The sequence below is a fragment of the Diabrotica virgifera genome, chromosome 7 (assembly GCF_917563875.1).
Source record: "Diabrotica virgifera virgifera chromosome 7, PGI_DIABVI_V3a".
Lineage (NCBI taxonomy): Eukaryota > Metazoa > Arthropoda > Insecta > Coleoptera > Chrysomelidae > Diabrotica > Diabrotica virgifera.
This window is the reverse complement of record NC_065449.1, coordinates 11340791-11484969: the sequence shown is the minus strand read 5'-3', so window position 1 is coordinate 11484969 and position 144179 is coordinate 11340791. Positions and strand designations below refer to the sequence as shown.

Sequence of the window (144179 nt, the reverse complement as noted above, 5' to 3'; positions counted from 1 at the left end):
GGTGAAATATTTGATACATAAAAAACTCAATTTTGATTATGTATCATTGTTACGTATATTGAGTATTTTTGGAGTTATTATCAAATGAAAATAAAAATTTCGATCATTTTAAAAATTCTGATTTTTTTAAATTACACCTCTTTTTCAAAACTTTTTATTCTAAACCGGTCAAAATTGTTGATATCATTACTTATACTAATATAAAGAAATTATTGTAAGGATTACTATAAATTTTAATTTTTGTGGAAATGGCGTATGTTTTATTTTTCACTTTTTCCTAAATAATCCAAAGGGTTCTCTTATTTTCATAATAACTTGCTTAATTTTAATGCTATTAACTTCTTCTGAAGCTCAATTGATAGATAATCCGAAGTACTTTGAAAACTGTTTAACAAGTATATTTTATAAAATGCATCGTTTTCCCGTTATTTAAGCTTGAATACTTAGATTTGAGTACTCGTCGAAAAAAATTTACATTCAATTACCCATAACTTACTTTGACTTAACATTAGCTTAGTTCTTTAAGTGAGCGGTGTATTCAATTTCTTATTGTCTTCAATTTTGGTAATAATAACTTTTTTGAAAAAGCTTATAGTTTTTGAGTTATATGTGAAAAACGGCTTTAAAGCATGAATTTTTTTACGAAAAAATATCTTTGATCTTTAATAACTCAAAAAGCATTGATTTATATTAATAACTTTATTTAAGAAATTTTGCTTAGAATTTGTCGTTATATCGATTTATGGTATTATTTTTAACCCGGGAGTAGTCGCGCTCACTTCTGTAACGTGAATAATCGCGTGTTAGATTCTATCTCACAATACGAATTTAAATACGAATTTACAACAAATTGTTATTTTATAGTATTTTTATCTACTTGTTATATTAAAAATATTATTTCTAACAATTATTAAAGCTAACTGGCTCTCCTCAAAGCCAAAAATTCCACAAAAAGAAGAAGAAGAAAAAAAAAACCAAAAAAAATTCCTACGCATTACTACACCCCTCCTCGAGGCACTTACGAAATTTTTTCAAAATTGCAAATTTTTTCATCAAGTTATCGCGAAAAAGGATAAAATGTGAGATTCTATCTAACGGCGCGACTACTCGCGGGTTAATAAAATAATTTTCACCCCCGAGAAGAAGTGGCTTCCATCCCAAGGTAAAAGCGCAAGTTTGCATCATGTCACCATTGTTGCTTGAGGTAACCTCTCACCACTCACCAATTTTCATGAAAATCGATGGACGTTCAACGAAATCGTAGGTGAAAACCCGTGCAAGTTCGGAAAAGCGACACCTGGTTTCATAGTTCAGCAACATTTTTAACACTTTTAATTATATTGACTAATATAAAAAATTTAAAAAAGAGTTAAAAAAGTGGATCCATGGTAACAGACATAAATTACGTGAATTAGTGAATAGGTAGTAATGAGCTGAAATTAGATAAATAATTTTGTGTTTTATTAGTTTTAATCTGTCAAAAGATTCCATATTTATATTTTAATGTTGTAAAATTGTTAAAATTTAATTGTATGTTGTAAAAAGTAAAAAAGTAAGGAACTGAAATGTTAGATAAGTAATTCTTTTTTTCTACTAATTTTAATTTTAGTTTATCAGAAGTTTCCATATTTCTATTTTAAATTTGTAAAATTGTTGTAAAAATATTAGAATTTGTACTTAGAACAGTGTTAAAAAACTCAAACCTCACGTACAAGTTGTAGTCCATATGGCTCACAACTTCTGTGAGAAACTGGGTTTATTTATATATATATATATCTTTTGTATTGTAAAATTTTTTTGCTATAAATAAACTCTATATCCAGATTTAGCCATACGGCTCACACTCCCTCTAAGGGGAAAATTGACTCATCCCAGATACCTACGGTATCAAAAGGATTGAGCTCTGGTGGGACTCTTTCCGTGTTATCGAGCCCTAGGTGACTTGGAATGCAGGTGTATCTCCCAAAAATTTTCTTACACTTCTGGCCGTCGCAAGTAGTACAGCTTTCTGCATGGTCTTATAAAGATGTTCATTGAGACCCAGCTTTTTTATGCTTTCGAGGAGGGTCTTCGGAATGACTCCAGTAGTAGATATAACAATAAGTATCGTCTGGGTACTTTGCATTCTCCATTGTCTCCGTATTTGAATTTCCAGATCTCTATACTTGGCGATCTTTTCAGTAAATTTACTACGTAGATTATTGTTGTTAGGTATCGCCACATCAATTAGTGTTGTTTGTCTTGTTAATTTATTAACTAGTACGAGATCTGGTCTATTATGTGCCACTGTTTGGTCTGTGAGCACACTGCGGTCCCAGTATAGCTTGTAGTTGCCATCCTCAAGCATACTCTCAGGAACGTATTGATAATATGGGAGATGGTCCGTTTGGAGAAGTCCCAACTTGTTAGCTATCTCTTGATGAAGGATTTTTCCCACTGCGTCATGCCGTTCCTTATATTCAGTTGCAGCAAATGCCTGGCAGCCCCCTGTAATATGTTGGATGGTTTCTTGGGCTTGACATCCATATCGGCATCTATCGTTTTGAACCTGAGGGTCTTTGACGATATATTTCAGGTAATTTCTGGTTGGTATAACCTGATCCTGAATGGCCAGTAATGAACCCTCCGTTTCAGCGAACATCTTTCCTGATGTCAACCAATAGTTCGACGCTGTATTGTCGACATAGTCTTGGCTGACCTCATTGGGATGTCGCCCGTGCAGAGGTTTACCCATCCAGGCGCGCAGTTTTTCGTCCTTAGTAAGGTGGTTTAAGCGCATTTCTGGTTCCCTCAGTTTGATCGGTGTTGTGTCATCTACGGCGCAAATTGCGCGGTGTAGAGTAGATGTCTCAGCCTGCATCTGAAAATAAGTTCTTAAATTAGCAATTTGTTTATCTAATTGCTCACCTATATCCATAAGTCCTCTTCCTCCTAAATACCGGGGTAATGTCGTTCGTTCTACTGCACTTTTAGGGTGGTGTTTTTGTGCCTTTGTGAGGTGTGTTCGTACTTTTCGCTGAAGATTTTCTATATCCGTTTTTGTCCACTTAACAATACCAAATGAATAGCTAAGCGCGGAACAAGCGTAGGTGTTTAGTGCCTTAAACAAATTTTTACTGTTAAGCTGTGAACGAAGCAGCTGTTTTACCCTTCTTATAAACTCAGTAGTTATCTCAGTTTTCATTTGCTTATGGTCAATTTTCCGCGCCTGCTTTACTCCAAGATATTTGTACATATCGTTGTCGCCCATAGCCTCGATGTTCTGGCCATTTTGCATATCGAATCCACCGGGCTGTACCTTTCCTCTGACTATATTCAAAACACGGCACTTGTCTAGACCGAACTGCATACTAATATCATTAGAGAATGTTTCTACAGTTTTTAGCATCTCTTCTAGGTGTTCTCGAGTGGAAGCCATTAATTTCAAATCATCCATATACAACAGATGATTGAGCTTCGCTACCACAGTATTATTGCTTTTAATGCTAAAACCTGAGTCAGTGGAGTTTAATAGCTGGGAAAGGGGGTTCAAAGCTAAACAGAACCACAATGGACTCAACGAGTCTCCTTGAAATAGGCCCCGGTTGATTGCGATATTTTCGGTTTCGATATTGTTTTCACCAGGTATTTGGAGGTGAATTTTAGTCTCTATATTAACTCTATATTATTATTATTATTATTATTATTAATTATATTAGTTCTGGTTGCTGGACAATTGTCAAGGCCGTAGCCCAAAAAAATTATAAGAAGAAAAAGTAATATTAAGGTTATGTTATTAAAAGGTAAACAATTGTATGTAGTAAATAAAATTAATTATTAAAATGCACTACTACAAGCAAAATACAATAATTAATTAAATTTACTATTATACAATAATTGCATATCATATCAATATTGTGGAACAACATACAATTTTCCTTCTTCGTTGACAGTAGATATGAAACATACGTCAATTTGACAATTTCAATTGACAATATTAATTATTTGAGAAAGTTCCAAGATTTCTCCGCTATTCGCGCACGATCGTTTCTCGTATCCCCTCCAAGTACTTGCATACGGCGAATACTCTTAATAAACCTGTTAATTAAAATTTTGATTTTGATTAATTCTGATGTGTCAATTCTTATGTGTTAATTCTCTCGTATGCTTCAGTTATTCTTTAAGAAGTTATATGCATGTTACGCATTTACTATCCTTTTTCTACGTCTGATCTTCTACCACCTTTTTTCTATGATTGATCCCAAATATGTAAAATTTTCTACTTCCTTCATTTGTCTTCCTCACCTTTATTTTAATTCTAGTTCCTTGGCTGTTGTTTTTTATGAGTTTCGTTTTATCTACATTTATTTTAAGACCATTACTATGGAGTGTTTGGCAAGCTCGTCTCTCTTTTTCTTTATATGGTTGCTATGTTTGGTTAGGATTAGGGATGGCGGTTTTTGACGAAACACCGCTTTTCGGTTATACCGGTTTTTTTTGCTTACGGTTTAACCTGGCGGTTAAAACCGGCCAAAAATAACCGGTTTTTCGAAAAACCGGTTTTCGGTTTTTTTAATCCGATAGGTTACAATGTTTTGTTAGTACAATGCACTTTAGTTTGCGATACTCCACTCGACTCGATACTCGATATCAATATGATCAAAATTAGTATTATCGAAAGAACATTAATATCAATATAAATAAAATACAATTTTTAATAAAACCATTTTATTATATTAATTATTATATTTATTTATTATTTTATTATTATAGTATATTTATTAACCCAACCATTTCAACTTATAAAAAATTTCCCAGACTCTTTCAAATGAGATTTAAAAAAAATCAGTTTGCTTCTGTATTTATAAAATAAAATTTGAATTACGGTTTTGTTTGGAATAATAACGTGAGAATAATAATTATGATTGGGATCCAAAATAATACCTAACCTAATCCTAATCACCGTAAAAACCTAATAACCGGTTTTTACTTTAAAAAGAAAAAACCGGTTATAACCGGGACAAAAAACAACCGGTAAAACCGGTTATTGCAAAGTAAAAAACCGGTTTTCGGTTAAAACCGGTAGGTTTTTCCCATCCCTAGTTAGGATACAAATGTTATCTACGAACTCTTAATCATATAATTCTTTGTGTAAATTCCACATAATAGGTACCTGTTTTTTTAACTCTTACTTTCTCTAGGATCCACTCCGTTGTGATTAGGAATGGTGTCGGGCACAGTATAGTAATATCGAGTTATCTGCAACCGTGAGGAGAAAAGACGACAGACGTTCGTTTATGCGGTGCAAGTGACCTTGTAGCCCAGTAAATGAACGGGAAATTCGCCGATACCGTGTAATTTTCAGGGGCAATTCCGAATTGCATGAAAATTTGGATTTAGGTTCTACTTACCCTCCACTTCAAAGTTGAAATGGTGCCGTTGGTTGTTTTTATTTGGGGGGTGACAGTCAGCGCTTCTCGGCGGTGAAAAAACATACGTTCAAGATAAGACCGGAAATGGATAAATTGACTGAATTTAAGCAACCTTTGTTCTACAGATTTTTTTACGTAAGTCAATACTTTTCTAGTTATTTGCCATTGAAAATGTTGATGTTTCAACAAAAAAACTACTTTTTCAGACGGTTTTACGCAAATAACTCAAAAAGTAAATATCTTATCGAAAAAAATATCCTTAGCAAAAGTGTAGCTTATAAAAAACCCAAATAAAATGGTGTATCAGTAAAGTCTATCAATCAAATAATGACAAAGTTGTAGCTCATGAAAAATACGTTCTTATTCGTCTAATTCCAAATCGAATATTTCAAGGTGAAATCACCGAAAAATTAAGCACTTTTCGGGAAAAACCCATTTAAACTTTTTTAAAGTGTTTATAAAAAGCTTACACTCTTACACCTAAAGGTAGAAAGGCTTAGGACTAAGTAAGTAAGTATAAAAAGCTTTGTTTTAATTGTTAACAAAAGTTTTAGCATTAAAAATAAGCCAGTTACGCTCAAAATAAAGTTGGCCCTCTTTTTTTTTGTAAAAAATCATGAAAATCTGGCCGTGTTTAGCTCCCCAAATGAAATTAATCGCTACCGCTTTACAAACAATTTACTTACCTATCTATTTTTTAATGATCTGTCAGTCTCACCGGTTAAAAGTGTTTATTTTTGAAAGCGTTATAATTGAGAAAGCTTGAATGGGTCACTAATCACGAGTGTATGCAAATTTTGAACAGCCATATCTTAACCAATTTTTGTCTTACGGAGAAACAAAATAAAACTAGCATATTTATAATAGCAAAACCTACATTTTTTACTGTTTAAGATTTTTCTTATCACTAATACTTTTTAAGTTATTTTGAAAAAATGAAATTTTTCAAAAAATTTTAGAAATTTTTTTTACTCTAAAACCAAATGTTTTCAAAAATAAGCACTTCAACCAATCAAACTTACAGATCTTATAAACAATACACATACAGTTAAAATAGATGGTAAAGCCAAACGATTAATTTCATTTAGGGTGCTAAATAGAGGGAGGTTTTCACGATTTTTTTACCAAAAAAAAGGTTTTCCCGAAAAACGCTTCTTTCTTCGGTGATTTCGCGTTGAATTATTCGATTTGGAATTAGACGAACGTATTTTTCATGAGCTACAACTTTGCTTCTACTCAATTTGTAGACTTTACTGGTACACCATTTTTTTCGTTTTTTTATAGACTACACTTTTGCTAAAAATATTTTTTTCGATAAAAAATTTACTTTTTGAGTTACATATTTGGGAAAAACGGTCTGAAAACGTAGTTTTTTTGTCGAAAAATCAACATTTTAAATCACGAAAAACTCGAAAAGTATTGACTTACGTAAAAAACTTTATAGAACAAAAGGTGCTTAAAATAAGTCAATTTATCCATTTTCGGCCTTATTTTAAACACGCGTTTTTCACCCCCCGAGAAAGGGTAAATATCACCCGCCAAGTAAAAGCAACCAACGGCACAAATTCAACTTTGAAGTGGAGGGTAAGTAGAACCTAAATGCAAATTTTCATGCAATTCGGAGTTGCCCCTGGAAATTACACTCCGAAACTGTCATTTATTGGGCTATTGAGGGTTTTTGTTAACTTTGTTATACTCTAGGGATCTCTGTTTAACTTTGTTTTGTATACCATATCTACCATTTCTTCCGCATATCCCAGTATGGCTCTGTATTCCTTGTAGAATAATCTATTCTATGTATTTCAACAGTAGTCCATAGAATCTTCCATACTTGCCATCTGGGTATACTATCGAAGACCTGATTGTACTTCGAAGTCATTTAACATTTCTTTACAAATTACTAGCTTGTTCCAAGATAATTCTTAGAGTACAAATGAGGTCGATAATGGAGCATTTAGCGCAAAAACTTGCTTGGTTGCTTTTTAGTCTTTTATCTAGCTCTGGATTCAGTCTCTTCATATGTTCTTGGACATTATTTTATTTCTGGCACTCAACAGTGCTATTGCTCACCAATTCTCGCATCAACTTAGATCGCCCTTTTTGGTATCTTAATGATTTCACTCTCGTTCTATTCCTTTGGTAGCTCCTCGTCAGCCCATATCTTGTTAAAGAGTTTGTGTAAGATTGCTACTGATTCGTTTACGTCGGTCTTCATTCAATAAGTCTATAGGTTGTCACTAAGAGAATGTCTGGTAAAAATTGGGGGCTTAATACCAAAATGACTCTATGCTTATACACAAGGGTTATTAGACCAATGATAACCTATGGCTCGGTGACGTGGTGGACAAATAGAAAGGCAGGAAATACCGTTCTTTTTAATTGCCATTTTTAGAAATAGCCAGGTAGAGAGTGCTCTAAATAAACTAGAAGACCGTAGCAAGGTTGAAATGAAAAAGCAGAAGAAAATGGCCAAGCAAGGCTCATTAATGCCATTCGTTGGACCAGAACCCTTTTGCGGCGTCGCAAAGATAGTAACAAGAATGGCTACAAGAAAATGGGTAGCTCAAAAATATTTGGAATAGTGGAGAAAGGGCCTAGCCGGGTAAGATAATGAAAAGTGCCCCCAACTCGATTCGAATTCAATATAGGTCGCCGTTTAGCATATATAGTGAAACTCACTTTCTGAAAATTTTAGCCTCCTAAGTGGTCATGTGACCCACCTAGAGCCTAGTTAGGGTTTTTATGTTTTTATTTTTTATCTCAGCCGCATTGAGAACTAGCGAAAAACTTTAAATAAAAAAATTGTAAGCTTTAAAAAGGTCTGTTCGATTTTTTTTTTATTTTTGGCGGGAAATTTAAATTTTAAAACAATTTTCAAATTTTAAATGAGTATAAAAAAATAACTAAGATATTCGTTTTTACGAAAAAAATATATAACGTGTATTTTTGCATCAGGTTTCACCCTGAATTTTTTCAAATTCTTAAAATTGGTGAAACGAAGCTTTACAAATAAAAAACCGCATTTTTTCGGTTTTTTTTTTCGTTTTTTGATACTATTTTATACATGTTATTCAAAAAAGGTAAGACCGTCACTAGAATAGGTAAAACACTGAAAAATAATTGGGGTTTGTTTAATAAAAATTTTTTGTAACGCCATCCACTTTCAAGATACAGGGCGTTGAAAAAAACAAAATTTTACACATTTTTTACGATTTTGCCGATACTACTGGCAACATTGTAATAAAACTTGGCGGGTTTTAAGAGGTAGTTATAGTGCATGTTTTGACATACGATTAAGGATTTGATATTCATCATTGGCGCGCATAGGGGTAATGGTCTAATTTTTTTAGAGAAAAAAAGATAGTACGCCACTGACATATTTCAAATTAACAATCATTTTTGAATTCCCCGTTCAATTTGCGATAAAAAACTATCTTCTCATTTTTTCATACGACGCGTCGTTTTGCTGCAAGAAATAAAATATCTTAAGGCTTCCAAAGTATTCGAATTGTTTTTATAATGGATGTACGAGTTTATATTATGTAGATGTAGAAACTACTAGAAGTTCGAATACTTTGTAAGGGTTAAGATATTTTATTTTTTGAATAAAAATGGCAAGTCGTATGGAAAAATAGAAAGATAGATTTTTTGTCACAAATTGAACGAGAAATTAAAAAACGACTGTTAATTTGAAATATGTCAGTGGCGTACTATCTTTTTTCTTTAAAAAGTTCAGACTATTACCCCTATGCGCCCCAATGATAAATATAAAATTCTTAATTGTATGTCAAAAAATGCACAATAATTACCTCTTAAAACTCGCCAAATTTTATTACAATGTTGCCAGTAGTTTCGTAAAAATCGTAAAAAATGTGTAAAATTTTGTTTTCTTCAACGCCCTGTAACTTAAAAATGGATGGCATCACAAAAAATTTTTATTAAGCAAACCCCAATTATTTTTCAGTTTTTCACCTATTGTAGTGACGGTGTTACCTTTTTTGAAAAATATGTTTAAATTGTATCAAAAAAACGAAAAAAAAAAACCGAAAGAATGCGGTTTTTTATTTTAAAACGTGCGTTTCACCAATTTTAAAAATTTGAAAAAATTCAGGGTGAAACATTATGCAAAAATACACGTTATATATTTTTTTCGTGAAAACGAATGTCTTAATCGTTCTAAAATTTAAATTTCCCGCCAAAAATTAAATGTTTCACCCTGAATTTTTTCAAATTTTTAAAATTGGTGAAACGCACCTTTAAAAATAAAAACCGCATTTTTTCGGTTTTTTGTTTTCGTTTTTTGATACAATTTTATACATATTTTTCAAAAAAGGTACAACCGTCACTACAATAGGTAAAAAACTGAAAAATAATTGGGGTTTGCTTAATAAAAATTGTTTGTGATGCCATCCATTTTCAAGATACAAGATAGTTGAAGAAAACAAAATTTTACACATTTTTTACGATTTTTCCGAAACTACTGGCAACATTGTAATAAAATTTGGCGAATTTTAAGAGGTAGTTGTTGTGCATTTTTTGACATACAATTAAGAATTTTATATTTATCATTGGGGCGCATAGGGGTAATAGTCTGAACTTTTTAAAGAAAAAAGATAGTACGCCACTAACATATTTCAAATTAATAATCGTTTTTTAATTTCTCGTTCAATTTGTGACAAAAAATCTATCTTCCTATTTTTTCATACGACGCGCCATTTTTATTCAAAAAATAAAATATCTTAACCTTTACAAAGTATTCGAACTTCTAGTAGTTTCTACATCTACATAAACTCGTACATCCAGTATAAAAACTAATTCGAATACTTTGGAAACCTTAAGATATTTTATTTTTTGCAGCAAAACGCAGAGAGACTTTGCAAAGTCTTATGAAAAAATGAGAAGATAGTTTTTTTATCGCAAATTGAACGGGGAATTCAAAAATGATTGTTAATTTGAAATATGTCAGTGGCGTACTATCTTTTTTTCTTTGAAAAAATCAGACCATTACCCCTATGCGCGCCAATGATGAATATCAAATGCTTAATCGTATGTCAAAACATGCACTATAACCAAGGTCCCTATACCATAGGTTGTATGGTAACTTTGACATTGACAAATGAAATATTGTCATCGTGACGTCACCCAGACGATCAATTTTACGAATTGTTTGTAAACATAATAGGATACGTGGTTTGGAGGCTATATTTTGTTATTAAATATGGTTAGTGTTTTAATTTGTGTTTATATCTTGAGATATAATGTATCTATAGATATCATTAAGTGTTTTTAGTATAATAACTTAAACCCAAAACTCTTTTACAAGTGTTAAGATACATTTTAATGTGGTTGTATTAAGTACCTACTTACTTACTGGATTTTCTTTCTGCTGTATTGTATAGTAAAGGACATTCTTGTATAGAGACATTACAGTTCTGTAATGTCTCTTGCAGTTCTTCACATCAAGTTTACATCTTAGACTTATTGAACAATATATCTAATTAAGTCTATAGATAATAGATCTATTATATGTTTCATATAAAATTATAACCAATATTGCAGCCATCTGAAGATCGTTTGAATAAACAATTATAAACTAAATGAATATATAAAATGGGGAAAATTCCCTTTATTGCACTGAAATTGTATTTTTTTATAATTTACTGTTAATGTAAAACTTCACAGGTACCTATTGAATGGAATCATAATGTTTTAATAGTTTTGGATATTACAATCCAGTACCTAAGGTAATCAGATGCTCTAATGTTAAACTTAAGGGAAAACTACTAATTTTGATACATAAATCTTTAGTTGAATCTCTTTTTCACCATGGTTTACATGTTAGGTGGAATTGATAATAATGTACTACATGCATTATCCCAATTCAAAATTATTATATACCTACTCAAAATCATTTAAAAAAGTAAATTGTATTCAACTCATTATTAATATACCTAGGATATTTGAATGATTTAGTCCCATATATATATACAAGAAAGAATCTCTTTCTGCTTTAATTAAGTAGTAATGCTATTCTACTGCATGTATTTAATTGCAATTATATTGTATGATTTTTGTAACTCTACAAGTATCTACCACATTTTTTAAAGAATATATGAAATAAATAGTCATTAGAAATCCAAACGTATTCTTTTTTAAATATACACATTTTCAATACATTCCTACTTTCCGAGTTCATTTCAATGAGTGAAGTGAATGAATTTGAATGCAGCATTCTGGGTGACGTCACTCCCGCCATTAGATTCTCGACGCTGATTGGTGGAAAGTTACCATGCAACCTGTCTATTTATGAACCTTGCACTATAACTACCTCTTAAAACCCGCCAAGTTTTATTACAATGTTGCCAGTAGTTTCGGCAAAATCGTAAAAAATGTGTAAAATTTTGTTTTCTTCAACGCCCTGTATCTTGAAAGTGGATGGCGTTACAAAAAATTTTTATTAAGAAACCCCAATTATTTTTCAGTGTTTTACCTATTCTAGTGACGGTGTTACCTTTTTTGAAAAACATGTATAAAATTGTATCAAAAACCAAAAAAAAAACCGAAAAATTGCGGTTTTTTATTTGTAAAGGTGCGTTTCACCAATTTTAAAAATTTGAAAAAATTCAGGGTGAAACCTTATGCAAAAATACACGTTATATATTTTTTTCGTAAAAACGAATGTCTTAGTTATTTTTTTATACTCATTTAAAATTTTAAAATCGTTCTAAAATTTTAATTTCCCGCCAAAAATTAAAAAAAAAATTTCTGACAGATCTTTTTAAAGTTTACAATTTTTTTATTTAAAGTTTTTCGCTAGTTTTCAATGCGGCTGAGATAAAAAATAAAAACATAAAAACCCTAATTAGGCTCTAGTTGGGTCACATGACCACTTAGGGGGCTAAAAATTTCAGAAAGTGAGTTTCACTATATATGCTAAACGGCGAGCTATATGGAATTCGAATCGAGTTGGGGGCACTTTTCATCATCTTACCCGGCTAGGCCCTTTACCAGGACAAAAACAGGCAAAACAGATCATTACAGAAAACTCGCCAACACTACACTAGACCTAATAAGCAAAGACAGGAAAACAGTCAAAGCCATAGTAGGTTAAGAGGGCGTTGTAAGCTGAGAGGCACTTGAAGCTAATGTGATTTTCAAATTGCAGATTATGCAATTTCTGTCATCTGAAAGAAAACACAACAGAGTACAATCTATGTCAGTGTGACAGCCTGACAAATGTGCGGTTCTTTGCATTAGGAGATGGATATCTACCGGCAAATAGCTATCGAAGATTCGGTCTCGAAGATTTTAAAAAGGTCTAATAATAAAAAGATGTAAAACGGACTAGAGAACCACAATAGATCTGCAAAGGTCCCAATGGTATAGACTGAAAGGCCACCTCTTCGAATTTCTTTATCTATATCAGGTCGTTTTCTTGCACAGCTCTTTGTTACATTCTCAGCATATCTTTTACATAATTTGTTTTTTCACTATTTTTAGTTTTATCGAGAGAAAGCTTTCCTAACCGCTAAAACTTATCATGAAAGTTGTTTGTTTTGGCACAATACACCTACGACTTCACCGATACCGTTAATCCGATATGTTTCTTAACACTAATATCTCTGATTGTATAACGATAGGGTGGACAATATCAAAAATATTGTTTAAAAAGATGCCTAATCATAACCTTAATCGATAACCAGGAGTTGATCTATATAAGCCCAGAATATGTAATTTTGACCAGTACGAGAGTACATTTCGAATATGAATATCAGACTTTTGGTAAGTGACATTTGTTAATGACATTTATGTCAAAGTAATCTTTGATATTTTTATGCATTTTAATCATATTTTCATCCTATTTGGCACTTTAAAAATCATGTAACTACATGTTGTACTATATTGGTAACAAGATTTGATTCCAAAATTGAAATAAGAAACTCTTTTAAATAATTTCCTGTTTTTATTTATTTTCTTGGACTCTATTTCACCACCACCAAGTCCCCTTATTCCCAAATTTCTTTTCTGGCATTATCCTCAGCGACTATTTGAATCGTATGTCCCTAAAAATACTAGCCATATTTATTTAAATCAATCCTGTTCTGGTACTTTCCTGGAATACTGGTCAAAATAATTTTATTATGCTTGTTCTTTTCGTAAAGCCAAAAATGTTCTCTTTATCTCTCATTTGCTTTCATCTTCAATTTTGCAAACAATTTGTTAAGTGTGTTTTGAGGTATCGTTAAACTGTCGTTGCTAAAGTATTTCTTGAGAGCTAAATGCCAGTTGTACCTCTTTATTTTTTTATCTCTTTTGTGGTCTCTCACGTGCTCCTCATTCTTCTTTGTGTGCCATGCTTGTTTTCAAGCGTTGGCTATCGTCGTATTAACAAGCTGATGAAATGTTTCCCGGTCGGCAGCTATGTGAAACAATTACTCGACCATTCGACCTGTCCATTGTATAATGTTACGCAGTGAGGGCAGTTGTTTTCTTCCAACCCAGCGTTCTCCTTCGTTTTTGCCCTAATTGATCAACTGAAGTAAGCGATATTTAGGTCCTCCTTCATATTTCTTAAATGTTTGTACCACTCTCTCCATTTTCTCGTACACTATTTTACTACATCACGCAGCATTGTTCCCTGATGATATTGTATCATATTCTATCCCTTCTTGTTTTCCCTGATATGGCTCTTAGTATATTCATTTCGGTTGTAGCATGCTTTTGATTTAATTGGTTTCTTCATCATCAAGCCCTCTGCATCCAAAATTCAACATTCTTCTAGTTTTGCCGGACTTAATCTTCCTGAAGCCAATTCTGTCTACTCATGACTGTTCATCGTGTAGATGTTCTATTTCTGCTCCTTCTGTCTATTCGTGGTCTTCACACTGTAATTTTGAGTCCACTGCCCGTCATTACTGCACCATGGTCCGCCCAATTCCACTTCAGCCATGCTATGCGCTCTATGTCTTCTATGACGCCTGTACTTCGTATTTCCGCGTTTCTAATACTCTCTGTGGGAGACAGGGTTGACCGGTTCTTAGATGACTAATCTGAATACCTGAATTTTCTAATTTTTTGTTAGTTGCTCATCATGGTATTGGTGATGATATTTCCATCTTTATTCTTTAATTTATTTTTTGGCATTTGTTAATTTTATCCATAGATCTTTGAGGCTCTTGTTATCTTTAATCGATTTTTTTGATTTGGTCATTTTTATGGTTTCGGCTATCCATTGTCTATCCATTCCAATAAACTTGTGTATTCTTTTACTGATATCTCGTTCATGGTTTCATGGTTTCGATTCTATCTATTACTTTGCATTTTTTACTCCCTTTTGTTATTGCTTTTGTTTCAAAACTCATTCTTTCGTTATATGATTTATTTTGGCAGTCTATCTTTTGGCTCTTTTCTATAGTTTCTCTTATAATACCATTCGGGTTGTTAACACGTGGTCTTCAAATCCATTTATATTATTAGTCTTCGTCCAGGTAGGTGAAGCCTTTTTTTATCATGCGATATTTCTCTTCCCCAAGTCTATTTGTATCGAGGCTTTTACCATTTTACCATTTGGTATGTTTAATTGTCATAATTTTGTCCCACCATAATCTATGGGACTTCTTTTTCTGGTTCCTATCCGTTTCGGATCTTGGAAATCATATTGGTAATCATAACCTTGCTCGCTGCGGCTCGAAACAGTTCCATTGAGGTTTTCTTAAACCATGTTCTCAAATTCCGCAGCCATGATATTCTCCTTCTACCAGGTTCTCGCTTACCTTTGACTATACCTTGCAATATGGACTACAGCAGGAAGTAACGGTGCTGATTTCTCATAACGTATCCCAGATACTGTAATTTTGATGCGTTTGATGGTAAACACAATCTACGGTTCCTGCTTCATTCTTCCTAGGACAGACTAGCAATTTAATCCGAGATACTGAAAATCTTTTCCTACCCGTCTGGGGTAATATCTGATCTCTTAGGTATCTTACTGGGTAACTTGCTGGGTACTTGTATGTTTGCTTCTATACAACTACTTAGAAGATTATTGTAACAACAACAAAATTCCAAGGCTTTCTTTTTCTTCTTAATGCATTTTGCGTAGGCGTCCATCGTACATTGTCTTGTCAGGCGAGATGTTAGATAGTCAGGATTTCATGGCTCTGGTCCCCTGTCCATTGGCAAATATTACGCAGTCATGCCATCTTTTTATGTCCCAGACCCCTCTTACCCTCTATCTTCCCTTCGAGTATGAGTTTCTGAAAAGTGTATCGTTCTCCTCGCAATATATGCCCCAAATAGGCAGTTTTCTTACTTTTAACATAATTAAATAGCTCCCTATCCTGTAAGCCCGCTCTTCTTAGACTCTGTCCGTCCTAGATTTCTGACTCTATCCGTCCATGACATTCTAAACATTCAACGCAGGCACCACATTTCAAACACTTCAAGTTTCTTAATGGAACTGGCCTTTGACGTCCAAGCTTCCATTCCGTACAAGAGCACAGTCAGAAATTTACAAAGCCTTAAAAAGCATTTCTGGCTTGTTCTTCTCTACTCTTTATTTCATTCTCAGGGTCCCAACCCTGAGAGCATGGAACAAGTATCAACCCTGTCTGTTCAGCAGACAACCCAAGTATTTAAATTGTCTGACTCCAAGGCTTTATTATTATATATGTGTGTATTATAGCAAGACTTCTTTTATTTCAGACACTCCTCCTAGTTACCGTAGGTTCCTCCTATGGAGGCCTCCTCTTCGGAAAAAACAGCATCTTTCAGAAAGTAGGCGACGCCGTCGGTATTGGCAATCTCGTAAGCGTTAGCGCTGACGCTGAAGCTAACCTTCTTGGAAACAAAGTAGGTGTTGACGGAGCTGTAGGCGTTGGTTCAGAAGGTATTGGTGCTCACCTCGCAGGAGATGCTGATGTTTTGGGACAGAAGGTTAATGTCCATGGTGATATTCTCGATGGACACGCTATCGACCAACACCAACACGAAGTTTACAGGTAAAATTCATGGAGTAGAGTCTTTTTCTTGTAGTTCCTTCTCCTATCGGAGGTTGGCTATCATCACAGCTATCCATACCTTATTGACGGCTGCTCTGAAATGATATACTAAGCTGCAACTATACCACTCTCTTGAGTGTCTCTGCCAGGAAATTCATCTTCTACCTATGGATCTTATACCCTTAATTTTACCCTGCATTATGAGCCTCAATATCTTACAATATCTTAAATTTCGCACCTTTGATAATGTGGATCAATCCTTTTGTAGCCTTCTTAACATTTCTGCGTTTGTAACTCGTTGGATCCATGGTATTTTCAAAATCCTTCTATAGCACCACATCTCATTCTAAAAATCTTTTTTCTTATGCGCCAGTCATAATAGCTTTCTCGCCTAACTTGCAATATGCACTACACCAACTTATGGCTTTGACCTCTTAAGTCTTCTTTGGCTAGATTTATCCAAAACCTGAATGGCCTCGACGTTTTTGGTGCTGTGAAAGCCTATCTTCGTGTCTGCAGGCGATTTATTGTATTTCTTCATCAACATATTCCACCCATATATCTCTCGCCTAGGTTGCGGACGTACCAAGGTGCGTTAACAATGCACCTCAATACTTTATTTTGGAAAGTCTGGATTATTTTAATATTAGTTTTTTGGTACAACCCTACAGTTGGATGCCGTACGTCCACTAAGTTTTAGAATCTGCTTGTAGAGTAAAAGCTTGTTATAAATTTACAAGGCTGAGTGTCTTTTCAGAAGCCAATACATATTTTTGAATCTGATACCCAATTCTTCCAGTTTATTCTTTATGTGTGCTTTCCCTACTTGTTTCACTTTGCCCTTTTAGTAATTGAAGCTCTTGCATACTCTGCTTTTCCAAGGCTTTTCCTTGGATTCACGCGTTTTTCTCCTTGCTGGACTTGATCCATTATTGTGCAATTGATCAACCTCATTTTAGAGTTTGCGAAATTTGAGCATTCTTCCATATTTTGGCCATTTTCCTACGGCGACTTTTGCCAGATCATATCTAGGTTTTATTTCTTCCTGTAGTGACGTTGCGTTTATCATCAATGGTTTCAGATATAATTATGAACTCATAAACTCAAACCTGTCAATCTTGGTTATCTGTTATATGTGGACGTAGTCTATCTATATTTTGTTACAGAGCAAGTGAATCAGTTTTATTCTTGTTTCTTCAGTGGCTTTAAACATTTTGCTGTTATCATGGTTAAATAACATTTTGAATGCTATTAATTATATTATTAAAAAATATATTTTTATTCATTGTTGTACTAATCATTTTTTATTGCTACAGAGACAGCAGAGGCCGTCAATACACCCTTCAACGTCAATACATCGGCTCCAACTCGGTCTTGGTCAGAAAATACCTAGACGACGGACAGATCTACGTCGAAGGCAAAAACGACGACAACGAGATCCAACACAGACAATCAGACGCCGGTAACTACTGGGATGACAGAACTGGACAAGTTGTACTCATCGATCCCTCTAAACTCGCACAAAACAACAACATCAATGTTGGTGGACAAAATCTTGTCTGGGACCCAGCCAGCAATGGTTACATCGTCATCGGTGGCAACAGTAACGTCGTCTACGATAGAGACAGCAACGGACAGCTCGTAATTAGACAACCAAGCAACAACCAGGTTGTTTACGAAAGAGATGCTAATGGCAATATTGTCGTCAGACAAATTTCTGGCGGAAATCCCGGAAATATTATCATCAGAGATGACGGTAAGACTAATCAAAATTTATTTTATAATATTTTTTACGTTTTTTAACAAACAGCTTTGACATTTAACTACCTTCTAATATAACACTCGCAAAATTGTTGTCCCAACCTGGGGACTCGCAAAATTTATATTATACCTGGCTTCCAAAAACTTATTTATTGGAGGTTATTTGCCTCCACTTTTCCGGTCTTTTTCTCTCCAATTTCTCGCGCCTATTTCAAACAAGTCTTGCTTTACTGATTCCGACAATTTCTCCTTTGAACGTCCTTTTTTTTCATGTTTCTTCCTTCTTCAGTATTGTTTAACATTTCAGTTATTTGGCATTCGTATAATGTGATCAATTCATCTAGTTGTTTGAGCTCGTAGTTTTGCCGTAATTATTGGTCTTCCATATTTTATTTGTTTGTTCGTCTTCTCCAAATATTCTCTATCGTCTATATTCCTCCGAAGATTTTTTTGAGTACTTTTCTTTTCCATATCTCTACTTTATCTCTGTATTTTCTTCTGCCGGTACATAATCCACGTTTGGCTGACATATACCACTGTATGTCTGATTACTGTCTCCTGTCTCGTACACTCGCAATTTAGCTGTTCTTGACACATAATATTTTGCTCCCATTATGGAATTTAGTGACCCAATCGCTCTGCTCTCCTTCATTAATCTTTTGTCTATCTTTTTTCCCTCTTCTCCCTTGTTCGTTATGGTTACCCCTAAATATTCAAATTCTGATACTTTTTCAAAGCTACAGACAGCCTTTTCCCCTTTTATTTTGATATATTCGTTAGCATTTATTATCTTTCCCCCAATTTCCATAATATTGCTTTTTTGTTTGATTTAAGTTAGTCCCTATTTTTCGTCTCTTATTCAAATTTCTGGAAAACTTCTACCAGGTGTTTTTTCGTTCTCGCTAGTATCTCTCCATCATCCCTATACTCTATGCACTGTTCTCCTTGCTATTGAAAATATTCCTGTTTGTGCTCATATTTGATCTTCTTACGCTGTTTTTAATACTAATTTGAATAAATTCTTTGATTAAGGATCTCCTTGTTTTAAACCTCTATTCATTATGAACTGTCTTGAAGAGGTTTCTCCATTATTACCTTATTTCTTGTGTTCCTGAGTGTCATTCTCTCTCTCTCTCTCTTTCTTTCTCTCTTTCTCTCTCTCTCTCTCTCTCCCTCTCTCTCCCTCTCTCTCTATCTCTCTCCTATGGCGCTATAACCCAAGACGGGCCCTGGCCTTCCCCAGCCAAGTATCTCTGTCTCTGGCTGCTCTCCTCCAGTTGTCCACCCTCAATATCTCTTTAGCATCTGTTCTCACTTCGTCTATCGAGTGTCATTCTCATTTACCTCTAATTCTTCCTGTTGGTCTATATTTAAAAATATTCGAAGTATTCAGCCCATCTGTTAATCTTTCTGATATTTCTCCTATAATTAAAACTTATTTTTTCTGCACACTTTTAATATGCTTTTTAGCTTCTCTGCCTGTTTTACTTCTTTGTAGAAATGTTTATATAGGCTTCTTCGGGTTTTTAATTGCTTTTGTAGCTGTTCTCTTTTCTTCATTCTGGAAATCAGTAAAAACTATAATTCTCATTTTATTAAATTTAATATAATTGACATTTTAGGAGCTCCCGCGTCAAGTGCTCAAGACCAACAGTACCTACAGTGGCTGTTACAACAACAACAACAACAACAACAGCAACAACAACAACAACAATATTATCCACAACAACAACAGCAACTACAGCAGCAATGGACCATCCAACGTGTTGCAAAATAATGAAACAATCTAGTCAATTTCTTGTAATATTTTAATTTTTTTCTTTGTTTAAATAAAATATTTTTAAAATTTAACACTTTATTTTAATTAAGTTAACTGTAATAACTAAAAAATCAAAATGTCACGAAATCACAAAACGGATGTCAAAAACAGATGGAGAAAGTACTTTGACAGTTTATTCAATAAAGAATTTTACTATTTTACAGAGAGCCTGTGGAGTTAAGGGAGACAGTAACAGCAATTGTGATCAAAATAACAAACGAGAAAGTAGCTCAAGCGCGTCAAAAAATAAAAAAAAAGGAAAAGCAGGGGGACCAAATGATACTCCTGCGGAAGGATGGAGAGTATTGGGAGAGACAGGAGTAAGTTGGTTAACAGGTTTATTTAATATAAATATGGACGTTGGACAAATGCCAGACGAATGGAGAAGCAGTATATAGTACCTGTTCACAAAAACAAGGGAGATATACAACAATGTACAAACTACAGGGCTATAAAACTACTTAGTCACACAATGAAAATATGGCAGAGAGTAATTGATAGACGGATACGTGAAGAAACCGAAATATCCGATAATCAATTTGGCTTTATGCAGGGCAGATCAACAACAGATGCAATTTTCAGTATAAGGCAGTTGATGGAAAAATGCAGGAATAAAGAAACAAACCTAAAGAGAGATAGGGTTCCTACAGAGATTCTGTGGTGGGCAGTCAATAAGAATGAAGTCCCTGGTAAATATGTAAAGATTGTGAGGGATATGTATGACTGAGTAACGACTAGTGTTAGGACAGGTGTGGGAGAGACTGATAAATTTCATGTGAAAGTAAGATTGCACCAAGGCTCGGTGCTTACCCAGCTAACAGTGTTCGTACATATAACGTCAAACAAACGTCAACATTTTGGGACAAGTTACGACAAAAGTTACATCAAATTTTACCTAGAATATACGTAAAAAAGTCACAGCGATGTTACGTAACAATTTTACGTTATTCCTACGTAATCTTTTTAACGTCACAAAAACGTCACTTTTTAGGAGAATTTTCGGTATAAATGATATTTATAAATAGGACTTAAAATTATTGTGTAAATAAAACCACATAGATGATGATGACACATTTATTAAATATTTGAAATAAACATTTATTATATATTTGACTTTTATGTGAGAGAAAGAGACAAAATTATTAATAGCTACTTTATATTACAATACATAAACATACCCTTGAAGTAATCTTCATTCGTAAACTGCACACTTTCATATAAGGACTAGGCTGCTTCCCCATTTTTAGAAGATATTTCCATACATTTCGTTTTTCAACTAAACTGTCATTGAATAGAATTCTATTTTGTTTATCCTATTTAGGGAAAGAATGAAACGATAAATTACTATTAGGTAAGCTTTATCCAAGAATCACATTGAGGCACACAACAATAATAATTCGATTTTTTTTACATAACTCCATACTCCATAAAAACAAAGACGATTTTAATCACGGAAATGTAAGGTTAGGTATTAATGAAAGGTTCAAAATAAATACGCGATGGCGCTGCAATCTCAAACGAGATCTTATACGTGTGTATACCTACCAAAAATCCACGTGTTAGAGACGAATAAATTCATACGCATTAAAACCTACCAAAGAGCCACGTTTCAGAAACGAATAAATTCATACGTATAATATACGTATTAAAATTTCGTATCAGTAACGTCAGTTTTTGATAGATGTTACGTAACAATACAAAAAAACCTAATTTTAACATTAATGTAACGTTATCTTGCTAGCTGGGTAGTCCTTATTTATTCCCATTAGTTTTGGGGGAGTGAAAAAAATGAGGAACAACGAATGCATGTGGCGGGAATAAGAATGCTTAGATGGATAAGTGGAGTAGCAAAAAAGGATAAAATTAAAAATTAGTATATTAGGGAAAGTCTAGGTGTGGCACCAATTGATGCCAAAATGAGATAGCATAGGTTGAGACGGTTTGGTCATGTTCAACGTCGAGACGCTAATCACCCAATACGAAGAATCGTTGAAGTGCAGTTTCCTGGAAGGCGTTGGAGAGGAAAGCCAAAGAAGATCTGGGGGAAGACGATTAGGCAGGACGTGTTGGTAAAATTGATTAATATTGATATGACCCAAGATAGAATTGTGTGGAGAGATGCAATAAAGGAAGCCGACCCCGCATAGGGATAAGGCAAAGAGAATGATGATGAAGAAATCAAAATGTGTGATTATCTCTAAAAAGGGACAGCAATTTGGACAAATCAGCGTAAACGGTCCACAAATAAAAAGAGTAAAAACGTAAACCTTGGTACGACCGTCAGTTAATATTAAGACCATTTCCTAGAAATTAGATGTTGGGTAGAGAAGGCAAGATCTGGATTTAAAAAAAGGTCAAGTTGACTATAGAAAAGTCATGTTTTATCTTCTTTTTCCTCTTTCTCCCCTTCCTTATACCCTTTCAGGTGTCGGATTTGGGTTTAGTTTAGCCACATATTCACCCATCTCTTCCATTATTTTCTGTCTTGTGCTGTTAGTTTCATTTCTTCTAGCGTTTTCTGTTTAATTTTTCCTGCTTCTAATATTTGCTCTATCTATTCTTTCCTCGGTCTGCCATTTTTTTTTTGTAATATTCCTTTTTTTCGTGAATTTTCCTTGTTAGTCTACTAGTTTTCATTCTCATCAGATGTGCATACCAGTTTCATTGTCTCTTTATTATTTTATTCATTATTGGTTCCTGTTTAGTTATCCCTCTTATTGCCTCATTTCTTATTCTATCCCATTTGGTCTTTCCGGCTATAGCTCGTAGATGTCTAATCTGAATTGCATTTATCCTACTATTATGCTTTTTATGTAAAGTCAAATTTTCGCTCGTATATAGTATCGTCGGTATCACAATCGTATTATATATTTTAATTTTTGTTTCGTGGGACAATTCTTTTTTCCTCAGAACTGGCGCTAGTATGCGTAATACAGTTTGTTTGATTTTTTAGTTCTGTTTGTTATTTCGAGGTCTATTTTCCCATCATGGGTAATTATACTTTCAAGATAAGCATATGCGGTAACTATTTCCAGTTGAGTATTTTTGCATTTTATATTTACTTTATTTTCTTCCTTTTCGCCGATGACCATTATTTTACTTTTCTCGATGTTTATTTCCATTTTTAATTTCTCTATTTCTTCTGTCCATATGTTTATAAGTTTTTGCATTTTTGTCACGGAATCTGCTATAAGGACTATGTCATCCGCATAAAATAAGGATTCTATTTTTATTGGCTGTAATCTTTGGTATCCTATTGTTGTTTGTATTTGGTTCGTTCTTTCTCCAGTATTTCTAGTCAATTCATTCATGACTATTATGAATAGTAGCGGACTAAGACTGTCTCCTTGTTTGACACCTCTTTCCCAAATTAAGTCATGTTTTATCAATACCCATAAATATCAGGTTACTACGATGTTATATCTTTACTATACTGTTATACGGAGTTGAGTCGTGGACTCTTACAGACGCCACATGCATGAAAATTGAGGCTTTCGAAATGAGGCTTTACCGTCGATTCCTGAAGATATCTTATGCAAACCATGTTACTAATCAAGACGTTTTATTAATAATACAAAAAGAAAAAGAGCTGTTAACCACAATAAAACAGCCAAAATCAAATACCTCAGTCACACCATGAAGAAAAGTAGAAGGAAAACAGGGATCAGGAAAGCGAAAGATTTTCTGGCTGAAATATTTACGTACGAGGTTCTGCACGATAACCTCAAATCTTCTCAGAACAGCAGTGTGCAAAATATAGATTGCCATGATGGTCGCCAACATCCGAAATAGATAGCTACTACAAAAGGGCCCTGGGCTAGTGAACATCGACACTAGTTACTTGAAACAGGGTTAAAGATGTAATTGGTGCCGGAACAATCTGAAAGGATCTCCCCGGCAAAAATGCCATACGATATTATTATTTTTATTACATCAAAAAGAAGAAGAAATTATTTGTTGATATGTTGACGAAACAGAAAAGTAACAAACTAATAAAATAAAATATTCCAACGACATACAATGTTATACCCATTACGATTTCAAAACCAAAACTCATTTAACATCAAATCATCATCATTAACTTTTCCCTTATCCTTATTCGGCTTCTCTTATTATATTTTCCCATAACTTTCTATCTACAGTCATATCTGTTCATTTTTTCTAAAGAAAAATTCATTTTTAATCTTAAAGACAAGCCACACATGCCAATTGAAAAGGACAAAGATTCAAAATCTACTGTTTTACCGTTGTTAACTGGTAGGTTAAGGACGGGTCTACCCCAAAATCCCGACAGCCAAAATCCCGACAGTCAAAATCCCGACGGCCAAAATCCCGACACGCCAGAATCCCGACAGGCCTAAACCCGACACGCCAGAATCCTGACAGGTTTGATAAGTTCCTTTTTAACATTATAACTACATTTATTTCTGGTTTTTTGTTTATGACAATCTGTTTTTTATTTTTTATTGCTAAACAAAAGTATTTACCATTTAATATGAACTTATATTCTAAATAAAATTTCTAACATGGGTATATGAATTAAATTATTGTTTTTGCCAATATATAGTCCAATAATATATGTAAGTATAATGAAATCCTGAATTCAAGTTTACTTTCATATAATAGATATTATCATGTCACTTACAACCTTCCATTTCAGTAAGTATAGCTTTTATATTATATAATGAAGTGTTTAATAATTGTTTCTTTTAAAATACATAATAATTAATAGTACCCTTACTTATTAGTAAGTAATTAATTTTTCAATTTCAATACTCTATAATATAATTGATGGATTCGACCGTTACTTGATGGAAGTTCATTTTATCTAACAATAAAACACTGAGAATGTTTGTTTTTTATCCTTCCACAAAATTTATTATAACTAAGTGACTAGGTACAGCTGTTTCGGCAGAGTGCCTGTCTCAAGTGATATAGTTTACAATGTGTTTGCCTTTTTAAGTCTTCAACTGAAGAGGTTGAGGAGTGGGGAGCTGTTTGTCTCAAGTTGGCCATTCAGAATTATATCTGTATTTTTCAGTTTGTTAATTTCCATAGATTCTAAAAAAGATAGCTTAAGGCCTTTATTTTGAATATGCAGAATTTGAAACTATTCATTGAAAGAATGATTATGATCTAGAAGGTGAAGTGCGTATGTAGAAGTGTCTGTTTTTCTATTGTTGAATGCCCTTTTGTGTTCTGCTATCCGTTTGTCAAAAGTTCTGCCAGTTTGACCGATTTACGTTTTCGGACAGTCACCACAAGTTAGTTTGTACACACCACTCTGTAGTTACTTTCTCTTTCGGCTTTTATTGTTCTTAATATATTTGCTTAAGTTGTTGTTAGTTCTGAAAGCTGGTGTTATTCCTTTCTTTTTTATGTATCTGGCTATTTTTGTTGTTATCTTTCCAGTATATGTGAGAGATCAGAAGGTACTGGGTTCTTTCTGTGGTGGTGGATACACTAATTTCAGGGCTTTCTTATGGAGGTTTTGGTTTAAAATTTTGTTAACTGTTTGTTCGTTATAGCCGTTGTTTACTGCTATTTGTTTAATGATGTTTAGTTCTATCTCGAAGTTATTTTTTGTCATGGGAATTTCTGTCAGTCTATGTATCATGCTATGGTAGGCTGCTAATTTGCCAACAGAACAGAAATACCTTAATATTATGAACCCACAACCTCCTAAATTATACTCTTTTAATAAACTACACAAACCTGACCACCCAGTAAAACCTGTAGTTTCTTTTTATACAGCTCCGTCATATAAACTTTCAAAAAAACTGTCAGATATTATTACAGAATACACTAAATTTTCACCCAAATTCACCGTAAAAAATACACTAGAACTAGTTAAAAAAATACAACATTTTCAATTGCCCAACAACTCCAGACTAATTTCATTTGACGTAAAAAATATTTTTCCTAGTGTTCCTCCTACAGAAACTTTTGTTTTATTTAAGAATCTTTTAGACCATAATAGTACAAATCCGATAATTGCATCTGAAATTTTACACCTTCTTGAAATTTGCATAAATCAAGACTATTTTGAATTCAATAATCAAATACACACAAACAACAGTGCAGGACTTATTATGGGTAATCCTCTAAGCCCATTGCTATCAGATATATTTATGAACCAACTTGAAACGACAATTTCTAAACATCCCGTATTTAAACAGTTCTTATATTGGTGGAGATACGTGGATGATATACTAGTATGCTTTACAGGAACTAACAGACAACTTGACCAATTTCTATCATATATTAATTCACTTCATAATAATATTGAGTCTCCAATAGAAACAGAACAGAATAACTCCATAAACTTTCTAGATGTAACGATTTCCAGACTACACAACAAACATGAGTTCTCCGTATATCATAAACCTACCCATACTGACACAACTATACACAATTCATCATCCCGTCATACACAACATAAATTAGCAGCCTACCATAGCATGATACATAGACTGACAGAAATTCCCATGACAAAAAATAACTTCGAGATAGAACTAAACATCATTAAACAAATAGCAGTAAACAACGGCTATAACGAACAAACAGTTAACAAAATTTTAAACCAAAAACTTTATAAGAAAGCCCTGAAATTAGTGTATCCACCACCACAGAAAGAACCCAGTACCTTCTGCTCTCTCACATATACTGGCAAGATTACAACAAAAATAGCCAGATACATAAAAAAGAAAGGAATAACACCAGCTTTCAGAACTAACAACAACTTAAGCAAATATATTAAGAACAATAAAAGCCGAAAGAGAAAGCAACTACAGAGTGGTGTGTACAAACTAACTTGTGGTGACTGTCCGAAAACGTACATCGGTCAAACTGGCAGAACTTTTGACAAACGGATAGCAGAACACAAAAGGGCATTCAACAATAGAAAAACAGACACTTCTACATACGCACTTCACCTTCTAGATCATAATCGTTCTTTCAATGAAGAGTTTCAAATTCTGCATATTCAAAATAAAGGCCTTAAGCTATCTTTTTTAGAATCTATGGAAATTAACAAACTGAAAAATACAGATATAATTCAGAATGACCAACTTGAGACAAACAGCTCCCCACTCCTCAACCTCTTCAGTTGAAGACTTAAAAAGGCAAACACATTGTAAACTATATCACTTGAGAAAGGCACTCTGCCGAAACAGCTGTAGTCACTTAGTTATAATAAATTTTGTGGAAGTATAGAGAACAAACATTTTCAGTGTTTTATTGTTAGACTCTATAATATGATTTGGTATTGCATTTGAAAACGAAACAACAAATATTCAAAATGTAGTGGTTGGGATTTTTGCTTATGCGAGGATTGTGGCATGTCGGGATTTTGGCCTGTCGGGATTCTGGGGTGTCGGGATCTGGCGTGTCGGTGTTTTGGCCGTCGGGATTTTGGCTGTCGGGGTTTTGGGCGCCATCGGTTAATGACACCTCTGAAGACATTCTGATTAAAGAACAGTAAGGCTGTTATGGGAAGAAGTCCCAACTAGAAGAAGTCAAAATAGACGCACTTCATTTCGGTGGCGAGATAATATAGCAGGAGACCTTAAAGCCATGAGCAAACTAGATGGAGATTACTCAAGACAGAAAGGAGTGGACGTATGATGTCGAGTAGGCTAAAACCCACGAATGGTTGTAACGTCACGGAGTGAATAGGTCTATTTATATCTTGTTCCGTCCGTTAATAACCTTTTGGTAGATGCGACTTTTTGTCAAATAAAAAAATAAAATGTATAGCTCTTTCTTTCTCCTTTTACGCTATCAGGGTGTTGGACCAATTTCTAATGGTAGGGGAGCAAAGTATGCTAAATGTGCAGTCACTCAAACGCTTTGGGGACCCATTGGGTTGTGAAGAGTAGGTCCTAAAATAAAAAAAAAGTTGAGTAAAGTTTTTTATTTTAGTGGGCGTTTACCATTTTACTTTATCGTACTACATACGCAGTATGAGTATAATAGATAAAGTTATAGGATCGTGCAAAAAAAATGTTTTTCAGATTTCACTTTTTTTCGACGTTTTGAGTCCCCCTGAGTCTAAAAAGCAAATAAAAAAACATGTCGGAAGTATGTACGTACGTATGTACGTACGTACGTATGTCGCCACCGCCCAGCAAAAACTACTGGGCCGCTTTCGATGTAATTCAGTATGAGTAAGTTCAAGAGAATTTTGTCGAGAAACTAAGCTTTTCAAAAAAACCTCTCAGAGGGGGGCCGAAATAGGTGGGTTATTTGGGGCCCATTTTTGCAAATTTTTACCGAAACGAATGAAATTTAACTTAAAGTTAGCTCATCGATAGATAAATAGAAATACGGAATTTGACATTTCCACATCCAAAATAGCGGCCAGCATGGCCGACCGCCCATCCGATACATTTCCCTACCAATCTAAAAACTTGTTTAAGATAAATTTAATTTGAAAAAACATTTTTATAGTCTAAAGATGGGACTACAACAAAAATATTATCGTTTTTCAGAAAAAGTTATGGGTTGCCTATATTTAAGGGGTCAAAATTTGACATAAATTTGAACTAAATTTTCTCAAAAATGACTCCAAGGAATTTGTTTATTTTTTAATATATATTTGATATTCTATCGGTAAATTGAATAACATTGGTCAGTTTTATTAGCTCCTCATAGGAGGGGAGTTATGAATTTTTTATTAAAAAATATTCGAGTGCCCGTAACTACCTCTGTAATAGAAACTAAAATTTGAAATTTGGCGGACATATATAGTACTTTGTTATCTATTAGCACAATAAATTTTACCCTCAATATGGCTTCCGGTTTAACTGGAAATGAAAAAAAAATCTTAATTTTTTACATATGCCCTGTATATTTTTACATATTTTGAAATAATGTAAAATTATCTTTCCAATGACTTAAAACTCGTTGCTGTAACTCAAAAACTCGAAAAGTTACAGAAAATTGAAATTTTGCTAGAATCTTGTGTGTGTCCCCTCTCACGCGATCATAGCAGAGCATTATTATAGGGCAGTCAGTGAGGGTATTTGGCTCCGAATTCCATCCTACTACATCGATGTACTTGATATTTTCACAGTAAGTAGGGAATAGCTCAAGAAACAAAATCTACCCTATATACTATGGCGCTTTTATCTTGGGGCCATTCCCATCCCTTCAAGGGGGTGGAAAATTTATTGGTCAAAATAAGCATGGAAGTGGCTAGAGAACCTATTTTTAAGCAAAAACTGATCTATACTTTTTTTTTGAGAACTCAATATTTTTGAGTTATGCGTAGTTGAAAATTGGCCATTTTCATTTAAAAATGACACGTTTTCGGACGGTTTTTTGTGAATACCTTGAAAACTATGCATCAAACTAAAAACACTATATAAATTTTTTTTTAATTGTAAATAACAAAGAGATTCGTTCCCTCGTAAATTTTCTATTTATAATACAAAAAGAGATATGGTAGGTAAAAATAGTTTGTTTTTCGGTGCATGCTCAAAGTGCTCATGCTTTTGTAGTGTTTGAAAAGGCCTATAAAGCGAGCACCGTTAAATGTCGGTTACATTCAAACTAAGCGAGATATGGTGCAAAAAAATATATGACTAATGTACTTTAACGAAAAATGAGAAGTACATACATTTAACCCCTCATTCACCAGAATTTAAATGCATTGTTTTTCTTTTGCAATACCTCTTAATATAGTGTTATTTCTACTTTCAAAAAGTTGGACGGGTGAAAAAAATAAGATCAAATTATAGAGTGCATTTTTAAATTTTCTTAAAATTCTTCCTTTTGCTCCATGCAATTCGAAAATAAAAATGTTCTATCCCCGAGAAGTGGTGAAAACCGCCCCCATGATAAAAGCGCCATAGTATATGAGATAGACTTTGAATTAGGAGATTGGGCTTTGGGCTACTCCCAAAATTTCATTACAATCCATGCAGTAAAATGCAAATATTGTAAACTATTAATTTCTCAGAAAAATGGACTAATTTGAAATGAAAATATGACTAATATTCTATTGATTTATGCAATAATCTATAGTGTGTCGCCGAACATTTTCTCAAATGCGGGAATTAATGATGCGTAGAACCATAAAATATTTTCAAGTATACAAGGTGTTTCTAAAATATCAAAATAACGAATAACTTTGTTATTTTTATAGAATGCCAGTATCTAGTACGATAACGATAATAGGTCGGTACGATAAAGTTCTCGGGCGGATCTTCCGTCCAGCGTTTTTTAATTTAATTTTCCATTTTCAACAATCGTTTTTTTCGATTAGAGCGACATCTATCCATAATTCGAAAAAATGTTTCGAATAAAAGTTGCTTATTTTTACGTAAAGAATCCAAATCTGTAGCCCATTTTGGGCCCCTATTTAAGATTTTAAAGTAACCCCCCACCCCACCTCCGTAGGGGGTCGTGTTTGGTACCATTCGATATATTTTTCAAAAACATTGATTAAGTGTATTTTGTAGTTATTAGATTTAATGTTTATTTTGCGAAATATCGCGGGATTTGTATTTCAAATTTTAAATTTACCCCCACCCCTCTCCGTGGGGGTCATGTTTGGTATCATTCGATAGATTTTTGAAAAATATTGAAAATGTATTTATTAGTTTTTCGACCTAATGTTCATATCGCGAATTATTCGCTTTTTTTATGAAAGTTTTTAACTCGCCCATTTCCTTACGCCCCGCTCAAATCGTCAGATTTTTGAAATATACACTCTTTTGCATGTACTTAACTTACCTTATCTTAATCTGACAATGTCGAGTATTTTTAAGGATATATTTTTTTTCGGGCCCCCCTTAACGACCTCCCCTGTGTTAAGAGCCAATATATGGTAGAGATACATCTGCAGGGCACCAGGTTTCTCCCCATATGATAATCTGACGCGCTCGAGTAACTGCAAAAATCCCCGCTTGGGCTCCCTACAATAACCCAAAAATATAATGCCTGATTATTGTTATTTATGTATTTCTAATCTTGTTTTTGCGTATTTTGTTCCTATGCAACGATATCTGTTTTAAATAATAATTTATGTACAGGAAGCGACCACCGATTAGTAGACATAAATTTAAAATTGGCACCAAGATCGAAAAAACAAATTGTGCAATATGGTGTATGTTCAAAAATGCCCAATTGGTTTCTTTAAACCAATCAGAAGGACGACGGGTTAAATTTTCGAGCAAAAATCTTTAAAAACAATTTTTTTAAACAAATCGTTGTTTGGTATTTATCTAATTTGATAAATACCAGACAACTTAGCTAATTCTGTTTTTTTTTTGTCTTGAAGCTCTTAGACCGTTCAGCCGGCTAGAGAATGCAATCTAGGATTTATTAGAGAATCACAATATTGACCATTGAATCTATCTATTCAAGGAATAATTAAAACGATCAAAAACATCAACCAAAACAACACAATAAAACTAAAAGTAGAAGATGAACTTACTGACCCAATTGTTGCTGGCAACGGGATAAGACAGGGATATTGAGTCCCCCAAAACTCCGGGTACCTATATAAAACAATAATCAGGCCCATAGTAAGTTATGGCTGCAAAACATGGGTGTTGACACAGAAATCTGCCAATGCATTAGATGTGTTTGAAAGAAAAGTATTACGTATGATACTGGGCCCAATAAGTGAAAATAACAACTAGCGAATTGGGTATAATAAAGAAATATACGAGCAATATAGCGAACCAACTCTAGCACAACACACTAAACTGCAGAGATTACGGTGGGCAGGGCACGTGGTCCGCATGCATGAGAGTAGAATCCCCAGAAAATTGCTGAATGCAAGAATGCAGGGAAGAAGACCTGTTGGAAGACCTAAAAAGAGATGGGAAGACGAAGTCGATGAGGATGCCAGGAACTTTCTGGGAACGCGTTCATGGAAAAGAACAGCGGTAAATCGAAATGATTGGAGAAGCTTATTGAAGGAGGCCAAGGCTCGATTTGGGCTGTAGTGCCATTGGATGGATGGATGGATTGAGTCCTTTAGTGTTCAACCTGATCATGGATAAAATAATAAAAAATAAGAACTATAAAAGTATACCAAATAGGAGAAGAACAACTTAAAAAAATATGCTATGCAGACGATGCAATAATAATCTCTCAAAGTGAAGATGATTTACAACGTATGCTGCACCAATTTGTTATAACCGCCAGAAAATTTAACATGTTAGTTTCCCCAAAAAAAGACGAAATGCATGGGTATAACAGCAAATCAAATAATATGTAAATTGGAGCTGGAGGGTAGATAATAGAACAATCATCATCATCATTCTCTTTGCCTTATCCCTATGCGGGGTCGGCTTTCCTAATTGCATTTCTCCATACAATTCTATCTTGGGTCATATCAATAATAATCCCCTTTACCAACATGTCCTGCCTAATCGTTTCCCCCCACGTCTTCTTTGGTCTTTCTCTCCTACTCCTTCCAGGAATCTGCACTTCAGCAATTCTTCGTATTAAGTGATTAGCGTCTCGACGTTGAACATGAACAAACCATCTCAACCTATGCTCTCTTATTTTGGCATCAATTGGTGCCGTAATATGACTTTCCCTAATATACTCATTTTTAATTTTATCCTTTTTTGTCACTACACTCATCCATCTAAGCATTATCATTTCCGCCACATGCATTCGTTGTTCCTCTTTCTTTTTCACTGCCCAACATTCAGTTCCGTACATCATAGCCGGTCTTATGGCTGTTTTATAGAATTTTCCCTTCAACTTCATTGAAATTTTCCTGTCACACAGCACACCACTCGCTTCCTTCCACTTCATCCATCCAGCCCTAATTCTACTGCATGCATCTCCATCTATTTCTCCATTACTCTGTAATACCGATCCCAGGTACTTAAAACTATTGCTTTTTACAATCAGTTCACCATCCAAAGACACCATTTTATTTGTAGTAACTCCATCTTTAAATTAACATTGCAAATACTGTGTCTTTGTCCTACTAAGTTTTAAACCTTTTCCTCCAGAGCTTGTCTCCACTGTTCCAGTTTTTGTTCTAAGTCTCTTTCACTATTTCCTATTAACACTACATCATCAGCATACATTAAGCACCATGGAATGTTACCCTGTAGTTTCGCTGTTATCTGGTCCAAAACTAATAAGAATAAATACGGACTAAGCACCGAGCCTTGGTGCAATCCTACTTTTACATAAAATTTATCAGTCTCTCCCACACCTGTCCTAACACTAGTCGTTACTCCCTCATACATATCCCTCACAATCTTTACATATTCACCAGGGACTCCTTTCTTATTGAGTGTTCACCACAGAATCTCTCGATGAACTCTATCATATGCTTTCTCATCTCAAGATCAATGAATACCATATGAGCGTTAGTTTTTTACTCCTGTATTTTTCCATCAACTGCCTTATAATGAAAATTGCATCTGTTGTTAATCTGCCCTGCATAAAGCCAAATTGATTCTCGGATATTTCGGTCTCTTCACGTATCCTTCTATCAATTATTACTCTTTCCCATATTTTCATGGTGTGGCTAAGCAGTTTTATAGCCCTGTTGTTTGTACATTGTTGTATATCTCCCTTGTTTTTGTACACAGGTACTAGTATACTGCTTCTTCATTCTTCTGGCATTTGTCCAACTTCCATAATTCTATTAAATAAACCTGCTAGCCACCTTGTTAGTGTCTCTCCCAATGCTCTCCATACTTCCCCAGGAATATCATCTGGTCCTACCGCTTTTCCTTTCTTTATTTTTTGAAGCGCTTGAGCCACTTCCTCGTTTGTTATTTTGGTGACCATTGCTGCTACTGTCTCCGTTGACTCTACAGGCTGTCTGTCAAATTCTTCATTTAATAATCTGTCAAAGTACTTTCTCCATCTCTGTTTGACATCTTTTCGTGAACTAGTATTTTATTATTTTCATCTCGGATACATCCAATCTGATTAAAATCTTTTGCTTTCTTTGCTCTATGTTTGGCTATTTTATATATCTTCGTTTCGCCTTCCCTGGTATCAGATAATAGAACAAGTGATGTAGTTTAAATATTTAGGCATCACACTATCTAGCTACGGAAAGCTCGAAACAAAAGTGGAAGATCAAGTGAATACAGCAAACAGAGCCGTAGGTTGCCTGAATATCACAATATTGAGAAATAAAAATATAAGAAAAGAAATGAAAGGCAGAATTTACAAAACAGTCATCAGATCAATAATGATGTATGCCGCAGAAACACGACCTGATACAGAGAGGACAAAAAAATTGCTCGAAACAGCAGAGATCAAAACCCTTCGAAAAATCGACGTTAAGACATTATGGGACAGAGCTAGAAGTACAGATATACGACAGATATGCAAGGTGGAGAACATTAAGAACCAGGCAAGAAACAGAAGAGAAGAATGGAATGACCACATAAGCCGAATGACAACAAATATAGTAGGTAGTAAGGACGGCGAGAGATGTTTCCCCAATATGAAGACCATCAGTGGGAAGACCACGAAAACGATGGAATGAAAACTTACTGGAGGCACATTGAAAAAACAGAGTCATGTCTATACAAAATGAAGGAGAAGAATCTATCTACCTATCTAAGAGGTAGATAGACAACAGAAGATAAATAGCAGGTAAACAATGGATACGGGTCGCGTAGGATAGAAATCAGTGAAAGCAAATGGAAGAGGTCTATGTACAGAAATGAATAGACACAAACTGAAGAAAAAGACAGGGAAAAAGATTGCTGCAACTGGGAAAAATTCCTGGACTGAGTAGACGAAAGCTAAAAAACAGATGAGTACAAGAAAAATATAAAATATCGATAAGTATCCATTTTATTTTAATCCTTAAAAATACTATATTCTTTTAGTTCCATAACCATTTTCAATCGTTGAATATCATGTTGGCAACCATATTCGCTATCGTAACTGTATTGACAGCAGCCCTGAATGACAATGTAGTCGATTTTCTATACCATTGCCTTAGATTTTTCAGCCATGACGTTCTTCTTCTACCAGAACCACGTTTACTTAGTAAAAATTTTATATTTTTACATAATTTGTTTACTGCCCCTAGTCCAGTGGTCGGCAAAGTGCGACTCCGGAGCCGCATGTGGCTCTTTGGCTCCTTAGGTGCGGCTCTGGCACAAATATTCACGGAAAGCGCAATAATATTTCCATTAAAAAAACTTGGTAGGAAAAACATTACCTACATCTTATTCTGATACATTAGCTTTTATCAAACTTACAAACTTTAGCATTTGGCAAAATTTCTCTTAATGCTACGATAACCGAGTTGGAATTTTTTCCTTTTAACATTTGCATTAATAGCTTTGAAATTACTCCAGGGAAATAAGGTTTTTGTCGGGACACTTGAGCGGCCAGGTTGAAAATGGGTTTTTTGGGTACTATATACCTAATACATTATACATACAAAAATGCCCGTCACAGTTCGGACGATAATTTTAGTTATTAACAAATAAGGGTCAAAAATGACAGTTTTTTCGTTTAAATCGCTACAGGTAAAAATAAGATAATTAAATATCTTATTTATAGTATTCTTCTTTTAGTAGATGAGCCAATGTTTAAAACGGCAGTTTTTTAATTTTGGTCCGATCATTTGTTGCTTCGAAAATTGCAAAATAAAACTAAAATTTAGAAAATAAAAAATTTGCTATAACTTTCGCCAAAGTGACTTTACGACTTTTATATTTCACAAAAAGTTGAGTCAAAGAGTCCATATAATGCACAAAAAATTTTAAGACGATTCGTCAATTAGTTTAAATTTTATTCAATTTGTTTATCCCAAAGAGCTTTTTTTGTAATGTTATTGTTCAGAAAATAATAATTATATAGAAATTCTGTGAAAACCACATGAAAGAACAATAGTCTTGTTTTCAAATTATTGAAGAAAATCATTAAAAAGTAATTTTTGTCACTACGAAAACATTTTACTAAAGTAGAGTCATTTTTGGCTTGAAAACAATTTGAATAGCTTTGTTAATATTGACTGTAGAGTAAATTTACCTTGAAATTTTAAAAGCTGGTATTTTTACACAAATTTTCAAAAAACACTTTTCGCCTATGTTCATTACGGTCAAAGTTAGCCACTTTTATTATTTAATTCACAGTTACTTCAATATACATCAAATTCTCCTGTAACAGTGTTAGTTACCATACTACTCCGAAACGGCTTGGCCGATTTTTATGAAATTTTACAAGTATATCCTATGTGACCGAGAATAGGTTTTAATCTATTTTTCATACCCATAAGTTATAAGGGGGTTGCCCCCTGACATTTTTTAAAATTTTTTTGGACAAAATTGTCTATCTTAATTTTATACGATGTAGGCTTAAAAATATATACAACCCTTAATTTACACTTTTCCATCACCAACCCCTATTTGTTAATACCCATCTATATATTTCATCTATAAAATTCTCCTGTCACAGTGTTTGTTGTCATACTCCTCCGAGACCGCTTGACCAATTTTTATGAAATTATATATGTATATTCGGTAGGTCTAAGAATCGGTCGAAATCTATTTTTCATATCCCTGAGTGATAAGGGGAACTCCCCCTAACATTTTGAAATGTTAGGTGGGGATTTACATACATAACGTACTCTACAAGACTACGAGTACATACAATTTAAAAAATTATGATCAAAATCCATCAACAAGCTCTGGAGATATTAATCGCAGCATATTTTTGAAGAATCAGTTTCATTTTTTGAGTGCACGGATTTTAATATTCCACCGACCACAAATCGATTTCGTTAGAACGCTATTTTTAAAGCTTTATTAATAACTCTATTGAAGTTTAAAGTTTACTCAAACTTTTACACATAAACTATATACCTTCAACTTCGAAATGGCGCTAGTTGGGTTGCTTAACTGTTATAAACAAAGTAGCTGTCAATTAAATAAAAAAAGAGGCTAACTTTGACTGTAATTAACCTCAGCAAAAAGTGTTTTTTTGAGAATTCGTATGAAAATACCAGCTTTTCAAATCCCAAAGTAGTTTTAATCTACAGTCAATATTAACAATTATGAACTAAAAATAACCCTACTTTAGTAAAATGTTTTCGGAATGATAAAAATGACTTTTTAATGATTTTTTTAAAATACTTTGAAAACATGACTTTTCTTCTTTCATATGATTTTCACAGAATTGCTATTACATTACTATTTTCTGAACAACAATATTGCGAAGAAAAAGCTCATTGGGATAAACAAATTGAATAAAGTTTAAACTAATTAACGAATCGTCTTAAAATTTTTTGTGCATTATACGGACTGTTTGTCTCAACTTTTTGTGCAATATGAAAGTCTTAAGGTCATTTTCACAAAAGTTATAGTAATTTTTTTATTTTTGAAATTTTAGTTTTATTTTTCAATTTATGAAGCAACAAATGATCGAACCGAAATTCAAAAACTGCTATTTTAAACCTTGGCTTATCTACTAAAAGAATAACAGTATAAATAAGATATTTAATTACCCTATTTTTACCCGTAGCGATTTAAACGAAAAAACTGCCATTTTTGACACTTATTTGTTAATAACTAAATTTCTCGTCCGAACTGTGACGGGCATTTTTGTATGTATAATATATTAGGTATATAGTACCCAAAAAAACCCATTTGCAACCTGGCTGCTCCAGTGTCCCAAACATGGTATATTTTTGCCTTATTTCCTTGGAGTAAATATGTATTTAAGAACAAGGAGGTATGGCGCTCTAAATTCGAACGTCTTCGTGTTAATTTCGAAATATTAGAGAAGAAAAAAATGTTCACAACACAAGTGGTCTGCTTTGAATGACCTGGAGAAGGAAGACATGATCATTTTCAACGCTTGGAATAGTATTCCCGATTCTTATGATCAGCTAAAAAATCTCACTTTTGCTCTTCTTTCCCTTTTTGGTTCTACATATCAACATTAAAAAAAAATGGATTTAGCGCCAAAATTTTTGTAAAAAATACAGTGTTGTAGAAAATAAAACCTTACAAAACTAAAGAAAATAGAAGTTTCTAGATGATTAGAAACGTAAATACACAAAAAACGAAAAAAACACGTTTTAATTTTTTGGGGGTTATGGATGGGGCTAGGTAGTAGGGCTTTAATTTTATTTCGTGTAATAAAAGTTTTCTGAACAAGCAGATTTGGCTCCCAATTTTTTTAAATTGCTGTAATGTTCATATTTGGCTCTTTGGCTAAAAAGTTTGCCGGCCACTGCCCTAGTCTATCACATCCTTGAAAAAATATTTGAGGGTCCAGACTTCCGTCGATTCGAAAACAAATTTTTAATTAGCAGTTTTATCAAAGATAACGATTTCTATATCGATGTCGATTTTAAAAATAACCAGTGAAAGTCTCTAATCTCCCCTTCGATAACTTGCCGGTATTATATAAGCAAATTTTGCCCATTTTCTTCTTATAGTCGAGAAGTGCAAGATGAAGCTCAAAATACTTGTAAGTAGCTCCTATGCATTTGCAAAATCTTCTTTAAAATTGTTTAAAAATAATTGTTCTTTTTTTTTAAATATTTTAATTACTTTGGTACCTTTTGAAATTTTTGTATAATATGTGTAGCGTCGACCACGTTTTCAAAAATAATTTGACAATTTTTGGAATACTAACCCAATTTTTTGCTCCATTGGACTTTCTTAATTTGTCTACTATCCCTACGCTTATTTATATACATACTTCTTCTTTTTATGTAGACATGACTGTGAGATTTTCAATGTGCCTACGGTACGTTGTCTTTTCATCGTTTTCGTGGTCTTCCCATTGATCTTCTTCCTCTTGTGTCATTGTCTCTCACTGGCTTTACTACCCTATTATTTTTGTCATTCGGCTTATATGATCATTTTTTTCTACCTTTCTCTTTGTTACTCATCTTACCCAGTTTTTAATTTTCTCCATTTGCACCTTTGTCTTATCTGTACTCCTAGCTCTGTCCCATAGTGTGTTATCATACCATCAATTTCTTTAAGGGTTTCCATCTTTGCTGTTTCTAGCATTACTGTTTTTTTCTTTGTCTTGTTATGTTTCTGCAACATATGTTCAACAAATTTTGTCTTTCATTTCTCCCGATATTTTTATTCCCCATATTGTTTCGTTCCGGCATCTATAGTCGGTTCGCTAAACTCAGACGCAACTGGCTAGATATTTTTGTCGATAATTTTTTTGTTTTTTGCCGATTTTGCAAAAATTGGCAAAATTACTAACTATTTAGTGATTATTAACTATTTAGTAATTATTTTTTGCCAATTTTATTAAAATTGGCAAAATCACCGACTAAAATATCTAGAAAGTTGCGTCTGAGTTTAACGAACAGACTATAACAGGTTTTCTGTATTTCCTTAAACGTCCACTAATGTTTCGAGCTTTCCGTAGCTAGGTAGAGTGATGCCCAGATATTTAAAATCCCTCATTTGTTCTATTGTTTGTCCCTCTATATCCAGTTTACATCGTAGTAGATTTTCAGTTATCTTTATTTGCTTTAAGTGCCATCTACGCGACGGATGTTGGCAATCATCATAGCTATTTTGTCTTTAGAGACAGCTGCTATGAATTGTTAATTGAATGAACATCCGTACCATTCTGTCAGGTTGCGCAGCCATGATATTCTACTTTTTTTTTTTTTTGGCTTGGACTATGGTCATTCAGCCAGTCTCAATCAAAAGTAAATGTATTAAAGATATTGCCAATTAGTGAAACTTGATTATTATAATATTATTACAATTTTTTTACTTCTTATTTACCTACTCATTACAGCTAATGTACATACTATGTTAATAAATATAAATATATTATACTATTTAATGTTTACCAAGAACACATAGTGTATATGTTACAGTTCAAGTTGATTATCCAGTTGGAGTTGACTCCAACTAGTTGGAGTCAACTCTAACGGCTGGTTTCAGTAAAAGTTGATTATAAATATAAAATGAAGATTTATATTCAACATTTACTAGTAAAAGTAGACTCCAACTAGGAAAAGTATACTCTTCCCAATGCCATTTAGTAAAAGTTGATTCTGATTCACACAAACAGCCGATTCTAGAAATTAAACGTTACTGAATATGTTCAAATTAGTCTAGGATGTATCGTCGCCCCCGTTAGGTAAATTACTCCGATTCGTATTTTTTGCACAAACTTACTCAAAAAGAGGTCCTTATAACAAATCTACTGGGTGCCAGGCAGTACCTTGATCGATAAATTGTTTAAACAATTTTTTAGACAAATTCACACAAATAATTTTTTCACTTCACAAAATAATTTTCCTAACAAGTGCAGAAAGTCATACTTTTCCGCACGCGACTGCAGTTTGCCGAATGACGCGGAGTTCGGCAAGCAGTCGAGTGCGGAAAACAGACTTTTGCAAGCGTTAGGAACTAAAAGTTCTACTAGTCTTTAAAAAATGACCAAATCTTAATCAATTAATTTAATTAATATGAAAATACATACACAAATTAATTCTTTGACAAGGTTGTCAAAACCAAACTTTCAGCATAATTGGTTAGCATGACGACGATCTTGGTTTCCATGACGACGATTCAAAACCACTGTTATTGTCTACGGATTTGACTTTCGAATATTATGTCAAAATTATTATTTTATTTCATCGAATTCTCGCGTTAATTTCATTAAAACATGAACACAATAAGATATATTTGAAATAAGTTAGTAAATAATATCTAAATATTAGTTTATTGTATGTATTATAATTACTTTAAGGCCATATTAACATATCTAAATTAACACGCGTGCGGAAAAGTAAAACGTGTGCGGAAAAGTAAAACGCGTGCGGAAAAGTAACACGCGTGCGGAAAAGTAAAACTTTCTAAACTAAAACGCGATACTTTACCTGCCGCGATTATTAATCAAATTAACCGAGATTGAATGTAAGTGGTCAATGGCAGCAATCGATTATTTATTTGAGTGAAATTAAAATTTATTTACTTAAATTATTAAAAATATTGTACAAAATTTATCTTATTATTAATAAAATTTATGTCAAAAAGCAAAATTCTGTAGTGTTTCGCAATTATATTCATACAAAATAAATCAAAACTTTACAGATTTAGTAATTAGGTAGGTATACAATATTAATGACTCTCGATTACACATCAAAACCGGCCAACGTGCAAAAGTCATCTGTCATTACTGTCATACGAATTTTTTATTTCGTCTAAAATTAAAAAAATTTCCTCAAAATTGTAAGTAAGTGTTAATGTTTTTTATGATTGACGATACAATTTTGTACGCACCACCTCAATACTCTTTATCGAACGCGTCTGTTGCTCGCTTCGCTTCCTCTGCTCGTAATATCAGACTCGTTCGATAAAGAGCCACTTTACTGACTTGGTACATAAATAACTAATAAACAATTTTTCGACCACGGTACTGCCTAGTACCATCTGTCCGACAGCGAGTATAACTCCTCGTTAATTATAACAGGTAGAATGACAAATGAGGTGTCAAAGGAAAGACTAATATCCAAGGATGGTACTAAAGGTGACAAATTTAACCTAGGCTGTCTATCCGTCCGTCCGCGAATATAACTCCTCCGTCATTATAACAGGTAGAATGACAAATCTTCTTCTTCTTCTTTTTGTATAGACATGACTCTGTCTGTTTTTTTTTTAATTTGCCTCTAGTAAGTTGTCGTTCCATCGTTTTCGTGGTCTTCCCACAGAACGTCCTCCTATTGGGGAACCGTCTCTCGCTGTCCTGACTACATTCTATTCTATTCTTCTGTTTCTTACCCAGTTATTAATGTTATCCACCTTGCATCTCCGTCGTATATCTGTACTTCTAGCTCTGTCCCATAGTCTTACTATCGATTTTTCGAAGGGTTTTCATCTCGGCTGTTTCGAGCAATATTTTTGTCCTCTCTGTGTCGGGTTGTGTCTCTGCCGCGTATGTCATTATTGGTATGATGACTGATTTGTAAATTCTGCCTTTCATTTCTTTTCCGATATGACAAATGATGTGTCAAATGAAAGCTTATAATCCAAGGATGGTAATATTCATTTTCTTCTTTCATCCATTAAATCCAATATTTCCTCTGTCATCCATCTTTGCTTCCGTGGTCGCTGTTTTGTGATTTCAGTTGCCGTTGCAAGGGCGTGTCTGATTTCCTCCCGAAGGCGAAAGTTAAGGATGTCTAATTATATGACAATGTGCTAAAAAACAGTGCGAAAAAGTAAAACCCATTTAAAATGCATTGTTACTTCAGACACACTTTAAACCCTTCATGTGCTGCTATCTATATTTACAATTTTCACACAATAAAACCTTTACATCAGCGGTTCTCAATCATTATGAGTCATGTACCATCTAAAGTTTATTTTATTGTATTTCTATATTTTTAGATTGTATAATCAAGATTTACTATGTACTACTATTTTAAGTTTTTGTGTGTTTTGTGTACCACCGCAAATAATTATATGTACCACCAGTGGTACATGTACCACAGATTGAGAACCGCTGCTTTACATAATATGAGATAGAGTAGATAAAAATTATTTTTGTGAATTTGGTTAACAAAAATTGGTTAAACAATTTTTCGACCGCGGTACCGCGTGACACCCTGTGTATTTGTTATAAGGATTGTTATACGGATGTACACATTTCTTTGAGTAAGTTTGTGCAAAAAATCGAATCAGAATAATTTACCTAACGGGGGCGACGTTACAGACTATACTAATAAGTAGTTGAAACGGTCAAAACAAAGAAACGCACACTCATCAAAAATGGACTTGAGATTCTCGTATAATCAACATTTACTGAATCGATCCAGTAAGAGTCAACTCCAACTAGTAAAAGTTGATTTAAATTTTTAAAAACAACTTTTACTGCTCGTTTCAGTTGGAGTTGACTCCAACTAGTTGGAGTCAACTCTAACTGAGAATCAACTTGAACTGTAACATATACATTTTACAAATAAAAATATTAATCTTAATATTAAAATAAATGCATTCTTTTTTGTACTTTATTTTTTTTTTATATTCTACTTCTCTCTACCTATGTTTGTCATTCCTTGAATATTTCCCTGCATAATCGGTTGGAGCAAGTGGTACCTCTATCCACGGGCAATATGTCCGAGATACTCAAATTTTCATGCTTTGATTGTATTCAAGATTTCCATTTCTTTATTCATCGTTCTCAGAACCTCTTCGTTTGTGAGATGTTCTGTGCTCGGTATTTTCAGAATTCTTCTATATACCCACAAATTAACTGATTCCAGTTTTTGAAGATATTCTTCTTTAGCGGCGAATCGATTGAGGGTAAAATTTGATTGATCCTCGCGCATGCGCACCCCGACAGTATGGTATTAGTTGTTATACGGGCTCTGATTGGGTGTTGAAATTTTGAAATGATCTGTCAATAATTGTTCAATATGGAGGTTATCGGTAAACAGAAATATTGTATAATATTAGTTTTTATTGATGTGTGGACAGAAATAAAATCAAATTTATAATAATTATAGTGACTTTTTAAATAGTTTTGAAAACCCGCAGGTACGTAATTCTAAATGTTTCAGTTGGAAATACCTAATAGTTTCAATACCTATCTATTTGGAAAATGTAAACAAAATAATGTAGTTACCTATTAGTAGGCAATGCTTTAATTTACATAACCTGATTACGAACAAACTTTCTACAAATCTTCATTTCATATATCGTTTTATTACTCTATATTTTGTTCTATTTTATTTCGACGAAAATCAAACTAATAATTTTATTAAATTCATATAAATTTATGGTGTAAACGTTTAGTTTGTGTATATTCCCACATGACGTATACGAGAGTTTGGTGCTGTTTGAAATGGCGTCAACTTTCGTACGGCGCTGTAGACGTGAAGTGGGTTCAAGCCCCAAGCAAGTTATTATTTTTTTATTTTCTTTATAGATTTTATGATTGTAAGTATATTATTATATAATTTTTGAAGATATTCTTCTTTTTTGAAAGTGGTAGATAAGAAAGTTAGTTTGATTTTTAAATAAAATAAGTACAAATAACCTTTTAAGTATATTTACTTCGTTTAAATTACCTATTATATAATAGAAGAATATCTTCTTACGTGCGTACAAAGTACACACACATTCTTTTTTTCATTAATGTCACATTCTAGGTCCAAGCTTCCATTCCATAAAACAAAGTCGAGAAAACGGTAGCATCTCGCCAACCTAATTCTTAGCTCCCACTTTAAATCTCATTGCAAAGTACTTTTCTCATTTTGTTGAAATTTGCCCTAGCCTTTTCTATCCTGATTTTGATTTCCTGGAAGTAATCATCTGATCTTTTCCTCCTGAAGCTATTTCTATGTATTCCAGGTTCCCTCTTTTGTCATCGAACAGTTCTTCGATGTATTATGTCCAGCGTTATACTTCATTCATAATAACCGTCTATGTTATAGTAATCCATTGTTTATCCAGAATTGCACCAGTGAGATTTTGTGTTCTTAGTCCTATCATGTCTTTAACTTTCTTGTATAGACAAAATAGACCGTATTTTTTTGAAGATCTTCGATCTCTTTGCAGTTCTCTTCAAAGATTTTTTCATTTGTTTGCTTTATCATCTTCCTGGTTTCTGGTTAACCTCTTTCTATTTATTATCATCTTTGTTGTTACATTGTCTTCGTTATTTCATCATATTGAGTACTCGTTATTCATCCTTTCTCTTGTCTCATTGCAAAAGTCTTTAGCATTTTTGTACACGGTTTTACTAGACAATGTTTTAGTCGATATCAGTGCTCATAAACACCATTTGTGTTTATGTATGTTCCGTTTATCCTGTTATAACCAAGTAATTTGTCTTTTTTGGTGAATTTATTCCTAAACATATCTCCTTGCATACAATAAATGGAAAACTTCTTTTTTTGACCCTATCAAATTCCTTTTTCTCTTGAATTTATTGGTTTCTTGAATGATTTCTCTTGAATTTACCTCATTATAAATATAGCGTATGCGCATGACCTTTCCAGCCTAAAACTTGTTTTTCTGCTAGTGTTATAATTTTATTTAGACTCAAGGGAGGTAGTGGTATTCTTAATCTCCATTTTTATAGTATTCTGTTTTGTTTAATATCTTTTAAATTAGTTTTATTACTTGTTTGGTCAGATCTGGCCCTTCCTATTCTAGGATATCATTTCGTATATAATCTCTTGGTGATTTTTTCTTATTTGATTTCCTTAATTCTTCCTTTCCCTCCTCAATGCTTATTTCTTCATTCGTCGTGACTTCTAATGTTGGTGGTTCATTATCATCAACACTAGCAAATAGGGTTCATGTTTCCTTCTGAATTTGTTTCGTTTTTATTAGTCCGTCCATCTCGTTTCTTTGTCCGCTGATCAGTCTTCATATTTCTTTTCGTGTTCCGTAGAAGTCGTGTTCCATCTACTTTGAAAGTGTTCCCTTTCAATTTGGCAAACTTTGGTTTCACTACTGAGTGTCTCTTCGTTATTTATTCTTCGCTTTTCCCTTTCGTTCGGCACATAGTTTGTGCACTGTCAAGTAGTGTTCCGAGGATATTCCATTGTCTATGTTTTTATTGAAAGCTCCCATGACTATAAGGAGTTGGTGTCTCCGTATATCTCTTATAAAATTGCTTATTTGTTATTGGATTCTGCAATTTCCTCATCACTGTGGTCTGCTGTGGATACGCAGACTTGTGTGATGTTTGTGTTCACCGGTAACATATGTAATTGTAAAAAGAGAATTCTGTCTTTTACTGGTATAAAGTTTTCATCATGTAAGGATAATTTTTTTATTAGCACTATTGTAAACAGCTGCTTTTTCGAAAAACGAACCATATCTCTCGTTTTTTTTTAATGTATATGTATATAAGCTGTACACTCCCGTGGAAGTTATAGCTGTTTTTCAATTTAATGATCCGTTAAGACATGGGTGATCAGTCCACTTTTCTTCTAATCTGTCTCCTCAAAGCTTCTGGTGTGTCTTCGTTTCCGTCACTACTTTTCTCCACTCGTTTCGGTTCTCAGTCTTTTTTTTTCCAGTTTCGAATTCCCATAACTCTTAAGTCGTTTTCGACTTGCTGTTTCCATCTTGCTTTTGGTCAGGGGGTATCCAGTTGGTAATAACTTTAATTGGATCATCTTCACTTTTTCTACTCATATGACTGTACCACCTTATTCTTCGTGCTTTTGCTTCTTTCACTATATTTTCTCCTTCCATGCATTGTTCTATTTCGTGGTTCATACAGGGTTTCCTTTTGTTTTCATTTATTACTTTTGGTCCCAGAATGTTGCGCATTATTTTTCTTTCAAATACTTTCAGCTGTTCTTCTTCTTTTAAAGGTAGGGGGTTGGTTTCTATGGCATACATTACCACTGGCCTTATGGTAGTCTTATATATTTGCATCTTTGTATTTCTGCTTAATTTTTTGTCTTTTATTATTTTTTTATTTTTGCGGTAAGCTCTATTTCCTGCTTATAGATTCTGTTTCAGGTCTATTCTTTCATTATCTCTACAATGTATACAATCATCGTTCCCAAGTATTTGAATGTATCTACTTCCTCAAATCTGTAATTATCTATTATTATTTGTGTTAGTTTTGTTTTCTTGAATCTGCTTGCGTTCATGTACTAGTCTTCTTCTTTTTGCCCCTTTTTCTATTTCAGAGAATGCCTTAATTAATGATCTTTTGTCCCGGGCTATTATAACGATATCATCTTCATAACCTACTATTTGTACTGCATTTTTATTAATTTTTCCGTTATTTGTTGTTTCTTTTATTGCACAATCTAGAGCTGTAATGAATAACTCAGCTGACAGGGCATCCCCTTGTCTGACTCCGTTTTGGACCCTAATCTTCTCTGTTGTCTTTTGACCTAAATCTATTACTGCTTGTGCCTCTTTCATTGTCATTTTTATTAACTGTATTAATTTGCCTGGTATTTTTATGCGTGTTAGATCTTCTATTAGTTCTCCTCTTTTTATTTTATCGAAGGCCTGTTTAAAATCCACAAAAAGCATATGCAGTTCCATGTTATTTTCATATGCTTTTTCCATGACTTGTCTTAGTATGTGAATAGGGTCTATCGTCGATTTTTCTTTTCTGAATCCATATTGGTAATTTCCTATGATTTTTTCGGTATGATCTGCTAGTCTGTTCTTTATTATTCCCGTCATAACCTTATACGTCACATTTAGCAAGGTGATTCCTCTATAGTTTTTGCATATTTTTTTGTCTCCATTTTTGGGTATCGTTATAATTATTCCCGTTTTCCAGTCTTCTGGCATTCTTTCCTCTTTCCAAATCGTTACAATTAGTCCATGTATTTTTCTAGTTAGAGCTTCTCCGTCATATTTGATGAGTTATCCGTTTATTTTGTCATAACGCGCTGCTTTTCTGTTCTTGATCTTCTTAATACTTTCTGCTACTTCTTTTCGTTTTTTTTTTTTTTAATAATCGTTAAAAGTTTTACTATACGATACTTATAAATGGGGAATAAAACTAACTAGTATAGGACGAAACGAAGAAAATATTAAAGAAAGGATAGTAAAGGGAAAACAGGTGATAGGAGCCCTGAATTCGATACCGTGGCAAAAAATAAAAGAACAGAAAATAGAAAACGAATTTATAACACAATATTAAAACCAGTGATAATTTATGAAGCTGCAGTCTGGCAATTAACCAACAAGTACAAAGATAAATTACTAGCCACTGAGATGGATTTTTGGAGAAGATCAGCAAGGAGATCTAGACTAGAACACATAAGAAACGACGACATTAGACAACAAATGGAAATAGAAAGAACAATCATAGATGACATCGAAAGACAACAGCTATTTTGGTACGGACACGTAAGACGAATGTACGAAAGAAGAATCCCCAAAAAAGTGTAAGCATAGAACCCACAGACCAACGAAAATGAGGAAAACCAGCAACTACATAGATAAAGGGCATCTCCAAGGCGATTTTGGAAAGTAATTTAAGAGAAGAAGATTGCCATAATAAAAAGGAGTGGCGATTAGGAACGGAAAGGCATAGAACGCTATAAAACCGATATATGTAATAAAAAAAATACCTAGAAATTAGAAATATTCTTAGAAATAAACTCAGAAATATTATATTAGGATTGGGTCAATCCAAGTCAAGTGGTCCAAAGGTGGTTGCTTGACTATTTTTAATATATTTTATTTTTCTACCCTTTTAACTTTTAACAGTCTATATAGAGTACAAAATTGTATTTATTTTATTTTTAAAAAAATTAGTTTGCCGATGACGGCCATTTTTGTTAAAGCGTGTCAATCATTTTCAAGGAAAACATGGCTTCGCTCTTTAGCTAATATTTTTACTGAGGTTTGTCCTAGAACAATAAATCAAAAAACAAACTTTTTAGAAAAGTATGCTCTAAAAAAATTGCTTGTAGCATTATTTAATTTCAAACTACCCTTAAGGCCTTAAATGAACCTCAAAAATTTGAAAAGGTAAACTGATAAAATTCCATTTTCAGCATTTTCTTGACAGCATAAGGCAAGCCGATAATGGATTGTAATTTTTTTCTGGAAAAGACATACGTACATACTTTAAATAACAAAAGTTTGAGCTTTGAGACTTGAGTAAATTTTTTCAAAAAAAATCTCAAAAATGTAATTTTTTGAAAAATCTTTTGAAAAAAAAAAGTTTGACCCCTTATATCTCTGATGGGCACGGATGAAAAAATTTGAAATTTGGCTGAATGTTAGCCCCTAGCAAGTAGAATAAGAAGTAAAAATTTGGAGTTGCAGACTTACGTCATATAGGAGTTACAGGCCTGAGAAAATGGTCAAATTTCGAGCGTTTGCGGACAGGGTAATTAAAATTCAAATAAACTATCTAATGACATAAAAATATATGTATTTTCACCAGATTTCACAATGAATAAAAATTTATACAGGGTGGGCCAAAGAAAAGAGTCCACCTCGATATTTGGCAATAGTTACCTATTAGATTTTAAGGAAATGCCGAAATAGGACCATTTTTATTTTTATTATATTGCAACTTTTTGGGATATATTTCATATTACGTGATGTCATCCATCAGAGCGTGATGACGTAATCGATGATTTTTTTTTAAATGGGTATAGGGGTCTTGTGGCAACTAATAATACATTTTACTGCTGTCAGAAAATAGAAAAAATGTTTATTTCAAAAATAAACATTTCTTTTCGCTTAAATTAAATCACAAACAGCCTCTCACCTACCTCTTGACAGTTTGAACATTTAATTTAAGCGAAAAGCAATGTTTATTTGCCAAATAATATTTTTTTTTCTATTTTATGGCAGCAATAAAATATATTTTGAGTTAAATAAATTAATTAATCAATTTAATTCAAAAATTATTTTTTGGCTACCCTGTATAAATAATTATACTATTGTTTATACTACTAAAGAGAGAATTGAACACTCTTTCAAATGAGATAACATACGATCCCTATTCCCATTAAAAAAATCATCGAATACGTCATCATGCTCAGATGTATGACGTCACTGATGATGACACGTCATGGGGACGTATGAAATATATATAAAAAAATTGTAATTTAAAAATAAACATCGGCCTGTTTCGGCATTCCCTTAAAATCTAATAACTGCCAAATATCAAGGTGAACTCTTTTCTTTGACCCACCCTGTATAAATTTGTATTCATTGTGAAATCTGGTAGAAATACATTAATTTTTATTTCATTGGAAAGTTTATTTGAATTTTAATTACCCTGCCCGCAAACGCTCAAATTTTGACCATTTTAATTTTTGACCATTTTTTCAGGCCTGTAACTCCTATATGAGGTACGTCTGCAATTCCAAATTTTTACTCCTTATTCTACTTGCTAGTGGCTAACATTCAGCCGAATTTCAAATTTTTTCATTTGTGCCCATCAGAGATATTTGAGATTTTTCAAAAAATTACATTTTTGAGATTGTTTTTGAAAAAAGTCTCAAAGCTCAAGCTTTTTTTATTTAAAGTATGTACGTATGTCTTTTGCAGAAAAAAATTACAACCCATTATCGGCTTGCCTTATGCTGTTAAAAAAATGCTTAAAATGGAATTTTATCAGTTTATCTTTTCAAATTTTGAGGTTCATTTAAGGCCTTAAGGGTAATTTGAAATTAAATAATGCTATATGCCGTTTTTTTAGAGCATGCTTTTCTAAAAAGTTTGGTTTTTGATTTATTGTCCTAGGACAAACCTCAGTGAAAATATTGGCTAAAGAGCGAAGCCATCGACAAACTTAATTTTTTAAAAATAAAATAAATGGAATTCTGTAGTCTCTATATAGTGCAGTCACTGAAGGTTTTCACCTCCGATTTCGTTGAACCTCCATCAATTTTCATGAAAATTGGTGAGTAATTAGAGGATAACTCAAGGAACAAAGGTGACATGATGCCAACTTGCGCTTTTACCCTGGGGGTGGATGCCACCCCTTCTCGGGGGTGCAAATTATTTTATTAAAAATAATACCATAAGTCTATAGAGGGACAAATTATAAGCAAAATTTGTTATATAACTAAAGTTATTCAAATAAATCAACACTTTTTGAGTTATTAAAGACCAAAAATTTTATTTTTTCTTAAAAAAATGCATGTTTTAAATCGGTTTTTCACGTATAAATCAAAAACTATAAGCTTTTACAAAAAAGTTATAATTACTGAAATTGAAGATAATAAAAAATTGAATACATTCCTTACATAAAGAACTAAACTAGTTCAAAGTGAGTTATTGGAAATTGAATGTACATTTTTTTCGACGAGTACTCAAATCTAAGTATTCAAGCTTAAATAATGGGAAAACGATGCAATGTGTAAAATATTCCTGCTAAACATTTGTCAAAGTACTTCGGAATACCTATCAAATGAGCTTCAGAACAAGGTAATAGCGTCAAAATTAAGCAAATTATAATGAAAATAAAAGAATCGTTTAGAATTTTTTAGGAAAAAGTGAAAAATAAAACACGCCATTCCCACAAAAATTAAAATTTATAGTAATCCTTAAAATAACTTCTTTATATTAGGATAAGTAATGTTTTAGATCATTCTGACCGGTTTAGAATGCATATTTTTGAAAAAAAGATGTAATTTAAAAAAAATCATAATTTTTAAAATTATTGTAATTCTCATATTCTTTTGATAATAACTCCAAAAATACTCAATATACATAAAAAATTGTATATTGTTAATATAACCAAATTTTAGTTTTTTCTGTGCAAAATATTTTACCTGTTTTACTATATCTATAGGATAAAAAGTAACCGAGATAGACACGTTTAAATCTTAAATTTTGCTGTGGGAACCGTGCAACCGGGGTGATTTAACCTTTTATTTTTTAAAAAAGTAAGCGGTTTAGAAGATTAGGTTTAACGTACTTAAATAGCACTTAGAACTAGCTTTCAAAAAGTTTTTACATGAACCTGATATTGTAAACATTAACGGAGTTATTAAAAAAAAATAACGTGTTTTGGAAAAATTTTTAAAAGATAAATTTTGAAAAAATTTTTGAGCATAAATTTTAACGCTATGAACATGTTTGGGTGCTCATTTGATATATATATTTTAGGTACTTTGACAAATGTTTAAAAGTTTATGTTATAAAATGCATCAATTTCCCGTTATTTCAGCTTGAATACTTAGAGTTTTTTACTCGCCGAAAAAAATATACATTCAATCACCTTTAACTCATTTTTAGTTAACATTAAAAGGTTTTTCTAGTAAGGGATTTATTTGGTTTTGTATTAGCTTCAATTTTGATAATAATAACTTTTTTGTAAAAACTTTTTGAGTTATTGATGAAAAATTGGTTAAAAACATGTATTTTTCTCAAGAAAAATTAAAATCTTTGATCTTTAATAACTCAAAAAGTTTTGATTTATTTTTATAACTTTAAAAAACAAATTTTGCTTGAAATTTGTCCCTCTATCGAATTATGGGGTTATTTAGTATAAAATATTTTTCACCCCCGAGAAGGGGTGGCATCCCCCCCAGGGTAACAGCGCAAGTTAACACCATGTCACCTTTGTTCCTTGAGATATCCTTTAACCACTCACCAATTTTCATGCAAATCGATGGAGGTTCAACGAAATCGGAGGTAATAGCTCATATATCCACTTTCAGTGACTCCACTAATAGACTGAAGTTTAAAAGGTAGAAAAATAAAAAATATTAAAAATAGTCAAGCAACATACTCAATTTATATTGGACCACTTGGCATGGATTGACCCGAATGTGAATGTTCTAAATTTTCCATTTAATTCTATTTCAGATATCCTCCTTCCTCCTCGTGGGTATCTCCCAAGCAGCTCTTCTAGGAAGACAAGGAATCCTAGCACAAACTGCTAATAAACTTGGCCTCGGCAACATCATTAGCGTCAACGCTGACGCCGAAGCTAACCTTTTAGGAAACAAAGTAGGAGTTGATGGTGCAGTTGGCATTGGTGGCCAAGGAATTGGGGCCCACCTCTCAGGAGATGCTGATGTTTTGGGACAGAAGGTTAATGTCCATGGTGATGTGCTTGACGGACACGCTATTGACCAACACAACCACGAAGTCTTTAGGTATGTGAAATTTTTATTTTACAAATAGTCCAGAGAAATAAGATTTTTCTCGTGACACATCCCCCTCCAGGCCGAAACCAAATTTTTTTGAGTAGTATGGACATACTACTCAAAAAGTCAAGTTGGCGAAAAAAGTCAAGTTGGTAATCCAGTATCGCTATAGTGCGGAAAAGTTGCGATTGGTAATGACAAGAAAAACAAAACAAAAATTATTCAAATCGGACTTTATCTTCCGATCCCGCAACGGGCCTAAAGATTATGAAAAAATGAAATTTTACCTTTTTTTCGGAAATTTTTATTTATTCTCCATGTACATTTTATTTATCGCTATAGTAAAATTTATTTACAGTTTGCATGGTTGAGTAATAAAAACAATAGTTTTACGTACTTAACGAATATCTTCCGATCCCGCAAGGTCAATCAAAATCTATAAAAATTTGAAATTGTTAATGATTTTGATAAATTAAAAAACATTTTGTTATCTCATTTTTCTGTTACATTGTAAAACTCTTCGCTTGTTTAGATATTGTATAATAATATTTAAACGACCCAGAATTCACAACAAGAAGGTGGTTGAACTTTTTTCTCCACCCACACCCTTCTCTCCATACAACCAATGCGTGTGTGTTTTTTACATTATTTACATAGTACATTTCTTTTTCATTTGTTTGTGTCCAGCTTTTAAACGTCAACTTTGAATTTTGATTTGGTGGTAAAATCTGGCAGCATGGACCTTGATTTAAGTGTTGCCTTGATGAATCCATCTCTTGATTAGATCCCACATAACTACATTAGACGATACTTCCGTGACCAAACTCTACGTACCGCTAGACAGCTTGCATATGACAGGGATGGTTTTGTACATTCCAGTCTGGCGTGTTGCCTGATACAATGTGGGAACTTATATCTTCATTTGTAACGCTTTCAAGAACTGGTGGAGAAGATAGTTTTGCAACATTCCAATCTAATATTTTAGTGTAGTCCTGTGCTTCAAAATTTAAAGTAGGAGGGATGAAATTTCTAATACGTTTGCCCTTGGCTTTAGTCTATCTAGCTTTTAACACTCTCCTTAGCCCTAGCTCTCTAATGTGTTTCCTTTCTCCCTAGTACTCGAAATTTTAAAGCACGGGACTAAACTGAAATAATAGACTGGAATATAATGTTGCAAAACTATTGCAGACTGTTGCAAAACTATCTTCTCCACCACTTCTTCGAAGTGTCAAATGAAGATATAAGTTCTTGCATTACATCGGGCGACATACCAGACTGAAATGTACAAAACTATCTCTGACACACGCAAGCTGATGAGAGGTGCCTAAAGTTGGTCACGGAAGCATCGTCTAATGCAGGGGAGGCAAACCCGTCGATCGCGACCCCTAGGTCAGTCGATCGATGCCAAGTCTACCTACCTACCTATTCCCGTCCTAAATATTACGAAAATTCCTAGTCGGTGGATCGCAGAGAATTAGAAAGGCAGACAGTAGATCTCGAGTCCAATTAAGTTGGTCGCCCCTGGTCTAATGTATGTGGGCCCCAATCAAGAGATGGATTCATAATGGCAACACTTAAATCAAGGTCCATGCTGCCAGATTCTACCACCAAATCACAATACAAAGTTGACGTTTAAGAGCTGGATACAGATATGAACAAGAACTTTACTATGTAAATAATGTAAAAATCACACTCATTGGTTGGTTAGAGAGAAGGGTGTGTGTGGAGCTAGAAAAGCAACCACCTCCTCGTTGTGAGTTCTGGGGTGTTTAAGTATTGTCATACAATATATAAACAAGCGAAAAACTGCACAATGTAGGAGAAAAATGAAATAACTAAGTGTTTGTTAATTTATAAAAATCATCGAAAATTTCAATTTGTTATAAATTTTGATTGACCTTGCGGGATCGGAAGATATTCGTTAGATGCGTAAATCTGTTGTTTTTATTACTCAACCATGCAAACTGTAAATAAATTTTATTATAGCGATAAATAAAACGTACATGGAGGATAAATAAAAATTTCCGAAAAATAGGTAAAATTTCATTTTTTTCATAATATTTAGGCCTGTTGCGGGATCGGAAGATAAAGTCTGATTAGAATAATTTTTGTTTTGTTTTTCTTGTAATTACCAATCGTAACTTTTCCGCACTATAGCGATACGGGATTATCAACTTGACTTTTTTCGCACCACCCTAATCTATAATAATAACCTATATATGTTTCCTGCAACAGATTTTGATGATATACATATATAGTATTGTGTTTGCATTTTATCAATCAAAAGCAAAATAAAAATTAAATTAAATTTTTTTTTGTAACGCGGGCACATAAATTTGATACACCCTGTATATTGAGCTGTTTTAAAATTTATTAGAATTTAGTTAGGATGTAAATAGATTTCTCTTTTAACGAGCTTTCCGCGGAACCATTAAAGACTTTTGTGAATAATTAAAGTGAAAAGAACTATGTATTTAGATTTAAAATGAAAAAAATTCTTTACTGTATAGGTGATTATCAATTCCTTGTAATTGATAATTGAAAAGAAAGTTGGAATTTTAATATCTTCTTTTCAATACGAGTATATGTGGGAGAGTTTCTCCGAAAGTAATTAGGATTGTCGGAACAAATTTGAGGGTGACTGTTGTTTGTCAAATGGAAAAGTCAATGTTCTGATTCTTGGAATGTGGAAGGGGAAAAGATGGATTGGATAATTGAGAGAGATTGAAAAATTCTTCATTATGTTGTTGGCAGCGAGAAAGAGCGGTTTCGACGTGTTAAGTGGAGTAGATAGTTAGCATATATCAGTGGCTGGTTGATAGTGGAGGATAGTGTTGAAAAGTGGAACGAGAGACAGATCAAATCGATACGAAATACCTCTTTGATTCTGTAGTATTGTGAGAAGGAGAACAGAGAATTTTTGGAGTTTTGTTTGAATCGAGAACGTGTCAAAGAAACACGGTTTGTTGGAGAATTAGTGCTGGTATGCTGACAGTTTTGAAGCTGGACAACGGAGAGAGGCTTTGATGAGTAGCTTTTAACATAATCAACGAGGGAGAGCTGTTGGGGTCACGAGAAGACATCCGAGTGAGGGAAGCAAAAGGTCAGTCAATTTATGTGAAAGAGATTATTATGTTCGGGAAATAAATTTTTGAGTAAAAAGCATATGAATTAAAGTTCCAATATTTCAAAATATAAATAGTAAATATAGGTAACCTTGCGAAGACATAAATTTGTTTGGTTTAGTTTGTTTTACCAAAGTCATCGGGAACAAACCAATAAATTGTTTTTTTGTAAAGATAATAATTTTAAGTGGTATAAATTTCATTCGGACATCTGTGTCCACAGGTTTTTTAGATTCGATAGTTTTCAGAGTATTAATTTGATAAATAAAAGACAATTCTGTATTTTTATTTTAATAGTTTGCTTTATTTCTTTTCCCTATTTTATACCGATTAGGATCAACTCAGAGATACTGAACCCACGAGAGAAGATAAATATAACGTAAGATAATTTTGTTTTTTTTTCTTTTTTTATATATTAAAAGGCACCCTGAGATTTTTTATTCAATTTTGATATATGATTTGCGACAATTAAATGATTAATTAAATAAATAATAATCAATATAAAATTAATAAGAAGCAGATTACAACAATAGTCATAAACAAACGCATATCAAAAAACGGTAAATTTTCGCTTTTTTCGTCTATTACTAAAAAATTGGGCATTTTAAACAAATTTGACAATAAGAAACTAATAAATAATATAAAAAACTTCAATATGGCGTTCGCTGAATATGTCTATCCTTATTGGTTGCTTAGAAAATTGCTAAATAATTCATAAATTTTGAGAATTTATAAATGTTCATAACTTATGTAACAATTAAGTTAGAACCTTCTTGTTGTACGGAATGCTGAGACTTCTTGTGCTTAAATTATATTATAAATTTCAAAGCAATTGGTCAAATAGTTTAATAGTTATTTAATTTGTTTATCCCAAATTCATTTTTTTTTCAACACTATAATTCAGAAAATTATGAGGTTACAGTAATACTTCGGACAGTTTATGAAAGAAGAATATTTATATTAATAACTTAGTTAAATAAAAATGACAAAAGTGATTTTAAACAGTGTAAAATTATTTTTCAAAAACATGTCAATTTTTTGCTTATTTATAACCAATTAGAATAACTTTTTAACCGTTACCCGCAGAAAAATGATTTTTTCATATTTAGAAAGACTGAATTTTTATATACACATTTAGAAAGAAAAACTATTGTCCTAGGACAATTAGGGACGAATTAGCCCCCTGTCCAATAACAAATATTCAGAATTCATATCCGATATTGAACAGAATAATTATATCACCCAGTAGATCGCACGAATTTATTTGTTGTTATATTCACACATGTGGATTATTAGTTTAGATACAAACTGGTCAATTATCAACAATATAATTTGGAAATGATACGAAAGTGCTGACGAAAGTAGAATTATTTACCTTGATTAGATATACAAATCACGCGGGCATCGTGTCACCGATGACCCAATTTAAGCTTCTATAAAACTAACAAATCTCGCCTAGAGAGAGAGAGTCTTCATCAGTCTTCAACTAAACGCGTTCCGGTAACGAGTCAGTGTTCAACAGTTCTCCCGGGGTACAAATACCCTAGTGTCGGTTCTATCAATAAATACCTTTATCGCTATTTGGTGTTTCCATTATACACCCCCCTTTTTTTAATTCACATGTTCTTGCAAAATAATTTTGGAATATTTAGAATTGTTTTTTGTCATTTTTTTTTAAATTAAAATAATAGTGTACATCTTCTTCTTTTATAAACTATTGAAAATATTACTGTAACTTCATCATTTTCTGACTTATAGTGTTGCAAAAAAAATTCATTTGGGATAAAAAAATTAAATAATGTTAAACTATTTGACCAATTGCTTTGAAATTTAGGGTATACTTTAAGCACCAGAAGTCTCAGCATTCCGTGTAATAAGAAGGTTCTAAGTTAATTTTTACAAAAGTTTTATATAATTAATTAAATTGAAACTCAAAATTTATGATTTATTTTGCAATTTTCTAAGCAACCAATAAGGATAGACATATTCCGCGAACGCCATATTGAAGTTTTTTATACAATTTATGAGTTTCTTACTGTCAAATTTGATTAACATGCGTAACTTTTTGGTAATAGACGAAAAAAGCGAAAATTAACCTTTTTTTGATCTTCGTTTGTTTATAATTATGTATATCATCAAAATCGGTTGCAGGAAACATATAGGTTATTATTGTAGATGTCCATACTACTCAAAAAAATGGTTTCGACCTGGAGGGGGTTGTGTCACCAACAGGATATTTTTTTCCTTATTTCTCTGAACTAAAATACCAATATTTTATTTTCTCCTTTGTTTTATTCGTGCTTATAGGGTTTTTAATCTATCATGCTTCTAGTGATCAATTTATCCAGGTTTCTAAGGAAAGTAACGATTTTAGTACACATTTATCGGAAAGAAAATGTAGTTCTAATTGAAACTATCTGTTAAAACCTGGTCGTACTTCAGCCAATTGACTCGTTTTGACTCATTATACATCTTTCACTTTCACATTAATCATTCAGTCTTCGCTTGTCCACTGCTCCATCTACATTGTCAACATAGACCTCCTTCATAATTTTCCATCTATTTCGATCTTGTGCCACTTGCATCCAATTCTTATGACACAGTTTTAGATCATCAGTTCAACGTGTTGGTGGACGAACTCTTCTTCGATAGGTATCATCTCTTGGTCTCCCTTCCAGTATACGCTTTGTACATCTATTAGCTGCTATTCTAGCCAAGTGACCTACCCAGTTCCAGTTCAGTATTGGTATTTTCTCTACTAATCTTTTTCGTAGCTGGCGGTTTGGGATCCGGTCTAGTAGTAAAACGCCCAACATAGCATGCTCGATCGCCTTTTGAGACTCGCAGATCTCTTGAACTTTCACATTAATATTTATACAGTGATGAGCTCGCTAATAACCGGCAAAATACCGCAAAAGATGGAAAACAGAATACATTGTGCAATAAAAAGAGATCAAATTAGTAGAGGTGGAAATTATCGATAGCAACGTAGAAATAAGACATTAACAGTTTTCCACCTTTAGACGTCTGTGACAGAAGTATTTTATAAAATTCTCCTGTATAAAAAATAATTTTATTAACGTTTCGAAGCCCAAATCGGGCTTCGTTGTCAAAATACAAAATACTGTTAAAATAAACAAAAATGTTGTTGCTAAGTAAAAAAAATTATTCTAATTATTTATTTAATCTGACTCATTTATATTGGCAATTCAAACGTATATTTTACATTTTAAAGTAGAAGACTTTAAAATGATATCGTCAATATTTATGAGTTGCGTTCCTCGGACGACTTTACTAAAAGATAGATCATTCGATTACATGAAATCAATCCCAACTCAAGAATATCCGTCACAAAAAAAATCATAGCATGTGATCTGTCTTTAAAAAGACAAACAAATGCAACGATGACAGTAAAATTTTCGCGTTAGAGATTCCATAGTAAATCACGAGGGAAAACCAGGAAAAACCTCGTGATACTATCCCGACATCGTAAGTATTTGGTCTTACATTAAATTTACTTTCAAAAAACGAATACCAAATTCTGACTTTAATATGTTTAAATTATAAATAATATTAATCTACAATAAGTAATACTAAAATGTAAAATTGGTACTAACTCGATACGTTATTGACTTACTAATCGTGGTATTTTCTTTCTATTGACTTCCTCTTTAAGTATGGGTAACCACATCCTACTACATTCTACTGAGGAATTTGCGACACAATTGGTTTCATTTAGCATAATTAGAGCCGCTTCTTTGATTTTTCTCTTTTTACTATCCGATTCTTTCAGGACTATACTTGAATCTCTACACTGAACTCTATGTTCATTATCCCATGCGTGTTGACATATTTGAGATCTATCAAATTCTCTATTTTTAATATAAGACTGATGTTCACTTATTCTAACGTTTAATGGTCTTGATGTTTCATCTAAATAAAATTGTTCGCATTCACAAGGTATTTTATAAATGCAATTCTTTGTTCTTTCTTGTTCATTGTTAGGTTTATATTATTTTATTATATTTTATTTTTATACTTTTATATCGATAATTATATCGATTCCACCTCTACTAGTTTCATCTTTTTTTAATTCACAATGTATTATGTTTTCCATATTTTGCGATATTTTGTCGATTATTAGAGCGGTCATCACTGTATAATACACACTCTAAATTTCTGAAACCCCTTACTATGCTGTACAGTTCTAATGAATGGCGATAACCTATATTCAAAAAGGGTCATGTTGATTTATTTTGCAAAATTCAAGATTGGACAAAGCTGTTCTTAAATCATCATCATCATTATCATCAATCAGCCCTTTGCATCTACTGCTGGATATAGGCTTCCCCTATTTCCGTCCACTGTCTTCTATCCTGGGCGCTTTGAATCCAATTTGTGGTTATTATTTTTATAATATCCGTAAATCGTGTGGGTGATCTTCCTCTACTATTATCGGCCCTTGGTCTCCACTCGAGCAACCTCTTCGTCCATCTCTCATCTGTCAGACTGGCAACATGACGGCCTAGTTCCATTTAAGTTTAAGCACCTGACATACAACATCTGTGACTCCTGTTCTGAATCATAGTTATTCGTTTGTTATATTGTCCTGCAATTACACACCTATCATCGATCTCTCCATCTTCATCATCATCATCCAGCCTTCTGCATCCAAAGTTGAACATAGGCCTCCCCTAATTTCTTCCAGTTTTGTCGATCTTGGGCTTTCTGCAACCAATTCCCAGCAATCCTTTTGACGTCGTCTGTCCATCGTGTAGGTGGTCTACCTCTACTTCTTTTGTCTTCTCTTGGTTTCCACACTGTAATTTTTTGGGTCCACGTCCAGTCCTTCATTCTGGCTACATGACCCGCCCAATTCTACTTCAGCCATGCTACTCGCTCTATGACATCTGTGACGCCTGTTCTTCTTCTGATTTCTTCGTTTCTGACCCTATCTCTGAGAGTCAGGACAAGTAGTGACTGTTCCATTCTTCTTTGGGCCACTCTAAGTTTCGTTGCTGTGGCCTGGGTTAACAATAATGTTTCGGCGCCGTAAGTCATGACTGGAAGCACACATTGGTTGAACGTTTTCCTTTTCAAATAATTTGGCAAGTTGCTCTTGAAGATGTCTGATAGAGCTCCATATGCGGCCCATGCTAAGGTGATCCTTCTCTGTAATTCAGCACTTTGATTGTCCCTGGCAATTTGGATTTCATGCCCTAAGTATTTATATTTATGGACCAATGCTATTTCGTTGACGTCGACTTTTATATTTTCGGTTGGTACCTACCAGGTTTGTCATGTATTGTGTCTTTCCAAAATTTATGTTTAAACCAACTTTTTTACAGGCGGCGTCTAACTCAGTAAGCATAGTTCTAATCTCTTTTAAGTTGTCTGTTATAAGAACTACGTCGTTTGCGAATCGTAGGTGGGAGAGCCTTTAACTGTCGACATTTATTCCTTTGGCGTCCCACTCCAATTGTTTGAAAGCATGTTCAAGTACTGCCGTAAAGAGTTTGGGAGATAACGTGTCTGCCTGTCTAATTCCTCTTTTGATTTTTATAGATTTGGTATCTTTGTGTAGTCGGACGGTTATGGTTGCATTATTGTATATGTTCGCTATCAGTTTGGAGTACCGATAATCTATACGACTTTCCTCCAATGCTCTCATTATGCTGTTAATTTCTATCGTATCAAATGCGTTGCGAAAGTCTACGAAAGCCAGGACCAATGGTCGGTTGTATTCGACAGATTTTTCTATAATTCGTTTTATGCAGTGTAGGTGGTCGTTAGTGCCAAAGTTTTTCCTAAAACCCGCCTGTTCTCTAGGTTGGTAAAAATCCATCTTACCATCTCTCCATCTTACGTTGAGTAATTCATAGCTTCTTAGCTTCTTCTATTCTTAAATACAGAGGTAATATTCTTCTAATTGAACAAAAATTAGGTTTCCATCATCACTATAAATTTATAGCCCCGATCTTTCTACAGTCTTAGACCTGTTAGTATACTATATAATGTAACCCTGCAGTCATAGTTGGCAGTGCTGTTTTTGTAACAATATAGGTTCCGGTACGCAATGTTTCGGGGGGTCTGGGGAGTGTTCATAAGAGGGTCCGTACCCGTGAAAATTTTTTAAATTTAGCCTCAATAAGGTCGTTTTAAAGCTACACTGCGGTGCAAAAAAATAGATCCACTAAAAATTTGGTCATTTTTGATTCCTAAACCTGTTGTCCGATTTAAGTGATTTTTTACCACGTTATAGCCTTATTCATTGACAATGTCCCTGTAATAATATTGTTGCTAGATAGTCAAACTATCATTGTATACCGGGTGTACGAATCAAACTGTGCTTTTTTCTCAAAATTCGCATCACCCTGTGGATTATTCTGGCACTTATAAAGTACTGAAATTAAAACCCAACTATAGCCTCAGGTTTTTTTAACATTTTGTCTTTCGATTCATTCGCTTATGTTGGATAATAAAAAAGTTAGGTACTTTAACAACTGGCCATGTTCGTCATCAGTACAGGGTGTTTCTAAAATATTTGCGCAAAACTTTAAGTGGTTATTGTACATGAGAAAATAATGACAATTTGCTTTATAATCATAATGTCCGCAAACGCTTCGTTTCCGAGATACGGGATGTTCAATTTTTTTTACAAACTGATGATTTACTTATTGCTTTAAAACGAGTTGAGATATGCAAATCAAATTTGGTGGATTTTAAGACGTAGTTATTGCACATTTTTTGACATACAATTAAGAATTTAATATTCACCAGTGGCGCGCAAACGGGTATTATGACCGATAATATTACATGTACGCACGCCAATGGTGAATATAAAATTCTTAATTGTATGTCAAAAAATGTGCAATAACTACGTTTTAAAACCCACCGAATTTGATCTGCATATCTCAACTGGTTTTAAAGCAATAAATAAATCGTCAGTTTGTAAAAAAAATTGACCATCCCGGGGATGGTCACATCCCGTATCTCGTAAACGAAGCGTTTGCGGACATATGATTATAAAGCAAATTGTCATTATTTTCTTATGGAAAATTATCCCTTAAAGTTTGTCGCACTTATTTAAAAACACTCTGTATTGATGACGAACATGGCCAGTTGTTAAAGTATTATTTTTTAAAGTTTTTTATTATTCAACATAAGCAAATGAATCGAAAGACAAAATGTTAAGTAAACCTGAGGCTATAGTTGGGTTTTAATTTCAGTATTTTATAAATGCTAGAATAGTCCACAGGGTGATGCGAACTTTGAGAAAAAAACACACCCTTTCTACTTTGATTCGTACACCCGGTATACAATGACAGTTTAACTGTCTAGCAACAATATTATTACATCGATATTGTCAATGGATAAGGCTATAACGTGGTAAAAAATCACTTAAATCAGACAACAGGTTTAGGAAATTCAAAACATCAAAAATGAGCAAATTTTTAGTGGATCGGTTTTTTTGCACCGAAGTGTATTTGGGAGCAAGGAATTTGTTTTTCCTTTTTTTTTTGTCCCAAAAGGTACCGGTACGGCGTACCGGCGCGTACCGTCACAAAAACAGCACTGATAGTTGGTATTCCCTTTGTCTCAATCCCTCTCGTGAGCAAAAGTATATCTAAAAAAGTACTTTAAATCTGATATGCTTAGGGTACCATATGTTTAAGAATCATCATCCTACTGTATCCTTAATTTCCTTTTTATGACATGGCTATGTCTTGATCTAACCAAAATATTTACTTCTTCATGTGCCTTCTCCCTTCCGAATGCTTAAATTAACATGGCTATTCTGACTTTGATTACGGCAGATCTGAATAGTTCGGCAGATGACAATCCGAACCATTGCCGCAAGTTTTTGAGCCATGAGTGTCTCCTCCCTGGACTCATTCTGCTGTATATTTTCCCTTGGATGATCAGCTGTAGTAGTTAATCCAGAAAGCCACTGCGCATCCGCTAGGAAAAATATTCCGATTCGGATTTTTTGCACAATCTTACTCAAAAAGGACCCCAACAAATTTGCATGTTGCCAGGACCAAAAGTGGTTCAAGAATTTTTTAAACGTTTTTTTTTTGTTTTTTTCATAAAATTATTTTTTTTGCATGGAACAAAGTTTTTTTTAGGTTTCTTGGATTATTCCAAATAGAAAAAGTCTTTAGTGACTTTTCTCTAAAGTTGATAGTTTTTGACATATAAGCGATTAAAAATTGAAAAATTGCGAAATCGGCCATTTTTAACCCTCAAAAACTATGTGAAAAACTGAAAATTTAAATGTTGCCAAGGTAGGTAATAGTATATTACATACCTAGCGGGAAAGTACTCTATTTCAGCCGAGCGGCAAGGTAGTTTACCGAGGTGCGAAGCATCGAGGTAAACTACAGACGCGAGGTTAGGATGAGTTCCCGCGAGGTTTGTATACTATTTTACTCACAATCGGTTAGTAGTTTATGGATTTCTAATACTCACAATCTACCAATAATAATTTCGTTTCAAATATCTGTATCCATTTTCATTATGTGATAAGATGAATTATTTTAAGTAACCTGTGAGATCGTTGCTAGGTAACAAAACAAGTTTGTTGAATCTGACATTTAGGCGATACACGACGCCATTAATTGTACATATAATCAAATTGTGTTTATTTTACAAAAATGTCTGATAGTGAATTTGAATGTACGCCACCAGAACTGCGGGTAGCTGCAGAGAGAGCTACTGAAGGAATAATTCCTGGAAAAAGCGGGGAGAGGTATGAAAAGTGACAGATGCTAGCCGGGAAAGTACTTTCCCGGCTAGCTGGGAAAGTAAAGTAAGTAATAAGTCGCTTCCTGATTACTTCAAAGGTTAGAAATCCACAAATTACTAACCGATTGTGAGTAAATATTCTTTAAACATCGATTGATGAATTCCCGAAGAGTTTATAGCAATACAATATTTAAAATTCATGTTGCATGTGTATACACTATGGTGCAAATGAAAGGAATAAATTCGTTATCTCGTAAACCGGAGACTTTAAGGATAAATCCCAAAACAGGTCGATTTTTATTTTTAAGTTACGATATTGTGGCATATATGGTATACTAGTGACGTCATCCATCTGGACGTGATGACGTAACCGATGATTTTTTTAAATGAGAATAGAGGTCGTGTGCTAGCTCATTTGAAAGGTTCTTCAATTCTCTATTCAGTAATATAAACATTTACATAAGTATTATACAGGGTGTCCAAAAAAATTTTATTAAATTAAATTATTTGACAAAAAAAGAAGAATGTATGTAATTTATTTAATTCAAAATACCCTTTAACTGTTACCCGAAAACTAAAAAATGTTTATTTCACAAATAAACATTGCTTTTCGATTAAATTCAATGTTCAAGCCAGTTCCCGCCAGCCACCTGACTCTTGGAAGTTTGAACATTTAATTTAAGCGAAAATCAATGTTTAATTGTGAAATAAACTCTGTTTTCTGATTTGTGAAAGCAGTAAATTGTATTTTGAATTAAATAAATTACATACATTCTTCTTTTTTTGTCAAATAATTTATTTTAATAAAAATTTTTTGGACACTCTGTATAAATAATTATATAAATGTTTATATTACTGAATAGAGAATTGAAGATCCTTTCAAATGAGCTAGCACACGACTCCTATTCTCATTTAAAAAAAAATCATCGATTACGTCATCACGCCCAGATGGATGAGGTCACTAGTATACCATATATGCCACAATATCATAAGTTAAAAATAAAAATCGACCTGTTTCGGGGTTTTCCTTAAAGTCGCCGGTTTACGAAATAACGAATTTATTACTTTCATTTGCACCATACTGTATACCCATGCAACGGTGGAAAATAGTGTCGCGTACTCTTGATTAGCAATTAAAAAACAAAGAAGATTTGAATATTGTATTTCAAAAAACTCTTCGGGATCTCATCAATCGATGTTTAAAGAATATCTACCTACCTTGGCAACATTCAAATTTTCAGTTGTTCACATAGTTTTTGAGGGTTAAAAATGGCCGATTTCGCAATTTTTCAATTTTTAATCGTATATAATATCACAAGAGAGAAAATTTTGCCGGCAATATTTTCGACTGGTATGAAAGTTTGTTGCCTGGCAATTTTCGCGAATTAAATTTTGACTTAAATCACGAGACGTCAGTCGAGTGATTTTGTCAAAATTTCATAAGCGAAAATTACCAAAAGGCAACGAACTTGAATGAAACCAGGAGAAAATTTTGCCGGAAATAATTTTCTCTTGAATGATATTCGACAAGACTATTTCACGAGACAATTAATGCACCATATCAACGAAATATAATATTTATTTATTTGTTATTACCATACAATTTCGTGACGGATCTGTCATAATTTTGTCGCTGAGATTTCACGTCGTTAAGGAGTTTTGTCAGTAGGAAACGAATCGTTGCTATGCCGTTTTATCAGTTAAAAACAGTCTAGTGAAATAGTCGCTTATAAATATGTCACAAACTATCAACTTTAAAGAATAGTCACTAAAAACCTTTTCTTAAAAAAACTTTGTTCCACGCAAAAAAATAATTTTAGGAAAAAAACAAAAAAAAAAAACGTTTAAAAAATTTTTGACCCACTTTTGGTCCTGGCAACATGCAAATTTGTTAAAAGGGGTCCTTTTTGAGTAAGATTGTGCAAAAAATCCGACTCGGAATATTTTTTCTAGCGGATGCGCAGTGGCTTTCTGGACTTATACCAGTGGCCTACCCAGGGAGGGGTTTTGGGGGTTAAAACCCCTCCCAGGGCATATAAAGAAGAGTAGGAAAACGTAACTGGTCTTTAACAAAATATACAAAAAAATTTCTGTGTCCAAGTAAACCCCCCCCCAGAGGAAAATTCTAGGTGTAAAACCCCCTAGAGAAAAATTCTAGGTGCGCCACTGCTAATACAGTTATTCCTACGTCTCTCTTTACCTTGTCTCCTCGTTGGTCACGTGTTCGGTCCAGGATATACCTAAAGAGGAAAACTGACAGAGCGTGTTGTGACATTATGAGTGAAATAAAAAAATGTAACAGAAAAAGATAAAAACTGAAGACGGGATTCAACCCAACGTGAAAAAGATTAAACGCAAGAAGAGATAGAGAAATTTCTGTCAAAATTTGGTATTTATGACCCTTAAAATAACACCAAATGCTAAAATTTATTAGCCTGTGGACAGGGATGGGCGGTGTCGATAATGTCATGTCGACAATTCGATTGTCGACATGTCGACAATCATGTCGATGTCGAGTGATTTAAAGTTGTTGCCAATGTCGACAATGTCGAGTATGTCGACAATTAGCAAACGATCAGAATGACGTTCCGTGCGCACTAATTTGAAATTTTAGGTTAATCTGGCTGCGCTGACTTATTGAAAAAGTATGCATTAATATTTCAACAAGTTGCAAAGAGACCAAATAATCTCAAACTTTTGAAACTTTTAACCTCACTATTAACTTGCGATTGTCAAATTCATAGGATATTCCATAATTGTTTGATTGCAGGTTTTTCAAGTGTAAATGAATTTTAAATAGATTCATATAGAGACAATTTATTATGTGCAAACCTCATGATAGAGTAATGCAATGTAATGAATCTAAAATATTACCATATAGATGCAAAACCAGAAAAAACCAGCAAAACAAATTTTCATAGATTTTTAATTTTCTATCGTTACTCGTAAACTCGTAACATTTACAGAAAGGTTTAAAAAAATTAAAAAGAAACGTAAACCTAAACGTCAGTAAACGAGGTAAGATTCAAAACCACAATCAAACATATCTCAGTACATTGAAACCTTACCTTGTTTCCTAACATTTCGTTTACTTTTTTTTAAATTTTACTAACTCTTTATTATAATAATTATAGTATAATAATTACTGAAACAGTGTTGAATATCTTCGTGCTTTGGCAGAGACTGCATAATAAAAACATTACAACATTTTGCGGTTTTGCTAATTTTTAACCAAAGAAAACATTTAACCAATAATACATCAAATAGTTGTACTTTCCCCGTCCATATCTACAATTTCTTCCTCGTCCAGGTCATAACTATTTTTATCAGGATACTCTCCCTTTAATGAAACATAAATATGTACCAATTTCTTGGAATTAGTGAACGTTAATCTATTTCTTATCAGACTGTGAATGTGTCCCCAATTTGAAAAGAGTCTCTCGATTTGAGCTGAGGAGGCTGGCATTTTTAGAAGTCTGAGAGCCATTTTAGCAAGAATTGGGCATTCCAGTTTGACCACTCGCCAAAATACTAGAGGCTTTTCAACTCCTTTTTCCCCAAAGTGTTGAGAATATTCCTGAAATTGTAAACCTAATATATTAAAAATCAAAAGAGCGATAATTTTGTCTGAAAGACTTACCCGATTTAGTGTTAAATTTGTCCCATTCTTCTATGCCCTGATTGCACAACTTTCTGAGTAAGAACTGAGTTATTATACCAGTGTGCTCTGACGTAAGCTTGGAATTTTCATATTTCGGATGCAGATAGTACGCAGTTAATGCGTACACGTTTAACGCCATTTGTTGTCTGTGTTTCAATTTTTCTTTAAGGTTATCTGGCAGATTCAAATTGAGCCACAGATGAACGGCATCTGCTACAGATGTGTCAGATTTCTGACAATCATTGATCAGATTACAAATGGGTTCATAAATTTCTATGTTCTGTTGAATCTCATCCACAAATTCATCGTTGAAGATTAATTCCTTGACTTTCGGCTTAATCTTTTTTTTCGTTACAGCGGCTACTTGTTTCATATATACCAGATTTTCTAGGAGACTTTCGAAAGAATCTCGGTAAGAGCACCATCTTGTTTCGGCCGGCAATTTGATTCTGCGCCCTCCCTTATCAACTATCATTTTTTCTAAATCTGGTTGCTTAAATTCTTTGAGGACAATGACCACATTGTCGACTAACTTTTTATCCAGCACGTCTTTGGCTAAAAGGTTGCCGGTGTGGCTACTGCACGTAGAGTGCCACATGTTGTGCTTGAGGAGGGATCCCATTTTAATCATTGCACTAGCATTATCCGAAACTATACCGTACGCATCTACATCGTATTTTTCTTTTGCAATTTTTTTAGATTCTGTTATTATTTCGGCAAGTTTTTCTCCAGTCTCAGACTCCGTGGTTAAATCCCAAGCATCAAGAAACGCATTTTTTCCGTCTGCACTATGCAACATTGTCACAACCGTTTTAGAATTAGTAGATGCGTTTTTCCAACCGTCACACAAAATGACTGACTCGGTTTCCACTTTTTTACGTGAAATCTCAATACAGTCTTCATAGCACTTATTTAAAAGCGATGTACAAAGTTTTTTCCGGCCAGGAATTTTGTCTAAATAAGCAGGACGGATCGTTTTATAAAATTTTTAAAGAGAGGTGATTCTACCACAGTAAATGGTAAGTTACAGCCGAATATAAATTTGGCTAGTGCAGTGCTTATCTTCTCCTCTTCATACTCTTGTAATATGTCCATATAGTCGGTGATTTTCTTTGATTTTTTGGCTGGTCTAGCTTGAGATGTAGCGAATAAATTTCTTTTATTCGTGCTTGTGTAGCTTGTGCTGGAGGAAGTTGGAGTACTTAAGTTAGTTAAATTACTACTCTCAGTATCAGTAGTTGATCACTACATTAACATCATATTTTCAACAATACTATGAGTGCCTTGAATTGCTACACCATTGTTTTCTTCCAATTCCAATAAGGCGGCATCGGTATCTAATGAATTTTCTATAATTCCATCTAGCATGTTTTCAGGTGAAGTTCCAGTCACAATAGCTAGCGAACCATCTTCCATAACTTCGTAACTACCGTTCGTTGTATTCTAAAATTCAAAATAAAAAGAAACTCTAAGGTGACTAAATATGAAGGGCGGATCTACGGACACCCTGTATACAGAAGTTGGCATAGATACAGCGTTTTGTACTTAATTCAATAGGCCAATCCGTTTTTTGCCGTAAAATACTAAACTTGGTGTTTTTTAAATGGGACACCCTGTATATAGAGATGCAACAACGTGAAAACCTCAGAATACAAATTCTGGGGTGAAAACTGATGCAATTTATGTCCCCTTCCGAATTCGAATTAAATAGTAATCAAGAAATCTACAATAATATATAGTGCGTTATTTTCACTTCTTGCCGTTAGATGGCTATACGGTTTTTGACGCCATGTTTTCTCCAATATACTAATACCGAAATGGTGATCCATGCGTTGTTGAGTTATGCGGCTCCGAACACATTTTACGATTCATTTTTATATTATAGATAAATGTAATTTCAAAAAGTTCCCCCCAAAATTTTTTCTAGATCCGCCCCTGCTAAATATGTAGTAGTACATACGTCCTATATACTCACTTGTGGATTAACTGTAGGTGTAAAACCTGTGTCTGAGCCAGTATTTTCGTATATCGAAACATGCGACATTTCATTATTGGATTGATTACCATTGCCACGATCTAACTTGCAGACGTTTCTTAAAATGAAAGTACGGGACGGGGTTAGTTATCAGCCGATACAAATATCAATTTCAGAGAATAAATCTCTATAGCTATCCAGCTAAAATTAATTAAAATATTTCTTCTTACCTGTGACTTTGCAATCTTGCTGCAGCTGTATTTTTTATCACATTTCCACATACACAACATTTAGCCGCGTGCTTTCCTTCTATCTTTAATACTTTGAATGATAATATATCATAGTTTTTATTCAGTTTTCTGCCACTCATTTTGATTCTGATCAGATCAGATCACATTCAAAGTTTACAACTGAATAATTTCATAACATAACCTCACTTTTTTCCATTATGGACACGTTGCTGACATTGTCGACATTGTTGACACGTTCTTGACATTGTCGACACGTCTGTGTCGACAATTAAAGTCGACGTGTCGATGCCCATCTCTGCCTGTGGATAGTGTGGATGTCTCGTCAGCCGAGGGTACGATCAGTGGCGTGGTAATTTTATGGTCAAACTACGTTTTGTTCTAATTTTTATCATTGTGAGAATTAAAAAAAATAACTAATATTTTTATCTCCACCACTGAGGGCGGTCAACTTTTTGGTTGCCTGTATTCTTCGGGACATATTCGGGACATTTTATCACAAAGTAAATATTACTAATTTTACCGTCTTGTAGGGTATCTGCGTTCTCTTTCTTTTCCACTATTATATATATTATATCTCTCTTTGCCGACGTTTAAATTAGGACCCACTTGAAGCTCGCTTCAACACGCGTCTCGACCTCGTCGTGAGAATTTGGTAAGCCCATATTTCAAAGGCCTCTGCTTTTTTGATCAATGTTGCGGTCATTGTTCACGCCTCCATTACATATAACAAAACCGGAAATACATAATATTTCAGAAGTCGCATTTTGAGAGGTAGAATGAGCCTGTTAGAGGTGAAAATTTGCTTCATGCTAGTGAACGACGCTTTTGCTTTTTCTATTCTCTTGAATTGTTATCTTGAATTATTGTATTTCTTTCGCTTGATCCCAACTTGAGTTAACTTTTATTCCTAATTATATGTACGAACCCACGTGGTAAAATCTTTGATTGTCGAATATCAGTTTTCTTGGTCGTTGCTGGGTTTTGCTTACTAACATCCATTTGGTTTATGTGATGTTTAGTTTGAGTCCGTATTGTGCACTTGTTTTTTATATCTAATTCATAGGTAATTCTATTCCTCCATGCTTCTCGCTAGAATCACAGTATCATCAGCAGAACTTTACTTAGATCGTTATAGATATTACCTATTTTATTTTTATACTTTTTTTCTTCTACAGAGACAACAGAGGCCGTCAATACACCCTTCAACGTCAGTACATCGGTTCCAACTCCGTCTTGGTCAGAAAATACTTGGACAATGGACAAATTTACGTCGATGGTGCAGACCAAGATAATGTATTGCAACATTCTCAGTCCGGTAGGGTTGTAATTAGCGGAAACAGTGGCTCCAATGGTGGATATATGCAACAAGGAGGACTCCTTATTAATCGAGTACCAAATATAAATGTTATTGCTACATCTAGAGATAGGGACGCAACAGTTCGTATACCACTTACAGGTCATTTACCAAATGGTATTGTAGAACTAGATCCCGGTTTCTCTGGACCATGGGGAAATATGAAACTAGATCCCGGTTTCGCAGGTCCATGGAGAAATATGCTTTTGAATATTAAGAGAGTATCACCTCTAGAGTGGCAAGAATGGCTGCTTGAACAAAAACAAAGGAACAGAAACCTTGATTTAACTCTTATTGAACAATGGATTAATCAACAACATTTATTATTGAAGGTAGACACTGCAGTTATAGAAGGATGGATCATGCAGCAACAAAAATCTAACCCTAACTTCTTGTATAACTGGATCATTAATCACCAGGTTCCTAATCTTTTAGGCAACATGAGGCTGCCAGGTTATATTCCAGACATGAGAACTTGGGACGGAAAAATGAGACTACCAACAGAGCAAAAAGTAACACCACAAGTTTGGCAACAGTGGGTAATTCAGCAAAAGCAAACGAACAACGTTGATTTATCTGCTATCGAAAACTGGATCCAGCAGCAACAAAAGACATTGAATCTGAATGCTGACTCTTTGGAGGGTTGGATTATGCAGCAACAACAGTCAAATCCTAGCTTTTTATACAACTGGACAGTCAAGAAACAGGTTCCTAACCTATCAGTTGACTTTGGTAAAAATATTCTAGATCAGCTTAAGAATGGCGCTGATAAGACAGTTGAAGTTGTTAATGGTGTTTTGAGACTTCCAACATCCACAAATACAGACTCAGTTATTCCAGTTGATGAGAATGGTAACATTGTTCTAGGCGGCCGTCCAAGAGACAGTTCTGTAGTGCTCGATTTTGGTAAAAATGTCTTAGATCAAGTAAAGAATGGTGATGATAAAACCGTCGAAGTTATCAACGATGTTTTAACACGCCCAACATCCAGAGATAGAGACGCATCTGTAGTCCTTGGAGGTAATGACCGACCTGTTCTTGTTGACCGTCCAACATTTGACCTTCCAACATCCAGAGACAGAGATGCAACTGTTGTTATTGGAGGTAATGACAGACCTATTCTTGATCTCCCAACTTCCAGAGACAGAGACGCAACTGTTGTTATTGGAGGTAATGACAGACCACTTCTTGACCGTCCAACATCCAGAGATAGAGATGCAACTGTAGTCCTAGGAGGTAATGAAAGACCTGTTGTTCTTGACCGTCCAACATTTGACCTCCCAACGTCAAGAGACAGAGATGCAACCGTAGTTATTGGAGGTAATGACAGACCTCTTCTTGACCGTCCAACATCCAGAGATAGAGATGCAACTGTAGTCCTAGGAGGTAATGACAGACCTGTTGTTCTTGACCGTCCAACATTTGACCTCCCAACGTCAAGAGACAGAGATGCAACCGTAGTTGTCGGAGGTAATGACAGACCTCTTCTTGACCTTCCAACATCCAGAGACAGAGATGCAACCGTAGTTGCCAGAGGTAATGACAGACCTGTTGTTCTTGAACGTCCAACATTTGACCTCCCAACGTCAAGAGACAGAGATGCAACCGTAGTTATTGGAGGTAATGACAGACCTCTTCTTGACTTCCCAACATCCAGAGACAGAGATGCAACCGTAGTTGTCGGAGGTAATGACAGACCTCTTCTTGACCTTCCAACATCCAGAGACAGAGATGCAACCGTAGTTGTTGGAGGTAATGACAGACCTGTTGTTCTTGAACGTCCAACATTTGACCTCCCAACATCCAGAGACAGAGATGCAACTGTAGTTATTGGAGGTAATGACAGACCTCTTCTTGACCGTCCAACATCCAGAGATAGAGATGCAACTGTAGTCCTAGGAGGTAATGACAGACCTGTTGTTCTTGACCGTCCAACATTTGACCTCCCAACGTCAAGAGACAGAGATGCAACCGTAGTTGTCGGAGGTAATGACAGACCTCTTCTTGACCTTCCAACATCCAGAGATAGAGACGCAACCGTTGTCATTGGAGGTAATGATAGACCCCTTCTTGACCGTCCAACATCCAGAGATAGAGACGCAACTGTAGTCCTTGGAGGTAATGACAGACCTGTTCTTGACCGTCCAACATCCAGAGATAGAGATGCAACTGTAGTCCTTGGAGGTAATGACGGACCTGTTGTTCTTGACCGTCCAACATTTGACCTCCCAACATCCAGAGACAGAGATGCAACCGTAGTTGTCGGAGGCAATGACAGACCTCTTCTTGATCTTCCAACATCCAGAGATAGAGATGCAACTGTAGTTATTGGAGGTAATGACAGACCTCTTCTTGACCGTCCAACATCCAGAGATAGAGATGCAACTGTAGTCCTAGGAGGTAATGACAGACCTGTTGTTCTTGACCGTCCAACATTTGACCTCCCAACGTCAAGAGACAGAGATGCAACCGTAGTTGTCGGAGGTAATGACAGACCTCTTCTTGACCTTCCAACATCCAGAGATAGAGACGCAACCGTTGTCATTGGAGGTAATGATAGACCCCTTCTTGACCGTCCAACATCCAGAGATAGAGACGCAACTGTAGTCCTTGGAGGTAATGACAGACCTGTTCTTGACCGTCCAACATCCAGAGATAGAGATGCAACTGTAGTCCTTGGAGGTAATGACAGACCTGTTGTTCTTGACCGTCCAACATTTGACCTCCCAACATCCAGAGACAGAGATGCAACTGTTGTTATTGGAGGTAATGATAGACCTCTTCTTGATCTTCCAACATCCAGAGATAGAGATGCAACTGTAGTCCTTGGAGGTAATGACACACCTGTTCTTGACCGTCCAACATCCAGAGATAGAGATGCAACTGTAGTCCTTGGAGGTAATGACAGACCTGTTGTTCTTGACCGTCCAACATTTGACCTCCCAACGTCCAGAGACAGAGATGCAACTGTTGTTATGGGAGGTAATGACAGACCTCTTCTTGACCTTCCAACATCCAGAGATAGAGACGCAACCGTTGTCATTGGAGGTAATGATAGACCCCTTCTTGACCGTCCAACATCCAGAGATAGAGACGCAACTGTAGTCCTTGGAGGTAATGACAGACCTGTTCTTGACCGTCCAACATCCAGAGATAGAGATGCAACTGTAGTCCTTGGAGGTAATGACAGACCTGTTGTTCTTGACCGTCCAACATTTGACCTCCCAACATCCAGAGACAGAGATGCAACCGTAGTTGTCGGAGGCAATGACAGACCTCTTCTTGATCTTCCAACATCCAGAGATAGAGACGCAACTGTAGTCCTTGGAGGTAATGACACACCTGTTCTTGACCGTCCAACATCCAGAGATAGAGATGCAACTGTAGTCCTTGGAGGTAATGACAGACCTGTTGTTCTTGACCGTCCAACATTTGACCTCCCAACATCCAGAGACAGAGATGCAACTGTTGTTATTGGAGGTAATGATAGACCTCTTCTTGATCTTCCAACATCCAGAGATAGAGATGCAACTGTAGTCCTTGGAGGTAATGACAGACCTGTTGTTCTTGACCGTCCAACATTTGACCTACCAACATCCAGAGATAGAGACGCAACTGTTGTAATTAGTGGTAATGACAGACCTCTTTTTGAGCGCCCCACATCCAGAGATAGAGATGCTTCTGTTGTCCTAGATTTAGGTAAAAATGTTTTAAATAACATTAAAAATGGTGCTGACAAAACTGTCCAGGTTGTTGATAACGTTTTAAACCATGCAACCTCCAGAGACAGAGATTCTTCTGTAGTAATTGAACTTCCTGTATCAAAGGATAGAGATTCTTCAGTTATTCTTAACGGTCGCACGCTACCAACCACCAACATTGAAATAGATCCTGGATTCGCTGGCCCATTGAGAAATATATTGAGCATCAAGAAAGTACAGCCGGTAGATTGGCAAAAATGGTTGATTCAACAAAAACAAAAGAACAACATTGATATAACTGTTATTGAAAACTGGATCAATAACCAACATGAAGTATTAAAACTAGACCAAAGTATTATAGAGGCATGGATAATGCAACAACAAAACTCAAATCCAAGCTTTTTGTACAACTGGATGATTAGGAAACAGATACCCAATATGTTAAACGAAAACGGACCAATGGTAGAATCACCTTTGAATGGAAAAGGACCAATGATGGAACCAACTGGGAAATTAAATGTAGAAAAAGCAACTCCAGAAGTTTGGCAACGATGGGTAATACAACAAAAACAACAGAACAACGTTGATTTAAATGTTATCGAAAACTGGATCAACCAGCAACACCAGGTATTAAAACAAGATGTAGGAGACTTGGAAGGATGGATCATCCAGCAACAAAGGATGAATCCTAGCTTTTTGTACAATTGGATAATCAGGAAAGAGGTTCCTCAAATTTCCTCCCAATGGTTTGTCCAAAGTAAAGAAGTTGAAGAACCTGAAGTTTCACAACTATACGTAAATGGACAAATGGTTGAAAGCGTAGAACCAAGTGTTTGGCAGCAATGGTTAATTGCACAAAAACAAAAATATAACATCGATATAAGCGTTATAGAAAACTGGATAAATCAACAACACCAACAAATGAAGTTGGATGTTGGATACTTGGAAGGGTGGATCATGCAACAACAAAACGCCAATGCTAACTTCTTGGTCAACTGGATCATCAAAAGACAAGTTCCCAGTTTTTCATACCAATGGAAAATGGTACGCATGGTTTCACAACCACAAAATAGCGGCACTTTCCACGTTTGGATCAACAATAGAAGCGTAGAGAAAGTTTCCCCTGAGGTTTGGAAACAATGGGTCAGTGAACAACAAAGGAACGGCATGGATATGAGTCTTGTAGAGAGAAACATCAACCAATGGCACGAATCACTGAAGGTAGATCTTGCATATTTGGAAGCATGGGTAATGCAAGAACAACAAGCTGACTCCAAATTTTTGTATAGATGGACAGTCGAGAGAAAAATCCCCGCTATCTCTTACAAGTGGAAGATGGAAAGTCAGAGAGTACAACCTGTAGTCACAAGCAGCTCTTCACATACCTACACCTGGAAAGTACAAAAGCAAACACAACAGTAGGAAATTAAATAACATCTTATATATGATTTAGTCATAGTCACTTTGAAATTGACAAGTCGATTATGTTTTCTTCCTAATGCTTTGTTGTAAAACTTTAATTAATTTGTATACTAAAATAAAATTATAAAAAAAATTAGTTTTATTTTTATTTTCTCAATAATTTCCCTACAATTAACAAGAAGAACTAACTTGTAATCATAAGGAAACTAAAAGTATAAGCAGTATAATAAGAGACATCCACTTAAATAAAATAAATGACAATAGAGGTTAAAAAGAGGGCTCTTCTTCTTCTTTAGCTGCGGTCTCTAATACCCGCTTTAAACCAATAATAAATTCATGTAACTTCAAGGTCAAATTTGACCTGTCAAATTGTGCTTTAGAGACGTCAAATTTGACCTTGAATCTACTTCGTGAAATTCTTCATGAATTTATTGTTGGTGAAAAGCGGGTATAATAGAGGTTGCTTTCCTTTGCTTTTTTGGGTTAAAAGGTCTAATCCTGTTCATTGCTTGATGTTACGCAGCCATTTGTCATCTGTCAGGACCGCGATTTCCTTTTATTTTTTCTTCCATTATTAGTTAAAGGACGTTATATCCGTCGTGTCTGAATATATGTCCAAGATAAGACGTTTTCCGTTTTATAATAATTTCTACAAGTTCACGATTTCTATTCTTTATGTGAAAAATGTTTCATTTCTAGAAATGCGTTTCTGGCATGTTCTATGCTACATTTTCCTTGTTATAAACCTAAGGCCTCATGTATCCAGCATCCTAGATTTTTAAACTGTTCAACTGGTTTGTTCAAATTAGTTTGTAATTTATTAAGTTCATCTTCCAGATGAACTCAGATATGATGACACGAAAATTAATCTTCACAGAGAAGATTAACACAAACATTAATAGGGAAATTAAAGACACAAGAAGTTAGACATATTAATAGGTCTTAGGCCCACATATAAAATTATTATTTATAACCACACCGCTGAAACTTTTTGTACTTGTTATTTGGGTGCAGTCGGACAAATTTGGAGCTTAGCGCATTATGGCAGTGGGGCGTTTGTCTGTCAAGCGGTCACGAAGTTGTCAATTTTATGCAAGAAAAAAATTTATAACCACGTTGGTCATTTTATTTTAATCAATGGTTTTTATCATATAAATAGCGAACACAATTTTGTCGAACACAAATATTGGGGCATATGACGCGTCAGACACGCTAAATATGTCAAATTTATGAAAATAATAAATTTATTACCACATGGACAATTTCAACGGTATCTACCATAAAACCTTTTTACAATAATGTGGTAACCTTGTCGGACAATTTTCACGGGGCATATGCGCAGTCGGATGCGCCGAAGATGTCAATTTCCTGAAATTTTTCTATTTATTACCACAGATTTTATTTTTATTTTGTACTGTTTTTTACATGTGTAATGCATATTGGATCACTTGTCGGACAAAAATAATGGGGCGTTTTGGTACGATTAAAAAAAATAATTTTTATACATTTTTGACTTCATATTATATATTACGTATTTTTCGGCTCATATTACAGCTCTACGTCATGCCCTTTTAAATGTTGTACTTAGTGTGTGTACCAATTTTCAGCTAAATCGATTCAAAAATAACCGAGAAAAACTGTTTTAAAATTTTTTTTGACAATACCTCCTCGTCGATAGCATAAAAGAATTAAGTTTTCTGTTCGTTTGCCTTAACATTTTTGTCAAACAATTACATTTTTTGTTTAAGAATATAATTACTTGTAACCTACTACTTTTGTCGGAAAAATGGTTGTGAAGATAAGGGATGCACGAACCCAGCATAGTTTAAAAGTATAGTTTACTATACTTGTACTATCCATTAGCCCCAATATTTTTGTCGGACACTTAGATTTTTTTATTTAGAATATAATTACTTATAACCTCCTACTTTTGTCGGATTTTTTTTTAATTCGAGAAAAAACTACAGAACGATGTTTGTCATTGTTCAAGGAGCATGTACACGCATTTCCAGATCACAATTTTTCCAAACTTTTCCCCTTGTCCGAAAAATTTTTTGGAAAATTTTGGGTACTGCTCTACGTCATGCCCTTTTAAATGTGGTACTTCGTGTGTGTACCAATTTTCAGCTAAGTCGATTCAAAAATAACCGAGAAAAATTGTTTTAAAATTTTTTTTGACATTACCTCTTCGTCGATAGCCTAAAAGAATTAAGTTTTCTGTTCGTTTCCAAAACATTCTTGTCAGACAATTTCATTTTTTGTTTAAGAATAAAATTACTTGTAACCTACTACTTTTGTCGGAAAAACGGTTGTGAAGATAAGGGATGCACGAACCCCGCATAGTTTTAAAGTATAGTTTACTAATAAAAATAAAATTTTTTGTCCGACTGTCGATTTGCCCCAATATTTTTGTCGGTCACTTAGATTTTTTTATTTAGAATATAATTATTTATAACCTTCTACTTTTGTCGGATTTTTTTTAATCCGAGAAAAAAACTACAGAACTATGTTTGTCATTGTTCAAGGAGCATGTACACAAATTTCCAGATCACAATTTTTCCAAAATTTTCCCCGTTGTCGGAATTTTTTTTTTAATTTTGGGTACAGCTCTACGTCAGGCTTTTTAAAATGTTGTACTTAGTGTGTGTACCAATTTTCAGCTAAATCGATTTAAAAATAACCAAGAAAAACTGTATAGATTTTGTTTTTTGACAATACCTCCTCGCTGATAGCCTAAAAGAATTAAGTTTTCTGTTCGTTTCCAAAACATTCTTGTCAGACAATTTCATTTTTTGTTTAAGAATAAAATTACTTGTAACCTACTACTTTTGTCGGAAAAACGGTTGTGAAGATAAGGGATGCACGAACCCAGCATAGTTTTAAAGTATAGTTAACTAATAAAAAAAAAATTTTTTGTCCGACTGTCGATTTGCCCCGATATTTTTGTCGGGCACTTAGATTTTTTTATTTACAATATAATTACTTATAACCTCCTACTTTTGTCGGATTTTTTTTTTAATTCGAGAAAAAACTACAGAACGATGTTTGTCATTGTTCAAGGAGCATGTACACGCATTTCCAGATCACAATTTTTCCAAAATTTTCCCCTTGTCCGAAAAATTTTTTGGAAAATTTTGGGTACTGCTCTACGTCATGCCCTTTTAAATGTTGTACTTCGTGTGTGTACCAATTTTCAGCTAAGTCGATTCAAAAATAACCGAGAAAAATTGTTTTAAAATTTTTTTTGACATTACCTCTTCGTCGATAGCCTAAAAGAATTAAGTTTTCTGTTCGTTTCCAAAACATTCTTGTCAGACAATTTCATTTTTTGTTTAAGAATAAAATTACTTGTAACCTACTACTTTTGTCGGAAAAACGGTTGTGAAGATAAGGGATGCACGAACCCCGCATAGTTTTAAAGTATAGTTTACTAATAAAAATAAAATTTTTTGTCCGACTGTCGATTTGCCCCAATATTTTTGTCGGTCACTTAGATTTTTTTATTTAGAATATAATTATTTATAACCTTCTACTTTTGTCGGATTTTTTTTAATTCGAGAAAAAAAACTACAGAACTATGTTTGTCATTGTTCAAGGAGCATGTACACAAATTTCCAGATCACAATTTTTCCAAAATTTTCCCCGTTGTCGGATTTTTTTTTTAATTTTGGGTACAGCTCTACGTCAGGCTTTTTAAAATGTTGTACTTAGTGTGTGTACCAATTTTCAGCTAAATCGATTTAAAAATAACCAAGAAAAACTGTATAAATTTTGTTTTTTGACAATACCTCCTCGTCGATAGCCTAAAAGAATTAAGTTTTCTGTTCGTTTGTCCCAACATTTTTGTCAGATAATTACATCTTTTGTTTAGGAATATAATTACTTGTAACCTACTAATTTTGTCGGAAAATGGTTGTGATAACAAGGGATGCACGAACCCAGCATAGTTTAAAAGTATAGTTTACTAATAAAAATTAAATTTTTTGTCCGACTGTCGATTTGCCCCAATATTTTTGTCGGGCACTTAGATTTTTTATTTAGAATATAATTACTTATAACCTCCTACTTTCGTCGGATTTTTTTTAAATTCGAAAAAAACTACAGAACGATGTTTGTCATTGTTCAAGGAGATGTACATAAATTTCCAGATCACAATTTTTCCAAAATTTTCCCCAAAATTTTTTGGAAAATTTTGGGTAAAGCTCTACGACATATCCTTTTAAATGTTGTACTTCGTGTGTGTACCAATTTTCAGCTAAATCGATTCAAAAATAACCGGGAAAAACTGTTTTAAATTTTTTTTTGACAATTCCTCTTCGTCGATAACCTAAAAGAATTAAGTTTTCTGTTCGTTTGCCCCAACATTTTTGTCAGACAATTACATTTTTTGTTTAAGAATATACTTACTTGTAACCTACTACTTTTGTCGGAAAAATGGTTGTGAAGATAAGGGATGCACGAACCCAGCATAGTTTAAAAGTATGGTTTACTAATAGAAATTAAATTTTTTGTCCGATTGTCGATTTGCCCCAATATTTTTGTCCGACACTTAGATTTCTTGATTTAGAATATAATTACTTTTAATCTCCTATTTTTGTCGGAAAAATGGTTGTAAATAAAAAAAGAATGTGTGTGTACTTTGTACGCACGTAAGAAGTTATACTTCTACTACATATTATGTGATTTTTAAGGCAATACCAAAAATTTGAAAAAATAAAAGAATAAAACGCACACAAACACATTGAAAAATGCCACAAAGAAAAAATGATTTCTGAACGATAATAATTGTTGGCAAAAATTTTAAATACGCATTTTCTGAAAAAAAAATTATATAACAAATATACTTACAATCATAAAATGCAAAAAAATAAAAAATAAAAACTTGCATCGGGAATCGAACCCATGACTTTCGGGGCGCTTTGATTCGTAATCGAAGCCTAGACTCACTCGTCCAATTCCACATTATTTGTCATGTGGAAAAATAGGGCAACTGAACGTTTTACTGTTTGACAGTTGTTTTGATTATAATTAAATTATGTAGTTTAAATTTTGTGGAAGAAAATATTAAAATATAACAAAACAGTAAGAAAACAATATATTAGATGAAGATTGGTAGAACTTTTGTTGGTAATCAAATTAAGTATGTAAATCAAAGCATTACATACCTACTAGATAAATAAATCTACGCCAAAAAATCATAATTTAAAAATAAAAATCGGACCTAATTTGGGATTTCTCTCTAAAATCCCCATTCTTGAGAAAATAAATGTACAGTAGAGCGTCGATTATCCGAACGTCGATCACCGAACGACCGCTTATTCGAACTATCGACTCCCGCGTCCCGCACTCGAATACCGAGCAAGCGTTAGTAATTGACGCTTAAAATATCTTCAATTTTCTTCAATATTGTATCCAAAAATAATTATGTTGTTGCAAAGACTGCACTTTTTTGTTTAGTTGCTAGTTGTCATTATCAAGATATAAATAAATATGTAGGTATATAAATATGGCTTTTATTCACTTGTGGATAAATATGTATGACTATAAATATGTATCAATATATTGTAGTTCGATTATCCGAACAAATCGGTTTTCCGAACACCTATGTCCCCCAATTAGTTCGGATAATCGACGCTCTACTGTATTTCAACCTAATCCAAATGTATAATTACAATATGATTATAATAAAAACTACTTACCAAATTAGAATGAGTTTTCCTTGTCCAAAATAGTCCAAAAGTCCAAAAATATAGGTATATGAAAACTATTTAAAAAGGCAGTATAACTATTAACTAACTTTTGTTTGTTGTTTCTTTTCACACAAATTTTAAAACGCAACAACCATAAATAATCTAACTACAGCTGTACCACAGCCGCTATATTGAATAATTTTTGACATGTCATTTGAACATCCAATCAGAACAAAGTTATAATGCGCATGCGCCGGGATCATAGGTTTTAACATATAAAAATTCACCCTCATATCGCCGGTAAAGAAGTATAACTTCAAAATTTTCAGGAAATTGACATCTTCGGCGCATCCGACTGCGCATATGCCCCGTGAAAATTGTCCGACAAGGTTACCACATTATTGCAAAAATGTTTTATGGTAGATTCAGTTAAAATTATCCATGTGGTAATAAATTTATTTTTTTCATAAATTTGACATATTTAGCGTGACCGACACGTCATAATATGGCCCAATATTTTTATCCGACAAAATTGTTTTCGCTGTTTATATGATAAAAACCATTAATTAAAATAAAATGACCAATGCGGTTATAAATTTTTTTCTTGCATAAAATTGACAACTTCGTCACCGCTTGGCAGACAAACGCCCCACTATGCACTACCGTAATGCGCCAAGCCCGAAATTTGTCCGACTCCACCCGACTGCCCATGGTGCTGAATCACAAGTTTTTGAGTCAAGATGTTATCTTGTCTCTCTAAACTCTCAAATCTTAGAGCCTGGGTTAATTTCCAACTAAATCTATCGGTCATCAAGTTTGTTACATCCCGTCAGATTACCGTTCTCGGAATTAGAGGTTACGCATATGCGCAGTAACGCATTTTTCGTTACCGCGCATACGCGTAACCAGTGGCGGCGCCTGGTGTAAAATATTGGGGGTGCACACATAATGTTAACATATAAAAAAATTACAATAAATAATGCCTTAACATTATTGACTTAAAATTATAATGTAGTGTTTAAATGTTACAAGCAAGTTTTGTAACGAAAGTCAGTTGCCTGTTATTTTTTAGATAAATTATTCACAAACAAATTCAGTAAAATTTGGAATTTCTTGAATCATTTTTTTATTGAAAACATTGCCAGTGTAGTTAATCGATCCTCGCCCATAGCTATTCTAAGGAAAGTTTTGATACGTTTCAATGCAGAGAGACATCCTTCTGTTTCTGCAGTTGTCACTGCCATCGTAACAAGTACATAATTGGAGAATGCCAATCTGGAATTCCAACTGGATAGTTAAAATCGTATCTTCTATTTTATTCATTGTGCTTCCTCTTCTCCAAATATGTGCTTCACACCTACACAATTTGTAAGTTTTTACACAAATCTCCATTTTAAATAATCATTTATAATCCCGACGTTTGCACTTTGGTACATTCTTAATTAACAAATTTGGTTTCGGCATTTTTAATTTTTCTTCTAAATATAATGAAGAAAATTTAATTGATTTTAAATATTCCACGCTAACATTTACGTCCACAAATCCTTCCATTCTTAATATAGTTCCGAAATTCGAACTTCATGAAAGCAAAATTTAAACATACGTGTGCCGTGCACGTTGAAAACACCAAAGATCATGCCATAAGATCACATCCAACTTGTGATCCTGTGGCCATCTAAACTTGTGGGCTATAGCGGGTAGCGGGGTGGGTGGTGAGTTGTATATTGTCGTATGAAAAGTCATTGGGCGCGTTCACCAGATGCAAACGTTGGCAATCAGTTTGCGCTTTATGCTTCTGAACGACTTGCTAACGTCAAACATGTTTGGAATGCGGTCGCCATTTTTGCAAATATAAAATATTTAAGTTGAACTTTGCAAACGTGTTGAATATTGAAAAAATATGGCGGGAATTTAAATTGTATATATTATAGAATATATTGATAAGGGTGTTATATATAAAATAAAGGCTACTGAAGACATTCTGCTACGTTATTATCTATTAAATAAATTTTCTTTTTTCCTTTAATAAAAAAAATAAATTCAAAAACGTATTTATTGAGAAAATTTATTTTAGGTTACGTTCAAACCAAGCAAGCAAAAAATGTCAAATTTTAACCTAAACAACCAACCGTTCAGCTCGCTGTCAACAAGTTTAAAATCAAAGCGCAAACATTTGTGAACGTGTTTGCATCTGGTGAACGCAGTCATTGGTATAGGAACCACTGTGAGAGCGGTGAACGCGGGGTTCTGTGTACCTAAGGCCTCGCATCCGTGAACTTTCTCCTTTGAAATAGAATAAAAATAATTAAATGTTACCTATTAGATACTTATAAACTCCTTGGATCTGTTATTTCGAATTTCAATTACTGTATAGTTAGATTAAAATGTTATTTATAGAACGATAAATATTACATAATATGAATGTTGGTGTGAAAATTATTTTGGGGGTTCACGTGCACATGTGCACTTATGGAGAAACCGCCACTGGTCATATTCAATTCTGATGGACAAACTCAACGGTTTCTTATGGATTTTTGGCTGCTGATTACGAATTTCGAGGGGGGATTTCGATCCGAGTGGTCAAAAAATTGTTATAAACAATTTAATTGTTTATAAATTGTTTATAAGGCTCTGGCTCATAAACTAAAAGAGATAAAAAAAATGTTTTAAATAAAATTTGTTCCTTAATAAAAAAAGAAGAAAAAAACCGTTTACTAAACTTAAATCTAACAACTAGAACTCAAGATATTGTAAAATTAGTGCACAATGCAAATTGCAAATTGCAAACTAAGTATTTTTCGAAGCTTTATCGATCGTAACTCGGCTTCTACGCATGCAAATAAGTCTTAGAAGATGTCGTTTTAAATCTTAATTAACAGGCTTCCAAACTAAGTTTGTTAAATTACTTGATCTTCATTTGTTTTAAAGTTATACCCGTTTGAAGTTATAATTTTCTTATAAATATTGTACCTACATTCATTTGTTTATAAGGGTTTCAAGCAAATTTGAGCTATAAACATTTATACTTTAATAAACAATAATGATAGAAAAACTCAAAAGGAACAATTTGAGGTTATGAAAATGTTCATAAGTTTATTTTTGGCCAAGATGTCGATATTTTAATGGCGCGCGCTATGAGGCGCAAGATCGGCTCACCGCGTAAAGGTTCACGCGCTAACTTCTCGATGCAAATTATAATTTCTATGTATACATACGTTATCTTCATTTTTCATTTTTGAAGATCCTAATAAAATTTTATCATATAATTCTTATAATTAAATCATCATACTGTACCTCGTATCACCTTTCATTATATTTACATTGTCTTCTATTTTTTGCACTAAATGAGAAAAAAACATTAAAAACTAATATTTCAGAAGTATAACTAAAAAGTAAGTTGATATTATTTATTAATACTATTTTTACAAACATTTTTTTCATGCATCTGCCAATCTGCATAGATATATACAGGGAATATCAGCTTTTTTACATCTGCATAAGTTCTTAGCGAAATTTTAACAGTTACATGGTAGTACAAGTCTGTTCTTGTAAGCAGTAAAACTAAAACTTTTGAGGCTTCAGAGTCTAATTATCTATATGATATCCATATAAAGTGGATCTAGTTCTTTTGCAGCATCATCAAGTCCCGTCAATTGTGTGTATGCCGCCACATCATAAATGCTCGTTTTATATGCAATGATGATGCTGCAAAAGAACTCGATCCATTTTTATATGGATATCATTTTCATGCGTAGAAGCCGAGTTACGATCGATAAAGCGTCGAAGAATACATACTTACTTGACTGTGAGCCAATCTTGCGCCTCATAGCGCGCCATTAAAATTTCGACATCTTAGCAAAAAATAAACTTACGAACATTTTCGTAAGCTCAAATTGTTCCTTTTGAGTTGTTTTATCATTATTGTTAATTAAAGTATATATATTTATAGCTCAAGTTTGCTTGAAACCTTTATAAACAAATTAATGTACAATTTTTTTAAGAAAATTATAACTTCAAACGGGTATAACTTTAAAACAAATGAAGATTAAATAATTTAATAAACTTTGTTTGGAAGCCTCTTAGTTAAGCTTTAAAAGGACATCTTATGAGGCTCATTTGCATGAGTAGAAGCCGAGTTACGATCGGTAAAGCTTCGAAAAATACTTATTTTGCAATTTGCAATTTGCATTGTGCACTAATTTTACAATATCTTGAGTTCTAATTGTCGGATTTAAGTTTAGTAAACGGTTGTTTCCTCGTTTTTTATTCGGGAACAAATTTTATTTGAAAGATTTTTTTATCTCTTTTAGTTTATGAGCCAGAGCCTTATAAACAATTTATAAACAATTAAATTGTTTATAACAATTTTTTGACCACTCGGATCGAAATCCCCCCTCGAAATTCGTAATCAGCAGCCCAAAATCCATAAGAAACCGTTGAGTTTGTCCATCAGAATTGAAAATGACACGGTGACCTCTATTTGGCGCCTAGACTACTAGGTTGAAGAGCATAGTTGAAAGTGCGTCTCCCTGTCTCACCCTTACCATGTTGGGGTTGAGACTTATCAACAAGTGTCAGAGAATAAAATGTCTCGTTTGAACTAAAAAGGAGAAAAACAGTAACAGTTCCATAGGAATAAATATTCATAGAACAATATCTCCAGACCAAGGTAAAGCAATTCCTTATCAGATCTTAAACCGGAATTATTTACAGGAAAAATTTAATTATGTATAAAATAACAACTGATATATTTTTAAGATAGCCACATATATAGGTTTTGGTTTTCTTAGTACAGGTTGATTAATTAAATTGTTACAATATGAAGCTTTTAGTGGTAAGTGAAGATAACTGATATTTTAGAGAAACGCCGTATATTTGTTGATAAATTGTTAGGTATTTTGCATATTTGGTGTTATTTTGACGATTTGTTAATATTTTTGATTATAATACACACACCGGCAAAATTAGCCGAACACCTTAAAAATGGGACATGTTTGATGTCTCGAATTTCCTAAACCTGTTTTCCGATTTAAGTGATTCTTTTAGTATGTTATAGCCTTATTATTTAAGAATATCGTTGTGATAATATTGTTGCTAGACAGGTAAATATCATTTTATACCGGGTGTACCAATCATACTGTGCTTTTTTCTTAAAGTTTGGAACACCCTGTGGAATATTCTAGCATATGAAAAATATTAAAATTAAAACTGGATTGTAGAATTTCGCTTTTTTAACATTATCCTTTTCGATTAATTTAATTATGTGGGATAATAAAAAAGTTATGTGCGTTAACAACTATCCATGTTTTTCATTAATAAATCCTCATAGTAGGGGAGGAAAATATGCTAAATTTGCAGTTACTCGAGCGTTATGGGGACCTATTGGATTGTGAAGATTATGTACTAAAACTAGAAAAGGTTAAGTGAAGTTTTCCATATAGTGGGGACCTTTCATTTTTTAATTTAATTTTCCATTTGAAAAATCGTTTTTTTCCGATTAAAGCGCGATCTATCCATAATTCGACAAAAAATGTGTCGAATAAAAGTTGCTTATTTTTACGTAAAGAATCCAAATCTGCAATAAAAATTGGGGCCCTGTAACATTCTAACTTAGTTTGTAATGTTCAGCTCAAAGTTGGCTACAATTTTTGTTATTAACTTTTATTGCTATCTATTACTATAGCGGATATACTGAGCTTTACCCCACTAATCAATCACCCTGTAGGTAGATGGAGATGCAGGCAGTAGAATTAGGGCTGGATGGATGAAGTGGAAAGAAGCGAGTGGTGTGTTGTGTGACAGAAAAATTCCAATGAAGTTGAAGGGAAAATTCTATAAAACAGCCATAAGACCGGCTATGATGTACGGAACTGAATGTTGGGTAATGAAGAAGAGAAAGGAACAACGGATGCATGTGGCGGAAATAAGAATGCTTAGATGGATGAGTGGAGTGACAAAGAAGGATAAAATTAGAAATGAGTATATTAGGGGAAGTCTAGGTGTGGCACCAATTGATGCCAAAATGAGAGAGCATAGGTTAAGATGGTTTGGTCATGTTCAACGTCGAGGCGTTAATCACCCAATATGAAGAATAGCTAAAGTGCAGATTCCTGAAAGGAGTAGGAGAGAAAGACCAAAGAAGACCTGGGTGGAGCCGATAAGGCAGGACATGTTGGTAAAGGGAATTAAAATTGATATGACCCAAGATAGAATTGTGTGGAGAAATTCAATTAGGGAAGCCGACCCCGCATAGAGATAAGGCAAAGAGAATGATGATGTACTTGGTTTTTGTTTCGTTTATTTTAAGACCTCTTTTTGTGCATCAGGATCAATTTCTTTGAACGTTTCCATTAGTCGTGTCTTGCTTCTACTAATAATGGCAACATCGTCTGCATATGCAGAAATTTTGAACTGTTTTGGTAATTATATCGCCGGTTACATTGGTTTTTCTGATGACTGCCTCAATAACTAGGTTGAAGAGCATGGTTGAAAGTGCGTCTCCCTGTCTCACCCTTACCATGTTAAAGGTGAGACCTATCAACAAGTGTCAGAGAATAAAATGCCTCGTTTGAACTGAAAAGGAGAAAAACAGTAACAGTTCCATAGGAATAAATATTCATAGAACAATATCTCCAGACCAAGGTAAAGCAATTCCTTATCAGGTCTTAAACCGGAATTATTTACAGGAAAAATTTAATTATGTAATCATCTGGACGTGATGACGTAACCGATGATTTTTTTAAATGAGAATAGGGGTCGTGTGCTAGCTCATTTGAAAGGTTTTTTAATTCTCTATTCAGTAATATAAACAATTATATAATTATTTATATAGGATGTCCAAAAATTTTTTATTAAATTAAAGTATTTGACAAAAAAAGAAGTAGAAGGACACTCTGTATAAATAATTATGTAAATGTTTACATTACTGAATAGAGAATTGAAGAATTTTTCAAATGAGCTACCACACGACCCCTATTCTCATTTAAAAAAATCATTGATTACGTCATCACGCCCAGACGGATGACGTCACTAGTATACCATATATGCCACAATATCACAACTTAAAAATAAAAATCGACTCGTTTCGTCTGTACAAAAAAAAAGAAGAAGAAGTCTCTTTAATGCGTCGCTGACCATTTCTGTTACTTCTCTATAAATATTTTAGTTGTATGATGCCATGTTTCTTTCGAGTCTCTCTATGTATATTCCCTAACTTGATTCTAGACACGCCTCCTACAGAATTATATTCAGATTGAATATTTGGGTCTATACTAAATTAACATTCAAGGTGCAGCAGAAATAAACAAACCAAGACACGTTAAATGCTACTAGGAGCACTCCCGAATCATAATTTACAATGTATAAAATTTGTAAATCACGATTTGGGATTTACAATGTATATACATTGTAAAGTATGATGCGGGAGTGCTCCTAGTAGCATTTAACGTGTCTTGGTTTGTTTATTTCTACTTCATCTTGATTGTAAATTTAGTAAGGTAGTTTTTAACACTGTTGAAACTATGTACTTTGATATCTTTTGTTATCGAATAAACTTCTGTCACTAAACATAAAGAAAACAAAATGCATGGTAATATCAAAGAAAAATATTAGAATCATCAATCTACACGTAAATAATAAGACGATAAAACGAGTTCAGAATTATAATTTTTAGGGATAAACATTAGTGAAACAAAAGATTATACCAAAGAAATACGAATTAGAATAGAAACGGCTAGAAGTGCATTCACTAATATGAAACAAATATTATGTAGTAGAGACCTCAGCCTAAATCTTAGAAAGCGAGTGCTAAAATGTTATGTATTTTCTGTTCTTTTGTATGGTGTGGAGACATGGACTCTTAATAAACAATGCCTCAATAGATTGGAAGCATCTGAGATGTGGACGTATCGAAGAATGCTGAGAATCTCCTGGACAGACAGAATAACCGATGAGGAAGTACTAAGGAGAATACAGAACAGCAGGGAGATACTGGATTCCATCAAAATAAGAAAACTTCAATACATGGGTCATATAACACGTGATGACAGATATGAACTCCTAAAATGAATTATGCAGGGAAAGATTCACGGAAGGCGCAGCATAGGTAGGAGAAAAATGTCCTGGCTGAGGAATCTCAGAGAATGGTTTGGATGCAGCTCAACTGAACTCTTTCGGGCTGTAGTGTCAAAAGTGAGAATAGCAATGATGATTGCCAACCTTCGTCGCGGAGATGGCACGTAAAGAAGAAGAAGAAGTTATCGAATATTTGCTCTATTTAGTTTCTTAGAATAACGTCTTATTCGTTGTCTCTAGGTGATTTCCACTTATACAGGCGTCTAGGTGGTAGTTTGTGGAATGTGTTTAGCACGATTAACTCGGCTGTGTTCAGTTGGTTACTCATTGGTTGTACTAAATGCTTTTTCTCTCCCAATCCATGAAAACTAATGTGTTGGCCTTCTTTTCCGTTGCCTGTTTTTATATTAACAGCTCCCATGACTATAAGGAGTCGGCGTCTCGATATATCTCTTATTAGGTTGCTTATTTGTTTGCAGATTTCTGCAATTTCCTCATCAGTGTGGTCTGCTGTGGATACATAGACTTGTATGATGTTTGTATTCACCGGTAACGTATTCATTTGTAACAAGATGATTCCATCTTTAACCTGTATAAAGTTGTTAACATGTAAAGATAATAATCTTTTATAAATGTAAACAGTTTTATTTTCAAAAAACTATTCATATTTCTCGTTTTTTTTTTGACATTCGGTCGCGGTGTGCAAGTACTTGGAAGGGAAACGAGAAACGACTCTGCGCGAGTCGCGGAGAAATATTGCAACTATCTTAAATAATTCATATTGTCAATTGAAATTGTCAAATTGACGTATATTTCATACCTTCTGTCATTGAAGCAGAAAAATTATATATTGCTCCACAATAATGTTATGATATGCAATTATTATATAAAGGTAAATTTAATTAACTGTATTTTGCTTGCAGTACTGCATTTTAATAACTAATTTTATTTATTACATATAATTGTTTTCGTTTGCATAACATAACCTGCATCTTATTTTTTCTTCTTATTATTTTTTTGGACTATGGCCTTGACAATTATTCAATAACCAGGACTAATATAATTGGCCAATATAATTAACAGTGCGAATAAAAGTACAGAGCGTAGAAATAGGGGTCGCTTTGCCGAACTTGCACGGTCCCATAGGGTGATTGATTAGTAGGGTAAAGCTCAATAGCTCCGCTATAGTAATAAATAGCAATAAAAGTTAATAACAAAAATTTCAGCCACCTGTGAGCTTCATATTACAAAATTAGTTAGAAATGTTACAGGGTGTTCGATAACACAGTGGCAGACCAAACTTATGTTTTTTTTTTAAATAGAACACACTATATTTTATTTTAAATTCGAAATCCTGTTAACTCCTCTATTACAAAAATATAAAGGTTTGTTATGTTATACAGGGTATTTGCCAAGTTATAACCAATTTTATATGAAAATCGTAAGAAGTTCAACTCCCTGTATAAATAAAAATAAGCAAAACAACAATGGTTTATTAATGCCATATTTTTTTAGCGTATTGTCAAAATTTTCAAGACTGGTCTATATTGCTAATTTTCTTTATATCAAATACAGGGTGAGTCAAAACGCAAGTATATTATTTTCTCAGTAATTTTAAATGGAACACCCTGTATTTTATATCACTATTGAAAAGTACCATCACCGTACTTTAATTTTTAGATTACATTCCCTATGTCTAAATTTATTAGTTTTCGAGATATTTTCATTTTTCAATGGACCAGTAGCGTGGCCACCCGAATCACCAGAATTTAATAAACGACTGATTTTTTTGGGGTTACGTTAATAATGAAGTTTATAAAATACCTCCAACAACAAGGGATGAGATGAAAAATAGAATACAAAGTGTATTTCGATGTGTTAATTTACAAATGCTCCGTAGAGTAAGTAGCTCATTCAATGATCGTTTTTAGGCGTACATAAATGTGTTAAAAGATAATTTTGAACACCTTATGTAATTAAATATTAAAAATATTTTACTAAAAGTAGCTTCTAATTTTTTCGAACATGTTTTTTTTGCAAAATGTATTACTGATAAATAATTATGTTTCGTTCTTTATTTGTTACATTGCTACATTTACATACAAAAGTAGTGTTTAATTGTCTTCACAAAATATTGTATTTTGTGTTTGTGTGTTTTTTTGTAAAATTTATTACTAACTTTCTTTGTTTATTTGTTGCATTTACATAAAAAGATAGTTTTTAACATAAATATCTCGAAAACTAATAAATTTGGACATAGGGAATGTTATATAAAAATTAAAGTACGTTAATGTTACTTTTCAATAATGGTATAAAATACAGAGTGTTATATTTAAAATTACTGAGAAAATAATGTACTTGCGTTTTGACTCACCCTGTATTTGATATAAAGAAAATTAGCAATATCAATAATTCTTAAAAATTTTGACAATAAATAAAAAAATATGGCATTAATAAACCATTGCTGTTGTGCTTATTTTTATTTATACAGGGAGTTGAACTTGTTACGATTTTCATACAAAATTGGTTATAACTTTATAAATACCCTGTATAACATTACAAACCTTTATATTTTTGTGATAAAGAAATTAACAGGATTTCGAATATAAAATAAAATATAGGGTGTTCTATTTAAAAAAAACATAAGTTAGGGCTGCCACTGTGTTATCGAACACCCTGTAACGTTCTAACTAATTTTGTAATGTGAAGCTCAAAGGTGGCTAAAATTTTTGTTATTAACTTTTATTTATATCTATTAATATAGCGGAGCTATTGAGCTTTACCCTACTAACCAATCACTCTGTAGGTATAATACTAAGCAATATTCGATAATCAATGGAAATGTTCTAAATTTTTAATTGCTTCTATTTCAGATACCGGTTCTCCTCCTCGTGGGAGTCTCCAATGCATCTCTTCTAGGAAAAAATGGAATCCTAGCAAACACGGCTAATCAACTTGGCATCGGCAATATCATTAACGTCGGTGCGGACGCTGAAGCTAATCTTTTAGGAAACAAAGTTGGTGTTGATGGTGCAGTTGGCGTTGGTGGCCAAGGAATTGGGGCCCATCTCGCAGGAGATGCTGATGTTTTGGGACAGAAGGTTAATGTCCATGGTGATGTGCTTGAGGGACACGCTATTGACCAACAGAACCACGAAGTCTTTAGGTAAGCTAACTGTTCTTCTTTTTTTTCTGCTTCCTTAATAGGCTCGCGCCTGTACCATCTTCGGATTCCTCCTCATCAGATATCCAGGTTGTCACTTCATCTCTTCCTTGGCCTTTCTATACTCCATCGGCTGTTTGGTGTTCTGTGTCGTGCTATATTTACCATCCTTCCTTCTCCCATTCAGCTTATATGGCTATACCATCCTTTTTTTCTTTTCAGTGTCCAGTCATTTTATATTCTCTATATTATAGCTTTGCCTGAGGTCTGTGGTACGTTGTCTATCCCATAATGATTTTCCTGTGATATCTGGGACTATTTTTATTTCACACGTTTCCATCAGTATTTTTGTTCTTGTGGTGTCAGGTCTTGTTTCCGCAGTGTAAGTCATAATTGGCCTAACTACAGTGGAACTTCGATAACTCGGATTAATCGGGACTGCGGCCGATCCGGGTTATCGAAAATACTGGTTAGCCGGAGAATATGGTAAAAATTAATAAAATACGGTATACTTACAGATAAACTCCATTATAATTGAAATAACATGAAATATATATATAGGGTGAGGCAGATAACTGGCCTATTAGAAATATCTCGAGAACTAAAGGCAACAGAATCATGAAAATTGGAATGTAGGGGTTTTGAAGGATGATCTATTAAATGAAAATATTTTCATCTCTTTGCAACTTCCGGTTATACCGGAAGTTGCTTATAACTTCGTTTTTTTAAATGGGACACCCTGTATATTTTTACATTTTTGGATCCTCCTCAATACATTCTTTCTTAAAATATGAGGTTTTGTAATATTATACAGGGTATTTTAAAATATATTTACGTTTTTTTATTAATTTCGTAGCAATTTACACACCCTGTAGAATTGTAACAGTTTGACATTAAAAATTCTGCTTACGTTCAAGTGATTTTTAATATAGTCTACTATTGTTAAGAATCATTAGTATAGCTAATTTTGAAATTTTAGTATACAGGGTTGGTCGAAACTCGGAATGAATATTTTCTGAGTTTTCTTAAATGGAACACCCTGTATTTTAGTATTGTAACGGAATAATATTTCATGGTACTTTTTTATTTTATAAGTATTCCCTATACCTAATTGCTTTAATTTGTGAGTTATTGGTGATTCAAGCTAAACATTAATTGCAACAAAAAATACGTAAAATTTTATTAGGTTGGCCGTGAAAAAATTCAATCACAAATAATTTTTCAGAAATAAATACATATTAGTCCAGACTGATCCTTAAAATTACCAATAATGGTTTAGCTATCAAAATACCTACGTAGTTAAGATTGTTGGTATGATTAACAATTAAGCACAAATTAAAGCAGTTAGGTATAGGGAATGCTTAAGAAATAAATAAGTACCATAAAATATCATTTCGTTACAATACTAAAATACAGAGTGTTCCATTTAAGAAAACTCAGAAAATACTCATTCCGAGTTTGGACCAACCCTGTATACTAAAATTAAAAATTTAGCTATACGAATGATTCTTAACAATAGTAGACTATATTAAAAATCATTTGAACGTAAGTAGAGTTTTATATGTCAAACTACTACAATTCCACAGGGTGTGAATATTGCTACGAAATTAATACAAAAACGTGATTATCTTTTAAAATACCCCGTATAATATTACAAAACCTCATATTTTAAGAAAGAAGACATCGAAGAGAATCCAAAAATGTAAAAATATATAGGGTGTCCCATTAAAAAAACGAAGTTATAATCAACTTCCGGTATAACCGGAAGTAGCAAATAGATGAAAATATTTTCATTAAATAGATTACTCTTCAAAACCCCTTAATTCAAATATTCATGATTCTGTTGCCTTTAGTTCTCGAGATATTTCTAATAGGCCCTTTATTTGCCTCACCCTGTATATGCACAGTACCTACACATATAAATTATTAAAAACACGCAAACACAAACCTAAGCAAACGAAAGCAAACAATACAAGACTGTACTACACACAATACAGTCACAATCGGAACGATGTTATGAACAGTGAAAACTAAGACCATTGTTTAAAAAAGAATTTTTTAAATAGTCTTTTAGTCTTTTTTAAACAATGCTAAGACAGTTTGAAATAAATAAAGGAATAACAGGTGCCTGTTGTTTCCGATAAATCCGAGACAATGACCGTCGCTCTGCCGCCGCCGTGTGCCACGAGTCATTTTTAGTATCGTATACATAGTTCAAATTACACAAATACACATTATTTCTCAAATATTATATTACATACTATCCCTTGCATGATAACTCGGATGGAATTCCCCATTTTAACAGACTGGGCCGATATCAAGCACAAAATAATCTGGCGAGTTCCATCAGAATTATCTTGCAACGGATAGTACATTTTTATTGTGGAAATGTTTGTCTGATGAAAATAGGTCCGGGTTAGCCGGACTTCCGGGTTATCGGGGGCCGACTTATCGGGGTTCCACTTTACTGTCCTATAGATCTCGGCCTTTGTTTCTGTCCGTAAATGTGTGTTGCGCCAGATAGTTTGTTAAAGACATCCTGCTATTCTGTTGGCTTTGTTTATTTGTTGAGCAACTTTCTCTTCTGTATCTCCATAACTGTGCATTAGCACTTCCAGGTAGCTGATACTTCTTTCTTGCTGGATTATTTTGCTGTCCACTTCTAGCTTGCACTTTATTGGATCTTTAGAGATTACCATACTTTTTGTTTTATTTGGTGATATTATCATGTTAGACTGTCTTTCTTGCTGTATTAAATTGATATAAAAGTCTCTGAAGGTCATGTTCACTCTCTGCAATAAGTAGGTAAGCTTAATGTTAATTTTACAAATACCAATATTTTATTTTCTCCTCTGTTTTATTCGTGTTCATTGAGATGTTTCTTAGTTATGTTTCTAGTGACCAGTTTATTCAGGTTTGTAAGGTAACGATTTTAGTCTTTTTCTTTTTTAAGTACCATGCCCAAATTTTAGGCGTGGGTAGCTTCCATGACAATTTGCCGATATCGTTCTCATCCTTGCGCGGCATGTAATAGTTGATTTGTTGATTTGCTGATAAGCCAGTCCATTGACGAAGGTTTCGGAGCCATGAATATTTCTTCCTACCAATTTCTCTTTTTCCGTCGATCTTTCCGTTGAGTATTAACTGCAGCATCCTGTAGCTGCTACCTCTCATTATATGCCCTAGGTATTCAAGTTTTCTCTTTTTTATCATCATTAAGTCACCATCGCCTTGACCTAGGGGTCGCCAACTTCTTGAAAACTTCAAGACCTTGTCTTAATCTTGTCTTGATTTCAAGACAAGATCAAGACAAGAAGTAATTTTAGATTTCAAGATAAGACAAGAAATTTTATGTCAATACCAAGATTTCTTGTTAATAAATCAAGAAATCTTGAAATGTCTTGACCACCTAATAAAAAAACTAGATTTTATTTTAAATAACAAATTTAGCACAATTTTAAATAGGAATTGATAAGCCATGAATTAAGGCAGATAACACTTCTTATGGAGTCAACGCCTAGCTGATTTTTTGGCTTTGTTATTGTTAAAGTGGCTGATGAAAATACCCTTTCCGCAGGTACAGATGTTGCTGGCGTTCCGAGAAAATCCTTGACCATATTCGATAATAACGGGTAGATATTTTCGTCTTCTCCACCAATCAAGTATGTATATTCTCAGAATCTTCTGACCTAGGCTCATTTAAGTACTTTTCAATTTCATACTTCCAAGATTGTAAGTTATCTTTATCAGCTTTCTTAAATAGGTAAGTAATATCTAAATCAAAGTCGTTATCTTCTTTTTTCAGATTAAATACTGACTCTGGTATTGGATTCTATAGATCATTCTGGGATTTATTAAAGTAGTTAGCTTTAAATAGTTGTTCAAATTTTTGTACTGCCTCTGATTATAGAATCTTTTCTCAAAATGAAAAGGACAATGCCTCTACTTTATGGCGAGGATTCAAAATAACAATAATACAGTTTATCGAATTAATTTTGTTATAGTGTTTCAGTATTTTATCTCTCGCAGCTTGAATGCAGTAAATTAATTGCTCTAAGTTCATGAGCCCATATTTCCAGTTTGTCTAAAAGTAAATTTACTCCAATTACCACCAGTGAGTGTTTTAAACCTTTTCAGATACTGACAAAATTTACTGATCAGAACCATTCTTTATCTAACATTTTCCAATTATTTAGATTTTGGTTGTTGCCACAAATAGTTTTTTATATAGTTTTAAGCACTTTTTACACTTAAGCCCCATGTTAGCATCTCGAAAGTTGAATGCTATCTTGTAGGCACATCTAGTTCTGGCAAAGTCATCTTACAATTTATGGCCTCGCAAGCAGTGAAGTTTAAGTTGCATTTGCCCCGAGTTTTTTTATTTTTTTGTAAAAGGTATTTGATTTAGATTGACAGACTAAACGTAGTTCAATGTAGACCTATTCATAATAAAAAAATCTCTTAATTAATGGAGTAGAGCATCATGTACCTAGTACTAATCCGTTGGCATCCAATGTAAGCCAAATTATTTAACAAATTTCACCATGTACATAGTTAGAATATACATCTTGACCAGTGTTTGGCATTGTGGCTATTTAGCAACGACAGAGAGTTCACTGATGATGGACTGATAAGTCCTAAAACGTTTTGAACGTAATCCGTTTGGATTTTTAAAAAATTTTTAGAATTTTTATTAAATATACCAACTACACTAGGGAGTTTTACTTCATGTTAATTGTATTTAATTTTACTTACAGAAAAGTTAAAATCTAAAGTAGTAGCATTAATAGCATTTTCTACTTCGATCTTATTCACCAAATAATCAAAATCCTTTTCGATGTCTAAACTGTTTGGATTTGGCTCAGCAATTTTTATGAAATCCTGGACAGCTAAGCTTAGCTCTGCTAAGCTTAGCCTGGAGCTCCCAAACTCCAGAAGATAACCTGTCTTAGACACCAGGTGCTCCTGTATCTGTGCTGATCACGTATTCGTGTTCAGTAACGCCAAAAACCTGTAACTAATCCGTTTGCATTAATGTAGTACCACAGACCCACGAAACTCCAGGAGCGCCTTTTATTGACCTTGAAAACCAGGTGCTTCGAGAGTCGGTTCTGGTGGCATATCGCATATATAGCTTTAGCGACCTCAAAGAACCCTCCAGTAATTCATTTGTATCAATTAAATGCCGAAAACCATCGAAACTCTAGAAGATAACGTCCGTTGAAGGTCAAGGTCAAATTAAAGCCATTGGATAGCCAGGAAAAAATCCTAGACTACTAGTACTTTTCCTTGATCCAAACTTCTACATGTTGCCAGATAACCAGTTACTCAGGGAATTGGAATACCCAGCAAATCTTATAATTTTCCGAGTTTGTGCCTCTATATCTTGAAAATCCTTCATACGATTGAGTTGTGCCCATGAGAACTTTTTATCAGGATGCTTCAAAGAGTATTTTCCCAAAGTATGAACGAAATCTGCTGGGACCTAATTTCCATAAGGTTTGTGCGAGGTACCTATTATTCCTATAAATTTCTGCTTCCAATTCTTCTATAGTTTTAGACCCAAGTATAATTATTTATGTAACCCCGCAGTCTTAGTTGATATTCTCTTTACCTCAATCCCTGTCGACGGCAAAAGTATATTATAAAAAGTACTTTAAATCTGTATATGGGTACCACATGGTCAAGAATTATTTTGTTCTTATGGTGCCGAGGACCTATAATGCGTTGCCAAATTATCGTAAGGTCAGATCTCTGTCTTTTTCGGCATTCAAAAATTCGCCAGTGTTACTTATGTCTGTTCAGTTCTTTATATTTCGCAGTCACGACATTTGTTTGCAACCTACTCCCCTTTTGCCCTCAATCTTTCCTTAGATGATTAGTTGAGGTATTCCGTATTTTTCTCCACTCAGGATATGGCCCAGTTATCCAATTTTTAGTACCTTCAAGAATTATCATTCTACTGAATCCTTAATTTCTTTTATGATATTGCTATGTCCTGATCTCACCAAAACGTTACTTAGATTGTTATAAATATCACCGATTTTATTCTTACACTTTCTCTTCTCTTACAGAGACAACACAGGACGTCAATACACCCTTCAACGTCAGTACATCGGTTCCAACTCCGTCTTGGTAAGAAAATACTTGGACAATGGACAAATTTACCTCGATGGCGCAAACCAGAATAATATATTGCAACATTCTCAAAGCGGTAGCCTTGTTATTAACGGAAACAGTGGCTCCAGTGGTATAGTCATCATCGGCGGAAATCAAGGACAGCAAGGAGGACTCATCATTAACGGAGGGTCAGGTTGGCCAACCACAAATATAGGAGTAGATACCGGTCTCGCTGGTCTACTAAGGAATATTAAGAGAGTATCACCGCTAGAGTGGCAAGAATGGCTGCTTGCACAAAAACAAAGGAATAAATACATTGATCTAACGATTATTGAAAACTGGATCAATCAGCAACATCAATTATTGAAGGTAGATACTGCAGTTATAGAGGGATGGATCATTCAGCAACAAAACTTAAACCCCAACTTCTTGTATAACTGGATCATTAATCACCAGGTTCCTAATATTTTAGGCAACGTAAGGCCTCCAATTGATCAAGGTTGGAATGGACAATTGAGACCGCCAATAGCATCTCCAGAAGTTTGGCAACAATGGGTACTCCAGCAAAGACTAAAGAGCAACCTTGATTTAACTGTTGTCGAAAATTGGATCTACCAGCAAAATAAGGCATTGAATCTGAATGTTGACTTTTTGAGGGGATGGGTCATTCAGCAACAACAGTTGAATCCTAGCTTTTTATACAATTGGATAGTCAGGAAACAGGTTCCTAATATTTTCGGCGGTGGAATCAGTCCACCAATATTCGACCCAAACACAAATATAGATACAGGTTTCATCCCTGCTCCATTGAGAGAACTATTAAAGCTTAAGAAAGTATCACCTCTACAATGGCAAGAATGGCTGCTTGACCAAAAACAAAGGAACAAATACATTGATATAACGCTTATTGAAAACTGGGTTAACCAGCAACATCAACTATTGAAGGTAGATATTGGAATTATAGAGGCATGGATCATTCAGCAACAAAACCTGAACCCCAGCTTTTTGTATAACTGGATAATTCTAAAACTGGTTCCTAATATTTTGGGCAATACAAGTGACCCAGCTTGGGATGGACAAATAAGACCACCAGCAAAAGATCAAATTTGGCAACAATGGCTAATCCAGCAAAGACAAAAGACCAATCTTGATTTAACTCCTATCGAATACTGGATCAACGAGCAACATAAAACATTGAATTTGGATATCGACTTTTTGAGGGGATGGATCATGCAGCAGCAACTGTTAAATCCTAGCTTTTTATACAACTGGATAATTAAGAACCAAGTACCCAATATTTCAGATGGTAATGAACCAATAGTACCAACAAAACAGCAAATTTGGCAACAATGGCTAATCCAGCAAAGGCAAAAGACAAATCTTGATTTAACTCCTATCGAATACTGGATCAACGAGCAACGTAAAACATGGAATTTGGATGTTGATTTTTTGAGGGAATGGATCATGCAGCAACAACAGTTAAATCCTAACTTCTTATACAACTGGATAATTAAGAACCAAGTACCCAATATTTCAAATGGAAGAGAACCAATAGTACCAACAAAAGAGCAAATTTGGCAACAATGGCTTATCCAGCAAAGGCAAAAGACAAATCTTGATTTAACTCCTATCGAATACTGGATCAACGAGCAACGTAAAACATGGAATTTAGATGTCGACTTTTTGAGGGAATGGATTATGCAGCAACAACAGTTAAATCCTAACTTTTTATACAACTGGATAATTAAGAACCAAGTACCCAATATTTCAAATGGAAAAGAACCAGTAGTACCAACAAAAGAGCAAATTTGGCAACAGTGGCTAATCCAGCAAAGGCAAAAGACAAATCTTGATTTAACTCCTATCGAATACTGGATCAACGAGCAACGTAAAACATGGAATTTGGATGTTGATTTTTTGAGGGAATGGATCATGCAGCAACAACAGTTAAGTCCTAACTTCTTATACAACTGGATAATTAAGAACCAAGTACCCAATATTTCAAATGGAAGAGAACCAATAGTACCAACAGAAGAGCAAATTTGGCAACAATGGCTTATCCAGCAAAGGCAAAAGACAAATCTTGATTTAACTCCTATCGAATACTGGATCAACCAGCAACATAAAACATGGAATTTGGATGTCGACTTTTTGAGGGAATGGATCATGCAGCAACAACAGTTAAATCCTACCTTTTTATACAACTGGATTATTAAGAACCAAGTTCCCAAAATTTCAAATGGAAAAGAACCAATAATAGAACCATCAGTAGAACCAACTTGGAATATCGATAGAGTATCCCCAGAAGTTTGGCAACAATGGTTAATACAACAAAAGCAAAGAAACAACATTGATATAACTGTTATTGAAGACTGGATTAATGAGCAACATAAAGTATTCAAGCTAGATGTCGGATTATTAGAGGGATGGATTATCTACCAACAAAGATTAAACCCTAGCTTTTTGTACAACTGGGTAATTAAGAAGGAGGTACCCAATATTTCAGCCGAAAAAGTAACCCCAGAAGAGTGGCAACAATGGATAATTCAACAAAAGCAAGAGAACAACATTGATTTAAGTGTTATCGAAAACTGGATCTACCAGCAACACCAGCTATTAAACCAAGACGTAGGAGATTTGGAAGGTTGGATCATACAGCAACAAAAGTTGAATCCTAGCTTTTTGTACAACTGGATCATCATGAAGGAGGTTCCTCAAATTCCATCCCAATGGATTATCCAACGTAATGAAACACAAGTTGAAGAAACAGAAGTTTCCCATCTATGGATAAACGGACAGGTTGTTGAAAGCGTACCACCAGGTGTTTGGCAGAAATGGATAATTGAACAAAAAGATAAATACAACATCGACATTAGCGTTGTAGAAAATTGGATAAATCAACAACACCAACAGTCAAACATAGAAGTTGGATTCTTGGAAGGGTGGATCATCCAACAACAAAAAGCCAATGCTAACTTCTTGGTCAACTGGATATTCAAAAAACAAGTTCCCAGTTTTTCATACGAATGGAAAATTGAACGTGTAGTCTCAGAAGCATCTAAAGATGCGGGTACTTTCAAGGTTTGGATCAATGATAAAAGGGTTGAGAAAGTTAACCCTGAGGTTTGGGAAAAATGGATCAATGAACAACAAGAAAGGGACGGCATTGATGTAAGTCTTGTAGAGAATATTATCAGCCAATGGAGCGAAGGGCTGAAGTGTGATGCTGCATATTTGGAAGCATGGGTAATTCAAGAACAACAAGCTGACCCCAAATTTTTGAACAGATTGACAGTCGAAGGGAAAAGTCCCGCTCTTTCCTACAAGTGGAAGATTGAAAAACAGACAATAAAACCTGTAGTCACAAGCAGCTCTTCACATTCCCTAACATGGAAAGTAGAAAACGCCAAAAAACAGTAGAAATATCAATAAAATATTGTGTATAATTTAGTCACAGACAGTTTGAAAATGACTAGTCGGTTATGTTCTTTTTCCCAATACTTTGTTGTAAAACTTTTATCTATTTGTGTATTTAAATAAAATTATAAAAATTTTTTTACTTTACTTTTCTTTTTCCTTTTCTTTGTCAATTTGTCAATAATGGTCCTAAAATTAACAAGAAGAACTATCTTGAAAATATAAAGAAACTAAATATAAACAGAAGAACATAAATATGGAAGTAGAGGTATACATAGGCGCCCATAAGCAGGGGGGGCGTGCCCCCCCTTCGGCGTTTCAGGTGCTTTAAACTTTATATTGTCATCCAAAGTATACAAAAAGTTATGTGCAACAACTTCACGTCTATCCCACCCCCCTAAAATGTTTTATATGGGCGCCTATGGAGGTACACCATCTACACAATGAGCAGATGAAAGAGTTCACGTCAGCTTTATTATTGGCTGGAGGAAGCTCAAGTCCAAAAGAACTGGAAGAAATTATGGGAGGACTATGTTTATCTTTTTACTCAGAAGGCCTGATGATGATTATAATGAAAGGTAAACAATATAAGCGGCATTCACAAAAAAATTCATGAATCTCACTAGAGATTAAAAAAAGTGGTCTGACTAGATTAAAAATGAAAAAAATAAAGGCTTCTTCTTCTTTTTCTTCCTTCTTGTATGTAGGCTTTAAAGCCTGTTTCTTCTTCAATATTAGCCTTCTAAATTGTTTAAGTTATCGCACCACCTTTTTCTTGGTCTGCCAATACTTCTTCGTCCATTTGGTGACTTATCTCGTGATATTCGTACTATCCTATCCTCTGCCTACTAATGTGTTCGTTCCACTCCTGTTTCCGTTTTGTCACCCATCCCTTTATGTCTTCTACATTGCATGGTCTTCTTATGTTTTCGCTTCTCTCCCTATCCAACAGACTTTTTCCTCATATTCGTTGGAGTATTTTCATCTCTGTTGTTTCTAGTAGTCGTCTCGTTTTAGATGTGTCAGGTCTTGTCTCCGCCGTGTATGTTAAGAGGAAACAGTAGCGATCAACAGGTAGCAAAAACGCGTTCCAAGATTGCGGCTGTAATTTTGAATATTTTTTCGAGATATTTGGCGCACGTATTCGTAATATAATAAAAAATGGCGGTACAGAGCCCAATTTGAAAAATATATTTTATTTATTTATTTATTTATTTTTTATTTATTTAGTACCCAAATAACAGTACTGGACCAATTACAATCTGGGTTAGTGTATTAAGCGTATTAGTAAATTTACCGTTTACAGATCATAAACATAACAACAAAACAGTATAAAATACATAGACTACATAAACGCCGTTTATATGTAAGTGTGTGAAAAAACTCGAAATGAGAAAAACACACTCACATACGAACAACGACGAACAAAAACTTATAAAGTAATTAAAGAAAAACAGAAAATACATAGTATGTAAATATAGAATAAATATATAATATAACAGCAAGATGTTAAAAAGTGACTGGTTGCAACTGGTTAGCAGTATTCTTAATGATGCGTAAATTAGAATTGAAGATGTCAAAGAGATCAGAGTTCGCATTGTAGTGAGCTTGCATTTGTACTAGAGGTGACTGCACCAAAATATTTGATCTGGCTCTGTTAACATAAAACGTTTGTGAAGTACGAGAAGCAACACGTGGTACGTGGAGATTAAGAAGTTGCAATAACTCAGGAGTATTTACTTGATTGTTAATAATTTTAAATAAAAAGCATAAAGATTGAGTTATTCTACGACGCTGAAGACTTTGCATCTTAAATTTATCGAGAAGTAGCTCTTCAGAAAATCCCCTAGCAGGATAAATGCCAGTGGATTTAAAGTGCATACTTTTTAAAAACCGCCTCTGTACTGATTCCAAAACAGTTGTGTGATTTTGATAAATTGGAGACCAAACTATCGATGCATAATCGAGTTTGGGGAGAACAAGAGATGAATATAAAAATTTGCAAGTGTCAATATCGGTAAGTTCTTTCGCATTTCGTAAAATGAAACCTAGAGTACTAAACGCACCCGCAACGATATTAGTGATGTGTGGAACAAATGATAGTCTGCAGTCAAATATGACCCCCAGGTCCTTAACAGAGCTGGGGCGACAAATGGAAGTATTATGTATATGATAATCATAGTGTGTTGGAGAAGGGCTTCTAGAAAAAGACATAACATTACATTTAGACGCATTTAGCTGCAAACAATTAGTGTCACACCATATACTGATTTTATTTAAATTTTCTTGAAGTCTAATGCAATCGGAGGGTGACTTAATTTCAAAAAATAATTTTAAATCGTCCGCATAAATTAGTGAATGAACATCTAGGTCATCAACAATATCATTAACGAATATCACAAGCAATAGCGGCCCTACAATTGAACCTTGAGGTACTCCGGATAACTGAGGAAAATGGGTTAATTTAAAACCTCTAATTTGTGTATATTGCCATCGATCTGTAAAATAAGAGTTAAATAATTGTAACAGCGTAGGTGTGATTGAAATAGAACTGAGCTTATTCAGTAGAATTTTATGACTGAAGCGGTCAAAAGCTTTGGAAAAGTCAGTGTATATGACGTCGACTTGAGCATTTCTGTCTAATGCTTCACACAGGAATTGAGTGATATTAACAAGATTTGTTAAAGTAGATTTACCACGGATAAATCCGTGCTGTTGGGGAACTATGAATGCTGAAATGTGGGTGTAAAGGTGTTTATTTATACATATTATCTCGAAAATTTTACTAAAGTTGGATATGATAGCAATAGGCCTATAGTTTTGGATAGAAGTTCGATTTTCTTTCTTAAACACAGGGACAATTTTAGAAACTTTCCATTGTGTGGGAAAGACCGAACTGGATAATATGCAGTTAAATAAAGTACACAGAGGAGTTGAAAATACGTGGGCACAATCTTTTATGAGAAATGCAGGAATATTATCTGGTCCCATCGTCATGTTCGGCTTAATCTTCCTTATGGCCTGTTCAATTTCAGATTTTGTAAAAGCGGGAATGTGCAATTGTTCGGCAATATATGTATTTAATTTGGGAGTGATATGGTCGGGAGGAGAAATATCGGTGTATGACTTTGAGAAGAAATCGGCATATATATGTGGCAGAAATATGTGGAAATTACTCTGTAATTAAATACAATATTAAACAAACGAGCCTGTACCGCCATTAAGAAGAACAACAAAATACACTTTCTTCAAATAAACTTTTTTATCCGATACCTAGATTTTGTGGCATTTTGGAACTACTAATTTTTTTTATTTCATTAATAGTTCCAAAATGACATAAAATCTAGGCGTCGGATAAAAAAGTTTATTTGAAGAAAGTGTATTTTTTTGTTCTTCTTAATGGCGGTACAGGCGCGTTTTTTTAATATTGTATTTAATTACAGAGTAATTTCCACATATTAATATATTTTTCAAATTGGGCTCTGTACCGCCATTCTTTATTATATTACGAATACGTGTGCCAAATATCTCGAAAAAATATTCAAAATTACAGCCGCAATCTTGGAACGCGTTTTCGCTACCTGTTGATCGCTACTGTTTGCTCTTAATAATATAGGTCTAATTTCTGCTGTATAGATTCTTGCTTTTGTGATTTGTCTTAGGTATTTGTTCTTCCAGATTGTGTCATTAAGAGATCCTGCCGCTTTACTTGCTTTTAAGCTTTGATGTCGTACTTCCTCTTAAACATCTCCGTAACTGGTTATATCTATTCCCAGATATCTAAACTTTGCTTCTTGCTTTATTATTTTCCCATCAATTTCGATTTTACATCGTAGTGGGTATTTAGATGTTGTCATACATTTGGTTTTTTCTGCTGATATTATCATATTGTATTTCTTGACTGTTGTATTGAAGATGTGTGTTAATCTTTGGAGATCGTCTTCTGTTTCGGCGATTAATGCGGTGTCGTCTGCATAACAAAATATTTGAATTTAATGTTCCCCATTCTGTAACCATGACCTTTACGTACTGCTTCTATAATTTCGTCCATTATTATATTAATGAGCAGTGGGCTTAATGAGTCACCTTGTCTGACTCCGCTTTATACTGGTATAACCTGCGTTAGTTTTCTATTTATCTTTGCCTGTATTCGATTATGAAGGTAGATGTTTTCGATGGTTTGTATAATATTGATTGGTATGTTTCTTCCATACAGTAAATGTAACACGTCTTCGACTTGAATGCGATCGAAAGCCCTTGCCAGGTCTATAAAACATAGATATGCTGATTTATTGTACTCAATTGCCCCTTGTGTGATTTGTCTCAGTACAACTACGGCATCTATGCAGGATCTTCCGGATCTGAATCCTTGTTGTTCATCTGATAAAGTTATTAGTTTATTGATTTTGTTGGTTGGGACTTTTGTGGTTAGCTTAAGTGCGGTGTTCAGTAGATTTATACCTCTATAATTATTGGGGTCTTCTTTGTCTCCTTTCTTGAACATTGGTATCATTATGCTGTTTCTCCATGCGTTTGGTCTCTTGTAGTGCAATATTAGTTTTTGTATGTTTTGTCATCTCTAGGGTTATACTTTCTCCTCCGTATTTTAGAAGCTCGTTGGTTATTCCGTTTGGCCCTGGTGACTTTCCATTTTTGAGTAAAGGCTATAGCGGGATAAGATGGTCAAAATTGCACCAGGCTCGATTCAGTTTTGGGTTTAGCCATTCGAAAATATATAATTGAAAACTCACTCAGCCAAATTTTCAAGTCCCTAGGTGCTCCGGGGGGTCCGCTATGGAAAAAAACGTGTTTTTTGAAAAAAAATTTTTTTAGCCGCTATATTGCTGCAAAAAATGTGAAAAAATTAGTAAATGCGTATCTTAACAACACAAAGCTGCCTGATTTTTTTCAGATTTTTAGCTTTAAAATTGAGCGCAGGAGAATTTTTTGAAATTTTCAAAATATTTTTAGGTTATGTTGTAAATTTTTCGCCAAATTTAAAATATTGGTGTTTTGTATATTTTTTCCATTCTTTCGAATGGCATAGGCCATATTATCATTTTCGACGTGGAAAATACCTAAAAATCGGAAAAACTGTTTTTTGGCATTTTCTGAAGTTTTTGACTCATAAACTCAACAACATACAGCTAAATTAATCATCATTTACATTTTTATATGTATTGTTACATTTACAATCAAAATCAGCTATTAGAACTTTTTTTTTTCCTACAGCATGCTCAAAAACCCCGTTTTTCGGCGTTTTTACTAAATAGCCTCAGAAATCAGTAAAAAAAATAATTCTTTTAACGTTTAAAAAATTAAAATTTTGTTGTTCTCGATAGAATGTAATACAATTAATACTTAAATAAATTATTTTTTTGTTTTGCATGATTTTTTGAATTTCATATATAATAATATCGTCCCATCAAGGGTACCCTGCCATAGGCGTATAAAAAAAAATCAATAAATTTATTTTTTTAACATATTAACGTTTAAAAAATAAAATTTTTGTAGTATTCGATAGAAAATGTTGCCCCTTTATAAAAATGCTTGTTGCGGTTGTGATTTTCAAAGCGCGCTAAGGTTAAAAAAAGCTCAGCACTTTGGTGCCGTACGCAAGGAAGCGCTTCTAGCCACGTTTTTGGAAAAAACTCAGGATAAACCAATCCTCAAGTACCCGCCGTCGAAGCCACTAACTACTTACGTAATAAAAATATTTTTAAAATAATAAAATAAGAAAATCTACGGTTTCGTTTTGTTTAAAAATAACAGGATCCCCAGGAGCTAAGGGCTTTGGAAGAAAACGTGTTTTTTTGAAAAAAAAAATATTTTTAGACGTTGCGCTGTATTGCTGCAAAAAATCTGAAAATATTAATGAAGGCGTATCTTAACAATACAAAGCACCCTGATTTTTTTCAGATTTTTAGCTTCAAAATTGAGCACAGGAAAATTTTTTGAAATTTTCAAAAAAATTTTAGGTTATGTTGGAAATTTTTCGCCAAATTTAAAATATTGTTATTTTGTGATTTTTTTTTTTTCATTCTGTCGAATGGCATAGGCATCATTATCATTTTCGACGTGGAAAATACCTAAAAATCGAAAAAACTGTTTTTTTCTGAAGTTTTTGACTCATAACCTCAACAACATACAGCTAAATTAATCATAATTTACCTTTTTGTATGTATTTTTATCTTTACCATCAAAATCAGCTAATAAATCAGCTTATTTTTTTACTAAATAGCCTCAAAAATCAGTCAAAAAATAATTTTTTCAACGTTTAAAAAATTAAAATTTTGTTATCGATAGAATGTAATACAATTATTAATACTTAAATAAGTGATTTATTTGCACGATTATTTGAATTTCATATATAATAATATCGTCCCATTAAGGGTATCCTGTTATAGGCTTATAAAAAAATCAATAAATTAATTTTCTTAACGTTTAAAAAATAAAATTTTTGTAGTGTTCGATACAAAAAAACCACTCCTCAAGTACTGCCGTCGAAGTCACTAATTACTTACGTAATAAAAATGGTGTTATTAAATGTTAATGAGGAAAATTTTTTAACGTTTAAAAAATAAAATTTTTGTAGTGTTCGATACAAAAAAACCACTCCTCAAGTACTGCCGTCGAAGTCACTAACTACTTACTTAATAAAAATCGTGTTATTAAAAGTTAATGAGAAATTATTATATAAATAAATTACTAAATTATTTGAATTATTTAATTGCTTAAATAGTGCAACCTAAAGAGTGCAGTGTTTAAAGGGATTAATAAATGAATTATTAAAAAGTTACTACTTACTCATAAAATTACAAAATTCAAATTCAAATTAATATACAGCATGATGCAAAGGAAAGGAATAAATTCGTTATTTATTAAACTGTCGACTGTAAGGAAAAATCCCGAAAGAGGTCGATTTTTTAATTGTGATTTTTTGGCATATATATCGTACTAGTAGTGACGTCATCTATCTGGGCGCGATGACGTATTCGATGAATTTTTTTAATGAGAATTACGGTTATTTGAAAAACCATAGTAGTAAAGAACTTTGGTTTGTATAATGGTATAAAATTTTATTAAAAAACTTTTAAAAAAGTCATCCAAGTACATCCAGAATGTTTTCGATCTAGTCAAATCATCTTCAGTGACATTCTGTGTAGTAATTGAAACTAGCCCACTAGTTGATATATAGTTTTTAAAATTACATAATTTTATTAAAATAAAATTTTTATTAAAATTATACTTTTGGAATAACAAGTCAAGACGAGTGACACAGACCGAATTCCGTCTTGACCTCGAACTCGTTGTGACAAGTACCCCTTCAGTTTTTCGAGCAGGGAAGCCATGCTGCTTTTGAGCTTAAGTAAAATCCATTAATATCGACATTGTGCCGCATTTCAAAAGTATAATTTTAATGTCGTTCTGAAGCTATTTCCTTTGGCATTTTTATGATTAACTATTTATATGGGAAATTTTAATAAATAATTATGTAATTTTGAAGACTACATAAAAATATATCAACTAGCGGGCTATAGTTTCAGTAACTAAACAGAATGTCACTGAAGATGATCTGACTAGATATAAAATGTTCTGATGTTTTTCTATAATCTATTTGGATGACTTTTTTAAAAGTTTTTTAATAGAATTTTATACCATTATACAAACCGAAGTTTTTTATTTCTGTGTAAGTTTTTTAACTATGGTACACAGCCAATCACTGGGACTTTACTATAATTTGGTTATTCGAAAGGTTATTCAATTCTCTATTCAGTAGTATAAACATTACCATTATTAGAAAGGACTAAGTTTTCAATCTAATAGTATATAAAATAACATCAAAAATATTACTCTATATCCCACCAGATTGAAAACAATGGAAACATTACCCTTATTATTTATACAGAGTGACTAAATTTTTTTTAAGTAAATTAATTTACAAAAAAGAATAATGTATGTAATTTATTTAATTCAAAATACTTTCAGAAAACGGAAAAAAATGTTTATTCGAAAAATAAACATTGCTTTTCGCTTAAATAAAATGTTCAAACTTCCAAGAGGCAGGTGGCTAGCAGGAGCTGGCTTGAACATTGAATTTAAGTGAAAAGCAATGTTTATATCTCAAACATTTTCTTCTGTTTTCTAACAGCAGTAAAATATATTTTGAAGTAAATATATTACTTCAATTCTTCTTTTTATGTCAATTAATTTAATTCAAATTTTTTTTGGTCACCCTGTATAAATAATTGTGTTAGTGATTATATTAATGAATAGAGAACTGAATATCCTTTGAAATGAGTTACCACACAACCCATATTCTCATTTAAAAAAATCATCGATTACGTCATCACGTCCAGATGGATGACGTCACTCGTATCACACTCGACCCGTTTCGGTATTTTTCCAAAAGTCGCCAGTTTACGAAATAACGAATTTATTTCTTTCTTTGCACCATGCTGTATATTAATTTGAATCTTGTAATTTGGTGATTGTGTAATAACTTTTTAATAATTAATTTATTAATCCCTTTAAACACTCTGCACTCTTTAGGTTGCACTATTTAATCAATTAAGTAATTCAAATAATTTAATAATTATTTATTTAAATAATAATTTCTCATTAACGTTTAATAAAAATATTTTTTTTATTTATTTTTTTATTTTTTAATCAAAACGAAACCGTAGATTTTCTTATTTTCTTATTTTAAAAATATTTTTATTACGTAAGTAGTTAGTGGCTTCGACGGCGGGTACTTGAGGACTGGTTTATCCTGAGTTTTTTCCAAAAGCGTGGCTAGAAGCGCTTCCTTGCGTACGACACCAAAGTGCCGAGCTTTTTTTAACCTTAGCGCGCTTTGAAAATCACAACCGCAACAAGCATTTTTATAAAGGGGCAACATTTTCTATCGAATACTACAAAAATTTTATTTTTTAAACGTTAATATGTTAAAAAAATAAATTTATTGATTTTTTTTTATAAGCCTATGGCAGGGTACCCTTGATGGGACGATATTATTATATATGAAATTCAAACAATCGTGCAAAACAAAAAATTAATTTATTTAAGTAATAATTGTATTACATTCTATCGAGAACAACAAAATTTTAATTTTTTAAACGTTAAAAGAATTATTTTTCTTTACTGATTTCTGAGGCTATTTAGTAAAAACGCCGAAAACGGGGTTTTTGAGCATGCTGTAGAAAAAAAATAAGTTCTAATAGCTGATTTTGATTGTAGATGTAACAATACATATAAAAATGTAAATGATGATTAATTTAGCTGTATGTTGTTGAGTTTATGAGTCAAAAACTTCAGAAAATGCCAAAAAAAAAAACAGTTTTTTCGATTTTTAGGTATTTTCCACGTCGAAAATGATAATGACGATTATGCCATTCGAAAGAATGAAAAAAAAAATACACAAAATAACAATATTTTAAAGTTGGCGAAAAATTTACAACATAACCTAAAAATTTTTTGAAAATTTCAAAAATTTTTCCTGCGTTCAATTTTGAAGTTAAAAATCTGAAAAAAATCAGGCAGCTTTGTGTTGTTAAGATACGCATTCACTAATTTTTTCAGATTTTCTGCAGTAATACAGCGTCTGGAAAAAAATGTTTTCAAAAAAACACGTTTTTTTCCATAGCGGACCCCCCGGAGCACCTAGGGACTTGAAAATTTGGCTGAGTGAGTTTTCAATTATATATTTTCGAATGGCTAAACCCAAAACTGAATCGAGCCTGGTGCAATTTTGACCATCTTATCCCGCTATAGCCTTTATGGCTATCTCTACTTCCTGAAAACTGATTCCTATTTCGTGTCTTAATTCAGGTCTTTAAAAAATAAAGGCGAAATAGCAAAATAATCCTGCGGAATTATAAAAATAATTATAAACCAATAGAAACCAGATAGTGAACAAACCGAGTAAGACCGGCTGATAACCGATAAAAATCACTGATAAAAAATATGCATGGAGAAGATATGTGCAAAAAAATGATCCAAGAAATAAAGAACTATTTAATAATGTAAACAAAATTGCCAAAAAAGCAATTAAATATTCGAAATAAACATTATTTTGGAAGACGATCTAGGTATTAAAAGAACAAAATAAAACAAAAATATATGGCAGAAAAGGTATTAATAACAAGATATAACATAAACCACACGAAATGGTAAGAGTCTGGATAGAATAATATACATATATGTAAATTTAAATTAGGAGATAACTCACAACTGAACTCAAATAATATATCAAACACAAGAAAATAGAAGCAGGACATGACGAATAAATAAAAAAAGAATGTGTGTGTACTTTGTACGCACGTAAGAAGTTATACTTCTATTATATGATTTCTTAAAAATAAATATACTTTAAACAGTTTAATTTTTTTTAAACACCAAACTAATTTTGTGTATACCGCTTTCAAAAAAATAAAAAAAAGTATAGGATTTCACTGGATTCGAACTCAAGACCTCTCGATCTCTGACCGAATGCTATACCAAATGCGCTACGAGGTGTCTGTATCGGTTCGGACGTCTCTCTCTCTCCTGTCGTTTCCCCATTACTGAGGATCGTGATTTCTTCCAATATTCCTAACAATGTTTCTCCAATGGTCTCTATCTTCAGCTGCTCTAAGACCTTCGCAGAATGAGTTTCCAGCTGAATGCTTTATTTGGTCAGACCATCTAGTTGGTGATCGTCCTCTTGATCTTCTCCCCGGAACGTTTCCAGAGACGATTAATCTCTCCAAACTGTCGTCACCTCTGCGAACCACGTGACCAAAGAATTGAAGATTTCGTTGCAGACATATTGTGGACAGCCTATTTTATAATATTGAGTTGGTTTAAGGGTCGTTTAAACACAGCGATAAATCAAACAACTTATCAAGGTCAATCGAGTTGTTGCAACTTATCATTGTGTGTAAACGGTGCATCGCACAACTTATCAAAGTTGGAGTTGAGTTGAAGGTGGTATCGCATTGAATCGCAGCGTCTAAACAGCGTTTCAACTTGTCATCACAACTAGTTGCTGTAACTTATCGTTGTGTTTAAACGACGCTTAAGAATGGAAACTTTTGTCCTGTGAGCTGTCCAAGGTATGCGCAGCATTCTTCTCCGGCACCACATCTCAAAGGCATCAATTTTTTGGCGCTCGCATGCGCGAAGAGTCCAAGTCTCTGCTCCGTATAGAAATATTGAGAATACAAGGGCATTCACCAGTCTCATCTTGATATTTTGAGAGATAGATCTGTCTTTCCAAACTTTAGTTAGGCGACTCATCGCATTTTTGCCATACCAATACGTCTCCGAACTTCTGCTTCACAGTTACCATCGTTAGTTCGGACGTACCTAATGACAATTCACGGTAACAAATAGACAAGGTGAAATATAATAAATATACAATAAAATGTTTTAATAATCCTCATCTTACTCCCGAGGAAGACAAATCCAAAGACACAAAAATTATAATAAATATATTTACTAAAAACACTAATATATTCTTTTCACACCTTTTCTTGCACTGATATATTTATACATAACTAGAAAGATTTAGCAACTAAACGCCATACTGTCTGTGTGCGCATGCGCGCAGTATTAATAAATTTTACTCTCAATCGCGCCTAAAGAAGTATAACTTCAAAAAGAAATCGCCTGAAAAACAAAAACAAAAAATAAAAATGGGAAAGGGGGAGGAAAAGATTGGTCCAAAGCATTGAACCAAATTAAAACACTAAAAGGTGGGGAGAATAATCGTATTCTACTAATTTATAAGAATGGGGACAGAACCAACTGGGAGAACTAGAACTGTATAGCGCAAGTGGCATTTTAAGTATTGTATATTAAAATAATAGAAAATAAATTAAGACCAGGATTTGAAAAAACCTAAAAGACGAGCTACCTTCAGAAAAGACAGACAGATAACACATATTTTCGTACTGAGAAATATAATAGAAAGAAAAATACAAAAATTGAGACAATGGAGGAACTAGTACTGGCAGTAGAAATCTTAAAACCTGCATTTAATAAAATATATAGAAAAATACTTAAATAAATGTTTAGAACCCCGAGTAATCTAAGTAATAAATTTTTGAATTGTTAAAAAATTATAAAACTTGATGCTATCACCAAATATCTACAGGAATTCCAAAAGGGAGTAGAACTGATGAGAAGGCCGTGAAAAAATCTAAGAAAATCGTCTATGAACGTCTACAACAGAACATAAATTGAAGGTACAAAGACAAATCCCAAACATGAATGGGAACTTACCATGTAGTCCTGTCGCCAGAGGGGGTACAACAGCCTCCTTTATTCAGATGGACTTACCCAAGTTTTTTTTATGTATTTTGACCCGTAGAACACGAATTTTTGGGTAACAGTTGATCCGGATGTCGATAAGATTGTTATAAACAAAGAACTTAATAAGGAATTACATAACAGCGATTTCTCGCAAAACAAAACATTTTTTTGTATTTTTTGGGTCATTATAAGCAAAAAATGTTCTTATAGTCTGTTCGCTAAACTCAGACACTGGCTAGTGATTTTAGTAGCTAATTTTTTTGTTTTTGGCCAATTTTCCTAAAATTGGCAAAATTACTATTTAATTATTATTAACTATTTAGTATGTAATTATTTTTTTTTTCCAATTTTACGAAATTGGCAATATTACTTACTACAATCACTAGCCACTTGTGTCTGAGTTTAGCGAACCGACTATACAAGTTTTTTCGTAGGATGCATAGTTTTCGCGATAAACGCGATTGAACTTTCAAAAAATCGAAAAATTGCAGTTTTTGAACCCGAATAATTTTGATTAAAAAATAAAATATCAATTTTGCTTACCGCATTTGAAAGTTCAAGACAAATTATATCGGTTTTGATTATTTGCATTGCTAAAAATTTATTTTTTTTATTGTTGAACAAAGCTATAAACACACAGTGCTTGATATGAGTGATGTTTTCAATGATCTCCCATTTAAAATCGAACGAGTATGTAGCGTAGCTAACAAGTGCAAGCGAAGCTATTTCTACGTAGAATGCATTAAAACGCATGTATTGGGCACGGGAAACACTGTGTGTTTATAGCTTTGTTTAACAATAAAAAAATAAGTTTTAGCAATGCAAGTAATCAAAACCGATAAAATTTGACTTGAACTTTCGAATGCGGTCAGCAGAATTACTATTTTATTTTTTAATCAAAAGTTATTCGGGTTCAAAAATTGCAATTTTTAGATTTTTGGAAAGTTCAACCGAGTTTATTTCAAAAACTATGCATCCTACGAAAAAACTTGTAAGAGCATTTTTAGCTTAGAATGATCCAAAAAATACAAAAAAAGTTTTGATTTGCGAGAAATCGCTGTTATGTAATTCCTCAAGTTCTTTGTTTATAACAATCTAATCGACATCCGGATCAACTGTTACCCAAAAAATTCGCGCTCTACGGGTCAAAATGCATAAAAAAAACTTGGGTAGGTCCATCTGAATAAAGGAGGCCGTTGTACCCCCCTGGCGACAGGACTAATGGTTCAGTGATGGATCTAAAACTGCCCATAGTTTATGTATTAGCAGTCTTTGGACAAGCATGTAATTATAACAAATTTTACAGCCTAGGTCAATTCACAACTGTTTCAATCTGCAGGTTTTGTTTTGTTAGCCTGAATTATTAAAATCGTGGACAAAAACCCCAAAGAAAAGAAAATAAACATTTACATTGATAGCAAAGCGACTATTCTGATCGTAAAGAACTCATCTCTTCAAATCTTGGCACAACACAATAATATAATGTCTCTAATATGCATACGAGGTCATAAAGAGGTGCAAGAGACAATAGACCGGGCCCTGGAAGTATTTGAGTATGGAAAACCTGAGGACCGGCAACTATGTTCGGATTCTTTTACCTGAGACCTTGAACAATGAAAAACTGAATCTTGCCGGAAGGTGCGATGGTGCTTGTTACCACTCCCCCCCCCTATGTTAAGACCAGATAAAAAGCGATTTTTCGCAAAACACAGTTTTTGTATTTTTTGGGTCATTCTAAGCAAAAAATGTTCCCATAAGTTTTTTTGTAGAACGCATAGTTTTCGAGATAAACGCGGTTAAATTTTTGAAACCGAATAACTTTTGATTAAAAAATAAAATGGATATTCTGCTTGCAGCATTTGAAAGTTCAAGTCAAATTATACCGGTCTTGATTATTTGCATTGCTAAAAATTATTTTTTTTATTATTTAACAAAGCTATAAACAAACAGTGTTTGATTAAAACCGAACGGAACCGACTGTCGGAGAGATAGAAGCGGATTTTGTGCGTGATAAGTAATATGGAAAAACTATACGGGGACATGTTGAATTAGTTGTGTACATGACTTTCACCAACGGCCGGAAACCAGAGTGGGGGCCGAGGGTAGTTGTAAGGGGTCAAAATCGCGGTTTTATTATTTTTTTTATGACGCTCATGATCGAAATAGTGCACCAAAATTTGGGAATAAGTAGGTCATTACGTACCTAAGTAAAATCTCTAGGGACGCAACGCTGCGTGGCCGACAAAGGGGTGAGGGTAGGGGTGAATATAAAAAATATAAGGGGTTTTTTGCGACGTTCGTGATTGAGAAAGTGCATCAAAATTTGGGAATAAGTAGATCATGACATAACTAAATAAAATCCCCAGAGCCGGAAACCCGAGGTGGGGGACGTGGGGTCAAAGTCGCCGTTTTTATTATCTTTTTTTGTGACGCTCATGATCTAGATAGTGCACCAAAATTTGGGAATAAGTAGGTCATGAGGTAACTAAGTACAATCTCCAGGGGTGGAACGCTGCGTGGCCGATAAAGGGGTGGGGGTAGGTGTGAATATAAAAAATATAAGGGGCTTTTTGCGACGCGCTAGATTGAGATAGTGCACCAAAATTTGGGAATAAGTAGACCATGACTTACCTAAGTAAAATCCCCAAAGCCGGAAACCAGAGTTGGGGATGAGGGTAGTTTTAAGGGGTCAAAGTCGCAGTGTGTATTATTTCTTTTGTGAACCGGCACAACATTTGTCCTCCACGCAGCCTTCCGCCCCTGGAGATTTTACTTAGTAATGTCATGATCTACTTATTCCCAAATTTTGGTGCACTATCTCGATTACGAACGGCAAAAAAACCCCATATATTTTAATACTCACCCCTGTCTACCACCCCTTTGTACCCCAAGCAGCGTTCCGTCCCTAGAGATTTTACTTAGTTACCTCATGACCTACTGACTCCCAAATTTTGGTGTACTATCTCCATCATGAGCGCCATAAAAAAAATAATAAAAACCGCGACTTTTACCCCTTATAACTATCCTCGTCCGCCACTCTGGCTTCCACCTCTGGGGATATTACTTAGTTATGTCATGGTCTACTTATTCCCAAAATCACGAACGTCGCAAAAAACCCCTTACATTTTTTTATATTCACCCCTGCCCCACCCCTTTGTCGGCCACGCAGCGTTCCACTCCTAGAGATTTTACTTAGCTACGTCATGACCTACTTATTCCCAAATTTTGGTGTACTATCTCGATCATGAGCGTCACAAAAAAATAATAAAAAACGGGATTTTGACCCCTTATAACTACCTTCCTCTCCCACTCTGGTTTGCGGCTCTGGGTATTTTACTTATTTATATCATGGTCTACTTATACCCAAATTTTGGTGCACTATCTCAATCACGAACGTCGCAAAAAACCGCTTATATTTTTTATATTCACCCCTACCCCCACCCCTTTGTCGGCCACGCAGCGTTGCGTCCCTAGAGATTTTACTTAGGTACGTCATGACCTACTTTTTCCCAAATTTTGGTGCACTATTTCGATCATGAGCGTCATAAAAAAATAATAAAACCGCGACTTTGACCCCTTACAACTACCCTCGGCCCCCACTCTGGTTTCCGGCCGTTGGTGAAAGTCATGTACACAACTAATTCAACATATCCCCGTATAGTTTTTCCATATTACTTATCACGCACAAAATCCGCTCCCAGCTCTTAGGCTATAGGTAGGATTTCCTTGGCGCGGTGCGGACAAGCGACAAAACGCTCAAATACTGTTTGTTTATAGCTTTGTTAAACAATAAAAAAAGAATGTGTGTGTACTTTGTACGCACGTAAGAAGTTATACTTCTATTATATGATTTCAACGAAATAAAATACTTTAAACAGTTTATTTTTATTTTATTTAAATATTAAACTAATTTCAATACTTATACACTTTTCAAAAATCCAAAAATTAAAAAAATAAAATAACAAAAGACAGCAATTGTCCGCATTTAAACCCGGGACCTCTCGATCTCTAGTCGAACGCTTTACCACTGACCCACCACGACATTGTTTTGACGGTTTCTCGGACATTATGACAAATCACGGTAACAAACAGACGAACTGAAGTAGGAATAATAAATATAAATGTTTTAATAATACTTATCTTACTCCCGAGGAAGAAAAATCCAGTGTCTCAAAAATTTTAATAAACATATTTACTAAAAACGCTAATGTATTATTCTTTACACACCTTTTTTAGACTGACACGTACATAACTTAAATCATTTAGCACCGAACTCTATACTGTATGTGTGCGCATGCACACAGAATAATCAAAATCCACTCCCAATCGCGCCTAAAGAAGTATAACTTCAAAAATTAATTTTGAGCAGTGCAATTAATCAAAACCGGTATAATTTGACTTGAACTTTCAAATTCTGCAAGCAGAATTGCTATTTTATTTTTTAATCAAAAGTTATTCGGGGTTCAAAAATTCCAATTTTTCGATTTTTTTAAAGTTAACCGCGTGTATCTCGAAAACTATGCATTTTACGAAAAAACTTGTAAGAACATTTTTTACTTAGAATGACCCAAAAAATACAAAAATATTTTGTTTTACGAAAAATGGCTTTTTATCTGCCTTTAACATGGGAGGGGGGGAGGGGGTAACAAGGCACCATCACACCTTCCGGCAAGATTAAGTTTCTCATTGTTCAAGGTCTCAGGTAGAATCCGAACATAGTTGCCGGTCCTCAGTTTTTGTATACTCAAATACTTCCAGAGCCTGCGCTACAAGGAAAAATTTGCACTAAGAAAATAATGAAGAATGTTAATAAAAAACTCTCAGACAATTTAATGAACCTCAACAAAAGATGGATTACAATGGTCACCTATACAAATAGGTAAGATAAATGAACCATGGTGCTGATAATGCAAAATGGAAGAAGATACTGCCATACACATGCAGTAGCGTAACGTACTGAGTAATACAAGGCAGGAATTCACTAGGCAGAACCAGAAGAGATCCTAAACCTATCAATGAGGAAGTTGTTGGTCTTCGTTAAAACTACAGGACTTATTAAAGTTTATGGAAAAACAAGATACAAAGGTAAGACATTGCAAAATGTCTCACCTGAACAAAAAAGAAGAAGAAGAACAGTAACAGTTACATAAGAATAATTTTTCACACTAAAATACCCCTTCTTCTTCTTCTTCTTCTTCTTCGTCTAGCCATTCACGTCCACATCTGATCATAAGCCTCTTCAAGTCTTCCTTTCCATTGTTTTTTGTTGTACGCTACTTGTAGCCAATTTTTCCCGGTAGTTCGTTTCAGATCATATGTCCATCTCATAGGAGGTCTGCCTCTGGGTCTTTTGTGTTCGTATAGTCTCCAGGTTAGAATTGTTCTGTGTCATTTTTTAAGATCGCTCCTAGCTATATGTCCAGCGTATTCCCATTTCAATGTTAGTGATTTTTGTACCACATCGGTGACTTTGGTTTTCTGTCTTATGTGTTTGTTTTCCTGTCCTTAAGTGATATGCTAAGCCAATACCCCCAGGGTAAGATAAAAACCTCGATAATCTATTGTACAATATCGCGAACTTTAACTCGGTAACAAATCACCAAAATAAAGTAAAATCTTATCGGGTTTAAACCGGAATTAAAGAAAGATTAAGTATGTATAAAATAATAGGTCTGGATCCCGCGTACCAAAAAAGGTGATTAATAGCAAGCTGAAAATTTGTTAATAGCTTAAGGGTGTCTAATCGGACAAACTTTGATATATTGGAACACTGGAACAGGGGAAATTTTAATTGTGGACAGGTTAAAAATTTGGAACGTCAGACTACGAAAACGTCAGATGTATTTTGTCCGAAAGAACTTCCAATTGATTTGTTACCCATTCATGAAACTCTCATGCAAAAATTGGACTGCTATTACTAACCAACATGATTCCTGTCATTTGACATGTTCTTCGTGTTCCACTCATTAAAATGCCCAGTTGGTGATAGACACCAGTCTGATTTTTGCATGAGAGTTTAATGAAAGGGCAACAAATCAATTGAATGTTCTGCCCGACAAAATACATCTGACGTTTTCGTAGTCTGACGTTACAAATTTTTAACCTGTTCCGCCATTAAAACATCCCTTGTTTCAGTGTTCCCATATATTAAAGTTTGTCCGACTAGACACCGTTAAGCTATTAACAAATTTTCAACTTGCTATTAATCAACTTTTTTTTCTTATGCGGGATCCAGACCTATAACAACTGATACTTGACTGAGATAGCCACATATATATTTGTTTTCTTAACACGTTTTTGCAGTAAATTGTTGCATCATGAAGGTTTTCTTGGTAAGTGAAGATAATTACTAGTTTTGAGAAACGCGGTGTATTTGTTGATAATTTTTAGGTATTTTACATATTTTTTGTTGTTTTGACAATTTGTTAATATTGTTGATTATAATATAGGTCTTTTGCTTTATTTGGCGTCTTTGCAATTATTTTGGCAATGATAATTTTATCTGTTAAAGCTTTGAAGAGTCACATGGTGGATGACCTGTCAACCATGTTATTCAAATATTTAAACAAAATATTTCTACGAATTTTATTACCGACTATTAGAAGGTCATTTAAAGTCCATTTATTTGTTGCTCGTCGCTAGACGTCCCTCTAACTCATTATATTATTTCTGGTTCTCTTGGTTCTCTTTTTATGGCCTTTCAGGAGCTATAATCCGGTCTTCCTCTTTTTCTTCTCCTTCTATTTCCTAACAGTTTTAAATTAAATATTTTTTCAGGGCGGTACATTCCTACGATTTTTGTTAATGAATATTTGCAATATTTTTGAGGTTATTTCCTCATGTTTCCAAGTTTCTCAAGAAAATATTTTAATGGTTGACTAGCTGATGAATATTATGATTTTTGTTGATTATGATATAGGTACTCTTCTTATAGGCGAAGCAAGAAGGCACTAAAATTGGCCTTACAAAAAAAACGACAAGACTGATCTTAATAATTATTTTTGCAATTGATTTGTGAACGCACCAGGGAACTTTGTGACCCCGAGCCATGATATAATATTGAAAAACTGCATACAAGAAATGCATTCTTAAAGTGCATCTCAAACAGACAATAAAAAAATTCAAAACTCATCAATTATTGGCGAAAATAAGTTCAATTTTGTTACTCGGGGTTTTTGGGGTCGCTGAAAACGAATATGACGTCAAAAGCGATCTCCGAAGTACCTGGTACCCAGGGTACCTATTGAGTACCTCCTCTTGTGAAGTTTTCGGCAAATTCATTAAAAATTAGTCACAATTCATTACTCGGGGGTTTTTTGGGTCTTTGACGACGAATATGACATCGGAAATGATCTCCGGAGTACCTGGTGCCCAGGGTACCTACTATTTACCTCGTCTTCTGGAGTTTTCGGCAAATTCATTAAAAAATTGAGTCAAAAATCATTAGTCACGAGATAAACAGTAGTATCCTGGGCACCAGGTACTCCGTAGATCACTTCCGATGTCATATTCGTCGTCAGAGACCCCAAAACTCCCTAGTAATGAATTTTGACTAATTTTTTAATGAATTTGCCGAAAATTCCAGAAAACGAGGTAAACAGTAGGTACCCTGGGTACCAGGTACTCTGTAGATCACTTCCGATGTCATATTCGTCGTCAGAGGCCCCAAAAAACCCCCAAGTAATAATTTTTAGCTAATTTTTTAATGAATTTGTCGAAAACTCCAGCTGGGCACCAGTTATTCCGAAGATCACTTCTGATGTCATATTCGTCGTTAGCGACCCCAAAATTCCCCGAGTAATTATTTTTGACTAATTTTTGAATAAATTTTTTGCCGAAAACTCCCAAAGACCAGGCAAACAGTAGGTACCCTGGCCACCAGGTACTCCAGAAATCACTTCCGATGTCATATTCGTCATTAGCGACCCCAAAAACCCCCCGAGTAACAAAATTGAACTCATCTCCGCCGATAATTGACAAGTTCTGAATTTTTTTATTGTCTGTTTGAGATGCACTTTAAGAATGCATTTTTTGTATGCAGTTTTTCAAAAAAATATCATGGCTCGGGGTCACAAAGTTTCTTAGCGCATTCACGAATCGAATGCAAAAAGAATTATTAAGATCGCTCTTGTCGTTTGTTTTTTCGGAGGTTCAGTTCTTTATTGCTTCGACTATTAATCTTACGTACTTCTATTTTCTTGTACAGTACTTTGGCATTATTTGAGCTTTTACATTCATATATTACTGTTGATATTACCGTGTTGTGTTATCAATTCTTATTTTTGCTTGTCTTATAACATATTTTTGGGCTCTATTATCCATCTAAGCGTTTTACATTTGTGTCTCTCTTACATTTTTAAGTTTACCAGAAAATCTTTTAACAGAAAATTTTTCCTGGTTGTGACGAGAATTTGTTTTCCAATAATGTAAGAAATCTTTAGATATCCGAATGAATAGAGTTAGAGATAAAGAAGATCCTTGCCTGAAGTCTTTTGTAACGGAAAATTAATTTGAAATTTTATTCTCCATTTTAACTGAATTTTCTGAATGTATGTGCATGCTCGCTATAGCGTTAAGAGTAAACGGTAGCGCGTCATCAATATTTTGGTTTTTCGAAAGTTCTGGTAACTTTCAACAATGAGGCAACAGTGCGTCAGTAACTAGATACTGACAGTGACATTATACTACCAAAAACAATAATTTTTATACTCATAGACGCGCTAAATGTTGCCGAGTCTGGCACTTTCGATTTCTTGCTATAGAAAATCGATTTTTAGTAGATCCAATGTGGCACAAAATCTGGGCATGGGACAAAAAAGTTTATTTGAAGAAAGTGTATTTTTTTGTTCTTCTTAATGGCGGTACAGGCTCTTTTTGCAATATTTTATTTAGTACTATCTCGACAAAATATTCAAAATAACAGCCGCAATCATGGAATGCGTTTTCCGCGCGCTACTGTTGTCTCTTAATGTATGCATTACTTAGGCCTGCCTCCTTCAATATTGCAAACAATCTTTCTAAGGCTACTGAATCATAGGCCTTCTTTAAATCAACGAACATTAAATGATTCTCTAAATTTCTGGATGTCGCTTCTTGAAGTACAAAAATATTATCAACACAAGATCTGCCAGCACGAAATCCACTCTGATCTTGTCGAATTCGTATTGTAGTAAAATTCGGAATATAACAACACTACTTTGATTGTCATGGCTAATGTCTTAGTCAATTTGATTTCTCTACATATTCCTTATGACAGTGATACACCTTTATTAGTTTTTTCTCTTTTTCACAAAGTTTTCCATTTTTTGCGTTATTTTTTTTTGCCGCTTATTGGCGCGCTCATCACTGTCTATTATCTTCGTGTGCGTTCTGACATTCATCCAGACCAGAGACTCATAATTGAAAAATACCAAATTTTCGAATACGTCTTTTTTTCTTAGGTACTAGCCGCTTTTGCCACGCTATGCGCAGCCAAGCCGACCTTTCTGCTCGACTCCCTGGTGATTCACAAGGTAGCTAAAGGACTTGGTCTAGGAAATGTCATCAGCGTTGATGGAGACGCAAGAGCCAAGCTCGGCCAAAACGAAATTGGAGTTGATCTTGCTGGAGGCATCGGGGGAGATGTCGTTGGATATCACGCCAAAGTTGATGGTAATGTGTTAGGACAAAAAGTTAATGTGCATGGAGACATATACGATGGTGATAAAGTTGATGCCAAGAATCATCAAGTGTACACGTAAGTTGTTGCATCTTAGTTAATTTAGCATCTTCTAAAATAACATATTTTTCTTTATTCGAGTCTCATCTTCGATATGGTCTTCCTTTTTGGGGGTCTAGTACAGCTGCCCAATTTGATGTTATTTTCAAATTACAAAAAATAGCAATAAGATATCTGTTTGGCCTCAGAAGAACAACCCATTGCAGAAGTTACTTTAAAGATCACGAAATTTTAACCCTTCCATCTTTGTATATTTTAGAAACTGTTTGCTTAATTCGTAAACACATGCATGTCTTTCCAGCAAGGCCTCATCATGACTACTCTACCAGAAATTCAACTTTTGATGTCTATTTACCGATCCCGTCTTCTGAGTTAGTAAAGAAATCTATACTATATTCCGCAAAAAAACTATACAACCATCTCCCTTTACAACTCAAATCTGCAACATCCTTTCTCAAGTTCCGTAAAATGACAAAAGCTCATTTATCTAAAAGACCATATTATTCAGTAGAAGAGTTTTTAATGCCTGGTTGCACCAACAGATCTTAAGCTCCAGCTTAGCTAAGCTCTACTTATAGATAGGGCCTCCTTGAGTATCACTTACGTTGCAGCATAATTTTAGATTCTTACCTTATTATCAATTATATCTATTATTATATTATGGTATTCTTATTGTTATATATTATAATTATATTATATTAATTCTTATGATATTCTCGACTTAAGCTTAAGATCTGTTGGTGCAACCGGGCATTATGACTAACTAAGAAATCACAGTAATGTACAAGTAACTAAAGTGTATTTATCTATATTTGGGTGTCACATACAGCAGCATAAACTTATTAGTTCCTTTGTTTGTGTTTTATTATATTATGTTGTATGTTCAATTTTGCAATTTATAGTAATTTTGCAATATTAGTTTTTGTGTTTTTACTTCACTTTTTTAACTTGTTTATATTTTTTTTTATTGACGATTTATCTAATTTTATAAAATTGTATTTGTTATTGTTATGTATATCTTTTTCGTGACTCTATGTTAAGCTTTGTCCATAAAATTGTATAATTTTCAGTGACAATAAAGCATATTTCTATTCTATTCTATTAGTTAACCCATTCGTAGAGACGTCTTCATATGCAGACACTTACAAAGGGAAATTACTGTCTGCAAATGCAGACGTGATCCCTAATGCGTTAATATACATCTATTTTTATTTGTATGTCTAGTTCTGAATATTGAAGTACACTATATTGGATATATGTAGACTCATCTTCTCTCAAACCAATGCTGTGATAAGGTCGACACCGTCAAGTAATCGCTGCCTACACAAATTTTTATGATATTTAAGAAGCAAATATTTCAAGTTTTTAAAAGAATAATGTTATTAATGATATCTCTTATGTCATATATTTTATTGGATTATTACTTAGAACTCAACTCATCCTGCTAAATTTTTGTTATATTTATTATTTAGCTCACATAAATACACTTATACTGGAAAAAAGAAAACTAAGAAAGAGGTGGCAGCTCACTAGGCACCCAGAAGATAAAACAAATTTTAATAGAGATTGCAGATTACTCAAAAGAAACTTGATCCAACATAAAGACAATGGAATCAACAATTATTTAAAGAACCTCTCATCTTTAGATGATACAAATTATTCTCTGTGGAAACTAACAAAAAAACTTAAAGACAACGAACAAATGAATATGCCAATCAGGAAACCAAATGGCACATGGGCTAAAACTGACAAAGATAAAGCTTATACTTTCGCAAATCATTTATGCGAGGTATTTCAACCGCATCAGAGGGAAGAAGAAGAAGATATTCATGAAGTCATAAACGCACCATATCAAATGGCTCCGCCTATTAAAATTTTCAAGAAATTTGAAGTAGAAGAAGTAATTGATAATCTGGAGAATAAGAAGTCACCTGGGTATGATATAATATCTAGTTTGGTACTAAAAAATCTACCCAACGAAGGTGTAAGCTTAATTACTTATATATTGAATTCAATATTAAAAACAGGTTACTTTCCACTCCAATGGAAAGTAGCTCAAATTGTTCTAATCCCAAAACCTAATAAGGATCACGCGGAAGTATCTTCATATCGTCCAATAAGCTTGTTGCCTATTATATCCAAAGTGTTCGAGCGGCTTTTCCTGAGAAGACTAGAGCCTACATTAGACAGCAACAATGTTTTACCTAATTATCAGTTTGGCTTTAGGAAACAACATGGTACCATCGAGCAAATTCATAGGGTAGTAAAAACTATCAGAAATTCGCTCGAACACAAAAATTACTGTACAGCTGCATTCCTAGATGTCTCACAGGCATTCGACAAAGTTTGGCATGTAGGTCTTATCTCTAAGAATAAATCCATATTTCCTTATCCCGTAAGTTCACTATTAAGATCCTATCTGACAGATAGATTTTTTCAAGTCAAAAGATGAGGGGAAATTACTAACATGTTTCCAATATGTTCTGGAGTTCCACAAGGAAGCATATTAGGACCAACACTTTACTTAATATACACATCGGATCTTCCAACCACCATTAATACAACAATTGCTACATATGCGGATGACACAGTTATAATGGCTTCAAATCCTATAGCAACAGAAGCATCCGAGGTATTGCAAAATCATCTGACTGAACTAGAGAGCTGGCTTAAATTGTGGCGAGTACAAGTCAACAGTTTAAACTCCACACAAATAACATTTACTTTAAAAAAAGTTGTCGCGCCTCCGGTTTCTATAAATAACACTCCACTCCCAGTCAATACCGCCGTAAAATACCTGGGAATTCATTTAGATAGTAAACTTAATTGGGGCACCCACATCTGGAAGAAACGTCTTCAACTCGGCCTAATCTACAGGAAAATGTATTGGTACATGAGTAGGAAATCAAATCTTAGCCTGGAGAACAAAATTATGATTTATAAATGTATTTTAAAACCGGTGTGGCTATATGCAGCACAAATATGGGGAACAGCAAGTAATACCAACATTCAAAAACTTCAACGGTTCCAATCAAAAGTGTTGCGCCAGATCTGCAATGCCCCTTGGTATGTTACGAACCACAGATTGCACCACGACTTACAGCTACCAACGGTTAGCGAAGCAATATCTGCTGTAATTTCTAGATACAAGACCAGACTATCCTGCCATCCAAATCCACTCGCCACGGACCTGCTCAACATTTCTCATGAAAGACGATTAAAAAGACCTGACCCTTTGGACCTCTAGTACATCTGGACATCAGAGCAACAACAAAGTGCAGTGTCATAGTGCAGTGAAATAATCATGTTTTAGTATTAGTGATTTTTTAAACTTCTTTCGTATTTTTATTCATGTTCCTTAAACTTTTAATAATCATATTTTTACTGTCTGAACTGTCCACTATACTAAATTTTATCTATGTATTATGTTCCAAGTAATTGTTATGTCTTATTTTAAAATTATAATGTTATATGTCTTACTGGGTGCTCGCCACTGGGCAGCTTCCATCTGTGTTATTTTTCAATAATTATATGTATTGCTTATTGTTTGTGATCAGACAGATTGCAATAAACGTTGGATGTTAAAAAAAATATTTATTATTTATGTAATAATTTCCTCCTCCCTATATTTTCTCCTTTGTAAGGATAAAATTGCGTCATGTAATGTGTTTAACTATTTCTCTCCAATCACCTCTCTCTTTCTCTCTCTCTTGTACGTGTGGTTTTACTTCGGAGAATTAGCAAGCAGTCATGCTTTTTATTTGGTCCGACCATCTTGCTGTAGATATTGCTCTGGATCTTTTGCCGCTACATTGCCTTCAACTATAATTCGCTCCATGCCTTCTCTGTATGTACTTATATGTCCAAAATATCTCAGATATCTCAATATATTTCGGTTGATAGTCGTGGGGGTGTAGTTTTTTTGTTCAAAATTCTACGGTAGACCAACATTTAAAATGTCAAGCTCGCATTAAAGTGAGTTTACCCAGTTATTTGGCCAGTTTCCCGTATTCCAGATTTCATTGCAGATTCTAAGTATTACTTCAGTCCGTATCTCTCCCATTTATTTGAGTGTCTTAGCTGTTATTCTATCTTCCCCTTCTGATTTTCTAAATTTTATTTTCTGGGTCATTGTTAGAGAATAGTATTTTGTAAAACTGTTCCCACAACAATATAATACCTTCTGGGTTTGGTATGATATTTCCACTATTATCTTTGATAATCTGTATCTGCGGTTTGAATTTGCCCGCTAGATATTTGACTTTGAAGAAAAATTCTCTAGATTCTTAGTGTTCAGCATGTTCCTCTAGTTGTTGCATATATATTTTTAATATAATTATTTTTGTCCCTTCCGCACAAGTGTTTTATAGTTGTATTTACAGTGCGGTGGAATAAGTGTTGCCCCCCCCCCCCCTGTTAACTTGTTTATTTTAAGAATATAAGCAAAACGTTTGGGCATGTCGATTTTTAAACTAACCATAGTATATTATAGCATCAACGTTTCGAACTTTACGTGATCCCTCTTCAGGTGACAGCCATAACTTTGATTTTTTACACCTCATTTAAAAGCTCTTAAAATACTGAGTTCAAAAATGTATAATACTTTAATCCTGTTTGAGAGCGTAGGCGCAAAATTTCGGTCGAATTCTTTCTAAATGCAATCATTTTTTTTCGAATCCTGAAAAAACTAATAAATATTTTTGAAAAATTTAAACGCAGAATGAAATATTACAGTATTTTCGATGGTCCAAAGTCCCTGAGAACTCCTATACTGTTTATTTTAATAAGTCACAGAGGTGGAAACAAGAGAAAATTTAGTGTGATTTTTAATTTCAAATATATCATTCAAAAGAAACTTTTTGTTTATTCTAAGGGACTGTCAGCCCTCGGTAATAATCTAATCTTTCATTCTGCGTTTAAATTTTTTAAAAATACTTATTAGTTTTCTCAGAATTCGAAAAAATAAATGCGTTTAAAAAGACTTCGACCGAAATTTTGGGCCTGCGATCTCAAAAAGGATTAAAGTATTATACATTTTTGAAATCAGTATTTTAAAAGCTGTTAAATGAGGTATCACATGATGTACTTTACCATTTAAAAAAATCAAATTTATACCTGTCACCTAAAGAGGGTTCGCGTAAAGTTCGAAACGTTGATGCTATGATATACTATGATTAGTTTAAAAATCGACCTGTTCGAGCGTTTTGCTTATATTCTTAAAATAAACAAGTTAACAGGGGGGGCAACACTTATTCCACCGCACTGTATAATGCCTACCTATATTTCTTTCTGTATTGAATATGATAAGCCGTTTCCAAGTTTTCGCCATTCTTCGACAAGGCTGAGAATATCTTCATTCATTAAATAATCACTTCTTTGTGCATTCCAACGTCTTGTCAGAACCTCTTTTAGTCACTAGTAGGTCAGCTTTTGAAAATATTTTTCTTAAATTTTCCTTGTTTTGGAACCAATTTTTGTCTTTGATTTGTAATTGACTTAAGGTGACCTGTAGAATTATCTTTATTCTGGCTAATATCGTTTATTGGAAAAAATAAATTTATTTTCTTTTTAGCGACGAAAACGGTCTCCAATACATCCTGGTCCGCCAATATGTCGGTACCAACTCACTCTTGGTCAGAAAATATTTGATCTCCGGAAAAATGGTCATTGATGGTACTAATCAACCACTGGACATTAACGCCCGTTATCCAGACACCACCGTTGATGTACGCTATCCTAATATTAACGTCAACGTTGAACGCCCAGGCTACAAGATTGTCCAGATCACTTACCCAGATGGTACCCTCCGTCCTATGTACGTCCGCATCGAAGAACCAAATCTACCCCCTGGCTATATTCGTGTTTATGACCCAACCGTCCCAATTGGATACAGAATTGTCAGGATAGAGACCCCAGAAGTACCAGTTGACCCTATTCGTTATACAGTGATAAGAACACCAAATGTACAGGTTAATCCAATTCAAATTGAAAGAGTGCAGCCTGAGTACAAAACTATTCGTATACTATAAATATTTTAATGTTTTAGAAGTAAGAAGAATTATAATAAAATTTTTTGTTAAAAGAGTTGTTTTTTACTATTTTTTGTTTTCATTTAAAGATCGAGACATTTAGAGTAGTAAATATTAACAAAATTGTAGATATCACTATCTGAAATATATTATATAAACTGAAGTTATCTAAAAATAACAAATTTTACAACTACAATAACAACTACATTCTCATTTTTTACAGTAAAAGTTGTGTAATAATAATAATTGACTTTTCACTCCCTCGCAAATAGATCTTTTTTAAAGTTATACTTCTTTAGGCGCGATTGAGATTGAGGGTGAATTATATTGATCTGCGCGCATGCGCACACCGACAGTTTGGTATTAGTCTTTATACGGGCTCTGATTGGGTGTTGAAATGATCTGTCAATAATTGTTCAATATGGAGGTTATCGGTAAACAAAAATGTTGTATAATATATTAGTTTTTATTGTTGTGAGGACAGAAATAAAATCAAATTTATAATTATAGTGACTTTTTAAATAGTTTTGAAAAGCCACAGGTACGTAATTCTAAATGTTTCAGTTGTATTCCAATAAAAAATTATCTTCATACCTATTTGGAAAATGTAAAAAAAATAATGTACTTACCTAGTACTTGCTATGCTATACCCCTAGTAGGCAATGCTTTAATTTACATAATCTGATTACGAACAAACTTTCTACAAATTTTCATCTAATGTATCGTTTTCTCACTCTATATATTGTTGTATTTTAATTCGACAAAAATCAAACTAATATAAATTCATATAAACAAAATGTCAAAAAGTTGTTCAGTTTGTGTATTCCCACATGACGTATACGCGAAGGTGGTGCAGTTTGAAATCGCTTCGACTCTCGTACGGCGGGATACACGGGAAGTAGGTTCAAGCCCAATGCAAGTTATATCATTTTTTTTATTTTTTTATAGATTTTATGATTGTAAGTATATTATTATATAATTTTTTTCAGAAAATACGTATTTAATTAAAATTTTTGGCAACAATTATTGTTCAGAAATCATTTGTGGCATTTTTCAATGTGTTTGTGTCTGTTTTATTCTTTTATTTTTTTTAGTTTTTGGTATTGTTTTAATAAAAATTTTTGGAAAGTAGTAGAGAAACTGTTTAAAGTATATTGATTTCGTTGAAATCATATAATAGAAGTATAACTTCTTACGTGCGTACAAAGTACACACATTCTTTTTTATTATTTATTTATGCCTCAACCTCAAAGGGTCACTGGCGCAATACAATTAAAATGTTTATAATTTATTTAGTACATTTATAGAATACAAGTATGATGTCAAATTGTTCATATCAGTTCCGTCACTTAATATTGCTTGTAAGGTGTCTTGTACTTTATATTGAAGTCTCTCCATGCAATAGAGAGGACACTCCAGTAAAATGTGGCGAACACTGAGCACAATATCACATACGTAGTACTGTGGTTTTACTTCACTCTCCAGCAGATGTTTATGCGTGATGGCGGTGTGGCCTATTCTCAGATGAGACAGAATGGTTTGATGTTGAATGTTTTACTTCTCGCAGTTTGGATTTTGATTGATTCCACTTCGTTTGTCAAGCATTGATTACCAAGTTCTTGATTACAGGTTTTACATCTAGATGTGGAATGCTTCTGATTTCTACAGCTTCCGTGCTTAATACTGCTAGTTTTGCCAATGAATCTACTTCTTCATTACCAGCAATTCCGATATGTGATGGAATCCATACGAAGTTGACATTGATATTCATAGTTTGCAATTGGTGTAATGCTGATTTAATAAGTAGTAGACTTGGATGAAGCGGATATAGGTCATTTAAGGCAGTTACAGAACTTAGGGAATCCGTAATAATGACATTATTTTTCATGTTATTTTCTACCACAAAATTTATGGCGTTGCGGATATCGGTTAATCGGCTGTATAAATGGAAGTTAATTTCGGGAGTTAAATTAATATTTTAGTTTTATTGAACATAAATGCTGCCCCCACTCCTTCCATGGCTTTAGAGGCATCGGTATATATAAGATAAATAGAAAATTGTTACTCCAATTATTCAGGTTTCAATTATATTATAAGATCTATAATATATTCCTCGGCCAATATGAATATATAAACAAATAAACAAAAATGATGCTCCGTTTGCATGTAAGGCAAATAAGTGGGGAATATTAATAAAAAATTAAAATAATCATAAATGATTAAAAACATCGTTTTCTTTCTAATTTCCTTGCTTATAACTTTAAAATGATTCATTTTGGAACACATTTTTAATTACATAAAATAGCGATTATTAAATTTTCAGTAGTAATTGCACGAGAGCTCTAAAATTATCGATTTGTTTCCCCAGTGACACTTCGACAGTTTTAATTTCACGACCTGAAAGGGAGTGAAATTATGTCAAAGTGGCACGAGGGCAACCGATGATAATTTTAGAGATTGAGGGTAATTCGCTGAGATTATTTCATGAATAAAACTGTCTTTTTAAATAATTTTAAATAGTAGTTTATTGATAGCTCCACCTGAATATTTGCTAAACGTGTTTCTTGGTGTTCTCTGTGACAAGTTGTAAAACATTAATTGTCATTAATGTCACTGAATGTTCATTTTTGCATAGTAACGAAGGGCATCTGACGTAATGCTTAACTGTGGGATATTATCAAAAATTATCGCTTTAATTTTTATTTCTGTAGCTTTCTATTGGTCAGAATATCCTATGAATGAAATAATGTTTACGAGACGACTGGCTAAAAATTATTTAATAATAATTATTTTATTTATTTTTATTTATGTTTGGTTTTGACAACATTGTCAAAGAATTAAGTCAACTTTTTAACAATTTTATTGTTATCAAATACAAAATATGTAATTTTAATTATATTTATTTATTATTTACAATGTTTATATTGAACGTACAACTGAATCCTACGTTTTTTTTCTTCAAATATGCTGTTAACTTAAAATACTCATTCAACCCGTACAACAATAACTCGTTCAACAAATACCCATTCAAGATTTAAAATACTCGCCTATATTGACATTTTTTTCAATTTTTAATACTGACTTGAGCATGGAATAGCGGGACCACAAAGTATTTGGTTTGCAGATTTTGGATAGACTAATAAAATAAGCCAAAAACACTTCTTCTTTTAAGCTATTTACACTTTTTTCTTTACACCAACTCATAAAAATATTGTATTCTTTCTTGTACCTGTTTGCTGATTTTTCCGGTAACAAATTAAGATAATTGACAACGTCGACGATAGAATGAGGTAGTTCTTCGTCACTTGATGCCATCTACATTACTGAATTATTTTTTAATTCGTAAGTAAAGATAAATTTTAAAGTGTGTGACGTGCTTCTTGACAATAATTGCTTTGTTTAACATCGTTGCTATGCCTTTAAAATATTAAAACCTGTACATAACAGGTATTTAGGCACCGCATTGAATTTAATTCGGTGTTATTAGATCGTCGTCATGCTAACCAATTATATAGAAAGTTTGGTTTTGACAACCTTGTCAAAGATTTAATTTGTGTATGTATTTTTATATTAATTCTATTAATTAATTAAGATTTGGTCATTTTTAAATGCTCGTAGAAAAAATATTGTTCCTAACTCTTGCAGAAAGTCTCTTTCCACACTCGACTGCTTGCCGAACTCCGCTTCGCTTCGTTCGGCAAACTGCAATCGCGTGCGGAAAAGTATGACTTTCTGCACTTGTTAGGAAAATAACTATTAAATCAGATTTACTTTTTCGCACACTTTCAATGGGTTTTTTGGCACACTTTCATATAATCAAATATTCTTAACTTTCGCGTTATCATGGTGATGACAATATGAGCAATGACTTACAACAAAATTTTTGACAGTTTTCTGGTTTGAAAGTAGTTAGGATTTTTAAATGTCAAAGTTCTAAAAATTGTAGAATAGAAATGAATTCCAGTGACGAAGAGTTGCAGTTTTTTTATTTGTTAATCGTATATAAAATATTGTATGAAACTGTGCGTGAAGTACTTTTTGCGAACTTACGCGATGTATAGCACTCGCTCCGTTGTCGCTCGCGCTCTAAAAATCGCGTGCGTTCGCAAAAAGCATACTTCACAAACTGTTTCATAAATAACTATTTTGGTTTATAAACAAATTATAAATATAATATTTTGGTAACGATAATTATACATTAAATTCAGAAAACGGCGTTGAAAAAGAATCTGTAATACGCTTGTTTCAAAAAAGGTGAAATACGAGCAGTGGTTCCTGAGATACAACCAGTCAAAGTTGACCGGTATTTGCGACGAAGCTATAATGATAGTATGGTAATCTTTGGACCATTACCTTCCTCTTTCGGTGCTGTTTGGCAATAAAAATTTTCGTATCTTCAAGATGTTCATAATATATAATAATAATAAAAACGATCCGTATTGCGCGTGAAAAATACCAAGGTTGAAGTCAATTGAATTTCAAAGTTCAAAATCGGTATACGTGAAAAAAATGTATAAGGTTTTTGACTTCCAGTAGAGCAATATTCTTCTTTTTTTATTTCGATGTAACTCTAATAATAGGGACACCTAAATAACGTATTATCACATCTTAAAGAGGCTTTAATTTTGCTACTGTATTTATTTATTTATAACAAAATAAAACTACCTACTTTTTCCTATGTTGAATGTTGAGGAATAGGCATCTTGCGTAATTTCTTGCGCTGTGGACGCAATTTCATCAAACTTAGTAGCAAGTGAGTAGGTATTTTTTCGTTGAGATTAATATTGTTTTGTTACGAATAATGCTTGTTAACAAAGCATACTTCTCTCCATCTCATGTGTTTGGATCCCAAGACATCCATAGGGAAGTAAAGTTAAAAATGTATAAAACCATCTTACGGCCAATAGCAACATATGATGTAGAAACATGGATCATGACTAAATAACAATAACTGAAGACAATAAGCCTTATTAATACTTTTGAAAGAAAGGTATTAAGTAGGATACTGGGACCCATTTGCGATATAGTTCAGAGAAATAAGTAAAAAAAATAATCTGTTAATGACACAACCCCCTCCAGGCCGAAACCAAATTTTTTGAGTAGTATGGACATCTATAATAATAAGCTATAATATACACTCACCGGCAGAGAAAACGGGCACCCCAAAAAATCGGTCAATTTTAATGTCTTGTATTTCCTAAACCTGATGTCCGATTTAAGTAATTTTTTTAATATGTTATAGCCTTATTCTTTATCAATATCGCTGTAATAATGTTGTTGCTAGACAGGTACATTGTCATTGTATACAGGGTGTACGAATCAAACTGTGTTTATTTCTCAAACTTTGGAACACCCTGTGGAATGTTCTAGCTTTTATAAAATACTGAAATTATAACCAAACTATAGCCTCAGGTTTTCTTAACATTCTTTTTTTTTATTCATTCGCTTACGTTGGATAATAAAAAAGTTAAGCACTTTAACAACTACCCCTGTTTTTCGTTAATACAGGGTGTTTTTAAATAAGTACGGCAAACTTTAAGGGGTAATTCTGCATGATAAAATAATGACAGTTTGCTTTATAAACGTATGCCCGCAAATGCTTCGTTTCCGAGATAGGGGGTGTTGAAATTGTTCTTACAAACTGACGATTTATTTATTTTGTTAAAACGGTTTGTGATATGCAAATGAAATTTGGTAGATTTTAAGAGGTAGTTATTGCGCATTTTTTGGCATACAATTAAGAATTTTATATTCACCATTGGCGTGCATACGGGTATAAATATTTTAGATATATCCTGTATGCACGCCAATGGTGAATATAAAATTCTCAATTGTATGCCAAAAAATGCGCAATAACTAGCTCTTAAAATCTACCAAATTTAATTTGCATATCACAAACCTTTTTAGAGCAATAAATAAATCGTCAGTTTGTAAGAACAATTTCAACACCCCCTATCTCAGAAACGAAGTATTTGCGGGCATAAGTTTATAAAACAAACTGTCATTATTTTATCATGCAGAATTACCCCTTAAAGCTTGCCGTACTTATTGAAAAACACCCTGTATTGACGAAAAACAGGGGTAGTTGTTAAAGTGCCTAACTTTTTTATTATTCAACATAAGCGAATGAATAAAAAAACAGAATGTTAAGAAAATCTGTGGCTATAGTTGGGTTTTAATTTTAGTATTTTATAAAAGCTAGAACATTCCACAGGGTGTTCCAAAGTTTGAGAAAAAAACACAGTTTGATTCGTACACCTTGTATACAATGACAATGTACCTGTCTAGCAACAATATTATTACAGCGATATTGATAAAGAATAAGGCTATAACACATTAAAAAAATTACTTAAATCGGACATCAGGCTTAGGAAATACAAGACATTAAAAATGACCCATTTTTTGGGGTGCCCGTTTTCTCTGCCGGTGAGTGTAGGTTATAATAACCTATAATATATATGTTTCCTGAAGCCGATTTTGATGATATACATAGTTATAAACATATTATGAAGATCAAAAAACGGTAAATTTTCGCTTTCTTGGTCTATTACCAAAAAGTTAAGCATTTTAAACAAATGTGAGAGTAAGAAACTCATAAATCGTATAAAAAGCTTCAATACGGCGTTCGCTGAATATGTCTATCCTTATTGGTTGCTTAGAAAATTGCCAAATAAATCATAAATTTTGAGTTTTTATAAATATTCATAACTTATGTAAACATTAACTTAGAACCTTCTTATTACACGGAATACTGAGACTTCTGGTGCTTAAATCATACCCTAAATTTCAAAGCAATTGGTCAAATAGTTTAAAAGTTATTTAATTTGTTTATCCCAAATTAATTTTTTTTGCAACGCTATAAGTCAGAAAATTATAAAGTTACGGTAATACTTTGGATAGTTTATGAAAGAAGATTTACACTATAAATTTAATTTAAAAAAAAATGACGAAAAATAATTCTAAATATTGCAAAATTATTTGGCAAGAACATGTGAATTAAAAAAATAGGGGGCTAACTTCGTCCCTAATTGTCCTAGGACAATTGTTTTTCTTTCTAAATGTGTATAAAAATTTAGTCTTTCTAAATATGAAAAAATAATTTTTCTACGGGTAACGGTTAAAAAGTTATTCTAATTCTTTATATATACACCGTTCTTAGGCGTCAACGCCCTTCGGTAAGGATCTATGGGGGAGTTTCACCGAGCCGCAAGCCCTTATCCCTTGCCGTACTGCTCCCTCATAGGTCGATCAGATGCCCGCATATTCAGGTGTAAGCGCCAGATTCATATTTAGAATTTTATACTGACGCGTTAGCCTTTTTTTGTTTTCCGATGGCCTGGGCTGGGCTTGAACTCTCGTACCTCACGGCGAAGTGAAGTGCGGGTCAGCCGCTAGTCGTACTGAGCTATCCGATCTGCTAATTCTTTATAAGTAAGCAAAAAATCGACGTGTTTTTTGGAAAATAATTTTACACTGTTTAAAATTACCTTTTGTCATTTTTTTTTAATTAAGTTAATAGTACCTATGAATGTTCTTCTTTCTGAAGCTGGAGATGACATGCTAGAATTAGCAACAGCATTGGATATGGCGATTGTTAACACATTCTTTAAAAAGAGAGAAACTCAACTTATTACCTACAAAAGTGGACAACATCAATCCCAAATAGACTACTTCATGATAAGGAAAGAAGACATACGTGAATGCAAGGACTGCAAGGTAATAGTTAGTGAGACAGTAAGCCAACAACATAAGCTGCTTGTTCTGGACATCGAAGTAAAAAGCGAAACTAAACAAAAATATCGGAGAGGACCACAAAAAATCAAGTGGTGGATGCTAAAAGATGAGAAGGAAGGTCTATTCAGGGAAAGAATAGTAGAAAAAATATGTTGGAACATGAAAGGAAGCCCTAACACAATTTGGAGAAAAATGGCCAATATTATTAGAGAGACGGCTATTGAAATACTTGGGAAAACGTCAGGAAAGAAGTTTGAAGATAAAGAGACTTGGTGGTGGTCAAATGAAGTACAAGGAAAAATAAAAGAGAAGAGAAAATTATATAAAAAGTGGCAAGAAACCAGATCGGACATAGATCTTCAAAACTATATGGTCGCCAAAAAGGAAGCGAAAGTAGCAGTAGCAAAAGCTAAAGCAGAAGCGTATTCAAACCTATACGATCAACTTGATACCAGGGAAGGCGAAACGAAGATATATAAAATAGCCAAACAGAGAGCAAAGAAAGCAAAAGATTTTAATCAGATTAGATGTATCCGAGATGAAAATAATAAAATACTAGTTCACGAAAGGGATGTCAAAAAGAGATGGAGAAAGTACTTTGACAGCTTATTAAATGAAGAATTTGACAGACAGCCTGTAGAGTCAACGGAGACAGTAGCAGCAATGGTCACCAAAATAACCAATGAGGAAGTGGCTCAAGCGCTTCAAAAAATAAAGAAAGGAAAAGCGGTAGGACCAGATGATATTCCTGGGAAAGTATGGAGAGCATTGGGAGAGACAGGAACAAGGTGGCTAGCAGGTCTATTTAATAGAATTATGGAAGTTGGATAAATGCCAGACGAATGGAGAAGCAGTATACTGGTACCTGTTTATAAAAACAAGGGAGATATACAATAATGTACAAACTACAGGGCTATAAAACTGCTGAGCCACACCATGAAAATATGGGAAAGAGTAATTGATAGACGGATACGTGAAGAGACCGAAATATCCGAGAATCAATTTGGCTTTATGCAGGGTAGATCAACAACAGATGCAATTTTCACTATAAGGCAGTTGATGGAAAAATACAGGAGTAAAGAAACAAACGCTCATATGGTATTCATTGATCTTGAGAAAGCATATGATAGAGTTCCTCGAGAGATTCTGTGGTGGGCACTCAATACGAAAGGAGTCCCTGGTGAATATGTAAAGATTGTGAGGGATATGTATGAGGGAGTAACGACTAGTGTTAGGACAGGTGTGGGAGAGACTGATAAATTTCATGTGAAAGTAGGATTGCATCAAGGTTCTGTGCTTAGTCCGTATTTATTCTCATTAGTTTTGGACCAGATAACAGCGAAAATACAGGGTAACATTCCATGGTGCTTAATGTATGCTGATGATGTCGTGTTAGTAGGAAATAGTGAAAGAGACTTAGAACAAAAACTGGAACAGTGGAGACAAGCTCTGGAGGAAAAAGGTTTAAAACTTAGTAGGACAAAAACAGAGTATTTGGAATGTTCATTTAAAGATGGAGCTACTACAAATAAAATGGTATCTTTGGATGGTGAAATGATTGTAAAAAGCAATAGTTTTAAGTACCTAGGATCGGTATTACAGAGTAATGGAGAAATAGATGGAGATGCATGCAGTAGAATTAGGGCTGGATGGATGAAGTGGAAAGAAGCGAGTGGTGTGTTGTGTGACAGAAAAATTCCAATGAAGCTGAAGGGAAAATTCTATAAAACAGCCATAAGACCAGCTATGATGTACGGAACTGAATGTTGGGCACTGAAAAAGAAAGAGGAACAGCGAATGCATGTGGCGGAAATGAGAATGCTTAGATGGATGAGTGGAGTGACAAAGAAGGATAAAATTAGAAATGAGTATATTAGGGGAAGTCTAGGTGTGGCACCAATTGATGCCAAAATGAGAGAGCATAGGTTAAGATGGTTTGGTCATGTTCAACGTCGAGACGTTAACCACCCAATACGAAGAATAGCTGAAGTGCAGATTCCTGGAAGGAGTAGGAGAGGAAGACCAAAGAAGACCTGGGGGGAGACGATAAGGCAGGACATGTTGGTAAAGGGGATTAACATTGATATGGCCCAAGATAGAATTGTGTGGAGAAATGCAATTAGGGAAGCCGACCCCGCATAGGGATAAGGCAAAGAGAATGATGATGATGAATGTTCTTCTTTCATAGACTGTCCGAAGTATTACTGTAACCTCATAATTTTTTGACTTATAGTGTTGCAAAAAAAAATGAATTTGGGATAAACAGATTAAATAACTTTTAAACTATTTGACCAATCACTTTAAAATTTAAAATATAATTTAAGCACAAGAAGCATCAGCATTCCGTGTAATAAGAAGGTTGTAACTTAATTTTTACATAAGTTATGACCATTTATAAAATCTCAAAATTTATGACTTATTTTGCAATTTTCTAAGCAACAAATAAGGATAGACATATTTAGTGAACGCTATATTGAATTTTTTTATGTTATTTATTAATTTATTATTCTCAAATTTGTTTAGAATGTCTCACTTTTTAGTAATAGACTAAATAACGAAAATTTACCGTTTTTTGATCTTCATTTGTTTATAACTATGTATATCATCAAAATCGGCTGTAGGAAAAATAGGTTATTATTATAGATGTCCATACTACTCAAAAAATTTGGTTTCGGCCTGGAGGGGGATGTGTCACGAGAAAAATCTTATTTCTTTGGACTAATAATGGTATATGGAAAATAAGATTGAATCACGAGTTATACCAATATTACAGAGAACATAGCAAATTATGCAAAAATACAAAGATTGCGCTGGGCAGGTCACCTTATAAGAATGTATAACGACAGAACGCCTAGTAGAACGCTTAACGGAACTATGTTGGGACGTCAGGCAGTAGGAATACCAAGGAAGAGGTGGATAGACGAGGTGAGAACCGTTGCTAAAGAGATATTGAGGGTGGACAACTAGAAGAGAGCAGTCAGGGACAAAGATACTTAGAAGCGGATGCTGGGGAGGCCAAAGCCCGACTTAAGCTATAACGATATAGGAGAGAGAATATTATTTTGTGAATTTTTGCAAATTTGCCTGTGGCAACTAAACAATCGAGAAGCTTTGGTGTAAATTTTAGTCCAAAATTTGATCAATTCCTTCAGATATTTAAAACATATTTAAGAAATGGAACAGTAAAAAAATATGAGCAATATAAAAAGCAGAATACTTGAACAATACCAGAAGCAATATTAAACAATGGTGAAGTTTCCCCACCAAAGAAAATATTAAGTAACAATAACCCTCCTTAGATTAAGTCATACCAATCCAATCCACAAGATTTTAATTACAAAAAAAACCTAACCAAAATGTATACGGTGTGACATCAAGCTCTCGGTGAAGCGTATTGCCACAGACTGTCCAGTTTTCTCCGCAGCCAGATTTAATTATGGTATCCCAACAAACCTAGAGAAAGCACAGAAAGGCTATATTATACACTAATTCTTACGTGTGGGACGTGTGGGTATTAGTCCTGATATTAGACTGATAAGCAACAACAAAGTAAGATTCAGGAGACAGAAATGAGATATTTACGATAGGTGCAGGGAGTAACTAGAAGAGATCGGCTAACAAACAATGTTATATATAAGAGATGAATTGAACAGTCGATGGCAGAGTAAATTGAAAAAAGTCAGTTAAGTTGAGGGGTTCATATCCAATGAACTATCGATCAAAAAGATATGGAACTAAAGGAAAACTAGAGAAGAAGACCTAGGACCTAGGGAGACTTGGAACAAGATAATAGCAAAGCAACTTGACAAAAATGAGTTACATGGAGAGAAACGAAGGCTATGGCACAAGAGAGAAAGATCCAGAAGAAATTGGTGCAATGACAGTGCATTTGTTCCACTTCCATAATTCTAATAAATAAATCTGTTAGTTACCTTGTTCCTAACTCCTTTCCCAGAAAAATATCATCAGGTCCAACTGATGTATCTCTCTTTATTTTTGTAAGTGCTTGAACAACTTCCTTGTTTCTTTTTATGATGACTGTTCCTGTGATTGTCTTCGTTAGTTAAAGTAGTTTTCTGTCAAATTCTTCATTCAATAAGCTGTCAAAATACTTTTCCCATTTCTATTTAACCATTTTTTCGTAATCTAAGTAATCAAAGTTGACCAATAGGCCAGGGTAATAAGACAAAAATATATTCTGTTCGTGACACTTCAGCAGCCAGGGTACTGAAGCGTTTTTTCGACAGGTAATACCTTTAAGAACATATTGCTACTATTTCCTGCGCAGGATATGGCGGCCATTTTTATTTATAAAAAAATTGCTGTCAAAAAACGGCCTTTTCTCCTTTTTTTCCAAATTAATGGAAAACAGTAAGTCTTATGGTTTTCTTAGTACAGACATCTTCGAGAGAATGGAAAAAGCTTTAAAATGGCGTATTACAAAATTTAATACACTCATTTGTTGTTTATAATTGCAAAAAAAGTCAAAATTTCAAAAAAATTAATTTTGCAAGAGCTATTGTTAAAATAAGTGTACAGCTTTGAAATTTTTGTCAAATGAGGGTTCTTTAGTGCTTAATATGTGACAAAAATTTCAAAGCGATTCATTCAATGGTTTAAATTTTATTCAAATTGTTTATCCCAAAGAGCTTTTTTTTTCAATAACATAAGTCAGAAAAAAATAATGTTAGAACCATTCTACAGGAGTCAAATGAAAGAGCATGAACTAAACTTTCAATTTTTTTTAAAAAAGGTGAATAAAAATGCATTTATTAATAATAAATAATTGTGCAAAAGCATCGTCAATTTTTCCTTATAAACTTTTTGAATAACTTTTTTCAAAAAAATCATTTTTTTTTTACCGTTTTTTAGGTGCACAACTACCAAGTAATGTTATGTATATGATAATTGATGAAAAATTGTAATAACTATGTATAATTTATTGTATAAAAGAATAAAAATTTATAAGGAGAAATTTAACATACTTTTGCATAACTATTTATTACTAATAAATGCATTTTTTATTCACTTTTTTTAAACCAATTTGAAAGTTTAGATCATGCTCTTTCATTTGGCACCTGTAGAATGGTTGTAACATTATTTTTTTCTGACTTATGTTTTTGCAAAAAAAGCTCTCTGGGATAAACAATTTGAATAAAATTTAAACAATTGAATGTATCGCT

General features: G+C 33.8%; 4 protein-coding genes across 53 annotated transcripts; all 4 read left to right on the top strand.

The window, feature by feature from the left end:
• The first annotated feature begins 13076 nt into the window (after window positions 1-13076).
• LOC126887639 (alpha-protein kinase 1-like) lies at window positions 13077-20023 on the top strand. The gene is made up of 4 exons (XM_050655247.1): window positions 13077-13193; window positions 16116-16411; window positions 17728-18167; window positions 19795-20023. Exons 1-4 carry the CDS (start codon window positions 13176-13178, stop codon window positions 19947-19949), a joined length of 909 nt encoding a protein of 302 aa, XP_050511204.1. The 5' UTR covers window positions 13077-13175; the 3' UTR covers window positions 19950-20023.
• An 18293-nt stretch (window positions 20024-38316) lies between these two features.
• On the top strand, window positions 38317-76891 carry LOC126888447 (uncharacterized). Of its 50 annotated transcripts, none has more exons than XM_050656738.1 (8): window positions 38317-38432; window positions 52235-52527; window positions 71454-73059; window positions 73210-73264; window positions 73631-73762; window positions 73829-74326; window positions 74477-74571; window positions 74638-76891. In XM_050656738.1, the coding sequence occupies exons 1-8, from the start codon at window positions 38415-38417 to the stop codon at window positions 76753-76755; spliced, it is 4815 nt and encodes a 1604-aa protein (XP_050512695.1). In that variant the 5' UTR covers window positions 38317-38414; the 3' UTR covers window positions 76756-76891. The 50 variants fall into 50 exon arrangements, with proteins under 50 accessions (XP_050512695.1, XP_050512685.1, XP_050512707.1 ...); XM_050656728.1 differs by having other exon boundaries at window positions 71454-73264; window positions 73331-73762; window positions 73829-73857; window positions 74140-74326; XM_050656723.1 differs by having other exon boundaries at window positions 38318-38432; window positions 71454-72964; window positions 73115-73264; window positions 73331-73762.
• A 10284-nt stretch (window positions 76892-87175) lies between these two features.
• Window positions 87176-103356, top strand: LOC126888816 (uncharacterized). The gene is made up of 4 exons (XM_050657215.1): window positions 87176-87279; window positions 93392-93684; window positions 99756-101636; window positions 101871-103356. The coding sequence occupies exons 1-4, from the start codon at window positions 87265-87267 to the stop codon at window positions 103219-103221; spliced, it is 3540 nt and encodes a 1179-aa protein (XP_050513172.1). The 5' UTR covers window positions 87176-87264; the 3' UTR covers window positions 103222-103356.
• Window positions 103357-121721: 18365 nt separating this feature from the next.
• Window positions 121722-131315, top strand: LOC126887667 (uncharacterized). The gene is made up of 3 exons (XM_050655302.1): window positions 121722-121847; window positions 124956-125251; window positions 130806-131315. The coding sequence occupies exons 1-3, from the start codon at window positions 121833-121835 to the stop codon at window positions 131260-131262; spliced, it is 768 nt and encodes a 255-aa protein (XP_050511259.1). The 5' UTR covers window positions 121722-121832; the 3' UTR covers window positions 131263-131315.
• Window positions 131316-144179: the final 12864 nt, after the last annotated feature.

Excerpts from the sequence above, each read along its gene's own strand:
- LOC126887667 (XM_050655302.1), top strand. Across the intron at positions 125,252-130,805 it reads AAGAATCATCAAGTGTACAC|CGACGAAAACGGTCTCCAAT; the intron begins GTAAGTTGTTGC and ends TTTTCTTTTTAG.
- LOC126887639 (XM_050655247.1), top strand. Across the intron at positions 16,412-17,727 it reads CACCAACACGAAGTTTACAG|AGACAGCAGAGGCCGTCAAT; the intron begins GTAAAATTCATG and ends TTATTGCTACAG. Across the intron at positions 18,168-19,794 it reads TATTATCATCAGAGATGACG|GAGCTCCCGCGTCAAGTGCT; the intron begins GTAAGACTAATC and ends TTGACATTTTAG.
- LOC126888447 (XM_050656715.1), top strand. Across the intron at positions 73,265-73,330 it reads TATTGGAGGTAATGACAGAC|CTCTTCTTGACCTTCCAACA; the intron begins CTCTTCTTGACT and ends GTAATGACAGAC. Across the intron at positions 74,572-74,637 it reads TTGACCGTCCAACATTTGAC|CTTCCAACATCCAGAGATAG; the intron begins CTCCCAACGTCC and ends CCTCTTCTTGAC.
- LOC126888816 (XM_050657215.1), top strand. Across the intron at positions 93,685-99,755 it reads CAGAACCACGAAGTCTTTAG|AGACAACACAGGACGTCAAT; the intron begins GTAAGCTAACTG and ends CTTCTCTTACAG. Across the intron at positions 101,637-101,870 it reads CAGTGGCTAATCCAGCAAAG|GCAAAAGACAAATCTTGATT; the intron begins GCAAAAGACAAA and ends TATCCAGCAAAG.